Source organism: Nelumbo lutea, chromosome 5 (assembly GCF_056320005.1).
Source record: "Nelumbo lutea isolate HS-2025 chromosome 5, American lotus-T2T, whole genome shotgun sequence".
NCBI classification, from domain to species: Eukaryota; Viridiplantae; Streptophyta; class Magnoliopsida; order Proteales; family Nelumbonaceae; genus Nelumbo; species Nelumbo lutea.
Genome location: NC_142688.1, coordinates 26,388,241 through 26,532,419, shown reverse-complemented (window position 1 = coordinate 26,532,419; position 144,179 = coordinate 26,388,241). Strand labels below are relative to the sequence as shown.

Sequence of the window (144,179 nt, the reverse complement as noted above, 5' to 3'; positions counted from 1 at the left end):
GTTTGTATTTTATTTGCTGGTAAAACTAAGAAATACAATAATTATAACTGTTTACGACAACTGGGTGCTATTGGGCGCCACTAGGTGCCATATCAGCGTAACTGTGAAAAAACGCCTAGCCGTTTGTGGAAGCTTCAAAAAAGACTTCCACAAATGCCTGGCATGCACAAAAACCAAAGTTTACTTTTTCCTTTTTCCGATGCATGCAGGAGAGCAGGAGAGAGAAAATGTCTATGTGGTGCCTATGTGGCACCGCCAATAAACGTTTATTGAATAAACGTAAACAGAACCAAACACCCTATACAAGACAAATAAGAGTGATGTTGCATAGATAGAGAGATCAGGAATGTGACCATTTGAGCATGGAGACATCCCTAAGACCCTAACCTTCAAAATGAATGATTTTGAGCGAACCTGGATTCATCGATTTTTGTCCAATTTTGGTCCGTTAGTTGTATCCATCCATTACATTCAGACCAGTCCAACCCGATATAGTTCCTTGGATCGTCCAATCCGTCCAAATCAAATTCGATTTGGATGGGGTCCAATCCATAATAATAATAATAATAATAATAATAATAATAATAATAATAATAATAATAATAATAATAATAATAATAATAATAATAATAATAATAATAATAATAATTGGTTGGTCAATTTTGAAGTGTGGAGGCTATATTTTTTTGCTGAAGTGTGGAGGCAAAACTGTGGGCAATTTTGAAGGCTACAATTGAAAATCTTTGAAAATTCAATTTGGCTCTTTAATTTCTATTTTGGCAACTAATTAATGGAATGGAATTCGGTGGTTTTGTTGGAATAATTGGTCGGTCAAATAAAACTGTGTAATTATTTTTTATATGGTTACTTGTGTTTATGTTCACACGACTTCAAAAACTGCTCATAGGGTAGTTCTGATCTCCTACACAGAGAACCCTACCCATACAACACCACAGCTGCACATTCCCATAATTGATAACATATAAGTATGGAAAATATTCTTGATGTGTGGATGCAGTGTCCTATGGGTTTATGTGGGTAAGTCTTGTGAATAGGGATGGCAATTCTACACCACTCAGTGACTACCCACTCCTATCCACCTTGACGGGACAAGTTCTTTTAGTTGAAAAATAGGTTTTGGGATTTTACAACCAGTAAAAGTATAGATAGGGTACAATATTAAGCAAAAGCTTGACTCTCCCTAACCCACATATCGTTGTAAGGTAATCCTGCAAATGAAAGTTCATATACCTAAGTGTCACTAGTAGATATGTTCATGTACAGCTCATTTCTTTTTTCTCTTCCTCTTCTTTTCGCAAAAAACACTTGTAACTCACTTATTGATACTCAATTAGGGCATGTTTGGCATCAGTGTTATTTTTTGAGAAAATGGCGCCACGTAGATGCCACATTAGAGAAAGTGGTGCTTCAAACAACGCCTCTTGTTTGGTACTGTTTTTCTAGGAAAAACATTGCTCCAGACCACGCCTTGGAAATCGGGAAAGTGTGGTCTGGAGCAACGCCAAATTCAATGTTTTATGAGAAAATGGTGCATTGCTGCCAATGGTGCAATGATGTGGCATCATTTTGGACGTTGGATAAAATAAAACGTTGTTTGTAGCACAAGTACCAAACAAAACCAGTGTTGTTTTCCCAAAAAATAACCTATGTTGCAACACTGACTACAAACAAAAAATAAGCACCATTTTACAACTCCACATTCCTAGCACCCTTTTTCTCAGAAAATGGTGCGATGTAGGGGTTAATCGAACCATGGGTATGTGTGGATATTTTTGATATGTGGATGTAGTGTCCTATGGGTATGTGAGGATAGGTCTTGTGAATAGGGATGACAATTCTACACCACTTGGTGATTACCCACTCCTATCCACCTCGACGGGGTAGGTTCTTTTGCTTGAAAAATAGCTTTTGGGATTTTACAACCAGTAAAAGTATAGATAAGGTACAATATTAGGCAAAAAACATGACTCTCCCTAACCCACATATTGTTGGAAGGCATACGACCTTATGTATTAGGAGTTGAAACTAATAATATTTTGAATTTTATGTGAAGAATAATTGATAATTTTTGTGTTTTTACATGTTTTAATCAAATAATTGAAAATTTTGATGTTTGCTCATACTATTTTACTTGTTTATTGCTCATATATAACATGAAATAAGAGGAAATTAGAAGAGGGTAGGGTTAAGAAGGGTTTTATATCTTCATGTGCAAGAGGTTCTGGATTCTAAAAATCCACCACGGGTTTTGGGGAGGGTACATGTTCAAAGAACTAGGGAGGGGGGTCGGATCCAAAATTTACAAAATCCTCCCTAATCCACCCCATTGCCACCCGTACTTGGTTGATTTGGTCATACCCCCAAAACCGCATTGGTTAAAAAACCAGGCAAAATTACTAATCGAGATGCACAAACCCAAAAACCAGTGACCGGGTTCTGATTTTAGAAAATCGACTAGTTTTTTAAAACTTTTTTAGCATATAAATGCAAACATCTAAAGCCCATAACTTTGCACTTATCTGATTGGGTGAGCTTTTTATTTTTATTTTTAATTTTGAGTAACTTTTTGAGACCTACGTGTTTCCAAGGTGCCAAGTGCCCCCACTATTTTTGCCAAAAATGCCATTTTTGTATCATTAATTTTTAACATAAAAAGTTAAAACTAAAATAAAAGAATATATGTTATAGAAGTATATATATATATATATATATAATATAATATAAATTAAAACAAAACAAAATAAAAATGTTATAATATAATATAATTATATATATCTTGTAAGCAAAAGCCCACACATATAGCATCTAGCTGCACATTTGGAATATTTTCCATACATAATGTTTGTCAAATTCATAGGGAGATGTTCCCAATATGCGATTGGATGCCCCTGTTTTAAGGGTGTGTGTAGAATTTTTGCTTGTCGGAGATCTCATTATAGTACAAGGTAATCCTGCAAATGAAAGTTCAGAAGCAAAAGTGTCACTAGTAGATATGTTCAGGAATAGCTCATTTCTTTTTTTTTTTTCTCTTCTTCTTCTTTTTTTTAAAAAACACTTGTAATTCACTTAGTGATACTTAATTAGGGCATGCCCCTTGCCTCTTAACATTGAATGCCGAAAGTGGGTGTTTGACATTGTTGCCGTTCAAAAACATAGGCGCCATAGTAGAGAAAACAACACTTCAAACAACACCCTCTTGTTTGGTACCATTTTTCCAGAAAAAACATTGCACCAGACCATGCCTTGGAAATCAGGAAAGTCTAGAATGAAGCAACGTCAAATTCAATGTTTTATGAGAAAACAGTGCATTGCGGTCAGCAGTACAATGATGTGGCATTAATGTGGTATCATCTTGGATGTTGGATAATATAAAACATCGTTGCCAACCCTAATACCAAACAAAACCGGTGTTGCTTTCTTAGAAAACAGCCTATGCGGCAACACCGGTTCCAAACAAAAAAAATCACCGTTTTACAACTCCACATACTCAACATCATTTTTCTTAGAAAACAGTGTGATGTTCCCAGCACCGATGCCAAACACCTACCAAAGTGTTTGATTACCATTCTTGTTTCAGCCTTAATGCACTATTAATACATGTACTATAGCAATCATTTTAATTATTGTTTTCCAAAAGTAGGCCCAAATGTTGCTCCTATGTTATAAATTGATAAACAATATATGTAATAATAATAATGATGGTGATAGATTAAAAATTTAATAATAATAATAATAATAATAATAATAATAATAATAATAATAATAATAATAAATATCTAATTATAAGTAATTAATTATTTTAATTAATAATTATTACTTATTATATTTATTAGTTAAATATTAATTACAAATAAATTATTAGTTATTTCACTAATTAACAATTATGCAAGTTTTAGTTCATTTAAATATATTAATAATCAATTAATTATTAAATGCTAAATTCCTAAAAAAATGATTATTCAATTAATACATTGTTATTATTTTTTATTAAATAATTATTTACTATGTAATAAATATCTAATAATAAATAATGAATTATTTTAATTAATTAATTAACTATTATTATTTATTTCATTAATTATTAGTTAATTCATTTATTAAAAATTATGTAATTATTTATTTTGAATTTATATAATACGAAAAAAGAAAACAATAGCAAAAAACCTCTCCACCTTGAGAAGTGAAGTAAGGTTTGTATGTTCACAACAAATGGAGGACTCGGAATTAGGAATATGGAGTTAATCAATTCAGCCAACATCATGAAATTAGGTTGGAAAATCCTTAATGAAGAAGATAACTTATGAGTCTAGGTCATGAGGAAAAAAAATACCTCCAAAACAAGGACTTCTTTGTTGTAAAGTGTCAAAAAATGCTTCGTGAGCCTAGAGAGGAATTTTCCACTAGCAGAAAAAGTTTTGAGGTGGAGGATGGGAAACGGAGGAACCTCAAACCTATGGAAAGACATCTGCATTGGAAATAAACCTCTTGAGGATTATCTCTAACCTCAAGATGCTATCAAAGAGAAAAGCAATGAGAAAGTGAAGGTGTTAATAACAAGGATTAAAGTATTGGTATCGGGTATTGTATTAGACCACTCGGATACAGATACAGATACACTTTGGAAAAATATGGATACGTCGAAAAATGCATATAAATTTCATAAATATATTAATTACATTATATTTAAGGTCAAAATAGTTATAATTAATGTATAAATACATAGAAATGCATATTCTAAAGGTATATATGAAAAATACACTACAATGCATAGAAACCATAAAATTTTATTGATAATGTAACAATCAAGAATCCTACAACATATTATATATATTTTTTACAAATTAATACATGCACAAAGCTATTATTATGTTATTTTCTACTGAATTTCATGTCACAAAACATATGCAACTATTATATGTAAATTATTATATCAATTATTTTTTATTTTGTTATTTTTAATTTTTAATACTCACCAAAAAGTCAACTAAAAATTAATTATCAAATATTTAGTTAACAATACTTCTGTTTTTGTAAACAATAAACATGCTACTATAAAATGTAATTAAAATATCAATTAAAAATGTATAAAAATATATAATATCAAGTTAAAATATATCAAATATAACAATTTTTCTAAGATACATACCATATGCAAATTCATAACTTTTAACTACTAAAATGATTATTCCATTATTAATATTTTTATTTCCATAAATTTTATGAGATAAAAAGTCATCTTTTGGTATAAGTGTATATTAGTGGATTTGACAAATTCAATTTATATTATATTCCCAAGTATTTTGTAAGCAATATTTTTATTTTTATAAAAATAAATATATTGTTATTTAATGAAAATTAAGATATTAATTAGTGATTTATAAAAATGTTAAGATACATATCATGCTTCAATTTATAAATTTTAAGTATTAAAATAATTGTTCTATTATTAATATTTTTGTGTATAAATTTCTTGAGATTAAAAACTACTTTTTGATACAAATGTGGATTTGTGAAATTATTTATTCCATTAGTTTACAAAATATTAATTCTGAATATTAATTTTTTATCTTTAATTGAAATTGTTGAAGAAAAATACATGTTATTTGTTTGGATTGCATATAAAATTTAAATAAAAGTATTTCATTTCACTTATTATCGAAAGTTGAAAGTTGGCTTATTGGTTTAAGATCGCTCTTAGGTTGCCAGGGTTCAAATCACGCGGGCTCCATTTTTTAATATGGACGCAAACTTGGGACTATCGAGTGCAAACCGTGAAGTGTGAACGCCAGTTAAGCTCGAGTGCCCTCCCAAAATTAAGTTCTTGTAGCTAAGGTGTCAATGGACCGGTTTTGGGTTGGGCTCCGTCCAAATCAAAATTCATTTGGATGGATTGGGACCAATAAAATATATTGAATTTGGTGGGACTGGATGGACCAATATGACATATTGGATTGGACCTGGTTCGTCCATGATGAATTTATATTGGATTGAGTCAATATTGGGTCCATTGATAGAAGATAAAAACATAGGGTGTCAATGGACCGAGTTTGAGTTGAAACCAATAGGAATTTGACTCTGGACTAGTCCAAAATGGTCCAAAATATTCATTGGATTGAATTGGACCAGGTCCATTTGTAATGGATTCACATTGGACTGGATCGGATTGGACAAAATCCAGTCCAATTGACACCCGTACTTGTAGCTTCTCTTAGGCTGTGTTCGTTTTCAGTGTAAAAGTAATTGATGGAGTTCGATGCAGATAGGTTTAAAATGACTGACTACTAGAACTTTTTTGAAGTGTGATAATTGATGCAAAGGTACATTGATAAAATTGATGTAGTATTTACATCAATTGTCGATGTAAAACTCAATTGTGTATGAAGTTTGCATCGACTCTCGATATAAAACTTACACCCTAATCAAATGGTTAAAAGTACGGACAGGGAGAGGAGTTTTACACTGATCCAAATTTACAATGAAAATAAATATGGATAAATGCAAACCGACGATAAAAATTTACATCAATTTACATTTACACCACAAACAAATGCAGCCTTAAGGAGAAAGCCTCCCACAAAAATTTTACCTTTCCCAAAGAGGAATCAATTGTGATCCTAATTGCTTAACTTGTGGAGTGGGTGATGATACGAATCACATCTTCATAAGGAATGCCCTCTAACGTTCCAGGTGTGGTCAATCATTGAAGATTACCAACTCCAAGGCATGGTGAAAAACAAAGGTGGAATGAGATGTTGGATCAGAAAATTGGTATCAGATTTACATATTGTTGAAAAAATATTAGTTACATTTTGTGGTTATTATGGAAGAGTATGAATGAAAAAAAATTCAGTAATAGGACTTATATAACTCCTCAGGAATCGTTCACAAAGCTGCTATTTTCCACAGGAGTCAACTCGAGAGGGCTTGAATAAAAAGTCTACGAGGGGTGTAGTCAAATGGATAAAGTGGATTCCGCCTAAATAAAACTAAATTAAAATAAATTTTGATGCTTTGATGGAGTTTTGTGCTTTTAAGCGTATTTAAAATTTATCAAAATTAGTCTGGGTATAGTAGCAGAAATGAGAGCAGCTTTTGGAAACTCACATCCTAGTAAGCATATTCAAGGAAGAGAGTTCATAATAGGAGATTCAACGATTACTATAGAAGCTCTTTCAGGACAAGAACCCAGCTACGTGGACTCGTGGAGATGCAGCAGCATGAAAGAGGATTGCTCTCGATCGGATTATTCGAGAAAACCAGCTTCAGATCAAGTATGATCAGAAAGGCAATCAAGCTACGGATCGGTTAGCTCACAAAGGTTACTTTCAGCAGTCCTTGAGTGAAATTCTCGGTGATGATTTTAACTGGTGATGTAGCGCGATTTGTCTGATCTCGTGTGTCTGATGATTCGAAAGCTGATTCGGATGCTTGTCTCGTCGGTGGCCGAACTGTGTTAGGCCGAGCTAAGAATGACCGAGTTGTTCTGTTTTATAGGAGTAGGATTGGAGTATTCGGGTTGTTTTTACTCAGGGTGGACACTTTCAGACTTAAGTCAACAAGTTGAATTTAGAGATCTTAGGAGACAAGAGAATTTGAGAGTTTAATCAAACATACCTTAACATGTAAGAATGAGGGTTTTATATAGATGTGAGTGACCTGAGTTCTTTTACAACGGGTCTCAGATTCTTGGGGAACCGTTTGAAAGCAACGTATCGTAATGTAATTCGGATGACCAAATTACCCCTCATCAGCTGGTCTTTGTTAAACTAATTTGCTAGCTTTTGATGGCTATTTGTAACAAGAAAAAAAATCTATCCATGATTATATTTTACCCTTCTGACATTTGGATTTACACTTCTAGATGAAATTTCCCTGCCTAACTAGAAACGTAAACACAAGAAACGTTTTGTTTTTAATTGAAAACTTTTCCACAGTAAAATAAATGGGCCCTTAAGGCTGGGTTTGTTTATCCATAAGATGGATGCTTCAGCTATTATTTTCATCCCTTTTGTAGTGAAAACTTTGTCATCCACCACTTCTTTTTTTTAATATAAATGACAAATAAGACAGAATTTTCATTGTAAATGAGAGATGTGTAGCTCAAGTATTTCAGCATGGAAAAGAAAATTCTGTCCGTTTTGCATTAAGAGAAGAATTTAACCATGGTGCACATACACTCATATTTAGGGGTGGATTCGAGCCGAGCTGAGTTGAATATTTAGCTATTTGAGCTCGGCTTGCAGGAATAGTATCATGCTTGAGCTCAATTCAAGCTAGAGACTTGAGCTTGAGTTTGGCTCGGTTCATAGTTCGCAAGTTCGTGCTCAGCTCAGCTCAAGCTCGACTATAAGCCAAGTTTTCATTTTTAAAAAATTAAAATTATATGTATAAAATTATTTTTCATTTTTCAGATAAAAAATTAAGATTATAAAACTTATTTAATATTATATATACAAAAATAATTATAAAAATTATTTACTATTATATATAAAAAATAAAAATATTATATTAGTAAAAATATTATTTATTATATATATGTATGTGTGTATGTATATATAATAAAAATTATTTATTTAATACTAGGCTCACAAGCCTCATGAGCCGAACTTCACTGGAGCTTCATTGGGCTCGAGCTCGGTTCTATTATCAAATGAGTCTATATATCGGACTTGAATTTAACTCGAAGTTCGGTTTAAATTAAAATGAACCGAGCTCGAATAGTTTGTGAAAAACTCAGGTCGTGGCCACCCCTACTCATATATTGGCTGCACGTTAAAACCAGATCTCAGTCAATCACGTTGAAGACGCCTTAGTTTTTTATTAGTTCATATTTTATAAAGTGTACTTTGACATTTGATAAGATGTGCAACAAAGGTACTGATGTAGCATTTGTTTTTGTTTTGAAAAAACAAAATCATCATACATAGGCAAACAAAAGCAGCGAATGTGAACACAAAGCCCAAAATTATATGAGTGAACGTAAAAGAGCGTCCATATATGTTATTTATAGGATGAAAAGGATCAAACCAAAGAAAAAAAAAAGGATTATGTATAACTGATGCTTCAATATAAGGTGCTAAAATGTCTAAACAGCTTTGAGCTTAAGATTTATTTGTCAAGGCCCAATTTATTAGCCATTTGTATAAACAGTCAAACTCACTGATTACGATATGGTTGGCAAATGCAAAGAATGGCGCATACAAGGTGGACTTGGTGCAGACCCAGCTAAAGCTAAAGCCTTGATTAGGCTTGTTTGATATGGAAAGCTTTAAAAATTAGGCCCAGTAGACAGACTTGCAGTGCAGTCGAAGCCCATCTCTATCAACTTTGGAAGAAACTTTGTCTATTAGTGGACATGCTCGGCCCAATAAACAACGAGATGATATCATTGGCTCATAACACATTTTCCTCACGGCCTTGTCCATTTTCGGTACCCTGGTAATGTATTTATCCGGGCAAGTGTTTCTTAGATAAAAAATTTATCTGAGTAACTTCAATGTATTTTCAGTTATCCAGGTAAGAGATGGGCTGGAGGGGATTAGTGTTTTCAACGGATGGGTAGGCAACTTATTCACCCTCCAAGAAGGTACCGGTTTCCTAGGTAATTGATACTCTTTATAAAATCCACTTACTATGGGACTCATTATAACAGCATAAGAATATGGAGTAGAGATGGCAATTTGACCCATCCACATGGGGCCCCACCCTGGTTGGGGCGGGTTTGGGAAAGCCCAAAACTCTAGAGGTCAGTGATGGTATTTGTCCACCCGCCCCAATTATATTATATAACTATATATACAAAATTGTTAATATATTATATAAGTTTATGTTGTTACATTATACTATATTATATTACATAATCCAAAATAGTTCTAGGTAGGTTTCAAAAAAAATATATATAAATTTATAAGTATAAAAGAATAATCGGGGCAGGGCGGGGAATTTGAATTCAGAATCAGATACGAGGCATGTAAAACCCAGCCCCATCCTATTCCATTGCCATTTCTAATACGAAGAAATTGGTCAATTATCCCATTAAACAACTTATCCACGATATAATAACAAATGAATGGGGCATAATATGCATATGTTTCATGCACAACAAATACAATCCACGCTTTCCCGGTGATCAATCACATTTTTCACTTTAATATGAAAAGTAACAAGGGCGAGATTAATACATGACACAGTTTCCCAAAGAACATTGTATTCATTCTTTGTATTGCTTTCTTAGTTCTTACCGAAAAAAAGGTATCTAGCCCATAGACCATAGTATAAGCCAAACTTTGGAACCAATTCCTGGTCCCAAGTGGCCCATCTGGTATACCTGGACCATGTCCACCCTATGGCCTAGGGAATTTGTTCTCTGCTTACCTACCTCATTTTATACCTTATATATTCGTTGTGAAGTCATCCATGTTTTGCTTTGCTGCTAGCACCAATGTTTTAAGACTCGGACCAGACTAAAAACTAAAATTTTCTACAGGTCCCGGTTTAACTGATGAACCGGGCAGTTGCCTGTTTAATTCAAAACCGTTTAACTGTAACCTGAAAAGGCCACCAATTCTCAATTTTCACAGTCCAACCGTCCAGTCCCGGCCCAGTGTTAAAACACTGGCCAGCACCATGATCCAATTAGAGCTTTTAAAAGTTATAGAACATGATTTATCTTTGTTTTCGTCTATCTTCAATTGTTTGAAAACGATGTGAGTTTTTGTAAGGATGTCCGTTAGTTGAGTTTTTGTTAAAGAAATTAAGGGTTGTGAACATGGTTTAGAATTCGGGGAAAGGGAATAAGAAGCTGAAGAATAAAGAAAAACCTGCTCGTTTGAATATTAACACAAGAAAAAAAAAAAAAAGGAAGAAGAAGAAGAAACGGGGGAAGCTGGAAGCTAGCTTGTTGACATCAGTGCCTTCTCTACCAAGAGATGCCATTACCTTTCAATTCCCTAAAACTAAAACTGTCTAGAATTTGTGATCAAATCAACTCTCTCTCTCCGTAGTAGTAGTTAAGTAGTCTTTCTCTATTTTCTGTTAAATATGGAAATAATTAAGCTAAGAACAGACGGAGTTGACATCAACACTACTGCCAAAGGGGAGTTATCTTCTCTTAATAATGTATATTTGTATAACTAAAAAATAAATCAAAATCTATGAAATCAAAGCTATAGATCCTTAATTTTTCGTGCCTTCACTCACATATAGGGCCTCCATTCATTTAGAAATTGGAACCAGTCAAGTTGTCAAGGCATCCCAGCAGTAGCTAGTTAGTCTTCGTCCAAGCGTTAAGCGTTGATTAAGTGCTGCAAATGGCCTGATCTGCCTATCAGAGTTTTGTATTCAAATTTAATATTAGTCATGGTTTTATTGTCACTTCTAATTCAACTAACAAATGTAGTCATTTCAACAAACAAAGTATATGCTCGGTATCGATTATTGACATTTACCCACAGAATGTCAAATTTGATGTTGTAGACTTGCAAATAAAAATGACAATTTGTATTAATGAATTCATTTTTTTTTTTTTTTTTGTGTAGAAAAATGTATTTTGTTTCGCATTTTTTATTGACCAACTCCTAATGTTGTTGGTAGTTGTGGCAATGAAACCAAACAAAACTAATTTATAGCTGACATGCATCTCAGCAGCTTGTATTGGGCTACAGTGGTACATAATCCAGACAAGCACCAAAAAGCTTCAGCTTGCACTCATAGCTTGTTATTCCCTGTTCTTTAGAAAATCTACTCATATTATTGAGCACAGTATAAGATTCTTCCATTAACACCAGCTCTAAGGAGCTATAAAGATTTTAGTGAACAGGTTGTGTTTGGATTAACTTAAATGGGCTGTGGAACAGTCCAAGTATAGGTGAGAAAGAGAACAAAATTTTAGTTGGTTTATGAATTTGTTGAAAAATTCATTATTCTTTTTTAGTGGGAAAATATTATAAACAGTGGAAATTAATTAGTTTGTTTCATTTCCGATCCGTCACCCTGAAAAGAAAACACGTGCCACAAGTAGGCGATGACCTACACGACTGACTACACTTTTTGTCTCTTCTTAATCCTACCCCCCAAGAAAACTTGGCACCATGGGCCCGCCGAGGACCCATGCAGATGAGTTCTGAGCAGACAGAGATATTTTTATCGTCAAAGGTATTCTTCAACTGCTCCAGCAACTTTCTACTTGAACACAAGACTAGAGATCGGGTAACGATGCTGCTGCGGGATTGAAAAAGATGAGTAGATGTCCAGTTTGAGTTTGTGAGTTTCATTTATGGAGAGGAGCTGGTACCGGTTGTTAAGGTCGTCGTATTGCTACTATAATCTTTAATTTGTTGACGGACGTGGCTGGCTGTTGCTTTTGTTGTAGAAAACAAAGCCATATTGGCCAACACCCTATTGGTATTTGTTTTTTTATGAGATGGCCGATGGGATTTGAATTGCCAAAAGAGGGAAAAGCGTTTTTGGAGTTTCCCTCGTTTGCACAAGGGGACAAAATAGAGCCGAGGGTGTATGAACAAGACTTTGAATATCCATCCAACTTTGTAAATTTTGTATGCTGGGGGGTCAATTCGCTTATTTGTGGAAGGGGAACTCACAAAAAAGGGGTAAATTGTGCAACGAATTTTAGTATAGTTCCGACTCGTCTACCATTTTAATATCAATTTCAACTCAATTAAAAACTTTACAAGGAAGTGGAACGCAAGGTTCTGTAGTCTCATTTACTAGACAGGTTCTATTCATCGAGTCGGGCGAGAGTGTCAGTCAGCCCATGATCCCCCGAATGACTGAACCAACATAGTAATTAACTCAATTATTCAATACAAAAACTCCAGTAAATGAAGCAACAACCTTCAGTTTCGTAGATTCCATTTAATAACTGAAAGAAAAATATTATAATTGGATTATAGGTAGAATCAGCGCCAAGCATAAACTTTGAACCGGAAACCGCATGCTTTTCTTTTGAAATATTAACATGCTTATTAGAAAAATAGCTGAAATAAACTAAAAACAAAGAAAGGAAACGAGATTCCGAATTTACACATGACGTATTCGGTTCTCGTCCCCAAAGGACCCGTCCTTGCATCATTATCAACTTCAGGCTCCAGCGAAGAGAAGCTACAATTAAAAACTAAAGAAAAAAAGTTACAAAAAAAAAAAAACAGACGACCTCCAGAGGCAAACAAAGCAAAGCATTCATTAGAAGCGGTGGTTGTGGGGGGGATTTGATAAAAAAAAACCAATTCTCTCCCAAAAACTCAGGCACAGCAATAGGTCCACTGCTCATCGTCGCCCACAGCAACGCTGTTATTGTTATTGTCCTCGTTGCAGTAATAGTAGAAATTGTTATTGGCAGTTGCACAAGAAGCGGCTGTGGTAAGATAAGGCATGTTGTGGAAAGAGCGGGCCAGGCCGCTCGCCAGCTCGGCACGGGCGATCTCGTTCACGTGTCCGCACTCCTCTGCACGGTGCTTAAGCGCCTCGAACATGAGCTCAGGCTCGTGCTGCATCGCTCGGAGAACATCCCCGCACGAAGGTCCCGGCACCGCTCGCGTCACCGCGAAGCCGTGCGGTCCGTCACTTTGCGACACCCTAATCACGCTAGGACCGCCGAACAGGTTGTGCAATCCTCCGAGCGCCTCCTGGTAAGCACCGCCCAAGAACATCCCCAGATAATATCCACCACCACCATGAGCTTTACCCTCACCCCCTTCCAATTCATGAAGCGGCAAGCTTGATTGGCCACCAATGAACTTATCGACCTTCCCATCACTATCGCATGTCAAATCCGATAGAATTCCCCTCACTCCAGGCCTCTGGTCGAGGCGATGAATTGGAACAATTGGGAATAACTGTCCGATTGCCCAGAAATCAGGAATCGACGTGAACAAAGAGAGATTCACATGGTATGTGCGCACAGATTCGGATACCCCGATTACCCTTGAGACAATTTCACAAAGGCCGTCAATGGCGGCAAGGTGCTCTAGGCTAACTGAGCCTTCTTTGAACTGTTGGATGCAACGTTGCTTGAGCTGATCAGCGTAAAGCAAACAGGTTTCGTACTCTCCGCGGATGGCCGCGGCCGTCAGGTTTCCGTAGTCTACACGGGCATCGTCTGTAAGCTCCTCGAGTAAACCCTGAAGGCCAGGACCAAACGAACGCATCGTCGGCCTGCTCGTTGCAGACGATGAGACCGCCTCAAATATTAGAATGGAATGGTGGGATACAATTGCCCGCCCGCTCTCGCTACAAATTATTGGATGCTTCACAAATTTTCTGTCACAAGCGTATCGGACAGCCTGAACAACAGTCTTAGCGTACTCTTTGAGCCCGTAACCGACCGAAATGTCAGAGTCGGATGATTGAGATCCATCGTAATCTATTCCGAGGCCGCCTCCAATGTCGATGACTTTCAAGCCGGCACCGAGACGGACCAGCTCGCAGTAGATCTGTGCGGCCTCGCCAACGCCATCGGCCAGTAAGGAAGTTGAAGGAATCTGAGATCCAATATGAAAATGCAGAAGTTGGAGGCAATCCAGCATGCCTACTTGCTCGAGATTCCTTACAACGCGCAAGATCTGCATCGTTGTCAATCCGAACTTCCCTTTTTCGCCGGACGTCGATCCAAAATGTCCTGAATGCTTAGTTCTCAACTTCGCACGTACACCGATCATCGGACGCACGCCAAGTTTGCGGCTGATGTCAATGACCAAGTCAAGTTCTTCTTCTTGCTCGATGACAATAATTGTGTCCAGATGGAGCTTCCTCGCTATCAAAGCAAGCGAGATGTATTCCGCGTCTTTGTAACCATTGCAGACAAGAAAAGCTTCAGGATTGCCTTTGCACAGGCAGCTCATCGCAAGGAGGAGCTCGGGTTTCGATCCAGCTTCGAGGCCGAACCGGAAGGGCGATCCAAACTCAACGATGTCTTCCACCACGAAACGATCCTGGTTGCATTTCACTGGATAAACGCCTTGATAATGCGAACCATAGCCTTGAGAAAGTATCGCGGAATCAAAAGCTGCTTGCAGAGATTCGAGGCGGTTCTTCAAAACATCAGGAAAGCGCACAATAAGAGGAAATTGTAAACCTAATCCTCCGGAGAATTTCGGTTCGGAAACCTTCTTCACGACCTTCATTAGGTCAATCTCTTGGTGAGGGAGAGTCTCGGCACCGTGTGGGCTAACCGATATGTTCCCGGAAGAGTTGACGGAGAAGTAAGGGGCACCCCAGCTCTCAATCTTGTAAAGAGAGGCCGAGAGGGAAGGGGACCAATGGGAATGGTCGACGGAGGAGGTAGTGTTTGTCGCCGGAGGTACGCCGGAAAATGCTTCCGGCGCGGGAAGAGAGCTATCCCCGGCAATAGCGTAACCGGGAGGGAAGGCCGCAGCATCTATACAACATGCTAGGGTCGGCATCTCTTCCCCTGTCTGTGGGTTAGGAAAAGAATTAGGGGACTAGATCTTCCTTGTCAAGAAGGGGGCTTTGAAAGACGCCGAGGCCGGAGCCCCGGCTACCCCCCCCAAAAGAAGCAGTAAAGGACTGAGAAAGGAGAGAGAAACCCTAGCTGCCCCCCACAGAAAGCAATAATCCCCACGCCGACCCTTCAGAAGAACAGGTTTTACTTTAGAAGATTTATAAAAGATCAACGATCTCGAAACCGAGCAAAGACCAACGATGATAAGAAAACGGAAACGAAAGAAGCTAAAGATTGGATTAGAGAAGAAAACGTGCAGGGCACCAGAAAATCTTCGGAAACGGGGAAATATCGACAGAGAAACGTAAACAAGCAATAGGGATAGAACGGAAACCTAACCGAAAGGTAACGGCGGATAAAGGGAAGGGGACGGAGAGCTCTATATCAAGGGTTTTGAGGTTTCTCTTCGTGTAGAGAGGTGGAGGGAAGGAAAAACTGGCGAGATTTAAATGGGGGACGAGGCGGGTTTATATAGACCAAAATTCGGGGTGGCCGCTGGCCGGGCCCTGATTCTGTGGCCGAAATAAATATCTTTTCAATTTCTCGTATTTTCTTTCTTTTTTTTTTTTAATGTTTTCTACTTTATGGCTTTTCTTCGGTTTTAATTTTCTTTTCTCGTTCATCATCTCTTGTTGGCGAATCTGCGGCGGGTGGCCGCGTGTCCATTCACCGATCCATCCCATGAGTCCCTCCCTCCTTGCCGGTTTCTGTTTCTACTTTCTCTTTCCATGTTTCTTCTCCCCCTAGGCCAGGCCCTATCCATCATCCTAATCCCTAGCTCCCTCCCGTCTCAGTTTTATAATATCGTGAGATTAATAAAGCTATTTAAAATATCGTGATATCGATCCCGAGGAGAAGCCCGAGGGTGGTTTCTGAAGGCAACGGGCTAGATATGGCCACGTCAAGGATCAGCAAGATGATCCTACAGTGGTGCCATTAAATGCTGCTGTTCTTTCGTGTAAACTCAGGAAATTTCTCTAGAAAACAATTAATTGTTACTGGCTTACAGTGGACGAGGGAGGGCAAACAACATTCGCGACTTGTTCTCCATGGTTTACTGACTTCACTTTACCAAACTCAAAAACCAGGGCACCTGGCAATTGCAGTAATCACGATTCATGTCCAGATTAAACGTGTATCGAGATGGAGGCAGGAGAGTGGAGACACACTCCTTATTACTTAAAAAATGGGTAATATTTATGACCCAAACCCAGTATTCCGATTCGTATGAGAATCCTTGTAATTGGTCCCACAGACCTCTGGGTTGAACTGGATTGGTTAAAAGCCCCTCAACGCAGTGATTCAGTGAATGATGAATAGATTCAGCCACTAGCGAGCATCATTTGGACCTTATGTTATCAGTAGATCATTGCTTTTAGGGATGTATCTGGGCCTGTGGGACATATTTAAACGAAATAATGAGACATAGCCGAGATCCCAGTTGCAAGAGAAAGGTATAAAGGCAACCAGTAAAAAGTTACAAAAAAATTGTCGGTAAAAAGAGTGTTAAGGCGTAATTTTATATCACGAAAAGATGAAGTGGCGAGCAAGAGGGAGAGAAAGGGAGAAGTATGGAATGTGGATCCACAGCAAAACCTTATCCCGAGAGAGAATCTCTCTGAATGTTGACGACCATTTAATTGATGTGGACACCTGCGACGCGCTTTTCTTTTGTTTGACAGTTTAACATTTGACACCCACACTCCACCCCAACCCCCACCACGTTGAAAATAAAAAGAAGGTAAAAATGACGATTCACGGGTAGCTTTTAGTTAGTTCTACCTGGCCCGGTTCATTAAAATTTTCGGAGAACCAGCGCCTAGCGGGGCCAGTCGGAACTCAAAACTCAGAAAAAGAGCAAAGACGAGGACGTCACGGCTTCTGAATCTTTTCAGCCTAGCTTGAGAATTACCCCCCTACCCCTCGACGACGTCATGAAGCCCTAGGCCTATAACTGGACATAAATAACCCTAATTCAAGTGAAAATCCACAGGAGACTGCGTAAATTAGCGTTTGGGACGGGGGTGTTGGGGTCAATGAAATCTTGCCACAAATATTTCAAACCAAAACAAGAAGACCAGATCAAGAGATCAATGATGACCAATGCAAGGGAAACTCTAATAGGAAGAAATTTCTATTTTTACCCGGAACTAGATGATTGACTGGAATCACTTTTTTATTTTTTTCTAGTTTTTGGATGTTCAGAAATCAGAATGGCTAGCTACTTAATAGTGAATAGGGGTGGTTCCCACCGTTGATGTTCGAAAAGCCGAATCCAAAAGCTGTGAATCAAAAAGAAATAGTGAGTAGAGCGACCATTGGCCGACTGACCTCGTGCCTTTGTTGCTCTGATGTGAAGTTTCTTTGGAGAAAAATATTCTAAAACCACCGAATTTGGGCCCTCATCTGCCAAGTAGGGTATGCTACGACCACTTGCCGCAGATAATAATAATGGACTGGGCGGGAGTGGAGAGAGCATAACAAATTGCCTTTTTTCTGGAGAGACTCCGATCGAAGATGATTTGGTCTGGTCTGGACTCTGGAGAGACTCGGATCGAAGATGATTTGGTCTCGTCTATTGAGAGCATTTAATCAGCCACTCTATACAGCTTTTTGGGTCTATCATCCATTTTGTTTTGCATGAGTGACTAGGAGGGCATTAATATATAGCCGTGAGTCATATAATGAAAAGGTGGAGGGTGTTTTGGTCATGAAAAGAAATCAGCTTTGTTAATTGCTGGTGGGCCTGCTGTGCTCTGAATGATCTCGGCTCCGCTGCCTAATAGGCCCCCACCTGCCCGTTATTTTGGCGGTTATTTTCAGGGCGGGGGGTACCAGGTACCACCACTGCTCCCACTCGCTCGCTCTGCGTCTGCGGGGTCATAGCCTTTGTGCTGGTGGGGACCACGAGTTGCTTTTTGGAGTTTGTAAACGGGTGGGGGCGTTTTCTAGATTCTTTGACCACTTCTATGACTCGGTTGCACACATAAAACGTAAGAGATTCCATCGAGATAATCAGTTTCTTTATTTTATTTCTTTTTAAGTTTTCGAGATAGATAGGTCGATGGGGAGAATCGAGAAAATACACCGTTTGCTCGTGCAAATGCATACCAGCAAACGTCCACAAAAGTCAGAGGTGTCGGCTCGACTATGTCCGAAAGGTCCACTATGTCCTTCGCTGCAGAAGTTACGTACCCCCCTCAGAAGTGCTGGCTGGCTGGCCTTCGCAAGTCTTGGGCAGTTGGGCCTCTTGCCTAATAGCTCATGTGCATTTTCGTCTAGACATTATGGCCTATGAACTACTTTTTACTGCACTAGCCAGATCATTTTACTGATTAATGTAAAATGCCTATCTTTAAATTAGAAGCAAATCCACCATTAGAAAAAAATGTAAATCCAATAGGACCAATACATTTTCAATCTTTTTTTGTAAGCTCATGTATTTTTCAATTTGTATAATGGCATGATTAGGGATGCCAACGGTTAGGTATTCATGCCCTTTCCATATTTTCGAATTCACTTTTGTACTTTGATCTCAAATTTGTTTGGTTTTTTCTATCAAATTTTCACATCGTTAAATCTGTCATGACTCGATTCACGGGATTGTCAATTGTCATATCTTATTATTGGTATGGTTCTTCAAATTTGAGATATAAATTTAAATACCTTAATTAATGCCCATTAAGTTTACTTTATTTAATATTTCATTTACTATATTGGCTCCATAAATAACCTTACCAATTATAGCATTAATTATATTTATTTCATAACTAATTCAAATAATTCCATTTACATCTATTTAATATTAGTGTAAAATTAATAAGTTGTTAAAAGGATATGAAAGTATGAAACTAAGGCTCCTTTTGTTTCTTAGTTGGAATCAGAATCGAAATTAAAATCTTTCGGAGTCAGAATGATTTATTCCCATAGTCTGTTTGGTTCATAGAGGAATGTGAATCAACAAAAAATAGGATTCCATTCCCAAGGGAGGGGCAGGAATGGCCATTCCCTCAAATTGGAGAATGCCATTCCAACGGGAATGGGAATTTATTCCACTCAACCAAATAGTTGAAATCAGAATAACCCATTCCAATTCAGATCCCTATTCCTGCAAATCAAACTGGGCCTAAATTATTTACTTGAAATGTAAGTGTTCTAACCACTAAACCATTCCAAAATATCATAGGTAGCATTGATAATCGATCATATTATATCCATACATATTAAAGTACAGAAAATTGATTTGCAAATACCCATGTCTCCAGTCAATGCTTTTGTGTCTATAATCTCAATTATTCATTTAAGAGAATTTTTTGGGTGAATAATTTCAAAGGAGAATGTAATTGTTTTACTATGACATATAATCATAATTTATTAAACTTAGTTTGTTGTAATATAAATTCAAAAGGATTTAATCCTTTCATTAACATTTATACTACTATATATATATATAATTTCTAAACCTGAAGTTTTTAAAACCAAAATAGCTGAACCGAAAAAAAAATTGAAAACAAAATTATTGGTTCTGTTTTTTGTTTTTAAGTGATGCTCACCCCTATCTTGAGATAGACACCCATAGTATGTTTATTGACCAATTGGATTTGTTTTCCAAATTAAAGAAACCATCAAGAGAATAATTTATTTTTCTATTAAAATTAATTCTTTTAGGATATGTTTGGTTTGAAGGAAAAGGAAGGGAAAGGTAGGGAAACCTTTACGCTTTGTTTGGTTTGTGGAAAGATTTGGGTGAGATGGGATGAGAAAGTGTAAAAATTTAACTTTCCATTGTTTGGTTTTATATGGAAAAATAGTAGGAAAATTAACCAACACAAAACAGAGTCCACCCTGCTAGTCTCGAAGGACCTACCTCCTACAAAACTGAAATCAGCAGATTACTTGTTGGTGCCAGACATTTCTTCTGAACACCAATCCGTAGAGTTCTCGGAGCTTCAATTTTAGAGCTAGTTTTGCTCAGAGGTTCAATCCGTAGAGTTCTTGGAGGTTCTATCCGCAAAGATCAAACAAAACGCAAACATCCATCACCACTCCACCTGTCGCCTATAATGCAATTAGAAAGTAGAAACCGCAACCTACCGCCATGGAAGAGAAAGAGAAGAAGAAATAGAGTAGCACCCCCTAACACCCACCACCACCAAGCCAAGCTCTGCACTGGATTTCATCCCCCTAACGTCCACCTTCAACATCCTTATACAACGACGAGGACTTGAGAATCCTAGAATCCCTTTGTTGCCACGATAATCGATGATAACGCTCAAAATCCTCAACGAGGAATCAACCACAACCTAAGCAGCGACGCTCTTCTAACTCTGACAAGCACGATCCACTTGGATGCTCAGGTCTTTTTCATTTACAGGGGGAGGGTGGGAGGAGGGAGATGGAAGTGAGGATATGGGAGGAGTTGAGGTGGTAGAGAATGAGAGGGAAGAGGGTATTAGAGGAAAAGCGGGAGAGGGTGAGTGGGAGAGCAAAAAAGCATTGGTGGTGGTTGTAGAGGGGAAGAGGAGGATGGAAAGTAAGGCCTCAGAGATGACGGAAGACACAAAGCCTGCCAATGCCCTAGGATCCATCTTTTGATTGTTGCTCATTTTGTATCTTGATCTGATTTGAACAATGCGCTTTTATCTTCTTCTTCTTCTTATGTCGCTGATTGTTGTCGGGAATCAGATTTCATTTGGCACCCCACCAAGCACCGATGATCAGGCACACGTGATTGATACAATTTCTCCTAATTTCTCACTTTTCTTCTTCGTCAGTTGTTTTATAAATAGATAAAAAGTTTATTATTTCATGTCATTTTTATTAAGGTTATATAATGAAAAGTGAAAGTTTCAAGTTGTTATATCATAGGCAATTATAAATGTCAAGTACAATTGGGTACCGATTAATGTTTGATTGAATTATGGGTCTATTTTATAGAACCAATTAATAATTAGATCAAAACTAGTCCACCTTGTCGCTAACCTCACCTGACCCAAGTAGACTGCTGCATATATATTTGAATCATGGATCCATGGAAAATCTTAAACAAAAAGTAATAGATTTTCGAGTATTTAATTTATTTTGTTTTTCATCATAGTGTTATTAGGGGTTTCAACCGGTCGGTTTTGGGTTGGATCCAATCCGATTCAAATCTTATAAATTGGATTTAGATGGTCCATATAGTTATTGGATTGAACCAATTCAAAATAAATTGGTTCAAATTCTTATTGGTCTGAATTATACCTAAACTAAATTTCCAATAATCCAATCATGAGGCCAAACTAGTCCAATTTGAAACCGGTCAAAATTGAAACCGGCATAAAATCACTTTTATGAAAGTAATTATATAAAAAGTACTTTTACGAAAGCACATTTACAAAAATTGTTTTACGAAAGAACTTTCACAAAAGTGCTTTTATGAAAGCACTTTTACAGAAGCAGTTTTATAAAAACACTTTTACGAAATCACTAAGCACTTTTACAAAAATGCTTTTACACGAACACACTTTTAGAAAAGAACTTTTATGGAAGTACTTTTATAAAAGCATTTTTATGAAAGTACTTATATAAAAGTATTTTTATGAAAGCACTTTTATGGAAGTACTTATATAAAAGTACATTTATGAAAGCACTTTTATAAAAGCATTTTTACAAAAGCACTTTTATGATAATACTTTTATAAAAGCACTTATACAAAGTACTTTTATAAAGGTAGTTTTACAAAAGCACTTCTACGAAAGTACTTAAGTAATTTTACAAAAGCACTTATATAAAAGTACTTTTATAAAACCTCTTCTATGGAAGTATTATTATAAAAGTACTTTTACGAAAACGCTAAAGTACTTTTATGAAAACACTTACAAAAGTGTTTTTCAATGCCAAAAGGGTATTTTTTGTAATTTTTAGATTTTTTCATTTTAATATTTTTTTTGTAATTATTATAAGTTCTGTTTTTATATATTTTTTTTATATTTCATTCGGTTTGGATTGGATCCAATCCAGTCCATTTACATTTTAATGGATTGGATTGGATTTGGTTTATATTGGATTTGGATTGAACTGGATACTGGCTTGGGCTGGGTTGAACCAAATCCAGTCCAATCCAATCCAATCCATTTGTAAGTGGACTCACATCGGACTGGATTGGGTTGGACCAAATCCAGTCCAATTGACACCTCTAAGTGGTATCATCATCATCATAACAACAACAATAATAATAGATATTTATTAATATGGTAAGTTTATGATAATGGAAAGGTATTGTTCGGTCGATGTCCTAACTAGTTGAAGATGTCATGTGGATGTTTCTTTGGACAAAGTTTTGGGGCCACGCCAATATACATCTACTCCGCCGCCCCACTGAAGACCTCGCAAGGAGGCAAAGTCCTACGGAGACAAGGAGACTCATCCCCACTAGGGAGGGTAGAGCCTTCTAAAAACCTCGGTGGACAACCTCATCACGATAACCCCATGAAGCCCCTACCCGACTACTACATCATGGAACTTGTTTATTTAAAGGCATCTCCCCCTCAATATATAGGACTTTTGGCTCTTAACTCACTTTTACATCCATAGCATCCGTCATGGTTTGGACTAGGCTGTTCTCCTCAGCTCATCCTAGCTGATCACCCATCTCCTTTACTGGCTTGAGCATCAGAGTGCCTTCTTGGAGAAAATCATATCGGGCCTCTAATATCTCTATGCTTGCAGATCTCAGTGCATATCTTCATCCTTCCACCTCAACCTTGTCTATTTGGCTGGATCTTATCTGTCGCGTGGACTAGATTGACAAAATCTATGATACTAGATGAACTCACATTGGACTGGATTAAATATGGGGCATTTATAATGGACTCACATTGGACTGGATTGAATTGGACAAAATCCAATCCAATTGACATCTCTATTAACAGCAAAATTTAAATTTTATTGTTTTTATTGATGTAACAGTTGTTTTTATTTTTAATAAACAAAACCAACAATGTTGCCTAACACCCATTAGGCTTCTTGAGGACCCACAAAGGTAGGGGGCGATAATTGGCAAATCTCAATATAAAGTAAGAAAAAAAAACAAGGAAAATGACCATTTTATTCTAGTAGAGCAGTAGGTAGAATATTTGCCAATATAAAATCCCTTATTGTGTTACAACTTACAATAAACATGATATCAAAGGATTGATGATAGTCACGTTAAACCCCAAGGATAAAAGGAAAATTAATAGAAAAGGAAGCAACAAAAATGTGGTTGTACTTTGTATATGCACGAAAAGAAGAGCATTTGGAATGATGGGAAAAACTTGTTTCTGAAGAAGACCGACCATTGACCAAATTCTAATGTTGGATGTGCTATCCTTGGCTTGGGAGTTGGGATTGTTGGGGTCGAGTTCTATTTATTAACAATGTATTTTGCCTTTTGCATGTAAAAAGCACCACTCATGCAAACAAAGGGTTGAAGAGTTTTGACACTTGAACATGGTTGAATTTTAATAAAGGGAGAAGAGAGAAAGCAGCTCTTTTATGTCAATAGTACTTACTGGTCGGCTTGTAATTCAAATTAAAGCTGGAGAAAGAAAAGTATGGTAATTTGAGATTGGATTCAATCAACAACAAACCAACAAACAGAAGAGAAACAAACAAACTAACTACGTACGACTACTAAACACAGAACTACTTTTTGTCAACAGACAACACATCTAATAACCAAGAAGGGCAATGCCCTAATCACTAGCTCCCGGTCGGAAGTGAAACCCAGCATAGCAGCTGCATGCAGGCGCTGCTCCATTAGCCAACTGGCGCACAAAAGACATGCAATCTCCTTGAAGCAGTTCTGCCCACCATTAGCTGATGAGGAAGAAATTACGTACTAACAGTCAAACTCAATTGTGCAATTGCTTGCACCCAATCTCACTGCAGCTAGCTTAATACCTTCCTTGACAGCAAAAGATTCTCAGCCCATATCTGCTAGTCTGCTACAACAGTTTCGTAACCAAGTAGATCCTAAGCCATGATTTTCTGTTTTAGCTAGCCCTGTGACAGTGCCGTAGCAAAAGTGAACTCAAAGCTTCTTCCTCCAAAAACTGAAACAACTCTCCAAAAACTAACAGTCAATCTCAAAGTTGTTCACATCCTCATGAGCATCACCACATACATCCCAAATTTAATATTTTTGAAAGAAAAGTCTCCGAAAACCATCAAGCCCCATAACCTTTCTTGAAGCCACTTGCTTAAGAGCCGATCGAAAGGGTTTCCTCCAATCTTGGCCGGGCAAAGATTGTAGACTGAATAGATCTACACTGGTCCTCGATGCCTGTGGGATTGTTGTAGTAAAAAGCTCTCTGAAATTCATTGCAGAAAGCGCCCCTGATATCATGATCATCCTCCTTGGTTGACCATTGACCATTTGAGTTTTTAATTCTCCAAATTCTGCTTTTGGTTCTTCTTTTAATAGTTTGTGGTGTTTGTCTCCACACTTGAGCCATTTGATTTTGATTCTAGATTTCTAAGGTCCATAGCATTTACTGATCCAACTTCCTTATTCTTCCCGCATCCAGATTATCGATCGAGCTTCTTACTCCTCTCCCTCATAACTTGGAAGAGTAATTCATCTCGTTAGTGCATGGCAACTACTGCTTTTATTTTCCGTTCTATTTCCTATCCAGAATGAAGTGATAGCAGACAAGGTAAGCACACGAAAGTCGAAACCCTTTTTTTTATGTAGTGGAGCTCTACCTCTAGGCTCCAGTGTTCTACTGTTCAATCTGTGAAGTGTGAAGTACAGAAGTAGTCGATCCCATCAAAGCAGCGCAGCGCTTCAAGTCTAGACTCTGGAACGAGTTGAAACCTCAGCCTCAAGATTTTGGGCATCCGATCTCTGTGATCCAGAACTGAGTGGTGAGTATCAAAAAATGGATGGGGGAAGAGAAAGAGACGTTCAGTACAAGTTAAGCAAAGTAGTAGACCAGAAACTTGAGAGGCAGCCCATCCAAGAAATGTGGGGTTGAGTGTGCCGTGGCAGAGCAATAACACGTAATACGAAAAATGAGACCAGAAATCCATGAGGCCCAGCGTGCGTGGATGGACATGGACCGTTTCAGTTTTTTGAAGATTGAGGCAATCTCTATCGTGTTCGTTAAATTTAGCAGAGCACTCAGCCGGTCAGCCCCCCTAGTAGGCAGTAGCTCAGGGAGATGAATAAAGACACTATCAACTTGCCTGTCCATGACGTGGCCATTAATTTCGTACCATACCTTTCAACTTGCTCCGCTTTAAATTTTTTTCTGAATCCTCTCTCCATCGGGGAGTATCGGAGAGCCTTCCTGTATCTTCTCACCCGCTGCCTTAACCTTATCCCTCAGTTCATGTTGTCACCGGTCACCCTGGCTGGCGCATCTGCGTGGGCCCGCCGACCCATATAGTCGCTTTTACCTGGGACCCTGTTACTTACTATTAATATTAATGCGGGGGTGTTTGGTATGATTTTTGTTTATTTCCAAAACGTTTATAATTAATTTATCTTCGAGGAAAAATGGTTGATAAACGTTTTTCTTTTACCTTGTTGACAACAACTGGATGTCATATAGGCAGAACAGTAAGTAAATATGTTAATGTTAGGGAAAACGTTAAAATAAAGCTTCTGCGGCGTTTGACTTACACGTAAATTAAGATAAACGTGTATTGGAAAAAAAAAAAAAAGACTTACCAAATAACATTATTTGGTGCAAATGACTACAATGAGCTGACACCGTTTATCAAAGAAACGGAAATCATACCAAACATCACCGTGATGCCATGTATGACATCGATGCTGATTCTATTTTACAAAAATTAGTAAATTTTGTTATTTGATATCATTTCTACTATGTAACCTGATTTCTGAAAAATTGGCTTTAAGTCGATTTGCTACTGATTCTTAAAAGTCAATTCTTTTTGTATTTGGGTTTATTATTCAATGTTATTTTGAATGCCATGTGCCCATATCAACCTAAAAAAAATTGGAATCAGCTATAACTCAGGAAAACACACACACACAAAAAAAAAAAAGTGATCATTTAAAAAGGGCTAATTTGAAGAATCGATTTTTAGCAAATTTCCTGAAAATCACCACAATTGCCCAACCAAATAGAAATTTCAATGCCAATTCCTCTAATGCTGATGTGGCTCAAACTTGATAGTGATTTTCAAAACAATCATCATCTAATTTGAGCCAAGTATATAAATCTTGAAAAGTTATTATCTCACACCATACCACACAAATGCAATATGTTGAGTGTGTTTTGTTTCGTGGGCATTTCTTGATAGGCATTTATTGAAACGTCACTATATCAATGGCAAATCAGAATTTTTCCCATCATATTAATCTGAATGCACTAGTATACACAAAAGTGGGTTTTGATTTATGTGTGCACCAACTGTTGGGGGAAGCTTCACTATAATGCTTCCCTCATCGGTTGAGCATTTATTCATTGTTCCACTGATGTAACACCTAGTTGTTCATAAACGATTTATCAAATACTTTCATCGGTTTTGAAGATACATTAACATTAAGTATGGGACCCACTCTAAAAGTAGCATAATGTTGCATGTGTTGTGTAGGATGTTGGTTTGCTTGGAAAAAAAATTGGTTGACCGGTTTTTTCTATTTAAAAGTTACAAGACCTTTTCGATTTTTTCCAATTGGGTCGCATTAGTGTCATCACAACTATCATACGGTCTACTAGTACAAAACATTGATTTATTTGAAGCAATGTTTTAAAAAGAATATCGGATTAGACCAGATAGTTGGACCGAAAAAATCGAGAATTGCTCACCTGATCAGTTCTGTTTAACCCCAAACCACTATTTTGCCCAAAACCATTGATTGGGTTGCATTAATGTCATCACAATTGTCATACGGTGTAGTAGTACAAAACACTGATCTATTGGAAGCAATGTTTTAAAACGCGGACCGGATAATCAAACCAAAAAAACCGGGAACTGGTCACTTGATCAGTTCTGTTTTACCCCGAACCACTATTTGGCCAAAAACCATTGATTTGGTCAGCGAACTGCTGACCTAGGCAGTCGAACTGTCATTTGGCCAAAAACCATTGATTGGGCCGTGTTAGTGTCATCACAACTGTCATACGATCTAGTAGTACAAAACATTGATTTATTGGAAACAATGTTTTAAAAAGCGGACCGAACAATCGAACAAAAAAAACCGGGAACTGGTCACTTGATCGGTTTTGTTTTACCCCAAACCACTATTTGGCCAAAAACCATTGATTTGGTTAGCGAACTGCTGATCTAGGCGGTCGAACTGTCATTTGGCCAAAAACCATTGATTGGGCCGTATTAGTGTCATCACAACTGTCATACGGTCAAGTAGTACGAAACATTGATTTGTTGGAAGCAATGTTTTAAAAAGCGGACCGGACCAAAAAAGTAGGAACCAGTCACCTGTTCGGTTCTGTTTGGCCAAAAACCATTGATTTGGTCAGCGAATTGATGACCCAAGCAATCGAACAATCTTTTGGCCGTTTTTCAGTTTTGTTAAAATTTTAATTTTTTTTTAATTATTTTATCAAAATAGGTTGTCCGTTGAAACTGGATGATCAAACCGCTCGACCTAGTAACCAGGCCCAGAACAATTCCCTGTCCGGTCCAATTTTAAAAACCTTAATTGAAAGCAAAAAAACGAAATTCCACCATGAAAATACACAAGATAAGAACAAACAATCTCGTGGCGGGTGGTTGATGCAGATGCACTATTCTATTCAATCAAACCTAACTCTATACCCCCTTCTACTTTTGCTATAAAAAAAAAAAAAAAAAACCTAACCCTAAGTGATTGAATCCACTTACTATCTAGCGAGACCTCCTTTATTTCAGGTAATGTAATGAATCAAATCATCTCGCTTTCGCTTTGGTGCTTTTTCTGGTTCTTTAGGAAGTCGCACGGATGACCAGTACCTAACAAATAAGAATATTGTAGGAAAAGAAGAAACTTCATACCAAATATTGTTCGAGTAATGGCAGCTTTAATTAATTAGTTAATTCAGAGGCACGCGCATGGACTCTGGATGTGATAAGGTCATCTGCGTTTGAGCATAAATGAACTGAATTTAGGCGATTAGGTCATTGCCATTTAATTAAACTAAATAACAACAGTTTTCCTGATAACAGGAGATTGGCGTGTGTTGGATCCCTCTCATTATTAATGAATTTTTTGTCTCAATCTCCTTCGTTCACCGAAACCGAACTAGCAAATAGCAATGTAATCTCATTGTGTATAATATTTCTTGCTGGTTCTGATTCTGGTTTTATCTGTTTCTTCTGTAATTTAAATTCAGTGGAGGGAATCCCCTCCCGGATGCTAGAGGCTAGAGCCACGATCTATCCAGCTGACGACACAGAAGGTCATGTCAATGGTTATCTTTACCTAATAATATTTCATGATAGGAACCAGAATCATTTGATTGCGATTGATCTAACCATGCATGACTTCATGAGATCATCGCACAATAAAATGACTCGTGATCCATCGCAATAAGGTGATACTAAATTGGATAGTATAAAATGAACTTGAGAAGGAATTAAGACATGAGATCACGTACGGTAGCTTCACATTATCATATAACCTGGTTTCCAGTTTAGCTGAATATCTTGGGCTTGGCATAAAACATGGAGTTTGTATTTGGCCCGGGATCATTTGAATGTTAAGTTTAGTTTGTTTCGAGTTCAACATTGATCTAAACTTCATATTAAAAATAAAATTTATACATATAAAAAATTATTTATTATTATACATAACAAAATTATTATAAATGATTTTTTGTTTTTGACAATCCTTAAATTTTGCGAAAAAGCCACTTTTACCCTTTTATAGTTTGATTGACCGTTTTAGATCCCAGAATAAATTGAAAAGGCTGTTGTTAGCCCAAAAAACGCATAGTATATTAGTGACACTGTTTACAATCCATTAAATAATGAATAAAATAATCAGAATTGTTGATGTTGTATTGTTAAAGTTAAAATTTTGAAAATTTGAAAGTGGGTTCCATTGGATAAAACAAAAACTATTTGATATATAATTAATAAATATTGAAAATAATATATAAGTGGATTCCATTTGAAAATTTCTCAGAAAAAAATAATAGGTGGGGCTCACTTGAAATTGTAAGTGGGTCCCACTTAAAATTTCTTCTTTTAAGAAAAAATTAATAGGTGGGTCCCACTTAAAATTTTCTCTTTTAAGAGAAAAATAATAGGTGTGGCTCACTTGAAATTATAAGTGGATCCCTGTTAAAATGTCCTCCTTTAAGAAAAAATTAACAAGTGGGTCCCATTTGAAATTATTTGTGAATCTCACTTTAAATTTTCTCTTTTAAGAGAAAAATAATAGGTGGGTCCCACCTAAAATTTTATCTTATAAAAGAAAATTAATATATGGGGCCCACCTATTATTTTTCTCTTAAAAGAGAAAATTTTCTAGTGGGATCCATTTACATATTGTTTTCAACATTTATTAATTATACATTAATAAATGTTTTTTATTTTATTCAATGGAATTCACTTGTAATTTTTTAGGTTTTTGAGTTTATTAGTGTCACACTAACATTTTCTATTATTTTATGCATTATTTAATGGGTTATGAATGGCATCATTAATAATTTTCATTTTTAAGCTAATGGTGGCTTTTTAATTGGGTAAATTTTTTAAACTAACCATATGATTTAGCTAATTGACTAAGTGTATCCTTATTGCTTAAAAATTGACTAACGTACCCCTACTATTTCTAACAATTGACTAACTCTACCCTTACTGTTAATATTAACATTCCATCAAAACTCGTATACACATAAGACCATGTTACGTTTAAGATTCTTTTAAAACTCAATATTACCCCCCTCCCTCATCCCCTTCCTTTGACGGGCAACCCCTTCTCTGATGGGAGTTGTGCTAGTTGTTGTCCCATTGCGAGCAACCATGCAACTATGACATCCTGGTTGGCGATTACAGAACCATTGCCGGCGACGCCATTGACACTGACGAGAACTGACACACTCCCCCCAAAAATGAGCATATGGTTTGCTCCTTGTTCAAATCCCACACATAGATATGGCTCTCCGACATGTTCTGAAACCCTAGGCCTAACCTGTCCCCCAAAAATGAGCATACGGTTCATAACTGCTGCATCGTGGTTGGTGCCTCAGTTTAAAACCTTCCCCTCGGTCTTTGTTGTAGTTACCAAAACCCACCACTCGGAAATCTTCATCAACGGGTCTCAAATTCTCAAATGGTGAAAAAGGAATAGTCTTCATCATAGTCATCATCATCGGATGAAGATGAAGTCAAGACCGGCCATTGTGTTGCTAAACTGGGTTGCAAATCTTGCTTGTAATAGGGTCTTTGGATTGCCCGTGAGGGGTGCTCAGTGCTCTTGAATTGGTTCCCCCTCTTTCCATCGTTGAACTCCCATATCTTCGCCCTCTCCCTCTCGTTCTCTTCTTTGGTGTCACAGGGAAAAGCACCAATAGCAGTGGCAAGCGGCGACAAGGGTGCTCAATCCCAACCTTTGCAAAACTCCGATTGATTGTTGTTGGATAAAAGAAACCGGAGTTCTAACCATTTCCTCCAATGGTAACTTGTAAATCATACACAGAGAGCTTCGATTCTAATGGAAACTATGCTCCAAGTCCTGTGGTAGAGCTTCAATTACTCCACCGACATGCTCTGCTTGGAATGAATCTAGGTTTCAACTTTGACACCAACCATAATTGGTCTCTCAGCAATTGGTTGGGATCTCACACTCTCTCTCTCTCTCTCTCTCTCTCTCTCTCTCTCTCTCTCTCTCTCTCTCTCTCTATCTTCTTTAACTTCACCTCCCCTGTTTTTCCTCCCCTACCATCGCCCTTGTAACTCTTAGCAGTGGCGATTTGGACCGAACCTCCACCAGACAACATGCATCTAAAATATAAACAATACAAGACGATCGTTTCTAATTTGGGTTTCAAATCAGAAACAACTAGTTTTTTCTCTCTGATCTTTGCTGTCGTTGATCTCTCTGGTGGCTCTCATCTGGGTTTAGATAAAAAACAATACAAGACAATCATCTTTTTTCTCTCATATCTCCGTTGTCGCCGATATCTCAAGTGGCTTCATCCAACAGCTCTCATCGGGGTTTGGAAGAAGAAGAAGGAGAGAGAGAGGTCGAATGTTCAATGTTTAAATTAAAACAATGGATAAGAATGTAACTTCCTTGAGTTTAAGGGTAAAACAATCATTTTTTCACAAAGTTCAAGAGTGGTAGGAGTCTCACCGGTCACCAATCACCATGAACGGCTTTTCCTACCTTACCTATCGAACCAAACGTAACCCAAGAAATCCACAAAAAAAAGTGCTTCACCTGAACCTTTGAGCTAAGCAATGGCGTCATCAAGCGATTTCAGGACCATTTTGATTTTAATAATAGTAGTCCCACAAAAGGACGCCAAATCAACCGGACTGCCGATCATCATCATCATCATTATCATCGTCATCAGCCTAATTATTTACATACTTACAATTGTGATGATTCAAGCCAGTATCCTGGAAGCTTTTGATCTGATGCAACACAGCAAGCCATAAAATTTGTGTTTATGTGCAAAGGCTGTCAACCCTTGGATTGGGATCAGAGGTGATTCACACCAAAGTACTACAGGGTTCTAAGTTTATCTCAAACTAAGGAATGCTAAGCCAGTATTTTTCTTTTCTTTTCATTTCTTTTCTTTTCTTTTTATGTAATAAAATATATATAATACAGATGCATGTAATGCAACAAAATAAAACATATTTTGGCGACGACATCAGACACCAAATTGTGCTAAAGTTGGAGATAATAAGATATATTTTCTTGTTCAAATCTTCTGAGGTATATATTATTTTATTATGCACATTTTCTCTAACTTTTTAATCCTTTTATTTATTTAATTTTTTTAGTTTATATTATCTGTTTTGTTGGTTAGCATTGGTCATTTCAAATGTCTGTTACAAAGTCCAGAACAAGAGAATAAATGAATTCCAATATGTTCATACAATACATCGAATATAAAATACAAGAGATATTCTTAATATGCGGATGGATGAACGTGACCAGCAATATATTGTGGTCACTAGATGTTTGGATTTTGTTAGTGATTATGGGATCCAACAAAAGTAAAGGAATAAAAAAATATACAAATGCAGAGACAGTTTTGCCTAGCAAGGACAGAAATTGAGAGTGCGGTTTTTTGTCTTGTTTTTAAGTTTTCTTTCCTTAATTTATAGACTGTAAATGCTTGTACAGTTTGGATTGGCGCTGTTTTTTTTTTTTCCAACGTGACATTGATGTGTCACTATTTTCTAGAACAACAACATCAATGCCAAACAGACACTTAAGAAACGCATAGATGCAATGAGATGATTAAAGTATAAACTATTTTAAAAACAAAATAAACACATTTTAATAATTTAAATGGAATATAAAATATAAACTATTAAAATATTAGCAAGGTAATTCATGCAAATGAATGGGGTTGAATAGAAATTTGCTTACGTTTGGGTTGGCGCATTTAGGTTTTGATATAATTTGATTCCAGACCAAAACCCATGTTCAAGGTTGGTCTAAGGTTGGCCCTTAAACCCGCCCAATCCTTATAATTTATACCCATGTTTTATTAGAGGATCAAAATAGTTTCAAAGATATTTAATAAAAATAAGGATTTAATAAGAAGGGGGAGAAGAATTAAGGATGATTTTATTAGAGAACAATAATGATGGACTTTAATATTGAAAATTAAGACATGAGGATTTTTTATGAGGAGACATGTGGGGCCAAAAGAGTTTCAAAGATATTTAACAGGTGGGTAGGGATTAAGGGGAGAGGGGAGATGTTACAAACGTTGATTATTGAAGGGGGAGGGGAGAAACTTTTATTAGGAAACATGTTTGTATATCGAAATTTATAAGATATAAGTAGTTTTATTAGGAGACATGTTTGTATATTGAAATTTATAAGACTTTAGATTAAGATAGTTAATTTAAAACTTTTACTTTTAGGGTAAATTGTTAAAACCTCCCTTAAAGTTTTTGACCATTGTTGAAACCTCTCCTGAACTTTCTAACATAATTGCAAGTACACCCCCCTTGTTAGAAACCTCTAGCAAGAGGCATGAATATCCAAGATATCCATGCAGTTACTTTCAATCAAAATGTTTATTTTCCTAAATTTCTTTTTATATCAATTGCTGCACCAAATCCTTCCCATATCTTTTCCAAATTTGATTTATTTTTCAAATGTGACCTTCATATCAATCACTCAAAAGTAAAATTGCAACCTTAAACTCTGTTTTTTAGTTGATCATAAAGTTTGCATTGTTTTTTTTCTATATAAACTGGCCTCGATGTTAAATGCATGAGTATTTTGGACGTTTTCAAGGCTCTTGTTAGAGGATTCTAACAAAAAGTTCTACTTGCAACTGTGTCAAAAAGTTTAGAGGAGATGATTGCAATTACCAAAGTTCAGAGGAGGTTTCAACAATTTTCCCTTATTTTTGTTCTGTTAAATTCTTTACTTTTAATATTTCACGTGTGTGCAGAAAAGGGGAGATCCGCCTGTGGTGAGAGACCCTTGGTCTCCACAAGCTCCACTTTCGATTATATAAATAAGTGGTAAAAGAATTATGTAAAAAAATTAATGGTCATAAACCACTAGAATGACACCAAAATATGGCATTGTTATCTCAATGAGTATTGCCCAATACAGACTGATAGATACATTGCTAATACTGTCAACACAGCCTGATATAGGCAACCGTCCCCCGTGCAGGTATACTAAAAAGACTGATAAACGTCACATAACACAATCATCATAATATATTGATATGCCTGATGCCCAAAGAAGGGTATCGACATCATTGATACTCTTGTTTTCTTTCTTTTTTTTTTTTCTTTTTTTTTTTTAAATGTGTGAAAAGAGTGATGCTTTTTTATTCTCTAAGGCTCAGTTTGGAAGGAACACAAATGCAAATAAGTAGAATGCAAAATCTTATATTTTGTATTATTTTGTATAAATTTATACTATATATATTTACATTTGTACTCCTCCCAAACTGAGCCTAACTTTCAAAACCCCCCTAACCCTATTTGTATCGGTGTATCCTGCATTTCAGAGTCTCACTGATATAGATACAGTACATGTAATACCGATTATCTTATATTGATATTTTAATTCTTGCATAACACAAGGTACATTCCACCATCCAAGTGAAACTTATGCATACAAGATACAATAATTTTCTTCTTATTTAGAAGTACAGTGGATCGGATCTAGAACATAAGGGTAGACCAATCCATTCCCAATAAAAACATAACCCTGATCTAGGGTCTGTTCCTTAAATAATAGACTCAGGGGCCAGAGCCAAGCCAGCTCTTATCGAGTCTGACCCGACAGGACCCAATTTCAACTAACAGGTCTTTAGCCTTATAATAAATCCGCTAATTTCTTGCCCTCTTCTCAAATATCTTGCATCTCCCATAAAGTGGCAGCTTTTAACATTTTATATTTACAGGAGAAGCATAAATAGAATGTCACTAGATGTCTTCATCAAGTGCTAAATTGTTAATATATGCTCGACAATATCTATATGCTGCAGCCTGCTGAGCATGTAAACACCATTATACTATTTTTTGGTAAATTACAAAGATCAGTGACAATTACTCTGTTAAAGTTCCATCGATTAACTTCCTAAAAGATTTCCATTCAGCTGTTAAAAAAATTTTTAATTTTCAAACTACCATTTTGTTATTTATTTAAATAATTCATGATTCAATACATTTTTTAAATATAATATTAAAGTCTTCCCAGATGTTCCAATAGATCCGTACAGATTTTTAGTTAGATTCAATATTAAGTTAAAATGGTAAAGGTTTTTTCCAATAAATATAAATTTAAAGTTTCGTTTGATTTTTCTTGATTTATTGGAGAAAGGAGTGGATAATTTTTATATTTTAAAATGAAAAGAGACATTCATGTTAATGAAATGAAACAAGAATTTAAATAAACTTGTTTTTTTACGTAAGTGAAATAATTAATGTTATTTTAGCTGATTTCATCTAGAGAAAATGAGAATATTTTTGGATCAATTAGAATTTAAGAGAAAATGGTAAAAATAGAAAATAAAAAGTTCAAATATTTAACTCATTCCATCATCTGACTTACAATCGGGTGGTATTGATGCACAATGAATGTTTAGATGAATCTTTGTTGCAAATGAAAGTTTTAAGGAGACAACTGTCACTGACCCTATAGCATAGGTAGGGGTGTCAATTGGATTGGATTTGGTCCAATCCAATCCAGTCCAATGTGAATCTATTATAAATGGACCAGATCCAGTCCAGTCCAATTAATATTTTAGACCATTTTGGACCAATCCAATTCAATGCCTGAACCATCCAATCTGTTCAAATTCGTTTTGGATTAGATTTGTTTCAACCCAAACCTGGTCCATTGACACCTATATTTTTATATTATATCAATGGACCAGATTTAGCTTAATCCAACCCAATCCAATATAAATTTATTATGAACGGACCAGGTCCAGTCCAATCTAAAAAATATTTTGGACCCTATTGGTCTAATCCAATGTATCTTGTTGGTCCATCTAATCCGTCCAAATTGATTTTGAACTAGATAGGGTCCAATCCAAAACTGGTCCATTGACACCCTTAAGCATAGGGGATCATTGTAATTTACACTTTTTTTTTTACTTTTTTGAATCATCATAAAAAAAAAAGCTCATAATTTGCAAACATATACAAGAATATAATTATTATAATTTAAATGTATTAAATAAATCTGGTTCATAGTATTCATTCTGTGGCCCTGAAAATCGATATTGTGATGAACCTTGACATATATCGTGGGGACGAAAATGTAGATGGTCAAGTCTGCGTAGAATCAGGTTGGCCAGGACAATCTGACACGGGGTCTGAAGCCTATGTAGGCCAAACACCATAACATTGTATGAAAGCTGCTATCACGGCAGATGCAGGTAAAGCTGCACCCAACGGTCAAACGCCGTTGTGTCTATATCCACCGTTGGAGACATTTCGGTAGGAAATTGAAAACGAAGCACTTTATTTATCCAAAAGGGTAAAAAAAACGAAGCACTTCGAAAACATTACAGCTTCTATTCAATATTACATAACACCACAGTATTCTGCAAACTACAGCAGTTAGGTCTAATATCAGCGAACTACAGCAATAGATAAACGAAGAGAAACAGATCCAAAGGCTTTATTTGGGAAGAACAGCACGAGGGACGAAGCAACTAACCAAGGTCGGTCGTGAAGCAATCCACATCCCCCTATAGAACGATGCATGTGCTGAACTACCATTGATAACGACTAAAGAATTTTGAGGTTTTGAAATGATTTCAAATTTCCAATAAACGATATAGGAACAATTAGCAGGAAGCGTTTCACTTCTTAGTCTGCTCTGGATTGGCCAGCTCGTGAGGAGAGGATGATGCCAACTATAAGGCCATAGAGGGCAAGAGCTTCAGCAAAGATGAGGATAAGAATCATCCCAACAAAGAGCTTGGGTTGTTGTGCATTCGCTCTGCAAAAATACAACCACCAAATCAGAAACCTGAATTTCTGAGCTAAGTATAAAGACAAATAAGCTCCAATGATCAGAAAAGTTGCCAATTAGGCTATTAAACCTTGAGCTAGAGGATAAGAATCATCCCAACAAACACTGATTTGTATTTTCATTACAAACAGCCAAACATGAAGTAGTAGTAGTAATTTTAAGGATCAATAATCAGAATCAGTTACCCTAAAAATGATAACAAAAAAAGGCCAAAATGTCCAAGTATTCATCAAACACCAAAAACCATAATATTGTCATCCAATGAGACCTCTACAAACTTCAATTAGCATTGCAACCGTAGCATGATGCAGGGAGGAACAAATTTGGTAGTAAGTAATAAACATAGATATTCGAAAGAGAAACAGACTTTATATATCAGGTTAGCAAGTTTAAACAAACCCTTAGGAACGTGAATAATTAATCATTTTTTCAAGCTCACGCTGTTCATAAATGACACCACTGAATCAGCAAAACAGGATTTGGTTCGGTTTGTTTGCATTTGCACTGGTGTAAATGCATAGTGCAAATCAGTGTTTTCAACCCTGCCCAGTTGAACCATTCAAGCCATCACCCAGTCAAGATTCTGGATCCAGTTCGCATGAAACTGTCATTTGATCAAAAACCGTCTGAACCAGACAGTTGAACCATTGACCGGTTGACCCATTCAGCGGGTCATGGATTACACACTCAACGTATGTGAAAACTTCTTGAGGCCATAACTTTGTGCTTGGATGTCCAATTGGGGTTATCTTTTTTTAGGTAACTTTTCAAGACCTATGCATCCCAAGGTGCCTTGCCCCACTATTTTGCCAAAAAAATCTTTTTTAATACAAAGTAAACATAAAATAATATTTATATATATGTATATTACATCAAAAAAAATAATTATACATTTTTATTGATAAAATACATGTTTATACACAGATGGTCTGACCCATTTGACCCAGACTGCTGAACCAATGACCTGCAACTGGGTGGTGAAAATGGTTCAGCCTCTGGGTCAGTTTTTAAAACATTGGTGCGAATAGGCTGAGTGTAAATTCTGGTTTATGTCCCCACCTTATATGAAAGAGAACGGAGGTAGGAGGGTGGTTGTTTGTTTAGGAGTGATGCAAGAACCAAGACGATGGGGTCCGCAGTTTATATGAGAGAGAATTGATGTAGAAGGAACGTGGTGCAAATTTTGCATCAGTTTTTGGGATGCAAAATTTGCATTGCTAGTGAGTGCAAATGGATGCAAAACTGAACCAGGTGCAAAATTCCATTGACAATCTGAACCATTGATCATATATATATGGGGAAGGATTAAAATATCAATGTGATACACAGACACCCAATATGGGGCATATCACGTCCATACCAGTGCACCAAGTACACTTGGATATACAGATTCAAAAAGAATTGAGGAAGTTTATAATTTCGGGAAGGCTACATCCATCCGTTTTTTGATAGGAGAAATAAATAAGTGGCCAATCCATAATATCCGCTATCCAGGGATCAAAATATCAATACGATCAATTGGTGTGTATTGATACACCTGATAATTTATTTTATTTACTTGTGGACAATCCAAAATATCCGCTATCCAGGGATCAAAATATCAATACGATCAATTGGTGTGTATTGATACACCTGATAATTTATTTTATTTACTTGTTTGTTTTATAAGCATAAACGGATGGATGCAGCCTTCCCGAAGTTATAAACTTCCTCAAATCTTTTTGTATCTGTATATCCAAGTGTACTTGGTGCACTGGTATGGACGTGATATGCCCCATATTGGGTGTCTGTGTATCACATTGATATTTTAATCCTTCCCCATATATATATATATGGTCCTATTGAAGCTTTATCCTGTGCTAGTACAAACCACCAAAAGTCATAAATTCATAAGTCGACTCTGTGACTCCTGAATTAACTCCACTATCATCAAATCATGATCCATGCATATGAAAAAAATTTTACCTTGCCCATCTCTTCCTAAATGCAAATTAGATCACCAATTTCATCACCTAAACATTTTGAAACCTCTTCCAGCACAAGAGGCACTACCATGGTGGCAGTTGGCTCTTCTGTGTCATCCCTTCCAAAATCAATTTGTAAGTTCTTGATCTCCATGCCAACAACCCATCTACTAGTTCTGGCCACAATTGACTGTCTTAAGGGCACATGTAAACTGGCCTGAGAACCATATAGCTGGACTCATTGTTCATCTATTGGAAGCCTCCCTTAGTTGATCTACTCTACCTAAACTAGAACCTAATGACCAAACAAAATCAAGCCTTCATCATTGACCTCATTTCTATCCAATTATGCTGTTTAGGAGCAAACAGTCTATAGACTCTCAATCTCTCAAGAGATCATCACTATGGACCGGTTCCTCTTCAATATCCTACTATACGAGCTACAAAAGTAATTATCAGTCAATCCTCTGTGAGGATATCAGATATCAAATCTCGTCCAGTTCATGTCAGCATGGACTGGAATCATTAGCCAGCTTCCCATCTGGTTATCCACACAATTATTCATATCCATAATCAACTTCATTGGTGGTAGCCTAGGTTTCAAAACAAAATAATAAAAGAAAGAAGGGAAAAAGGGAAAAACGAGATAAGAGTTGCTAGGTCTGTATCTAGTTTACCCCTCCCAACACACCTAGATAGCACGAACCCTGATTTGGGTAATGGGCCTAAATAAATTAAAATGAAACACAACCAAAATATTATATTTTGCTAATATACAAACTAGAAGTGACTTTGATACTATATATCATTCATAAAATGAGTTTAGCTTGAGAATGTGACTTCCTGTTTGTACATGGGCAGGCCTGCAGGGAATGACTGCTTGAGAAGTACATTGCATGTTATTAAAGAAATCAAACCTAACAGATTATCCTTTAAACAACATTAAACATAACATACTGCTCTCCTCACAGCAAAGATAAATATCTAGCATATACCCCCTTCTGTTTTATGCATTTTGCATTAGCAACAGATAAAGATTGACACACTTATAATATATCAAAAAAAGATAGAAAATCCATACTTTCTTAACCTTGTAGAGCACAAGGGAATTCAAAGGGAAGAAGGAACATGTCAAGAAAACAACAAGAAGGCTTACAATGAAGAATCACCTGAAACAACTAGGTGTCATTAAGTCACATGCTATCACAATCCATAAATTCCCAACCATCAAGTGGAATGATCGCTGATCAGCCCCATGTGACAGGAGCAAGTTTAAGATCCAGTCCATGGAGACTCCAGTGCAGAGAGTAGCACAGGAAACACCAGCAGAAAAACTTCCACACTTTTAATGGATAGGATATCTGGGTGATTTATTTAGTAGTTACTGAGTATAGTAATGGTGGAGGAGGGATTCTTACAAGTTGAAAGCACTTTTTTCCTCAACTCTCTAAACACAGCCGAATGAAACGAAAATATTGTATGTGCTTGTATGCATGCTTGAATGTGTATTTGTGTATTCCTTTTATTTAATTTATTTTCTTTCTTTTTTAATTTTTTGTTGTTATTGGGAGAGGGGGTTGTGGGTTGTCACACTGGAGAACATAAATTGGATGGCAAGTGCTACTTGTAGCGCTAGCGCAGAAAGTGTTAATTAAAGAACATAGTCATTGAAAAAAGGAAGCCTGGTTATGACAAGTTATCTCAGAAAAATAGCCCCTCCCCCAACCTCACGCACAAAAGGAAGAAACAGGAAAACGTTGTGGACTATTATAACCAAAACAATGCCCATATGCCTTATTGCTGGGTTAGGGGTTTACATCATAAACATAGTTCTCCATAATTTCCTTAAGATCAACATTGAAATTGAAATAGCTCCAAATTTCACACCAAGATTCTGAAGATAAGAATATACAAATCCGTCCAAACAATCATATGCTCAATTTCAACTGAGAAAAGCAACCAATTCAAACATATCATCCAAACCAAAATTGCAAACAAAGCAAGGAAAGAGTATACATATATACAAACACAAATATATGAAATCATAAGTCAGAAAACAATTTAAGCAAAACAAATAAAATTATACCAATTTTAAAGCTAAGAATTACTAACCTCTAAAGCAAACAGATATAGCAACTATCAACCAAAAGAAAATCGGGAAATTAAAATCATACCTAACACCAGCATCACCAACAATTCCGATCGCCATTCCAGCAGAAAGCCCAGCAAGACCACAAGCCAGGCCAGATGAAAGATGCGCGTAACCATCAAAAAGGTAATAAGACTTGGCCTTGGGGTTTATTCCAGTACTGATTATAACAGCAATAATCAATCCATAAATACCCAGCACTCCGGCCATAACAACGGGAACTATTGATTTCATGACCAGCTCTGGCCTCATAACACCCATGGAGGCCACACCAACACCACTCTTCGCCGTTCCATAAGCAGCTCCCATACCTGAAACGCCAATAAAAACATTAGATCTACATTGAAACCCTATAGAAACATAAATGAAACCCAAGGAACAGGGGAAATTCAAATAAGCAGATTAAACGATAAAAAATTAGGGTTTCGCTTCAGCCTACAGGAGAAAACAAGGGCAGCTGCAGCGCCGAGGAAGCCAAAAAATGGAGCAGTTTCATCTCCGCTGAACGTAGAAGACATTTTCGAGGGAGGATTTACAGCTACCACGATCGGATCTACGAATTGGAGAGATTTGAAGTTGCTTCTCTCCCCCACTCTCCGGCGAGCGTTAAATCTAATCTCACAAGGTTGATGGAGATAAAAATCAACGAGGGAGCTTTATAAATCACATGAACTGACGCTTGAGCCTGAAGCGTGTTAATGGGTTATACGTGTACGTGGTGGTGGTGGTGGTGGTTCAGTCAATTACTGGACTGGGCTTTTAGGGAAATCTCGTCTTAATAACCCAACAAAAGCCTAATAAAGATATAGCCATTATATAGGGATGGCATACATCTGATTCTAACGAGCCAATTCGTATTCGGATTAGCTGAATGTTCAGCAAACTGTGGGTAATGCCCTACGCCAGTGAAAATATATAGAAATTAAATGGTTGGGTTCTATGTATTTCATTAGTTTCAGTCTGTTTTAACAGCTATTGCATTCCACGATACTTTTACGGTAATCAAATCGGGTTCTAATCAAAATAGTTTGGACTTGAATTTGAACTTTGGGGTAAATTTGATTAGTCAGTTATTCAAGTTCAAGTTTGATTAATAAAAAATTTGACTTGTTAACTCGCAAGATTGGTTTGATTAACACATACATACATATTATAGAATATAAAAATATATTTTATAATATATTATAAATATATATATATATTGACTTTTGAGCTTTTGAGACAAATTCAAGTTCATCGAATATTTAATTGAACCAGCTCGAACAAGAAAATATAATTTAAATCAAACTTGGGCTTGAACTTAAACCTAATAGCATTTTAATTGAACCGGGCCAAGGCATACAAAAGTTTGACTAGGCTCAGCTCGATTGCATTGGTACTTCGACGATATTCTAGTAATCTTGCTTTCTACCCAATGACCAGCACAGACACAGAGTGGCCAATCTAAAATCAAAATGTCTTGAAAAAAACACCAGAGAGTGGCCCTTGGCACAACGGTTGGGTTACTCTATTGCAACCTCTCTATAGAAGTGACTAATAAGCGCCCCTGTCGCATTTGATTTAAAACAAGAACGTGAAACAGGATACAGTTGCATTACAACTTCAATCGGAAATCAGCCTGCCTAATGCGGTAAGCATTTCTCATTTCTGGCACTGTAACGCGCTGCATTGCCATTGAATTAGTTCATGTCATCCACGGTGCATGAAATAGAAGGTTTAACGTTGAAGGATCATAGTGCACTGTTAGTCTGTAGCGCTGCCACTGTAGCATCATAAAAGCTTAGATCAACGTTGCAATGAGGAAGATAGGAATACAGCTTTTAGTAATTGGTCTGAAAATAAAGATCGTGATTTACAGATTATATATAGCATCATGGGTGGAATCTCAGTCCCAAAACACAAGGTTTTTTTATGTGTTTCATATATTAGAGGTGAACTGGAGACGAGAATATTACCAGCTTTAGATCTTTAGTCAATTCAACCAATAGAATAACCGAGGCATATTGACTTCCCATCTCTACCCCCTGAACACAAAGTAGTAAGTTTATGTGGAGGTTATCTTACCATGGGGCCATAAAAAACAGCCATGGCCAGATAAACTAGATCAGTAAAAGGGTTTCAACAGCCCGTGGAAATCTTGGTCTACACCATATATGAACAGCCTCAGAAGCCACACAATAAGCAGTTCCGAGATCAACCTGAACATGATGCGGTAAAGTTGATAACTGCAAAACAAAACTCATGCTGCTTTCAGCTGATATGCTTTTTGTCTTGTTCATGGATCAACAATTGGTATTAATAACAAAATCTGACAATAAAATTCAACATCAAGACCCACAAAACTCAAAAGACTCAAAACTCCAGACAGGAAGCTAGCGGATGCATGTAGATACACAAAGACCTGCACATAGGAAAATAAGAAAATTTGTTAGGGAGCAGAAATAGAACATATCAACAATCAAATAAGACTATTAATAGTAAAAGAAAATAACCAAGAAGCAAAAGCAAAAAAATGGCCCACATTTACAAGACAACATAAGCCTGACTTTTCACTTCTACATCATAAATAGCCAAAATATCATCAACCTTAACAAACAACTGCAGGAAGAGAGTTAAAACCTTCTAACCAAGGCCTAAACCTATAAAAAAAAATCTGTTCTAAGCACCATACTGAGACAGCATGTATGAACCCTTTGTGATTTACCTGGTGAAGCCCCCTCAAAGTCATCTCAATTTAATGCATTAATTTTGAGCTTTGGAATATAAATTTAAATAGAGTTTGTTAGATTGTATTAAACAGAATATCATTAACAAATTATATAGATCTTAGTATTTGCAGTACAGATTGTATGACATAGCAATACTGTGGACCCAACTCTGAGAGGCAAGTATCAATTCTTAAGCAGTCACAGACTTATGGTTACCATTCGTTTAATTTGAATTCCATAGCACGCAAAAATACCTTCCTCATATTTTCAGTATAGACAAATTTCCATTAGAAAATAACTTGCTATTACCAGCATGAAGGCTGCTACGCTGACCACCAAAAAAAAATTAGGCTAATTAAGAAATAAAGGATACACTGGAAAAGCAGAGGTTTCAGATAGTAGCGGCATCTGGCAGCCATTAATTCAGACTCCTTTTATGAGAAGTTCGTTCACATGTTATGTAAGCCTGTCGATGACAGAAACAATCTTGATCTGTACAAGAAATTGAAATAAAAATAAAAATCTATAAAAAGAAAAAGAAAGGGTAGGGTGGGTTCCACGATCAATTATGGGAAATCCCTGAACAAAAAAAGGGTTAAATCTTGATCCTCTAAAAATACAATCTCTGACAGATTAAGGACCAGTTTCTGTTCAATTGGCAATCTGATGTTATCTTCAAATGGTGTTAATACCAGAAATACGTCATCCAGATGGACATGATGCAGCATTTAATTCAACGATATTCCAAGGAAGTTCACAATACAAGAAGCCTTTACAAATGTACCACCACAGAAGATGGTCACCATACGAGGAGCCTTTGCAACTGCCAGTCTTGAGCATATCACCAACATTTCCATTTGCTGCTTGAAGACATGAATGACCCAAAAGGGACCAACCTGCAACTGCCATTCACTTCCACCACCCTTCCAGATCATTGACAGGTAACGGACAATTTGTAGAAGGCATCTTAAGTAGATGGTTCCCATCCACCCTTGTACTCCAGGGCCCAAATACCTTTAATGAATACGATAAACCACGGGGAAAATACCACAGAGCCTACTTCTGTTTGCTCATACAGAAAAGTGCCAAGAAATACCGTTCATCCCCAATAACCCTCAGGGACATCAAGATTTAACAGCTGGATTCATTGTCATGTGCCTCTCAATCAACTTGTCCACAAAAGCACGAATCTGCAAGTTGACAAGTAGAACGAATCAAATACATTTGGTTCCGGAGAAAACAGCTGAAAATAATCACTACATATAATTTAGGCTCAGTTTGGAAGGAGTACAAATACAAATATGTAGAGTGCAAAACATTGTATTTTGTATTATTTTGTATGTATTTGTCAATTGTACTGTACATATTTGTATTTGTACTCTTTCCAAACTGAGCCTTAAGTACAAAATACTAATCAAAAGAGGTACCAAACATGAACTTTCAAATGTTGGAAAACTAGGGGTGCGCAATTTTGGCAGGATCAGGTTGGGATTTTGTCAAATTTTGAATGACCCCAGGTTTGAACCAGGTCTGGTGCAGTGTAAAATCTTCAAATTGGGCTCCTGACTTGCACCCCTATAGACAACCACCACCCAAAAAGTTCACATAACTAGATTGAGCACAAACCTTATTCTTCCGTTTAAAATCAAGAAACTCAGAAACAGCCATGGCTTTCTCCGCATCTGTAGTTTGTTCCATGACCTGAAAACATCAAAGCAATAAAATGGTGATACAAGAAACAAGTCAGCAGATGAAATCTCCTCCATCAATAGGAATTTATGATAATTCTAACCACCAGAAACCAAAAGGAACTTTCCATTTTAACCATAAGAAGCAACAGACCTTGGTTGCACTTTTCTTCATTATTAACTTGTACCCTTCCTTGTCAATTTTCTTGGCTTTGTATAGGGGCATGAGTAATGACGCCACATAATCCACAACAGCCTGTTTGATGCGCTCTGCTCCTCTAAATTGGTGTTCCCTCAATACCCTATTTTCCGTAACTTGTGAAACAGATGTTTCTTCTGTCCGCCTTTCATATTTTCCAGAGGGTGGTTTTGATGATGTGTTTGAATCCTCCTCATCCCTGACGTGTAAAATTGGATGGTAGAAATCAGAATCAGCAGCTGCCGCCTGAGACTGCCATCTCTCGATGGCATGATAATCCTTCACCCCTTCACTACCAGCAGTGTCCACCCATGCTTTTGTAAAGCTACTGTCTACAGCTGCACTTTCACCTGAGTGCTCTCTGAGGTTCAATTGGTATGCAACTTCATTTGAGTAGCTTCTTTGTGCAGAGTTGTCAACTGATATTCTTGAACCTTCAAGGTTTGCACAAGTGGCAGAGAAATCGACCGACCAATTCCTGACCCTGCAGTTCCTGGAGTCTATTTCTGATATACAATCTTGCCTTCCCAAAACACCCCCTGACCACTTCCTTCTTCTAAGATCAGAGTCATCCACCTGTGCATATTGCTCTCGTCTAGCAAATTTATGAAATGAGGGGATTTTGGGAAGCTCCCGTAATGTACTGCATTCTGCTTCTGAAGATGCATATGCCTACAGGAAGATCAGCATTCATATAAATGTAAATCCAACAACAATCAATACAATCAAGGAGAAACAGGCACGATGAAGAAAAACCAAACAACATAGTTCTGTCTAGAATTCATAATTCATTATTTTTTTTTTTGAAGATAAAGAAAAAAAAATATTAAACAAAAAGAAGATACAAGGAGGTGATAAGCAATCACCCGAGAGAAAAGAAACAACCCAAAGAGACCCAACTAAAATAAAACAAAACCCAGCCAGGCCAACCACCCCACCCAAGCCCACCCCTCATCAACCAAACTCCTTGGAAAAGAAATTAAAAGCAATACAAAACAAAACCCGATAAAACCCCAACCATCGAACAAACAAGACCTATGCCCTTTCAAGCCCCTCAACACCCACAACCACCACCCACCAAAGAAACCCAAAAACAAACACCCAAGCCCCTACCGGACTCCAGCTCAATTAGTCTTCTTGTTCGTGCAGCCTTCTTGTTGTCTTCTGACTCCATTTTTGTTTTTTCTTACTACCTTGTTGGGCCCAATGCCAAACGGGCCTCCCTTAATCCTTGGAAAAACTTTTGAAGTTGTTATCTGCTGTTGAATTTTTCTATTTTTCGTTGTTCTGCATCTTCTAGCTATGTTTACATTTACCACAACTTCTTCCAATTTTCTGACCGATTTCTGACCCCTCCTCCCCCTTGGTTCTTCTTCCTTTTCATTGATTCTGTTCTTGCAGCCTTCATTCGGTTCTGTCATCCCTTTAATTATCAAATTACTAGAATTACATTCAGCCACTGGAACATCTTTATTGTCGCTTTCTCCCTTTCTTTCTTCCAGAACTGAATGCTTCCTTCGCAAACTCTTCCCAACCTAAGAAAAACAGACTCAGAATTCTATTGACTTCCACTTCCTTATTTACCACTTTTTCAAAGTCACAACTCTTCTCCACTTTATGGACCTCATCTATCATCATAGCATCCTCACTTTCCTCCCGAGAGACCTCACCTGAGTCCGTTTTCTCCCCTCCCCCCCCCCCTCTCTGTTTTCTTCTGAAGGAAAAGTTCTATATCTTTTCCTTTTGCAAGTACTAACCCCACTCCGACTCTTCCATCCTACTCCCTCACTTCCCCCTCCCTCGTTCCTAACTCCTTTCACCCCTTCGATATCCTCTGCTGAATCCTTATCCCCTTCTCCGCCTTTGGCACCTCCTAACTCTTCCTCTTCTCTTGTTTCCTTCATCCTTTCAAACCCACCCATCTCATCTCCTTGTACGATGTACGATCTCCTTCTCTTCCTCGACTCTAGCTTCATCTCTTTCCTGCATAGTCCTAACTAGCTCTTCGATATTCTCTTCATCGTTGCTCTTTGCTCTTCTGTATCTTCTTCCTCTGATTTTTCCCGAGCTTCATCCTTGCCATTAGATCCTACCTGAATGTCTTTGCCATCCCCCTCTTTTTCCTGTTGAAGATCACCGTCTAAAAAAACTGCCTGAACCTCTTCCTTCTCTTCAAAACACCTCTTTTCTTCCTTGTTAGTCCTCTCTGTATACGATAAAATCTTCAAAAATTTCAGATTCCTCAAGCTCTTTCGGCTTTTGACCTGCTGCAATGCCACTGAAGATGATAAACCACCAAAACTGTCTCCCGCCGCATTCTTTGAAACCCAACTCAAGTGACAACTTGAAATGTCACATGGGTCGGATCTCACTAAAGGACCCTCCTGTTTCAAGCCTGTCTCACCCCGGTTTAGAGGAGACTCACCGGGATTATCCAGTGGGTTACTAAAGACCCTCTGAATCCTACCTAGTCCGGAGCATCCACCCCTGTTGACCAACCCACTTCCTCTACTTGTTTTGTCACTTAGCCTAATTGGGCCTGACATAGTGCCCAAATTTGAAACCACAGCAACCGTTTGTTTCTCAAAATTATTCCTTCCCTCTTTTAAAGCTATTACTTTTTCATAATTCATTATGGATGATAACTGCAGTAGCTATAACTATAATAGCATGACCAAAAATTAGGTGCTTAGTTTTTTGCCTTGAAATTCAATCCATAGCCATATCATGTACATTATCCATCATATATTTGTGGCATCAAGAAAGACAAACCTTTGCAGCTGCAAGAGCAGCAGCCCTAGCTGCTTCTGCTGCAGAAAATGCAGCAGCTTCTTCCTCAGACATGGCAACAGAGTTCTCCTCCACCTTAGAATCCAGGCTCTGAACAACCTGGGGTCGTGATGAATTAACTTCAGACCTGGATTCAGCCAGGATTTCTAATTTTGAAGGCTTGCCGTGCACTTTCTTAATGTTTGGATTGGAAGGAGAATGGCTTCCTGCAGAAGGAACATGTACACTGTCTCTATTATCTAGTGTACCCTGAGTTGCACGCAAAGGTGGTTTTCCAGAGCTTAATTCTTTAGATGATCTGGCCTTTGATGAATCAGATGTCATAGCTTGCCTCAGTAATTTCAATCCACCATTGGAAGCTTTTTCTTTGCGAAAGACTTCAATCCACATGCTGACTAGCTGGCTTGCCACAGCACGAATATCACGGCTAGTGTGTACACAGACCTTCTCTTTCACCGTCCTTCCTATACCTAAACCAGACAACAAGAAAAACAAAAGAAAGACTTTAATACATCATGTACAAGATTCTTTCATTTATGCAAATGGAACCATATTACATTGGAAAGAAAGCAGTAAATGAGCGACCATGAGTATGAAAAATAAAGTAACATACAGGTATAGATAAAGATGCAACAAACCAAGTGTGAGTGTGTTCTTCAAGAGTTAAGCATTATTGCAATCTCTATCAATGGTAACATTAATCCAACAGTGAGACTGCGAGAGATGTATACCTGACAGACGGACAGCAAGCAGATCAGTTGACACAAGCACAAGCAGGCGAACACAGTGGCGCAATAGTTGAGTTGCATCCTTTCCCATTGAATCCTGTTAAAATAGAAGAAAATTCTTTTTCAGCAGACTTCACTTAACACTGCAAAACATAAATCAATGTGTGTGCATACATAAATATTTTTTTGATCATCTATATATGCATATTTATTTGTATAGGGCCATTACCCAATAATGGTCCCAAACATCTACAATCTTGCTTAGCCAGGCGGGGGGATACATTGGAACAAAAAAGAAAGAAAAAGTAAACACCATGCTAGAAGCTGGCTAAAAAATCAAAGTACTCAGTAAACAATATCATTGGTGTACATAAGAGATTACCAGTATCCACGAGTTGAGTGTACCGAGTCCTTCTTTGGTCCCAGCAAAGGACTTCAGAGACTCAACAGGAAGTTTCAGCAATTCTTTTGCAAGGTGTAATCGTCCGGCTGTAGTCCTTGTATTAGTGAACATATCCCTTAGCAATCCCTCTTTGGTTAGCATCTGAGCCCCATCCAAGGAGCTTTTGTATAGGACACTAGAGGCTTCAACCGCATCAAGTCTCTTCAGAACATCCCTGACTTCATTCCTTTCACTGTCTGACTGTCTCTGAGCAGCCTCCATTGCTTCCACTTCTGCAGTACAATCATTTCCAGTTCTCAAAATGTCAATTATGCGTACTGCTTCTCGAAGGCCACTCATCATTGCACCACCAACAGTGTCTGGATGCTCCTTGCAAGTAGCTTCACCAGCAAAAAATAAACAGTTATCAACAGGTCTGCCCAAGATATCATAGTCCTCCCCTGATGCTCCAACAGCAACATAGGAATAAGCACCTCGACTGAAGGGATCCTTACCCCAGTTTGTCACAACAGATGCAACTGGATCAGGTACTGAAGCCTCCCCAAAAAGTTTACGAAGAACCATTATAGCATGGTTCACATGATCAGATGAACTCATATTTTGGCCATCTAATGCTGCCTTACCAACCACAAGGGCAATGAGCACAGGAGCTCCAACTGTCTTCTTGATGTTCCAAAACATAAAGCACTGACCTCTCCGCTCTGTTTCCTCTGCAGTTGCCCCAAAGTAATCCACACTATCATCCCAAAACACATATGGAAATTCCAAAACTACCTTATTCAGAACTCCAAAACCCAATCGTTGGATAGAAGAACGTTTCCATTCTGGTAGAACTGGGGAAAACTTTATGGTTTCTGCTTTTAAGCAACCGAGTGGTACTGTGATCAGAACAGCATCTCCAATAAACTCTCTACCATTTGATGTAGAAACCTTGACTTTACCCTTACGTTCATCAGATTCTCTAGAATCCCTAGTGCTATAAAAAATTTCTGTTACCACGTGATTAAAGTGAATATTGAGGCCTTTCCCTAAAGATTCGACTACAGAACTGTAACCCCCTTTTATCATACAGTGGGCCCCTCCAAATCCTCCATAAACGTCATCCTGATTCCAGTAAGGAAGAGACACTGCCTTGAGCAAAGCAGCACACCCATATTCTAAGTTGGCAAAGTGCCAATTCATTACTCTCCTCTCGAGTGGACTCAGAATATCCTCTTCAGAACTAGTTCTATTAGAGGTTTTGTTCCCAAAACCATCTGTTTCAGCATCATTGTCAGAACTAACAGAGGTATATAATGCAAAGTCTTCAGCATCTGTTATTGACTGAGACATGCGACGCCTCTTTAGGGCATATTCTAATCCATCTTCCAGAGACATTCTCATCGCACGTTCACCCTGATGTGCAACAAGAACTAACATGTCATCCAGGAGGCTGTTGTACTCTGCTTCAAGTGTTTCATCCAAGTCTGCTGGAACTTTCTGCCCTGTTACAATATCATAAAGGGGACAATCACTGTTCAATACAGTCAATTCAAGGCCTAACTGAGCACAAATTAAAGATGATGGATCTGGTCTTCTTTCAGTTGCCACATCAGCCTCGACGCCTGTAATGATGCTGGCCCCAAGATCCACAGGAACTGAAAGAGACGAATGGTCAGTAAAAACACGACCACCTATCCTATTCCTAGCCTCAAGCACTGTCACAGAGAACCCCTGACGTTGTAAATGGCGGGCTGCAGTTAAACCAGCTGGGCCAGCTCCAACAACAATGATTGTCTTACAGATTTCCAAGTCACCATGCTCATTGTTGTTCTCCATAGTATTGACTGAAGCAGCTTGGAATTTGTAAGTGTCCCGTATATGCCCCGGATCTAAGAGATGATTTTGCCCGCCTTCGACTATCTGGTCAAATGGAGTGTTACATGGTTTTGCATTCATGCAAGTATTATCCTGGTTATTATCAACCTTGCATTCTTCTGATTCTAGCAAAGACAACTCAGACCCTGTCCTTGGCAGAAATAGCTTCTTGCCTACAGTGGCTTCTGAGGTCAGCTTTTCATCATCCGAGGAAATAGTATTTTTTGCTTCAGTAAGATTCTCAGAACTCTTAGCCTGACCTATGATGAATGCAACCCCATCCTCTGAATCAGCAACTCCAGTCCCACAGTCTTCCTCAGCTTTCTTTTCTTTCAAAATCTTACAATGAACTTTAGCACATGATTCTGTTTTATCCTTTTCCGAAGCAATGCCTACATTGATATAACCCTGTTGAAGACTCATCAATAGTTGGAAGTAAAGTAGAAGATTAGAAAAGATAAGACAGACTAACTTCACATACGAAAACAGTGAGTTACAACAATACGGAGGAACTGAAAGAGTAATTTGATATGAACATGAGATCTTACTGCAGCATTGAATTTTAAAAACAAAAAAAGTAGTAACAATTATTATAACAACCATAACCTTGGAAACTAACACCAATGGAGCTTGCAAAAAGAAAACTTACACTTTGATCAAGAAACTCATAGACGTCCCTGATAAGAGAGGCACGTGGTGTTTCATCCTCTGTAGGAACATCAGCAACTCCACAATCTATGAGAGGCAAAATGCGAGTTATGTCCTTACTCCAGAGGCTTAAAATTAGATTCCTGCATTGCAAAAACAAATGGACCCCATATACATCAACTTGCCCGTCTCAAAGAACAAATCAATGGAAATTCATGAGGAAAAATTAGGTTCGTTGATATTTCCTGAGTTTATGTTCACATAATTCTTAATACAATTACAGTTCAATGAAGAAGGCAAACCAATAAGCATTAGAAAGAAGGGTGATTGTTGAATGTCTATCACTAACTCATTGTGTTGTTAAACATCTGCCAATGTCCAAGTTCAACAATGTAATTAGCCACACAGCATTCGGCAATAAGTACAATTGTTTCTTGGAAGCAACCATTGGATCAAAAGATAAAAACTAGGGCATGTAAAACATAAAAGTATTTCCTTTAAGATGTCACCCATCACTACTGGAGAATGTCATAGAGAGAACATGATATAACTTACTTTTTCTATTCTGCTTGATGAAGGCTAAACTATACAACTGCTAGGAATTAATCCCATTTTTTTTTATCAATAAGGAATTAATCCCAATTGAAGGTAATAAGACATTCACGCCAAAGCAACCTGAATTAAACTACAACTTCATCAACAAAAGAATTGGCAGAAAATGATGAACAGTCATACCATATCTACCACAAGCACAGTATCTGAAAGTACTATAAAGTTATTAAACATGAAATGCAGTAATGCATAAACAATGATACCATGCCATTACTAAAAATGTACCACTCCATTATGCATGGAATAAGCTACACACATGTTAAGTTGCCATCAATAAAGAGGTAAAATCTCTGAGGATTAAAAAGAACTTTGTCAATAAGTGGAAACTGACTTAAAAGTTGCAAAACAACAAAAACAACACAAGTATGCACAGTTGCAAAAGAATTCAAGGTTTCAAAAAGGGACAACAAACCTGCATTCCAGGTATTCCTGAAATCCACCTCTGCGCTTTAAAATCTCCTTGAATTTAATTTTCTCAACTGGACCTGCTGCACGTGCCTTAAGCCCAGCTGCTACTGCTGCTGCACCACAATTATCAACATCTGCAGCAATACTTGTAAGGGACTCAGACTTATCTTTCATTCTAGAAGGTTTGTCTCTATCAAGAACACGATTACTTTCAAAGAAACTTTTCTCGTGCATCAGAACCTCCCAATCAGCATCCCCTTCATAAGCCATGTCCCCATGCCTACGCTTTTTAACCTTGCGCATAGCCCGCTGCATTACTGATAGCCTATCCTTGTTTTCAGGATCAGGTGCCATTTCTCCGTCTTCTGGACAATCTTCTGGATTGGTTTCTTCCTTGACAGAAAGAAAATCTTGATTTCTAACATTAATCCCTTCTGAGGCATCGTAAGAAGGTATCTTCTTTTCATTAGGGACTGATGAGTCCATGACAAGTCTATCAGAAGATGGGTTGGGGACATCACCAGTAACTGGTGATTCCGCCTTCTGATTCAGAGGGGAAGCCAGGTTGGAATTTTTAACCTCTGAAGTCGTATGAACTTCAGATCGAGAGGTTTCTTCCATTTTCTTAAGGACCAAGGCATCATGGCACTCTTCAATAGAAATTCCAGGAGCTTGATTTGGACACTCAAGTTGAGAATCTTCTGAGAGTCCATCAGAAAAATTATCAATACCTTCATGCTTTAAGGCGTTATCCATCTTCACTGGAATAGAGGTTCTGTATGCTAGAGAAGTCATGGAATTCTCCAAAACAGTACCAAAAGGCTGAACCAGTTTGTCATAAATTGTCGTTCCCTCATTCTTAACATGGCAATGAAGATCTTTAGAAGCACTTTCAGAAGGTTGATTCAAACAATCACTATGGTGAATTTGGATAACATTCTCTTTAAATGTTTCTTCACATTGTCTGTTTAATTCTATTCTTGCTATCGGAGAAGATTCAGACAGAGGTTTCTGGATTGCAGTTAAATTGCAAACCTCTTGAACACTGGCAGTTGATTGATTCAACACATCATCTAACTCATAGAAAGTAATATTTGGTTTAGGGCTTTCTTCACCAGATCCTTGAACAATGGATGATGGAATCTCTTGTGGAAACTTAAGTGGGAATCCATCAGAGACATCATCAGTAAAATGAACTCCCTCTTTCCTTTTCGGAACTTGCTCAAAACCACTTGCATTGCCTTTTGAACACTGCTTTAACCCATCCCTGAGGCCCTGCCTTTCAATTGTGGCTGTTAGAATGGAAGCAGAATCAGATCCTTGGGCTTCAATTAATAATTGCTCAGATCCCCCTTCACAAGGTGGGTCTAAACTACCACAGTTCTCTGGTAGTCTCTCAGGAATCGCTTTCTTCCATCCTTCATATTCAATATCAGAGAATGTTGAAGGCTTCCCTTCCACATCCGAACCTTGATCAGATTTTGAAAGTGCAGAAATATGAACTGAAACCTCTGTGGTTCCTTCAGGTGATTTATTGCACCTATCATCACTAGTACCCATCTTGCCCTTGACCTCTGACACAGAAGCAGGCAGGCTCATTAAAGAATCATCTCGAATCCATTCTGAAGACTGAGTCACACAACCATCAGATCTCAGAGACTTCACTGTATCATTTTGATCAGGCACTGGAACTATTGGGCTTCCACCAGCCTCTGCTTTGATATCAGCATCAGGTTTTGAGTTTTCACAATCCATATTTGAAGCAGAAGCAGAATGTGATTTCCGATTAGTTGCAGATGGAACTCTCATTGAATCCCCAAAGCATTGACTCAACCCATCCCATGAAGCTGAAGTGCTCCCTCTCTGTTTCCGAGAAGATGAAGACCGGGCCTTTCTAATAGAACCAGACTGTGATTTCCTGACAAATGCAGATAGTGAAACTTCCAAGTTTTCATCAGAAGACTGATTAAAACTTTCCTCTGACCTTAACGCCCCAATCTTTTTCTTTGAAGAACCCCCTTGAGGTTTCTCAACAACAGAAGGTCCATCCAATCCATCATCAAAATCCCCCTTCTTCTTTGGAACAGAAGTAAGCCTAGATCTCTTACCTCGAACTTTTGGCCTATCCCCTAACCCTCCATCGGAAGGGAAGTCTGAGTCATCAACACCAAATGTAGGGGCTTCCTCCACCACTTTTGTGGGAATTTTTTCTACTACTGCCCCGTCCTTCAAGAGCTTGTTTGAAGATCCACCTAACGGTCCTTCCACATTGAGAGAAGAACCCTTTCGCTTAACTACACCAGATCCACTATCTTTACCCATCTTTGGACCCTTCAGCTTCTTTCTAAAATTTGCTAAGGTGTCATCCATTCCACCCGAATCCTCGTCTTCAGCCATGGAGTTGTCTGACCTAACTTCAACCTTTTCAACATTAACTTTTTCGACCTTGGCAACACCCAATCCAGACCTAACCTTTTTAGGTTTCCGAGCCCTCTTCAGCTTGAACAGAGACCCTATGGGCTCATCATCATCTGAGTCAACTTCAACTTCAACCGGCTTCGATCTCCTCTTAGAACCAGACTTGTTCTCCTCTCCATCCATCTTCGCATCACCTGCCCTAGGTTTCAGATGCAATGACTTCCCTTCTGAAACTAACTCGCCATCAATGCCCGAATCAGCATGCAACCCTCCAGCCGCTCCAGAACCCAAACCTTCACCTTCCATCTCCTCCTTAACCGGACAACAACCCTCATCGTTCATATAGTTTTTGTTCCTCAAAAATAAAAAACCATAACTAAAAACCATCAAAAAGAAACCAGATTCCCAACACCCATCACACTAGGATACATAAACTTTAAAAAAAATCATGAAAAAAACCTCTCAATCAGTAAACTCTCCGTGCAAACACTCTCAAGGATTCCTCCTTTGCTGCAGCATACAATAGTGAACAGACTAATAAAAAAAGTAAAATGAGGAAACCCTAGTATTTTGTTCGGATTATATTAACGGCAGGAAAGGTTCCAACCAAAAAAAAAAAAAATCCACACCTGTGTTGAAGCTCTGCTCTGGTATCGTTAATGGATTCCTCCAAAACGAGGGTGGTGCGCACGTTAGCGTATTGCTTTTGGGCTTCAAGGCTAGTCGGCCTCGGACTCTCGGTCCTGAGTAACACGCTTAAAAACGAGTAAAGCCCATTCGCGCGACGCGATACGACTCGCTAAGAGGATAGCGAGCGTTTGGAGCGGAATGACCAAAATTTGTGTTGTACATCACTCGAAGCCCCGAAGACCTTCCCTTTTTGTTTCTTTCTTGGAGTAGAGGCAGAGCATTCATATGCTCAAAGTAGTGATCTCACATTCTATGGACCAATTTGGCCTCAGACCCTCAACTATCAATTATCAAAAGCTTCCTTGATCCCAATTCCCAAACACATCATCTCCAATTCTTCATGGGCCAAAACCAGATGAATGAATTTCAATTTCGACGTGGTGGGTTGAAAAATGAGTAAACACTTCCATGCATTAATCGTTCAGTCAATTGGCGTCTCATAATCTTGTCTGTGGTGGGGTGAATCAGGTCTCTTTCTCCATCTAGTCTCTATCTACTTGCTCTTTGTCTTAAAACTGTGGTGGTGATATGATCAAATGACCTTTTAATTAAGGTTAAGTTTGGAAGAGTATAAATTCAGTTTGGAAGGAATATAAATTCAAATATATATAGTATAAATACATACAAAATACAAGATTTTACACTCTAAATTCGTATTTATACTCCTTCCACATTGAGCTATAAATACAAACACGTAGAGTGCAGACCCTTGTGTTTTATATTTTTTCTATATTTTTATGTATTTAAAGTTTTAAGCTACCCTGAATCCAATCCAACCCAACCCCAGAAGAAGGTTAGTTTTAAAATTGGGATAGGTTAATATCAGAAATGTTAATTCACTTTTGCTACGACACTATCCTTGTATAAGGCTAAACCAAAAAATCATGGCATTCGATCTATTGCAGTGGCCCTACCAACAAGTCACTTCATCTAATTCATGGTGGGGCCATGACAACAAATCAAAGACTTTTATTTACTTGTTTCAGCACATGTCAACCAGGCCAATGTTAACGTGCGTTTCAGCGCTAATGTGGTCTAGTCAATTCAATCGGACACGAACCAGTTCGTGGGGATACAAATCAGTCGCAACAAAAGGGGTTTTAACCCTCTTTTCGGTTCGTGCGGATACGAACCGGTTCGTGCGTATCTGATTGAACCGATCAGACCACGTTAACGTTCAAACGCACGTTAACGTTGGCTTGGTCGACGTATCATTCTCCCATTCGTAGATTCACGCGTCCAATGCACCGAATGCAGACTCACGACACTATAATAGCAAATGTGGGCTGTGGAAATGCCAACCCACTACCTAGTAACCCTAGCTAACCATTAGACCAGGCTGATTAGATTTCAATTAAAGATGAATTAAGCCGGGTGTTGCCATTTCAAGTGTCTCTTAGATTAGGTGACCCTATAATCTCGTGTATCAAACGAGACACATTCATTTTTGCATGCAAGTATGTTTATGTGAGAGGAGGAACAAGATGCCAAAGGTCTCCGGTTGGTTGTAGCCGATGGGCAAGGGACTGACCCCGTTCACTTGACTTTGTTAGGGATGAGAACATTGGATTGAATATCAAATTGAATCAGGCTGTCAACTGATTGGATCTTTATTCAATCGAATCTAATTAATTAAAGGGGATTTATACATCCACTAAGTTATTAAGGGTTTGTTTGGTTTCTAGTTGAACTTGGAATGGTCTATTCTCATAGTCTGTTTGGTTCAAACAGGAATCGGAATAGGAATTATAATCAGTTGGAAAAGGATTTCATTCCCAAGGGAGGGGAATGATGCAGCGCGATCTGATCACTCCTATCTGGCGGAAACATGGCTCTTAACTGGCGACGAACGGTACATGAGAAGAAGAGGGAGGTGAAGAATTCCCGGAAAGCTCACCTGGTGGGAACACTCTGATGCTTAAGTTAGAACTCTAAGAAAACTGTAGAGAATGCAAAGAGAGAGAGCTAAGAGTGCAGATGGCGCAAGTTCAGTACCTTTGCTCCTTGGGGATCAGGGTCCTTTTATATTGGAGTTATGTCAAATCAAGTGTAACCGCCTCTGTCAAGTCAGGCGTAACCGCCTCTGTCGCAGCCGTTACTGCCAGAGTTGAGGTGGCGGGTGCAGACAGCCGTTGTAGGGTACAAACCTGTTAGGCGTGCCGCATATTTTAGAAATGGCAGGCACGACACCGTTTGACGAGGGGCGTGAGCGTAGCCTCCAGATTCGGCAAGTACTGTTGTCAAGCAGATCTTTCCTGTAGGTTGTCGAGCTACTTTGCACCAAACTACCTTGGGCCGAGGTGCTTATGCTTGAGGCGAGCCTTAGGCAAGTATGGACAAGAGTGTTAATGATGCTGACCCGAAGTGTTTCCACTTCGGGATACTTAGCCGTAGGTTGGGGTGTTACCTTCTCAGAAAGGAAGAGTTCGGGGCTCACTGGGAGGAGCTTGGGTCTTAAGAGGAGCTCGGGACTCCTCGTTTGGAGGGAGCTCGGGGCGCTCCTCCCTTAGAGGGAATTCGGGGTAAGCTGGGTGTTACTTCCCAGCGAGTTGCCACATCCACCAAGTTGTCCGGCCGTGCTCTGACGAATTTGTTACACCGAATTAGTTCTTTTGCTTCTAAGCATTTTCTTTCCTCATCTTCACCAAATTACTTAAGAGATGTAGTTCTTTTGCTTTCTTCCTTATGTGTATGTTCATGTAAATTTCTTTACTTTATAAATAATGAATCAATATATCACAGTATAACTTCCTCCCGCCCCCCACTCCCAAAGAGAAAATTCATGGTTCCACCATTCGGGGATAGGCTTGGATTTTTTAGCCCTCGCGCTAGGGTTAGTTTCAAAACATTAGTTTTTTTTTTTTTTTTTTTTGTTTAATGGAACTTGGCCTAAAGTAACTAGAGATTGACTGACCCCATCATACATATAATATACATACATGCATGTTGGTATGCAAAATATACAACGTTCCAAGCACTTGATAGCCTTTAAGGAATGGAAGCTAAAGCTGCACTTGCTAGCCTTAAGTTTGCTCATGCTCTTGGAGTTACAATCTTTGTTTTTGAAGGACATTGTAGATTAATCATCGACTATCTGCTGGGGGTTATTGACCCTCCTTGTCACATTCACTTGCTGATTGCAGATTGCAAGCTATTCATGTTAGATCTCCTTGGTGGTTGCTCGTTGATTTGGACCCCTGGATTAGGCAATCAAGCTGCACATAAATTAACTAAATTTGCTCTCTTGATTTCTAATTGCATTACTTAGGGTTCCACATGACAATTTTTACATGATGTTATACTTGATATTTCTTCAGGCAATGAATGAAAATTTCCTCGTCTTTTTGCGAGCGGCAAGGTTCTCTAAAGAAAAAGGGTAAATCACAAAGACCCCTTGTACTATGGGGTTAATGACAATTGCCCCCATGGACTTTCGTTTGCAACAATGACCCCTAAACTTTCACGTTGAGACAAATACCCTTGGCCATTAAGTCAAACAATGAGATGCATTAATTTACCAAAATACCCACATTAATTATCCTTATTTTCTCTTCCTCACCCTTTTTATCTTAAACCCTAATTGATCCCAAAATAACTCCATTTTCTCCAAAGGAAACCAGCTACAACAATAAGAATCATTTCATTGACATGAAAAAGACAAGTTTCTTTAAATTATTGTTTCATTTCACTAACATGAATGCCTCTCTTCATCTTAAATATATAAAAATTATCCACCCCTTTAAATTAAGAAAAAATCATACAAAAGTTCAAATAAATAAGGGTAATTTGGAGATTTACAAATTTGTTTAATCTTTTTTGAAGTTAATTGGTAGAATTCTAGGGGGGGGGGGAGAGGTATTTGTCACAAAGTGAAAGTTTAGAGGAATAATTGTCACTAACCATATAGTAGGGGGCCGGGGGGTCTTTGTTTTAAGTGAAAGCTCAATGGGTAATTATCTCTAACCCCATAGTACGGGGGGGTCTTTATAATTTACCCAAAAATAATTTATGTTACTAATTTTAAATAGGTTTAGGACTTAGGAGCATTTTTAGCACACTTGGCTCAATTGGGATTTGGGAATTGAGCCTGATCCAAGTTTAATTAGACTTGACATTGGTCTTTATCCAGGCTTAGGCATGGAGTTCAGATCTCCTATTCACAAGAACCCTACACACACACACTTATGGGGAGATGTTCCCAATGTACAACTATAGTGTCATGAGGGTAAGATTCTTGTGGATAAGAAATCTCAATTTCTCAAAGATCAATGGAGCGCCCCACAAGTGTCCTACAACACAACATCTCCCCATGACAAATATGGGAATATGTTCCCAATGCAGGTGGGGCGCCAATGTAATATCCAATTCTCAGGCATGAGCCTTATTTAGTAATAAGATTGGGCTTGAATTGACCTTAAACTTGGTCCAGCCTGTTCAAATTGCACCCGTAACTTATTAAGGACAAGGAGCCTTAAAATCACACACACACACACACATGCTTAACATGATTATTTGGGAACATTGCACTCCATGCTATAGCAAAAAGTGTGTAGACAATAGGGGTGGCCACGAGTTGAGCCTTTCACGAGCTATTCGAGCACAACTCAACTTAGTTTAAACCAAGTTTCGAGTTGAATTCAAGTCCGATATATAGGCTTGTTTGCTAATCGAGCTGAGCTTGAGCCCAATGAGTCTCGACTTGTGAGCCTAGTATTAAATAAATAATTTTTAATATATAAATACATTATACATATATTTGTATAATAAATAATTTTATTATCTATAATAATAATTTTATTTTTTATGTATAGTAGTAAATAGTTTTTATAAATCTTATTTTTTTTATATAAAATAAAAATATTTTTGTATATGTAATATTAAATAATTTTTATAATTCTTAATTTATTGTTAAAAAAAAAATTATACATATAATTTTTATTTATATATTCGAATTCAAATCAAGCTGAATCAAATTCAAACTTACAAACTATGAACCAAGCCGATCTCGAGCTTAAACTCGAGTTCAAATCTCTAACTCTAATAGAGGTTGATACTATTCCTGCGAGCTAAGCTCAAATATCGAATCCACCCCTGGACGATTACAATTTTGATTACAATAAAAGCTGGTCGGATGCTAACCGTTGAGCGGAGATTCTTGCAAAATATCAAATATTCCAGTGGAGGGATAATTTGGATGTATTTGTTCTGCTTGTTAATGAAAGATTATCTCAGGTCTACACGTTGTCCCAACGAACCGATAGAACGCTCCCAACGTCCCAATCCCTAAGACACTACGTCAAGACTCACTACTCACTACCCCTCGGTGGACGACTGGATGGGTCGACCAGAAATTTGTGCTCATCCGAAGTCTCAATTATTGAAAGGGTAAAGTGACGTCCATCCCCCATCTTTAACCACAAGCCACTCCTGTCGGTGAGACTGTGAGTCTGTGAAATTGCATAGGCACTGAGCTTCTAAGAGAAATAGAGCCCAGTTCAATGGCAATCACCCTCAACAATGGCTTCAAGATGCCAATAATCGGCCTTGGTGTCTGGCGCATGGAAGGACAATCCATGAGAGACCTTATCATCAACGCCATCAAAATTGGATACCGTCACTTCGACTGCGCTGGTTCCTTACTTCATTCCCCATTCTTGTTACTCTTGAACTTTTTGATGCTTATTATTTCATTACTTATAGCTGTGAGTTTTCTACTAGTATTTCCAATTTGGCAATAGCATATAGGTTCCTATATGGACGGAATTATGGACTATACTCGGTTCCTTTTTGTTTGTTTGTTTGTTTTTTTTTTTTTAAATCTTGCTTCATGGTTTCAGCGCTATTTGGCTATTATTTACTATTTGATCAAGAAAAAGGAATAAGGTTCAGAGTTCGTTTTAACTATACTTTGGTAAACGAATATCGGCGCATTTGGTTTTTTGTGGAATAGCACAGGAAATGAATGATTCGGGGTGGCTTTACGTTATTGGGCGTTATTGGGAAGTTGAAACCGAGTGCAGGGATTTCATGCTTGCTGGATTCCTTTGAATTCGGGAAGTTTGAGATCCGAGAAAGGGGAAAAAATTGAAAAAAAAAATAGCATTGGCATTGGATCACTCCTTGTCTGTTGTCTGGGTTATGTTATCACTTATCAGATGATGAAACGAGTCACCCTTTTGTGGAAATTTATAAAGTAACACCCTGATAGCATCATATCTCATTGTTCATCAGTGTCTTATCAGGTTAGGAATGACCAATGGGTTCATCTTACAAAAATGAAGACCCTCCTACACAGATAACAAAGAAGAAGCCCCCAACAACTAGAAACTTACCATTTACTTCGATTCTTGACATTGTAGGCTTCAATAGCTTTCACACCCAGTTACTGACAAGGTCTACATGGGGTGGATGGTGCATTGTCGCATACAACACTAAATGGGATTTATAATGCTAGTAGGATGGCACTCGAGACATCAAACTGAATTTTTAAAATTTTATCTGGTGGATTATAGGAAAGTGATGCTACAATGTAAAGATTTGCTTGGTTATGCTCAAATTTCTGAACTGATAAAGATTCTAGCATCTAAAGGAGCATTTACTCCTTTCCGTATCACTTAAGCATTCTGCATGATTCATCACCTACTTCCTGCAGGTATGGATTACTGGGAGAGAGGAGGGAAGGAAGGTGAGTGTGGCGTTGTGGGAGAGATCCCGTATACCTTCTACAAGTTGAAACCTTGTAGAAGGCTTCAGGCGTGTTTATGGGACTATGGACCATAATATTAGAATGGCAATCATTTATTTCTACTATTGCCATTCTAAGGCTTTCTGATGCTGAAGCCTAAGAGTCATGTTTTAGAGCTATAGCATCCCCTTGTTCCCAGCTATGTTACCCGGATAGGGCAGGGGTGTGGCTGGATATGGTATTACATATGAAATTTATGCTCAAAAGATTGAAGTATATACATGAACTTGTATGGTTATACGAGTGTCATAGGTTCCCGGAGTTCCAGTTTTCAAACTTGGGCCTTACGTCCATTTCCTGTTCATCTACAAGAGAGTATACCCACTTTAACCTCTTTGGATGGGCAGAGTTCCCTTAATTAATTAATAGGAAAATACCATGATATGCCTCATTTTATGGTTTTCTCGTGCTCATAGCCTCCATGTTTAACAAGGCTTAATAGCTGCCTTGTTTTCAGATTTCTGTGGTTAATTTAAATACCATTTAGATGTTGACTTGGAAAGACAACAGTGGCTAACAGCCTTGCTATGAGAACCTTTCTATCATGGATTTTTAAATGCCTACTAATTATATTTGCCTATAAAAAACACCAAATAACACTGACATTCTGAAGTGCATTTGGCACAACTGATAATGATGGCCGAATGTTGTGGTATAATAGCGTTGAAACAGTGAAAACCTTTGTTCTGATTGGTTTTCAAGTAAGGGTATCTTCATCTTTTAAACAAGGGTAATTACAAAGACCCTCCTTGTACTATGGGGTCAGTGACAAAGTCCCCCTGTACTTTTTTTTTTGCGACGAAGACCCCCCTAAACTTTAGCCATTAGACAAAGACCCCCCTTGTTGGCATTCTGTCAGTTAAATTCAAAAAAACCCAACTGTTTAAAGTTTTCTGAATGCCCAAATTACCCTTTTGTACTGTTCATTGTCTTCTCCATTGAAGTTAACTGAAATGGCCATATCACGATGGAGCTGTGTGCTGGGGGTGAATTATTTGATCACATCATTCAACGAGGACACTACAACAAGAGAAAGGCAGCTGAGTTGACAAATATTATCGTTGGGGTTGTTGAAGCCTACCATTCGCTTAGGGTTATGCATAGGGATTTGAAGCCAGAGAATTTCTTGTTGGTTAACAAAGAAAATTTTCTCTCAAAGCCATTGATTTTGGTCTCTGAATCTTATTTAAATCAAGTCAAGTATTTTCCGGTGTTGGATGTCCATATTATGTGGCTCCGGAGGTACTTTGCAAGTATTATGGACTAGAGGCAGGCAGATGTATGGACTGCAGGAGTGGTACTGTATATATTGCTCAGTGGTGTGTCACCTTTTTGGGCAGAAACCCAGCAAGGATTTCTATGCGGTTCTGAATGGAGTTATTGACTTTGAATTAGACCCCTAGCCTTAAATCTTAGACAGTGTCAAGGATCTTATTAGGAAGATGCTCTGTTCTCAGCGGTTGACTGCTCATGAAGTACTATGTCATCCATGTATTTGTCAAAATGGAGTTGCTCCTGACTGAGCATTGGATCCGACTGTCCTTTCTTGCCTAAAACAGTTCTCTTAAATGAGTAAATTAAGGAATATGGCTTTGAGGGTAATAGCTGAAAGCCTCTCTGAAGAGGAGCTTGCTGGTATACGAGAGATGTTTAAGGCAATAGATACTGGCAATAGTGGTGCAATCACATTTGATGAACTAAAAGCTGGTTGGAAAAGATATGACTCTAATTTGAAGGAATCTGAAATTCGTGATCTTATGGATGCGGCTGATGTGGACAACAATGGCACCATTGACTATGGAGAATTTATTGCTGCCACAGTTAATTTTAACAAGCTGAAACGGGAAGAGCATCTCATTGCAATATTTTCATACTTCGAAAATGATGGGAGTGGTTATATAACAGTTGATGAATGGTAGTGTTGAGTTTTGGGCTGATATTACTTGTTTTTATTTACATAACTTAGTTAGGGAGTTATTGGGCCTTAGGCCCATTAGTTTATTTTTTAAGTTAAGTGTGCTTATTCAGTTCTTACAAGTAGCTGACTTACTAAGGGCATACTTGTCTTTGTACCCTCTTTTATTTGTGAGTATATAATCTAATGAAAGGGGCGTCTTGACCTAATTTTTGGCTTCTCCCATTCTCTTTTATCTCTCTTCTCTTTCTTTCTCAGCTGAAACATTTTCTTCTCTTTCTTTTCTTCTTTCCTTTATAGTTTTTATATCAAAACAGGTCATCTAAATTTTTCTACTTGGTATTAGAGCAAGTTTAAAGATTTTTTGAGCTGCTCCATCATGCAGCCCTAGATTGGCCGACTGCACGATGAGGTAAAGGGCTGATCGAAGACTTTAGGTAAGCCTAGTTCTTGGATTTTTTGGTGGATTTGCAATCTCTTGTAGTTGGTCTAGGGTTTAATAGCAAAATTAGGAAGAACTGGAGAAAGGGGGAGAGTCCTGATCTAGGACTCTTCAATTTTGACCTAGGAAGTAGCGCTCTAGTTTTCTAGGCTTCCTTGAGGTTTTCTAAAGGGGGCGGTTCAAGTCCTAGCCTTTTCGGAGGTCCTTGGAGGGAGCGACAACATCTTCTCTCTCTTCTCCCGCTCCCACGAAAAAGGGAATCTTTGGAGGGAGGGGCTTCTAGGGTACCAAGAAGGTGTTTGAGGTTTCTAAAGGAGATAAATACCTTTCTTTTCATTTAAATTGATTTCCTAATCTATTTTGCGAGTTATGAAGGGCTATGGAGTTGAAAACAAATTTGCAGGTGAAATGGGATCTGGGGGAGGAGGTGTTGTAGACCTTTAGGGCCGGGACCATCACTACAGTTAAGTTGGACGGTACAAACTACTTAGAATGGTCACAATCTGCAAAGATGGCCATTGATGCTTGTGGGAAATTGGGTTATGTCACCGCTGAAGTAAAGAAACCTGAAACTAATCACTCCCAATGGGTACAAGAAAACTACATGGTGATGACTTGGCTGTGCAATTCCATGTTACCCTATATAAGTAAGAAATTTTTATGGGCTAATACAACTAAGGAGATTTGGGATGGAGTGGTAGAAACTTTTTTTTTTTTTGATAAATAACATCAATTCCATTAAAATAATGAATAGATACAAGAAGATCCCCTTAGAGGCGCGAGGAGCAGCCTCTCCAAACAGCAAATACACAAACTACAACAGAGAAAACATGAATGTTGAAATTAAAACAATAGTTACAATTGTGCCCAGAACAGTGTTTCCCTATTTATCCCTTGTTTTGACAAGACATCAGCAAAAGCATTAGCTGATCTCCCAACCCATTGTACTGTTATAGACATATTTCTTGTCAGCCATTTGAATTCTTTAACTCATTTTTGTAGCCCCAAGTGACATCCTCCGGATTATTTAACCAGTCCACCACTGTCTTAGAGTCTCCTTCAATTAGATGCTGCTCCACGCCCACTTCTTTTGCAAGAAGTATTCCTTGTATTGCAGCTAGCAGTTCTGCCTGGATAGAGTTCCCAACTCCTAAAGGGCCAAGGTAGATTAAGGCAACCTCTCCAGCCTTATTCCTCAGTACACCTCCCATTCCAGAGGGACCCGGGTTACCCTGGCTACTTCCATCAAAATTCAGCTTCAAAGAACCAAGAGGAGGGGGGACCCATCTAGTCACCGCCCTTCCCTTGTAGGAGGAACAACTTGCTACCAACTTCCAATCCTTCCAACAATCATCAAAAGTAAAATGGTTAAATAATTATAGAGTCTTTAACCAATGTAAAGACTTGGACAAAATGCAGTCCTTTAAGGTTTGACTGCTTCTTCCTTTTTCTTGGAAGATTTTGGAATTCCTTTCTTCCCATACTGTCCATAACAATGCTGCTTGTGAGCATCTCCACATTTTCCTTCTTCTTTTATGGGGCCAAGAGAAGAAAGAAGGGTTAAAGATTGTGCTTACTTCTGCTTGCATATCCCAACTAGACCCAAACAAAGATAGAAGCCAAGCCCAGAGCTCTACAGTGACACTACAAGGTAAAAATAGATGATTACAATCCTCACCATGAGATTTGCAAAGAATGCACCAGTTTGGTGAAATACAAAGGACAGGTCTTCTCTTTTGTAGGTTGTCCATTGTGTTTACTTTACCATGCCACACTTTCCAACACAAAGCCATAACCTTGGGGGGACCGGCCTACACCAGACTTCTTTGAAAGGGAAACTCTGATGAGAGGGAGATTGGCAGAGGAACTTGAAAAAGGGACCACAAGAAAAAGACCCTTTGGGGTGAATGGCCCAAATCCTTTTATCAGGTTTCGAGGGATCCAACCAAACCTTATCAAGGAGGCATAGAAGAGTAGACAAACACTCAATTTCCTCATCCCTTAATCCTCTACGGAAACCAAAATCCCAAGACAAAGTTGGTAAGGATAAATTCGACGGAAGGAATTTTGAGATCACCTCATTTTTATAAAAGGAAACAGAGTACAATGAAGGAAAAAGGTCTTTCAAAGGGAGATCTCCAACCCAAATGTCCTCCCAAAACCGAATAGAATTACCTGAACAAGTATCATACCTGACATAGCTAAGGAATTGCGGAAGAACTTTGTGAATTGCTTTCCAAGGTGTGGCTAGGTTAGCCCTCCTTGATGCACCAGCATCCCAACCACTCTCTGAACATCCATGAATACTCTTCACTACTTCGTGCCAGAGTCTATACCACTCCAAAGGCCATCTTCACAACCACTTCCCTAACAAAGCTGAGTTCTTTTTAAGCACATTGCCGAGCCCTAATCCTCCCTCCTCTTTGCTTCTACCCACAACCCCCACTTAATTAAATGGCCTTTTTTACCTTCTCCCAGTTCCCACAGAAAATCTCTCATCAAAATTTCCAACTTCTTTGCTTCCCTAGACGGTATCCTAAAGACAGAGAGATAATAGGTAGGTAGATTCATGAGGGTAGCTTTTATCAAAGTGATCCTCCCACCCAAAGAGAGATAATTTTTCTTCCAAACAGCTAGTCTCTTTTCTAACTTCTCCAAGATTGGGGTCTAGAACCTATTCTCCCTAGGGTTTGCTCCCGACGGAAGCCCTAAGTAAAACAAAGGCCAGGAGGAAATGGAGCACTCAAGACAGCCTGCAATCGCCTCAACCTCCTCAAAAACTAAATTTACTCCGGCTATGCAGCTTTTTCCTAGATTGTTTTTCAAATTAGAGACTCCTTCAAAAATTGTAATCAATTCTTTCAAAATTTCCACCTTCTCACCGAAACCTCCCTCACAGAAGATCATCAAGTCATCTTCAAACTAAAGGTGAGTGATTGGAATTCGGTTTGTGCCTACTCTCCAACCCCTTATCACATTTTCCCTATCAGCACTAGTGATAATTTGACTAAACACATCAGCTACCAAGGTAAAGAGGAAGGGTGAAAGTGGGTCCCCTTGTCTGATTCCCCTACTAGCTGGAAAAAAATCCCTCACCACCCCGTTTACTAGGATGGAATAGTGACAAGAGCTAACGCAACCAGTCATCCAACTACACCATCATTTCCCAAACCCACACTTCCTCAAAACCTCTAGTAGGAACTGCTAGTCCACCAAATCATAAGCTTTCTCCAGATCAAGCTTACAAACAAAGCCTCTCTACTTGGACCTCTTCATCTCTTCCACACATTCATTGGCAATCAGAATCTGATCAATTATCTGATGCCCTTGGATGAAAGCCCCTTGAGCTCGACTAATTAACCTATTCACAGAATGAAAATGTTGCTAGAGCCTATCGGTTGAGAAACCAGGTGATTGTTACTAGGCAGGGTGATTGTTAGTAAAGCTCTCTCCAAACCTGAGTGGAAGACAACAATGTAGGAGGAAATGAAAGCATTGATCTAAAATCAAATGTGGGAGATTGTGGATTTACTTGATGGCAAGGAGATAGTTGGCTGCAGATGGGTTTATATAGTGAAGTATAAGGCTGATGGGAGTATAGAAAGGTACAGGGCAAGGCTGATTGCAAAAGGGTACACCCAGACTTATGGCATAAATTACTTGGAAACTTTTGCACCAATGGTAAAGATGAGCTTAGTTCGGATTTTTTTTATCACTAGCAGCTACATACTCTTGGACACTCTTCCAACTTGATGTCAAGAATGCTTTTCTCAATGTGGACTTGCAAGAAAATGTGTATATGGATCTTCTAGTTGGCTTCTACAATGATGTGGAAAAAGGAAAGGTATGCAGGTTGGAGAAGTCTCTATATGGTTTGAAGTAATCACCTAGAGCTTGGTTTGACAGGTTTTGAAGTGCATTGGTTGTATTTGGCTATATGCAAACTCAATTTGATCACACTCTTTTTGTGAAAAGGTGGAGGTCATTGTCGGTTTTGATAGTGTGTGGATGGCATTGTAGTCACAGAAAATGATTTGAGCGGGATTGATACCTTGAAGAAGAATCTGCACAAAGAGCTTGAGATTAAGGATCTTGGGGAGCTAAAGTACTTTTTGGGCATTGAGGTGGCAAGGTCCAAGCATGGAATCTTTATCTCACAGAGGAAGTATGTTCTAGATCTACTACATGAGATAGAAAATCTTGGGGCAAGGGTAGCTGATACACCTATTGATCAGAATCACAGGATAAATGCTTTAGAAGGTGAGCTAGTGAAGGATGTTGGAAGGTATCAGAGGTTAGTGGGGCAGTTGCTATTACTTGTGTATGACACGACCATGCATCTCTTATGCAGTGAGTGTGGTGAGTCAATACATGCATGCCTCACGAGTTCAGCATTGGGAGGCTATTTATAGGATACTTTCCTATTTGAAGGGACACCCAGGTAGAGACATAATGTTTGCTGACCATGGACAATTGAAGTTAGAAGCTTACACAGATGCTGATTGGGCAGGGTGTCTAGATGACAGAAGATCTACATTAAGGGTTTGCACTCTTGTTGGTGGTATTCTAGTTTCATGGAAGAGTAAGAAACAGACAATTGTGGCAAGGTTAAGTGCAAAAGCTGAATACAAAGCCATGGCACATGGTGTTTCAGAGCTCCTTTGGATTTGTACCTTATCAGGGAGGATTGAGTTAAGGCTGAAGAACCTATGGTGCTATATTGTGACAATTAAGAAGCAATTAAGATTGCCCACCACTCAGTTCAACATGATAGGACGAAGCATATGGAAGTGGATAAACACTTTATAAGGGAAAGGGTGACATCCAAATAAGTTTGCTTACCATATGTTGCATCTGACTTGTAGTTTGCTGATGTTCTTACAAAAGGTGTTGCAAGAAACAAGCTGGAGCATGATCTACACAAGTTGGGAATGTGCGACAATTATTCCCAACTTGAGGGAGAGTGTTGAGTTTTGGGCTGATATTACTTGTTTTTATTTACATAACATAGTTAGGGAGTTATTGGGCCTTAGGCCTATTAGTTTATTTTTAAGTTAAGAGTTCTCATTCAGTTCTTACAAGTAGCCGACTTACTAAGGTCATACTTGTCTTTGTACCCTCTTTTATTTGAGTATATAATTTAATGAAAGGGGTGGTTAAACTTAATTTTTGGTTTCTCCAGTTCTCTTCTATGTCTCTTCTCTTTCTTTCTCAGCTGAAACCTTTTCTTCTTTCTTTTATAGTTTTTATATCAAAATAGGTCATCCAAACTTTTCTACTGGCAGCAAGCATGTTCTCAGCATAACATAACGGACATTCTTGTTGAAGATATTATCAAAGAAGTTGATCAAGAAAATGATGGTAGAATAGACTACGGTGAATTTTTTGCTATGATTCAAAAAGGAAATGGGGGAATTGGAAGACGAACCATGAGGAACAGTCTGAATATGAGCAAGATAGATGCACCAGAATCTCATTAGCCTTTGATTATGCACATCATGTACAGGGATATTGGCAAGTACAACAAGGCCTGAAGAGAAGAATCGATGGTAATGACTTCAAAGATGCAAGTTTGGTTGGTATCCATCTTTGAAACCTTGAGACATATTACAGAAGCTTCAAGAATGAAGGTTCTATGACTGAGCATTTTGTTAGTCATGCCTGTTTGTGGCCAAAAAATTGGAAAAAAGAAAATCCATATGACTTCATTGAATGTATGCTTCTCCCATTTGAAGTTTGAAGTTTTGTTTGTGAAAAAAAATACCGTTTCTTCTCCTTGTTATCGATTATATTGCTAATTCTGTAAAAAATTAGTAATTTTGTTTGTGTAATAGGATGTGATGTTTGGTGGCACTGAGACCATGGCATCAACAATTGAGTGGGTCTAAAATGAAGGGTTCAGGAGAGTAACTGAATAAGCTCCGGGTTAACCAGCGAGGGCATCGGAACTAGCCTTTGTAAATCTTCTTGTAGATGACCATGATGTTTTGATCATGGAAGGGAAGATAGCCAGCCATCAAAACAAACAAAATCACTCCGCTAAGAGGAGATATCCACCATATAGGTATTTTTGGGTCACTGAGGTTTTAAGAGAAAACGGGCAAGAAAAAGAAAATAGAGAAAGTTTAGTGGGGTATTTTGGTAATTTAATGCATTCCATTATCTGACTTAATGACTGAGGGGGTCTTTGTCTAACGATTAAAGTTCAAGGGGGTCTTTGTCGCAAAAAAAAAGCACAAGGGGGAACTTTGTCACTGACCCCATAGTACAGGGGCGTCTTTGTAATTTACCCTTTAAACAATAACTAACATTGTTTGATATATGCCAGAAATTAACAAGAAACTCTTGGCCATATTTAGAAATGATGTGACATAGAAACAACTCTAAAATGAGGCAATTCAAGATAATTTTTCTTTAATAAACTAATTATTCATCATCATTGTTATCAATAAGAGTATTCTCTGATGCTGAACTCTCATATACTAATTACCCTACCTCTTGTGATTGCTCATTGCTAGGATGTGAATAATCAAATCCTCTACGATTCCATAGTGACAATGTTAATAAGTTAAATTGGGCTATTATGTCTGTAACAGTCAAGTAAAATGATTCATGATTGGCTCTTTTCTTTTGTAAACATTCAATTTGGCATTTCCCTGTTGCTTTTATTAGATTTATTACCTTTTGAGGAAGTAATAATATGGCTCAACTGATGTTTTCTTGCAGCTGATTACCAAAATGAAGCAGAAGTTGGTGAGGCACTAGCAGAAGCATTTCAGACTGGCCTTGTGAAGAGGGAGGACCTTTTCATTACCACCAAGGTCAGTTTAGTTGAAGCTCTAGTAACTCTTCGTCTCTCCATGGATGTCTTATACCTAATTCCAGATTATCCAAACTACTGACAAGTAATTTCCATCCACTCTTCTGGCTGCAGCTTTGGAACTCGGACCATGGACATGTTCTTGAGGCTTGTAAGGACAGCCTAAAGAAACTTCAGCTAGAATATCTGGATCTATATCTTGTTCACTTCCCTGTAGCCACAAGGCATACTGGTGCTCCCTTGCTGCTTTTCATCTTCTATATCTCTTTGTATGATTTGTATGCTGTAATTTTAATTTTGATGAACTTGGTACCAAGTATTATATATGTTTATTAATTCAGCTACACAGTATTGGAGGGTCTGCATCTTCAATGGTACATGGCCTGAAAATTGTGATAACTGGAGTATCTTACAATCTAACACTTGGATGGCTAGGAAAACATGAGATTTATTTTACTGAGGACTATGCCAGATAGTTGTGAGTGATCAATTGGCCTGGTGATTGATCTCTACCTTATCAAGGATATGGAGTGGGATAGGGGAGGGAGGCACCATTACTTGGTATAATGGTAAAATCTCGGTCTGTCATGCATGAGAAGACAGGTTTGAGTCTGAGAGTGGCCACTTTGTGCCAAAGGTTAGGACCTTATCCAGTCCACCCCTCCCAATACCCCAGATGGCTGGGACCAACATTGGGTAATGGCCTTTTGGTGGGATAGGGGAGGGGATGGATGTAAGATGGGTTAATTAAAGATTATGAAACTCAGTTATTGCCCCTTCACTTGTATACATGTGGTTAACTGATCCATTTTATGGACTTGTGAAGTTTGATGGTTTGATGATATTAGTTGGTAATTTGTTCATTCTATGATTGGTTGTTATTTCAGTAGCTTCTTTCATCATCTTTTTTTTTTTTTTTTTTTTTGACACGCTTTTTTCATCTTCCGAGTGTTTAAGTTCTGGATCTGTCTTTTTTTCCCAAATATATAGGTGTAGGTACAACTTCCTCTGCTCTTGGTGAAGATGGTGTTCTGGACATAGACACAAACATATCCCTGGAAACTACCTGGCATTCTATGGAAGATCTAGTCTCCATGGGTTTAGTACGTAGCATTGGTATCAGGTATACTATGAGCTTCTTGATCAAATTTTGATGATCAGTTAGCAGTTTTAGATTGCCATCAACTATATCCTGATGAAATAATTAAGAAAATCAATACTGGGGTCTGATTTTGAAGTAGTACACCTATGAACATAATTATCACGAAGCACCAACAAAAAAAAACACAATTAATAAAAAAGCTACCCGAGCATCTAAATTGTCCAATTTATCCATTACTTTTGAAATGTTAAATGATGTTGAAGATGATTTAAAAGAAAAAAAATAAAGAGAGAAATGCAGTGTTTTCAACCCCCTGCTGCCCCCATTGACCCGGCCGGTTAAACTGTTCAAACTGTCACCTGGCTATTAGTCTGGGTCTAATTCTAATAAAACCCAGGCGTTGGTCAAAAACTGTCCAACCTGGGTGGTTGGACCATTGGCCCATTAGACCTGATGACCAGGTCATGGGTTGCACATTAAATGTGAATGCAAAATTCCAGAGGCCATAACTTTGCACTACGATGTTCGATTGTGATATCTTTTTTTTTTTTCCATTCTGGGCAGCTTTTTGAGCGAAATCTATCTGTCTCAAGGCACCAAAACCCCCCTTTGGCCTCAAATTGCAATTTTTTTAGCATTTTCTACAAATTAAAATAAAAAACAGTAAAAAATATAAATTAAATATAAAACAATGCATATAGTAAAATACGTGTATATATATATATATATATCCTGATGTAGCATAATTTGACTTGGATGGTTGAGCTGGTGACCCGCGATCCAGAGGCGAAAATGGTTCGGCCTCCGGATTGGTTTTTAAAATATTGGAGAATGAAGAAGAAATGCATGCGGCCAACCTCCAATATGCGACATGCATGTCATGTGCGTATGTAAGAAAGGCAGGGACCTCCTTGTTCTGTCTGGACTTGGGTATCCTCCAACTTGGAACTTCTGTCCAAAGAGACTGATCAAAACCAGTTTTTAATGTGATTGAAACAATAGTTGCACTTGATCCGAAAAATGACTCCAAGCGTGCCATGCGTGGCAAGATTACAAACCAGGGGAGGAAAATTTCCACCTAACCGTTGTTCAAACTTGAGTAGTACGTTTTTTTCTGAAAGCTCATTCAGTATTTCTTCAGTTTAGATTTTAGAATACCAAATCTATTAGAATAACAAGAACGATTTATTTGCAGCAACTATGACATATTTCTTACAAGAGATTGTCTAGCCTACTCAAAAGTGAAGCCTGCGGTTAACCAGATTGAGACACATCCTTACTTCCAACGTGATTGTCTTGTTAAGTTCTGTCAGAAGCATGGGATCTGTGTCACAGCTCATACTCCACTTGGGGGCTCAGTAGCCAACGTTGAGTGGTTTGGTTCAGTCTCATGTTTGGAAGATCCAAATCTCATGGTATGTGCAGTCACACACAAATATCAATTCTCTCATAAATTCATCTATTTGTGAAAGCGAAGAGTAGTTCTAAGTGGTCCTCTTATGGTGAATGATTTCTCCATGATCAGGGTCTTGCTGAAAAATATAAGAAAACAGTTGCGCAGACACTTCTCCGCTGGGGGATCCAGAGGAACACAGTTGTCATCCCTAAAACATCAAAACTTGAGAGGTTGCAGGAGAATTTTCAAGTTTTCGATTTTGAGCTGACCAAGGAGGACATGGATTTGATCAAGACTGTGGATAGGAAACATAGGACCAACCAACCAGCCAAGTTTTGGGGCATAGATCTTTATGCATAAATAGGTCTGACAAATCTATATGAAGTGGACCCCCTTTTTTTTTTACAGAACTGCACTGAAAGACCGAGAAATGGATAATCCGTCATTTTGCTCGTTTTTATCAGTAATATACAATATCTGACCATTTTAGTTAATTTATTAATGTTATTCAATCGCAATTGGGTTCTAGGAAAAACTTGTATGATTTATTATAAAGGTGGTAATCAATCAGGTGGTGTTCACTACAATTCACCCAGGGGTGGGGTGGGGGGTTTGATTGATCAAAGCTCTTTTGATACCATACCTTTCCATATTATAGATTTATCCACTATAGGAACATATCCCTTTTAGTCTCCTTGCAGATAAATAAGGCTCTGTTTGGACAAATCTTTACTTTTGAGCTTTGGGTTGTGAAAAATAAAATTGAGTAAAAAGTGTTTTAAGTGCTTGGTAGCGGTTGCTTTTAGAAAGATAATAGTTTTTAAACCCCAAAACACAGTGCCTTTGGGAGGGCTGAGCTTAAGATTCAGCAAAGTTGGTTCAGTTGTTTTGGAGGACTTCAGACAAACTATTTAAATAAGCTGAAGTGGACAGTCCTTAAAATGACTGGGTGACGGTTGATTCGGGTTCTCTGTATTTATCACAAAGCAAAGCTTATAGGCTATCCGTGTTGGGACTATCTAGAAGTCAATGTGGCAATGTGATTTAACCCTCCAAAGGGGCAGAAGAATTGGTTCTGACACTTATAATCTAAAATGTTAAAAAGATATTAAGTGTTTGAAATCTGAAAAGAATCATGAATGCTTTTCTATTTTTAGAGTCTATGAATTGTTTGTGTTGGATTAATATCTAAAATTTCCTAAATTACTATTTTACCTTTAAAACATACTATGATAATTTTGAGTTTAAATTTCATTATTTCATATAAATAATTTATTAAATTCAAAATATATATAAAAAATATAAATAATAAAAAATAAAAATATTAAAATAAGAATAAAATTGGAAAATACATATAAATTTATATTGAAAATAAATTATTAAGAGTTAAAATAATAATGAAAATAGTAATAAATTCCATGAAGCAATGAAAAAAATATTTAATAATTATCAATTTATTAAAATATTTAAAATTTTATAAAAAATAAAAAAATAATTAATACAAAAAAAAATTATAAAAAATAAAAACATTAAATATTTAATAAATTTATAAATTAAAAATAAATTTATAATTTGATAATTATTATAAATTATCAAATTGAGATGGCCCGAGTCAGAATTGCCATCTCCATGGAAGGTTTCACTTCTCAGTGGTCCCTAGCGTGATCTCTATGTCCATGTCCTGTTTTTCTAGCTCTCTCAAAATTGAAAAGATAATCCATTAATCCAAAAAATAATCCATCCATCCATGACTTTCAGTTTCAGCTTCTCTCTACCACTCTCGAAACCTTCCTTGTTGCTTCCTTTTCCCTCTCATGAACTCCACAGACACAACCACTAAGCTAGACTAAGAACTTGAGCCGTTCAAATATCCGTTAACTCCCTGGTGTTATCTGACTCCTTGCTGGAAAAGAGAATAGGAGTTGTCGTTGTTGGAGTTGGGCTCACCGGGTTAGCTGCTGCTACTCGGCTCCACTCGGATAATATCCCATTTGTCCTCTTAGAAGCTTCGGACGGAGTTGGTGACCGTGTTAGAACCGACGTTGTCGAGGGATTTATCTTGGATGGAGGGTTTCAGATCTTCATTACTGCATACCTTAAACAAGACCGCTGCCAGCCGACTGAGAACAACGATAGTGGCGGCCGACGGAAAGACAGGAGAGAGAGGGAAATCAAACAGGACCGCTGATTGAGAACGCCGCTGCTGAGAAATCAAAGAGGACCGCCGCTGAATGACTAAAAACAACGGTAGTGGCGGTTGGCGAATATGGTGTTTCTTCGAGTTCTCCGTCGCCATCTCCCTTCGAGTCTTGTCCCTGCACCACCGATGGTTAGGAGTGAAATGAAAAAAAATTGGGTTTAAAAAAGAGACGTCTATTTGAATATTATGAGGGGCATTTAAGACTTTCAAACATATTTGAGTGTGTTCAGTGATGGCCCAAGATTTAAACATTTCAGATTTGAAACTCAAATTCAAATCAATTTTAAGATGAACACCCAAACGCTTCTCGAGTTTAAGAAGTAATGTTATTAGATTTCAAACCTCTTAAAAGCGTTATCAAACTCCACCTTAGTGTAAACTTGATTGCATGGAGTGCAGAATAGCTATTTATCTGGCTGGGTAATTTCTATTTAATTTTTTTGCTTCACAATAGGAAATGACATTCACAATAGGAATGTGAATTGTTACGAGTTCCACATATAAATTAAAGCCATCCTCCTTGGAAACAAATTGCTTCTTAAAACAAACAAAGAAAACACATTCCTACTTGAATGCACATTTTATTTACAAAACAGAAACTAAATTTCTTGTTCAAACATGATTCCATCCACCGTAGTGGGGGGTTGGCAACATAACAACTGTCAAATTAGCAAAATGAATATATTCTTGATGATGTGGCAACTGTTTTTCTTTTGGAAAACAAAACCATACACATTTATAAATACCCCACTATTGATTTGATATCTTGTTTTAGAAATCACATGACATCTGCTTTTCAAATTTTGTTTGCAAGTTCCAAAAAACAAATCAAAACCATTTGGTTTGATAAGAAGTTGGTTCTTAAAACAAACACACATAAAATATGCTTTTGGTTATGTATACATTTTTTTTTTTCAAATTTCATACAAAAATGTCATCTTCAATTTAAGGCCAAGTCTAAGAGTGCTTAAAAATAAGCACTTATTTTGGGCCAGGACCATACAATTAAGTATTTATTGATGATGGAGAAATAAGTCTAGAATAGGTGCTTATTACAATAAGCCCAAACTTCCAGCTTTTTTTTAGTGCTTAAGGTTATATTTGGTTGCAATGCAATTTTATTTGTACTAGTACAAATGCATAACATTGCATGAAAAAAATGCAAATTCTCATTTCATTTTGTTTTAGGTTTTACTTTATTCCTTTTTATATCTTAACTTCATTTGTACTACAGTCAAACAAAATAAGCAAAAAATTGAAATAAAAATAGGCCAGAATTTACACTCAAACATTTATACTGCCATAATTTTGCATCAGTGCAAATTTATTTGCATTGCAACCAAACACAACCCAAACAATAACCACTCGTTCAAATTTCCTTTATCAAAACTGTCCTCATTTATTTTTTAAATTTCCAATCATGCCCTTCGAAGTTAAAAATGTAGGGTTTGAGACATCAGGCTGTCTTCTCCTTTGTCGCCGTAGACAGAAGCCTCTAGGCCCTCTACCACGTACACCCACTAGACTATTGGTCAATTGTTGTAGAGGTACAAGCTTCTACCACGTATACCCAATAGACCAAACATCTCGACCCCGCGAAACCTATTTCTCGAATTCTCTCTCTACGCCTTCCCTCCGACATGTAGTAACTAGCGACGATTCGTTTCGTCACCCTTCACCGAAAAGAAAACCTAAGTTGTGACTTGTGAGGGATTACAAATATTCAAATCGTGTCATTTCAGTCGTGACTTCGAATTACTGGTTGATCTTCTGCGTCCAGATTGCCATATATTTTGAAAATTTAAAGAAAAATAAGACAAAAGAGTCAAAAGTATATTTAAGTGCTTATGAAAGAAAAAGATCACCAATTCCCAAACATGGCCTAAGATTTATAAAGCCTATTTTGATCTATATATTTAATGTCATATTTGTCTTTTTAAACCATATTTTTTATAGTTTCAAAATGTCTTTGAAATCATCAGAATGATGGTTTTTAAAGCAAAAACAAATCTTTTAGTAAAGAAATTATATGATTCATAGAACATCATATTAAATAAATAGATGAAAGCATATTCTTTATACCAGAAATTCAAGAACACTTGTTTTTGTTTCAGCTTTGGAAACAAATTACAAATATATAACCAAGAACATTTCTTCTGCGATTTTTGTTAAGAACTAATTTGTTTTCAAACTAGCTGGTTTTGTTTTGTTTTCGGAAACTTGCAATCAGGGAAAAAAAAAACATTTCACATTGAAGAACACCCCCTTGATGGTTCAAAACCTTGAATTATTTTCGAAATAAAACCAACATGCTTTTGCTTCTCAAAACAAAAAAAAAACACAGTTCAAGAATGTCTTTCATTTTTTTTTGATTTGACAATTTTATAAACAGATGAAAAACATTCATGTTGTAGAACTTCCCCCTTGGTGAAAAACATAACAAATTAATCACAACAGTTCATTTGAATTTGGCATGTTGTTTGGTCAGAGGTGTATAATCATATTAATTTTAATTTCAATATTTTGTGTATAAGAAAAATTGATCTGGTGGTTATTCTCATAGAAGAGCTAAAGGGAGGCTAGAAAGAAAAGAGGCAAATAAGAAATAATCTAGGAACTCAAAGTACGACTGAGGAAATAGCCTTGATAGTGTAGCATGACCAAATAGGATTTGATAATAGCTGATTTAATGTAGTGACCAGTAATTTCAGACCATTGTTGACTGAGACGGTTGAACAGGTGACCTGAATAGCTGAATATATCCCGTTATTTGATGGTTTTGACTTTGGTCAATGAGCTAAGCCTAATTGAACTACCAAACCTGCCACCTGGCCAATTGTCTGGGTGTCAAAAGGTCCAGATTTTGAAACACCGGTAGTGACTGGGGTTTGCTGATTTAAGTTTTTTATCTCCTTCGGTGACACAAATTCCTTTCCCTTCTAATTCTTTTCAGAGTTAGATCCTATACAAAGCATTTCCATAACTTACATAAAGAAAAAAATCGAAAAGACAACCAAATAGAATACTTCCATTAAGCTCAACTGAGATCATTAAAACTTAAAAGAGCCTCTTGCTGGTATTAAGTACATATTGGCTTTATAGCCTCACTAAAGCACATTGAACAATCTAAAGACCATATACAAGCCCTCTAAAGGGGCGCATGTTTAATAAATATAAGGAATAATAGCACGCCTGTTAGGGGGGTAGTTATCAAACTTACGTATATACCACCTTTGTGTTTCTGCCGCTGCAAAGGCAAGATTTGCCACCTATGACACCATTCAATGCAAAAACTTTGGTTTCAGAGAAAAATGAAAGGACAAAAAGTGATACAGAAGTATTCAGAACGAATTTCTGATAAGAGTCAGGGAGGGAAGATACCACAAATCCAAAGAGTAACCAAATTGTAAGGTCTGAACCTCCACTAGCAATCACAAGACCAGCATATATAACCTGCATTACACCAGAGAAGAATTTTGAATATTAACAAACCAGGACAAAAAAGAATGCAAAGCGCTTAAGCATTAGCATGATGAAGCACTTTCCCCAGAAAAATCTTACAATTTCAGCAAGGTAATGTGGACATGAAACAATTTCAAACCAATCACCCTGAGGGATTACATACTCGTCAGTTTGATCTCTTTGTTCTCGCAGTGAACCCTGTTAAACACTTGGAAATTTTGGTAAATGTGCAAAACAAGAAAACAGACTTCCAATTTAGAACTTTACCTCCTCCCCCCAAGAAAAGGGAAAGTCACATTTTAGTGTGATCAGGAATTTAAAAATCTATATTGTGATCAGGAATTTAAAAAGAGAAATTCACCCATGTTTTTGAGGCTCCATCTGGCACTATTAACGATTGATCCCCTGGGTGGTGTTTGTGTGTTTTTATCCAAGGATCTACTATTTTTCTATTTTCTTTAGGTTTTCTTTCTATTTCCTTATTTCCCCCCTATTTCTCTTGATTTACTCATGGAAACATGGATTGACCTGCTGAGTCAGATGGCTGAAAATACGCCATTCATGCATGAATGATAGCTTTAGTATATCTCTTTCAAATAAGAAGTTAATTATGAAAGGACCGTTGGATGAAATGAGATTGAACTTGGTGGATATGTAGGAATCTTTAGCGCTGCCACCTCAGCTGCCATATATTACTGAATTGTATACCAGTTCTGCAGTTTGATCCCGATTCCCTCTTGAAACTCCATCTTTGATAGATCAATAATAAAAAGCTTGTTGTTCAAGCTTTCTATTTCCAAAACAGTTCCAACACCAAAAAATAAATTTAGATAAATCATTACAAACTCAAGATGCATGAGTACAGTTAACAAGAACATATGTGTTACCAGGACATGATTCTAAATGATCAAATAATTCTTATTTTGCCAAGCAAATTAACTGATGGTTCAACACTGACTGGCAGGACATAATTCTTACAAGAGACATTTGGGTCGTTTGGGTGGAGAGGAATGTTAAAATATTTGAAAAAATGCTCAGTCAGAAGAGGTAGTGGTTAGAAAGATACAATGCATGCTTTCTCATGTCTGGGAGTGCATAAATTGTTAAAGGGAATACCTTATAGTCTCACTTTCTGAAAGAGATTCTTTTTGTGTAAAAGGGATTAGGTGATGAGGTGGTCTTTTTGTATATCATTTGTGCACAGTTCCTGGGTAAATGTGGGGCTATTGTAATTTTGTTTTGACACAGCAATACGATACAAAATTACAAATCTTTACTTTGCTCTTTTTCATAAAGAAAAAAAAAAAACACTTACAAGAATTGAATGGCAACGGTGCTGATGAATCCAACCCCAAATAAAAATAGCAGCTCCAATCCACTGAAACCATCCAAGCATTATAAGAGGCTTCATACATCCCCACAAATCAAACTCAATAACTGACATGTTTTGTTGGCCTTTAACAATGAATTCAGCTACTTGATGAGCAGAAAATCTCAACACCTCCAGTGCATACCTACTGCAAAGTGAGAATGGTGCTGCTGTATAAAAACTACCTTCAGAAAAATCAGAAAAGTCAAATGATATGGTTTAGCACATATGTACAAGTTACAGAAATGGTAACAAAAATAAAATATAAAAGCTGATATGGTATTAATCCAAAAATGATCTAGTTTTTTTTATTGATCAAGAAAACAGGAAAAATCTCAATGTCAATATCCATTCCAAAACAAAAATCTAATAATAGGATATTGAGTTTCAATGTTGTATAGCTGGTGATAAAATGAGGGCACCTTCATGCATGCAAAGCCCAAGGCCTGCAAATTCAAAGGTTCTGAATAAAGTTATTACATGTTAAATAGTGATGGCCAGTTTTCAGCCAGTATGGTGGTAAAACTAGAAATGGCTTAGGAAAAATTGCAGTCATATTTTCATAGATATGCATCCCTCAAGCATCATTTTATACAAGGTTTGAGTTATTCACCAGGGTTTAATTACTGTTGTAGCCTTAGGCATTGAGAAAGTTGTTTTTTAACTGCAAACTTTCCTTGTTGCATTTTCTCATCTGAAGGGGCGTCCTTGGGATCTAGGTTGCATCCTATACTTGATTTCTTCCCTTGCAAAAGAGAAGTACTTATGGAAAGAGAGCAAAGAGACTAGTAACCAAAACTATTTCATCCCCATTAAAATAGCACTGATAGCCGAACTCACAAAGTCACAATGGCTGGCACCCAATACAGTTCTCCTCATACAACTCTTCTGGCTAACTCCTGTTGATATTCTATTCATCTTGTTAGTGGTTGTAAGTTTTTATAAGTTTGAGAAGCATTACAATGGTTGCAGATCATCTAGCAACTTTATAAGTTAGTCTTGGATATGTCATCTATACTCTGTTTTTCTCATTATTTGTACAGGATGCATCTGTTTGAGATAATGAACTTTTGTGTCCCAGATTCTGTGAGTTGACAATAATGTTTTTCTCACCAGCAATTTTGATGAATATGACAAGTTCACAATAATAGTAAAACTGCAAGACAAATGAAACAACTCCAAAAGGACACAGCAATTTCTACAAGCCAGACATTGTCCAAAGTACTAAACTAAATTTAAAAAATAAACTATGAAATAAGAAAATGTGAAGGAAATTTTCACAGGCATCAACGGACCAATAAAAAAAAGTATCCCTTGAAACAAAACGAATATAAATCATAGATTTAGCAATTGGTGAATTCAAACGAGCAATTATAATAGAGTTCAACCAGAAGGTATGTAATAAGCTTTTTTGAACATATATAGAAATGCGACACCATTCAAGCTTTAGCAAATGGATACCATGAAATGCATTATTCAGGTCAGCAGGATGTTTGAATTGACTTGCAACGTATGCTAATACATAAACCATACAGATACCATTTTAGTGGAGAAGAAACAATACTTCATATTGGAGATTGTTAAATTATCATATAGTCAAAACCAAAAGTAATTTGTGTATGGAAGAGGAGGTTACAAGAAAAAAAAAAATATAGATTGAGAAATGATCAGGAACTCACAAGATCCCAGTTAGATAGCCAAAAATGTGCATTCGAGCAGAAGGGCTATAGTTAAAAACATGAAGTGTCTCATAAAGGCGTCTCAAGACTTGAATTTCCATCAATAAAAGCAAAAACACAGTCTTCCAAACACTGTATCTATGCTTTACTGTGGTTGAATGAGACTTGTGCATGGAAAAGATATGTGCACCTCCAGTCAAGTAGCTCGCAACTGTTGAGTAATGCAGAGACTCAGAACCCAATGGAACCATCCGACATGCATAGAACCATGTCATAAGTAGCAGGACTGTTGTCCATATTGCAGCCACCACATAAAAATGCAAGAAGAATTTCTGAGGGACAGTAAATTTCTACAGGTCCACAAGATAACAAGTCAGTTGAAACTTGACTAAGCCAATTAGGTTAGTTGGAAGAATAAGCAAATGAACTCAAAAGAATGTGTTGCAGTAGAGTTTTAATGGCACAGTAAACCAAACTTTAGCCCTTTGTTAAATATCTGCTTTTTCTTTGGTGATGAGGATGGGGGCCTCTAATTCATTAAAAAGTAGTCCTAAATTTTGAAAAATTTAGCAAATGCCACTGTAATGAAAATTAAGTTAGCCATGAATCAACAACAATGGAGAAAACTACCTAATAGTAATTCAGTAACATAGATTTTTATTCTTTTCTTCTACCAAAAACAGAGTAATGTCGATATTTTTAGTTCTGCAATTGCCCAATATGGAAGTTTAGAAACTTCAGACACAAAATAGACAAAACTTGAATAGAAAGAGAAGTCTTTACCAAAAAAAAAAAAGAAAGAAAGAGAAGCAAAACAGATTAACAGAATGAGCTTTTCTTCTGATTACCAAAAAAAAGAGCTTTTCTTCTACAGTTCTACTAGACTTACATTTGAAGAAGACTGCATGACCTTCCCTCTTTTCGCGAATCCCAAGATAGCTCCATGAAAAGAACTGAGACGAGAGGAGGGTATGGAAGCAACCAGTATGGGCAATATTCCTGCGATCCATGCTGCTCTGAGCACTAAAGCAAGCCTTAACTCCATGGTTGCAAGAGCTACTGCGATGGAAACAGGAAAGGAGAGAGAGCTTTCAGCTTCAAAACAGAGGTTTCTGGTGGAATCCCTAAATTCTTTAGGTACACGTCTACACGCACACGGCAGTTTCCTTTTTGTTTTGGCTCGAAATAGAAAGAAGTTGCAATTTTTTTTTGTTTTTGTTTTTTGAATTTTCAAGAGCAGCCATTGGGTGGTAGACACCGTTTGGTTCTCGTGAGTTACTGAACGATCAAATAATCGCTCTAAGGAAGGCGACGTGAGCTCGAAGTAATACCAGGCGTGAAGTTTTGGAATTCAGAAGGGAGCTTGTCACTGCGTAATGTGCATTTCTGGAAGCAAAGAAAGAAGGAACAAGGAGACAAGACAATACCTTTCTCTTACCACGGTCTTCTTTTTCTTCTTCCTCTGTTCAGAAGGATCTCGAGACGCAGAGTCCGACAGAGGGAGGATTGGAAGACGCTACCATTGTAACGATAGCAATGCTCTTCGACAAATGAAGGTCTCTGACTAGGATGGGGTCTATTGGATGGCGTTGACTAGATTCCAATCTGACGTTAAATAAATGCTTTCCACTGTCATCTTTACTATACGGTCCAGATACTTGCCTTGGCTTCACCGTCTCTGGAGTCTGATCTCTTTCTCTCTCTCGTACGTGGAGCCATTCAACTAGGAACAAATGAAGCAGAAAGTAGTCAAAGCCGCGCGGCAGCAAAAGCAATATGCCACATTTGACGGTCATTCTAGTTGGACGCAATAAGACGAGTGTCGAGGGTTTTCAGCTCCTATCGCACAATTTCGTAATCTTCGAACTTTACAGAATTCGAACTCTCTTTGGTTTATTTAGAAAATAAGAATGATAGTAGATAACTTGTGTGCGTATAACGCCACTAATCGTGTTTTGCTCTCTACATCCAATTCCGCATAGTAATATTTCCTCACTCGAAGGTTTCCTTCAATGGTTTTGCAAAAATAGCAAACAAGTATTAATTCTACTGCTACCTAGGGTTCTATAACGTACACCCACTCTGGACCTTTTTGTCTGGGCTGGTAATGGTAACGATTCTTCAATGTTTAATAGCAGAGTTGTGATTCAGAATGAATACAAGGCGTCCTCCTCCCGATCCAGTTGCAGTTCTGAGAGGCCATCGTGCTTCTGTAATGGATGTTTGCTTCCATCCAACTAAACCTTTACTGTTTACAGGGTATAGCTATTTACTTGCTTTTTCTTTCTTTTCTTTACTATTTCCTTTTTTCTTCCTGTTGTTATTTATCTATTTCATCATATATAGATAGATAGATAGATAGATAGATACCGGTGAATTTGAAAGTTCCGGATGTGTTTTATCCATTTTTTTTCTTAGTAACCGTAGTACTAAGAAAAAGAAGAAAATATAATGAAGGATATTCGACATTTGAGGGCCTTATTTGAATTGGTGGATGTTTATACAGTGCTACTAATGGTGAGTTGCGGATTTGGGACACAACCCAACACAGGACACTTTCTTCTTCATGGTACAGTCTTTTGATTTCTTTAATTCGCCCAGGTTTCACTTTTGATGTTGAGCCCATGGAGTTCCAAATTTATGCATATCATTGGACAAGTTCTGGTGGAAAATGTATTCCAGGGTGCATACTGCAGCACATGGGATCATTTGCATTGCTACCAGTCCTTTGATTGGAAACAACAAAATTGTCAGGTGCATTTCTTTCCTGTTCATTCATTCTTACCAGGAATTTTAAGATTTTGAATAATCTTGAATATCTCACAAAATTTCAGGCTTCTTTTGACTTTGAATTGAGTTTGATGATTTACTTTTATTTCGTTTAATTGCATGTAGCCAAGGTAGGGATGGAACTGTTAAGTATTGGGATATTGAAGAGGGAGGACTTCTCAGGTAGTTGACCTTATGATTTGTTTGTCCATGTTTTTCTTTTTTTATGAATTTCAAACCTTTTGAATTATTCATGGATGGATTTGTCTGCTAATATTTCTTTGAGTAATTTTCTGTTTGGATGTTGTTGGTATACATGATTAATTGATAATTTGGCCTTTTTTTTTGTTTTTGTATGGTCAGGTTAATGAAGTGACTACTAAATTCCAAAGTTTCCAAGTTTCTTGGCCAATTATATAAATTAGGAAACCTGGGTATGTCAAAAAAGCATGGGAAGCAATCATGTTTTATGAGGCAGACAGGTTCCAGGCACATTGTGGGTTAAGTTCATCCATTTTTGTTTTAGGCTTTCAGCTTATACCTGGAAGGTTCAGTTACCTTTTCTCACAAAAAAGGGTTGAGTTTTGGCCCAGAGATATCCTATTTGTGATGGAACAGATTGTTTCCCTGTTCACATGTGGCATCACATCCCCACAGTATGAGATTTCTGTTATAAATGTACCTTATTTTAACTCATAAGACACACAAACATTTTTGCAGGTCCTAAGGTTGAGAAAAGGGAAAGCAGAAGAAAAGAAAAATGGATAAAAGTTCTTGAGGTTTATATGGGCCTTTTTATGACTTCCACAATTGTCAATAGCCTGCTTTTCACAAATCCATATGAACCCAATCCCATGCCATGGGCTTACAATTACGCTTTACACATATAGGCCCAAGCCTAATGAATCTTGTAGTCGAGCCTGAAGTACGTGAGTTTAGATCCATGCAAGAGAGTCTATCTTGTGATAATTTAACTCAATTGTCCAGCATGAATAGGTGCTACTTAATATGCAAAGGGTTCTCCCCAATCTTTTCATGAGATGGTTTAGATCCTCAAGATTTTCTGGAACTATGTAGGATTTATTTGTTTAGTGCAACTTGTTGTACATTTCAGCCTTAAAACCATTAGCTTTAAACACTCAAAGAGTTATACAGAAAACTAAATAAAGTTGAACTTATTTTCAAAAAAGCCCTTAGCTTTAGAATGTAGCCTAACTTACAACCCTTAAACCCCTTTAATATATATTCAATACCTTACCTTTAGGCTATGTTTGGTTTGGAGGAAAAGGTAAGGAAAGGAAGGGAAAGGTATGAAAACCTATACAAAGTTTGTAAAGGTTTTCTTACCTTTCCCTACTTTTTCCTTCAAACCAAACATAGCTTTAATTCTTAAAAATAATTATCAACTATTTGCATTCTGGTTGAGCATCATACATATAAACTTCTGCATGTAATTTAATGTTAGTTCTGAAATTATAAGTTGCTGTCATCTGGCCTCAAACTTTGGCAGTTTGGCTTTCATTTTTCTTTCTTTCTTCTATTTGTTCCTTCTTTTTTTGCTGTTCTTTTTTTGCTCTAAACTCTTGCACTTTGATTCTTGACAGGACACCTTCAGTTACTATCAAAACAAATTCTTACCATTTCTGCAAACTTTCATTAGTGAAGACACCAAGTCATTGTTTGGTGCAAACCCAAGCTGATATCTCCCCTATTGATGTACCTGTTGAGCAACTAAGTAATAAAGTACTCAAAGAACGTAAGGATGATGATATGGAAGCACGACAAACTTCTAGTGTGGAAGTTCTAGATGGTATTAAAAGTGAAAGTATTGAAGGAGGAGGTCAAACTGAGAGCATTTTTCAAATGAAAGGTTTGTATATTTTGCAAATTATTATCCAAAATTAATGTATATTTGGATGCATTTGTACTTGATGACTTGATCTTTTTTTTTTTTTTTTTTATCAGTAGTGGTTAAAATTTTATTGATGTATTTAAAAGAATGATGTACAGTCATGATTCTACAAAGCACCTTTAAGATTGGGCCAGTATCAGTAACCCACGCCTGTTTATGATTTTTAACTTACAAATTACATACTTCCCTCTTGGAAAGCGTCCCAGCAATATAGTTGATCTATTGATACACTTAGTTTGGCTGATCTTTGAATCCAATTAAATGTTACACTTAGTTTGGCTAGTATAGCTTGCTTGTTTCAGTTGCTTGCCAATGCTTTGATAACCCACTTGTTGCTAATGTTATTCATTTGTTGATTTTTGGGCTGATATCACTTTTTTTTTTCTTTATTTACATAGCACAGTTAGGGAGTTATTGGGCCCAAGGCCCATTGGTTTATGTTTAAGTTAAGAGTGTTTATATAGATTTACAAGTAGCCGACTTACTAAGAGCATACTTGTCTTTGTATTCAGTTTTTATTTGTGAGTATATAAGCTAATGAAAGGGGCAGCCAAACCTAATTTTGGGCTTCTCCCATTATCTTCAATTTCTTTCTTCTTTTCTTCTCTTCTTAAACCTTCTATTCTCTTTCTTTTCTCTTTCTTACACAGATTTTATATCAAAATAGATCTTCTACACTTTTCTACTTGGTATTAGAGCAAGTCCAGAGATTATTTGAGCTGTTTCATCATGCAACCCTAGACCAACCAATTGCATGATGAGGTAAAGAGCTGATAGAAGGCTTTAAGTAAGCTTAGTTTTTGGATTTTTTGGTGGATTTGCAATCCCTTGTAGTTGGCGCTCTAGTTTTTTAGGGTTTCTTGAGGTTTTTTGAAGAGGGGGGTTCAAGTCTAGCCATTTTGGAGGTCTCTGGAGGGAGTGACAACCTTTTCTCTTTCTTCTCCTACTCCCACAGAGAAGGGAATCTTTGGAGGGAGGAGCTTCTAGGGTACCAGGAAGGCCTTTGAGGTTTCTAAAGGAGATGAATCTCTTTCTTTTCATCTCAAATTGATTTCTTGATTTACTCTGGGAGCTATGGAGGGTTATGGAGTTGAAAACAAATTTGTAGGTGAAATGGGACTAGGTGAAGGAGGAGGTACTGGTGATCTCTTCGGGGGCTGAGACCATCACTACAGTCAAGATGGATGGTATAAGCTACTTAGAATGTTCACAATCTACAAATATGACCATTAGAGCTCGTGGGAAATTGGGGAAAGAAACTTGAGAATAACTACTCTCGGTGAGTATAGGAGAACTACATGGTGATGACTTGGCTGTGTAATTCCATGTTACCTTATATAAGAACTTTTTATGGGCTAACACAACTAAGGAGATTTGGGATGGAGTAGCAGAAACTTATTCATAGAATGAGAATGTTGCTAGAGCCTACTGGTTGAGAAACCAGGTGATTGTTACTAGGTAGGGAGATAAGTTTGTTGCCATTTATTTTTCAGCCCTCAAAACCTTATGACAGGAGATAGATCATTTGGAGACTGTGGTTTGGGAAAGTAGCAAAGATGCATCAACTTATCAAAAGTTGGTAGAGAAGAATAGGGTTTTTGAGTTTCTAGTAGGACTTAACCTTGAATATGACATTGCACGACAACATATTCTTTCTTGAGACAGTGTAACTCTCTCTCAGACATATGCCTTTGTGTTTGGAGAAAGGTTTTAAAAGGCTAAAGGTGGAGGCGAGGCAGTTGGATGTAAAAGAGGCAAAGCCTAAGCCTCAAGGCGTTTTGAGGTGTAAGCCTCAAACAAGAAAAAAAGAAAAGAAAAGCTATGCATTTATATTTATTAGAAAAGAAATAAATGAAGGAAAGATAAGTTATTTTTTCTAGATTTACATTACTCGACCCAACCTGAATTTGACATGATTTAGGGACCAAGCTAACAATTTTTTTTTAATTAAAAAAATAATCATATATAGTGCCAAACTTTTTATTTTCTTTTCATTTTATATTTTCTCTAATACTTTTTTCCTTAGGTTGTTTTTTTTTTCATTGTGGTTTAAAAGCATGGAGGTTGGTTTATTCTTTGTATCTCCATTGTTGATAAAAAAATACTTTGTAGTTCTATTGGTTTGTTTTAGACTTTTAATTTTAGCTATATGGTCCATAAAGAAGTTATTTGGATGAGGTAACTTAGAGATGATTTGATAATAGCTGAATATGCTGAATTGAAAAAGGTTATTGCTTTGTCTTTTAGTGAATAAGTTCTTAAGGAGGTTGTGGACTCCTTAATGGCATAAACTAAAATTGGGTAGATTACTTTACCCTTGAAAATTTTATCATTTAATTATTTTAACAACTAAGTTAATACTAACTCCTCTTAATCATATTTTTTCTTTTGAGAAAAGTTAACAATTTTATTGAAGAAATGAGAGGTACACAAGAGTGTGTACAAATACAAGAGAGGGGCGAGTCCCCTGAGAATTACACAGGAGGGCAGGAATCACAGTACAAAGACTCTAGAATAACTCCTAATTTTGCTAGACCATCTGCCATTACATTTAGTTCCCTTGGGATCCAGGTTAGAGAAACATTCAAAGGGGCCAGGAGGTCCCTTGGCTCTGATAGGAAGTGATTAAGTCTCCAAGGTCCAGTTTCCTATTGTTCCAACCATCTTATAGTATTGGTTGAGTCACCTTCAATTGAGAAGCTTTGGATACCCAGTTTGTTGACTAGGTGAATCCCTGTTAGAGCTGCTAACATTTCTGCCTTTGTTGAGTCAGCTATCCCAATCGGACCACTATAAACCCAGCATGTGTGGCCATTCTCATCTCTTAGAATTCCTCCAATGCCGGCAGCTCCGGGGTTACCATAAGCACTCCTCTTAATAATACTCCCCAAAAAAGTCCTTATTTAAGCCTTAGGCCTTGTACATCACAAGGCTAAAGGCTTAAAGGTGTAGGCCTCAAACAACTCAAGGTCTAAGCCTTGGCAATGGAGAGAAAGGCTATAGAGGTCACGCCTTTTTGGTTAGCCTTGCCTTGAGGCTTAGGCCTTTGGCCTCACCTCAATAGCCTTTTAAAACCATGGTCTGGAGAGGAGTGTAGGAGTGTGATGATGAGAAACCCAAGCCTTGAGCAGTCAGCTATGGCTAGCACACTGAAGCCTAAGTCGAGTGGGGATAAGGGTGGAAATGAACCGAGGAAGGATGACAAGAAGGATTAGAGTCATCATGTCAGTGAGAACATTGAGTCAGAGTCGGTGGGTTAGATTATGCTTTAGCATAATCAATTAGGGCATTGTCTTTTGCTTCTTTGTGTTTTTTGTTTCCAAAATTGTTTTAGTTTGTCAGTTTGTCCAACTTAGAGTGTGAGGGTTGCCAAGTTGGAAAGCATTGTAGACATTCCTTTAAAGTAAGAAATAAAAGATGTTCTTTTGTTTTTGATATTGTTCATATTGATGTGTGGGGGCCATACCATATTTCCTCTATGGGTGGACATTGGTACTTTCTTTTGTTTGTTGATGATTATTCTTGACACTCTTGGATATATTTGATTAGATGCCGTGATGAAGTAGTCTTTGGTTTAGCAGTTCCATCAGATTGTGCTGACGCAGTTTGGGGTACGAGTGAAAGTATTTATATCAGATAATTCTAGGGAATACTTTGAAAAAAATCTGGCATCATACCTATTAGAGCATGGAGTAGTCTATCAGAGTAGTTGTACATACACTCCATAACAGAATGGTGTAGCAGAAAGGAAGAACAAACATATTGTGGAAGTAGCAAGAAGCATGATGTTGAGCTCTACAGCTCTAGCTTGTTTTTGGGGCATGCAGTTCTTATAGCAGTTTTTTTTTTTTTTGATTAATCGGGTGCCTTATAGTGTTCTTGGATATAGCACTCCATTCAACCTTTTTCCTGAGGAAGAGATGATCCATATTCCTCTAAGGGTTTTTGGATGTGCTTGCTTTATCTAGGTTCTTGGTCCTCACTACTTAAAACTAGACCCTAAGGCGAAGAAGTGTGTCTTCCTTGGGTATGCTATAAATCAGAAGGGGTATTATTGTTATGGTCCAATCTTCGGGAGTCAGTATGTTACTATGGATGTCACTTTTTTTGAACCCATACATTTTTTCTCTGGGGTTTCTTCTCAGGGGGAGTGTTTTGGGGAAGGAAGTGAGCAATCTATACCACTTCCTGTTCTAGCTCCTTTGTCCACTCCAGTGTCTGACCCACCTACTCCACCCACTTTGCCACTGTCATTGCGTCTTGCCTCTTAGTGTTTTACACAACAATGCCTACAAAATGAAAACACATGGAGGTTGATTCCACAACAGAGGAACCTGTGTCACTCCATATTGGCTGATCGGAGATTCCAGGTTCAATTGACATGGACCCAGGTATGCCTCATGTTCCCTCTGATGGTTTAGTTCCTTTTGGTACTACTACCCCTGCTCCTAACACCATTGCAGATGACCTAGATCTCCATATTGCATTTCGAGAAAGGAAGATGAAGTGTATTGCTCATTGCATCTCATACTATCTTTCTTATAGTGGATTATCTCCTTCCTACCGGGCCTTCCTTTCCTCCCTTGACTCTGTGTCTATACTCAGGAGTGTTAGTGAGGTTCTTTCCAAACCTGAGTGGAAGACAACTATGCAGGAGGAAATGGAAGTATTGATTAAAAATTAGACATGGGAGATTGTGGATTTACCTAATGGCAAGGAGATAATTGGATGTAGATGGGTTATACAATGAAGTCCAATGTTGATGGAAGTATAGAAAGGTACATGGCGAGATTGGTTGCAAAAGGGTGCATTCAGACTTACGGCATAGATTACTTGGAAATTTTTGCACCAGTGGCAAAGATGAGCTTAGTTCGGATTCTTCTATCACAAGTAGCTACATACTCTTGGCCACTCTTCCAATTTGATGTGAAGAATGCTTTAATGGGGACTTGCAAGAGGAGGTGTATATGGATCTTCTAGCTAGCTTCTACAATGATGCAAAAAAAGGAAAGGTATGTAGGTTGAAGAAGTCTTTATATGGTTTGAAGCAATCACCTAGAGCTTGGTTTGATAAGTTTAGAAGTGCATTGGTTGTATTTGGCTATACTCAAACTTAATCTGATCATATCCTTTTTGTTAAAAGGAGGGAGTCATTGGTGTTGGTTTTAATAGTGTATGTTAATATCATTGTAATCATAGAAAACAAATTGAGTGAGATTGATACCTTGAAGAGAAACCTGCATAAAGAGTATGAGATTAAGGATCTTGGGGAGCTTAAATACTTTATGGGCATTTAGGTGGCAAGGTCCAAGCATGGGATCTTTATCTCTTAGAGGAAGTATGTTTTGGACTTACTATAGGAGACAAGCTTAGGGCTAGGGTAGCTGATACACTTATTGATCAGAACCACAAGATAATTGCTTTAGAAAGTGAGTTAGTAAAGGATGTTGGAAGGTATTAGAGTTTGGTGGGCCGGTTGCTATACTTATGTATGACACGACCAGACATCTTTTATGCAGTGAATGGTGAGTCAATGCATGCTTGCCCCACGAGTTCAGCATTGGGAGGCCATTTTCAAGATACTTTTCCTATTGGAAGGGACACCTAGGTAGAGGCATATTGTTTGCTGACCATGGACAGTTGAAGTTAGTGGCTTACACAAATGCTGACCGGGTAGGGTGCCTAGATGACAGGAGATCTATATAAGGAGTTTGCACTCTTGTTGGAGGTAATATAGTTTCACGGAAGAGTAAGAAACAACCAGTTGTAGCACGATCAAGTGTAGAAGCTGAATACAGAGCCGTGACACATGGTGTTTCAGAGCTCCTCTGAGTCCGGTCCTTGTTAGGGGAGATTGGAGTTGAGGCCAAAAAACCTATGATGCTATACTGTGACAATCAAGCAACAATTAACATTGTCCACAACCTAGTTCAGCATGATAGGGCGAAGCATATAGAAGTGGATAGACACTTTATAAAGGAAAAGGTGACATTCGGAGAAGTGTGCATACCATATGTTGCATTTGACTTGCAGCTTGCTGATGTTCTTATAAAAGGTGTTGTAAGAAACAAGTTGGAACATGATCTACACAAGTTGGGAATGTGTGACATCTATTCCCAACTTGAGGGAGAGTGTTGAGTTTTGTGTTGATATCACCTGTTTTTTATTTAGATAGCATAATTAGGGAGTTATTGGGCTCCATTAGTTTATGTTTAAGTTAAGAGTGTTTATTTAGATTTTACAAGTATTCGACTTATTAAGGGCATACTTGTCTTTGTATTCAGTTTTTATTTGTGAGTATATAAGATAATGAAAGGGGTGGCCAGACCTAATTTTTGGCTTCTCCCATTCTCTTCAATTTCTCTCTTCTTTTCTTCTCCGCATAAACCTTCTCTTCTCTTTCTTTTCTCTTTTTTACACAGATTTTATATCAAAACAGATCTTCTACACTTTTCTACTTCATTCTTCCTTATACAAGACATTTTTTAAAAGACAAGGAACTATAACTAAATTATAAAACCAATTTTTAGGTACGGATTAAGAACTTAAGACCCTAGCATGGACTTGTTTGGGCTTATTTCAAGGGGCTCAGTATAAAAGCAGCTTGCAGAATTAGAGTAATGCAATTGTGAAAGAAACAAAGAGATTGGCAGTTTCATGTGATTGGATTATTGAGTGCTTGAATATGTTTTGTATGTTTGTGCATTTTAATCTGAGCTGATAGGATTTTTAAACATTTAGTATATAATTTAAGTATGCATTTTTAATCAATGTTATTTTTAATGTTTTCAATTCTTTTGTTTTTTGTTTTCGATTTTTTGACTTTTTCCCTTTTTTTTATTTTGCACCTCAAATTAACCAACCAACTAGGGGTGATCATGGACCGGGCCGGGCTATGCCTGGGGTTCCGAGCCTGGAACATAAGCCCTAGTGCATGTCTATACGGGCCTGAGTCGGGCCAATGTCACTCATATATAAAACATTACATATCTATATATTAAATGACATAACATGTATATAAACTTATTTTATACATGATATAATCTAAAATATTACATATAATATAAATTTTGCATGTCATGTTATAATATTTATATAAAATATATAATATAATGTAAAATAACATGTATACGTATGTACGCATTATACACAAAATGTGTAAGTTTAAATATATGTGGGCCGGGCTTGAAGTATTAAGCCCAAGCCCCCCCCCCCCCCCCCCCCCCCCCCCGGGGGTCAAGAACCAAGGCAGGGAATCAACTATACATCTTTTATTCCATTGCGCTGTGACTGGTTATTTTGTTTTCCATTTGTATTACTTTTGGCAGTTGGCAGTTAAATGTGCTTGTGCCTAATTTGAAATAGTTCCTCCTGCTTATTAGCAGCTGGTACTAGTCCTACTTCTTGCCTTGGTTTTTGCGTGTGGAAGTTGGTCCTCTGGAGTCCTATTTCTCAGTTTGACATTTGTTGCTGTTTTTTAATGGATTGGTTACATTAAAAGTATTTTCATTGATCATAAAGTGAGATGTGGAAATCATTTACAAGATTTAGGCTAACCTTAGTTACCTAACCCTTTATACATTTACAAGATTATCATCACATCATCACTCCCCAATACAAAGCTTCCCTGTTGACTCCTTGTTTTGCAAGTGAGTCAGCTACAATGTTTGCTGTTCTATCAGTCCAGCTCCAGGCAACATCCTATTCTCTAGCCAGCTGTTTAGCCTTTCTCAATGTATGCCTATATTGCCAACTGCCAGGTGCCTTGAGTCTCCTTTTTAAGCCAACCTATTACTGTCCAGAAATCTCCTTCAACCACAATACTATCCAAACTCATCCTCTTGCACAGCTCTAGTCCTTGAAGTAGTGCCTTCAATTCTGCTGTTATAGGGTCTGCAACTCCTATGGTCCAGAGAAGATTGTAATGAAATCCCCATTTAAATAAGTGTCCATAAACTCATCCTCTTGCACAGCTCCAGCCCTTGAAGTAGTGCCTTCAATTCTGCTGTTATAGGGTCTGCAACTCCTATGGTCCAGAGAAGATTGTAATGAAATCCCCATTTAAATAAGTGTCCATGCATTATTTTTTTTTATCAATGATGAGGTAACCTTTATTAACACGATGGTTCAATTATAAAAAAAAAAAGGAACATGGTGGTTCTAGAAAAGAGTCACAATGTGTTAAATTTTTATATCAATGAGGTAACCTTTATTAACACGATGGTTCAATTATAAAAAAAAAAAAGGAACATGGTGGTTCTAGAAAAGAGTCACAATGTGTTAAATTTTTATTTGCTACATTTGGTTGTTAATCCTGTATCTGGTGTCTTAATTGTTTGGTGGCCTTGTAATATGTTTTCAGCCTTAATTTACTTTTTTTAATAAATTAAACTGAAGTGCTTTTTACATGATTCCAAACCTTCCAATATAGATAATTTTATCTTTTAATGCACCACTCTTATCTTTTCTATTTGTGTCTGACCCAAATGAATTGCCTGCCTGAAGGAGCAAAATACTTAACAATGTTACCCTCTAGCTGATTATTTTCTGTTTCGATTCTTAACATATGTTTCAAGATTGTTTATACCTCCAACTGGTTACCTGATTTTTTAAGTGATCAGATTCTACTGAAGGATCAAAATTTGTGGCTGTAGCAGGGGAACAACCTTCTCAGGTAGAAATATTGCTTTTTCATATTTTATTTCCTGGTTTCACTTGGCCATATCATTGCCTTACGTTACTATGTCATTAATATGCAAAGGTTGAGATTTGGGATCTCAATACTGCAGAAAGATTAGCATGCTTGCCTCAGATTTGTAATGAGGACTCCCTGAATCGTTCAACAAAGTCAAGAGGTTTGTTTCTGATTCCTATATCAGCTTTTGGCTTGTAAGACAATCTTGCCACATCTTTGAAGCCATCTCCATATTAGTATTGGTTGGACTTTGTGTCATGCCTCTTCACTCTATTTAAGAAGCATGACGATGAGATGCCATTTGAACATTTATATATACCATGCGTTCTTTAGGCTCAGTTTGAGAAAAGTATAAATACAAATATATATAGTACAAAACCTTGTATATGTTATTTCTAAACCTTGTTTTTGCACTCTTCCCAAACTAAGCCTTATATGGGGTGAAGGCACTAATAGACTTTTTTTTTTTTTTATTGTGCTTTTTATTGAATAACAATTTTAGAAGTGTTGGATCGAGTGGTTTAGTGTTGGTGGGCTTATTTATCTTTTATGTTCCAGTTCTATAGTTTGTTATGGGCCTTTAGTTATTGGGCTTAAACCTGTTTTATTTTATTATGTTTAGGTGCCCCATCACTAATTAGGGGCATTCTAGTCCATTCCTGTTATGTCTTATTGTTAATATATATAATAGCTTCTAGGGCTGGCTGAGAACACATTGCCACCCATTCACAAGCTTCTTCTCTTCTCTCCTCTTCTCTTCTTTTTCTTCTTCTTCTACTACTACTGTACTTCAGCAAACATGGTATCAGAGCACCAATTGGCCTTGTTGTAAGGCTTGAGTGTTCATTGTAATTGATGTTAGTGGGACAGTTTCAGTTACTTTACTAGTCCTTTCTTTTTTTCTTTTCCTATTGTTCTTATTCTAGGATATGCCGCCAGGGGCATACTTGTAATTTTGCCTTTTTATAAAGATTAATATAAATAAAAAGCTGGCGGCTGCCAGTACTGAGTTTTTTGGCTTTTCCTTTCTATCATCTGTACCTATCTTTCTCTCTCTCTCTCAATCATCACAAGAAACTACATGGTATCAGAGCGGAATTTCTGGGCTGGAGAAGACCTACGATCCTAGCATCAGTCTTTCCGAAGGGGATTGGACGTGACTACTTTTGTTTCAGAAGGAAAAGGAGAAAAGGAAAAAAAACCTAGCGGCGGCTCGTGTTTTTTAATTCTCTCTGGCGACTGTTGTAGAAACCTACTGTTCTCTCTGGCGACTGTGTTTGCAGAAACCCACTGTGCTTGTAGAAACCCTAGTCAGTCCTGCGGCTGTACTTCTACTGAAACCCTAGTGGACTCATACGACAGTTGCTGAAAACCCTAGCTGTGTCTGGCCGTGGGATGGTGCTGGTCTGTTGAAACCCTAATCGAAGGAGGGAGTTGATGGTGCAATGAAACCCTAGCAGGTTCTGATCTAGTGTTGAACAGGTGTGTTTTAGTTTCAGTTTCTCTCAGTCTCCTTTATCCAATGGTGCGTAGGGCTTAGGCCTTGATTTTATGATTACTAGTTTGAATAATTGGATGGTTAGAGTGGAAGAACCACATTCGGACTGACAGTAATGTCTGTATTTGTGGTGCTGAACTGATGACTGGACTCTTTATTGTTCTGTTTGGACGTTGTAGTGACTGATTTCTCATTCTCAGCAATAATTCTTGTGCTCTCAGCAGTATTGAATAGCTTGTTGCTCCCATCCATAGGAGTAAACCCTGAGTTGCCACATTCCAGTTGTGGCGGCTGTGCTGTTAGGTGTCATTTGGACTGGTTGGTTGTAATTTCCAATGGCAAGTCAGGAACTGACCTCACTGGGGAACACCTCAACCTGCAATACAGCAGGTATGGGAGGTGAAACCATGGTCTTTCCCATGCCAATCACCCCCTTGAATGGTCTGAACTACCTGGAGTGGGATAAGAGTGTAAAACTCTATGTAACAGCAAGGGGTAAGGCTGATTACATCAATGGAAGGGTGAAAGAACCTAAGGGTGATACAGCTGAACACGATAGGTGGGACCAAGAAAACAGTATGGTGATATCTTGGCTCCTTGCAGCTATGGAACCTGATGTGAAGAAGAATTTTATGTGGGCAGACACCGCCAATGAGATCTGGGAACAGGTCAGAAGTACCTACTCTAAGCAAAGGCATTATGCCAAGATTTACCAACTACAAGCTGAGTCATCCACTTGTAAACAGGGAAATCGCAGCTTGTCCTCATATTATTCGGCTCTTACCTCCATATGGAAGGAGTTGGACCATTATCAGGCCATAGAGTGGAAGCACGATGATGATGCTAAGGCCTACAGGAAGCTGATCTCTTAGCAGCGAGTGTTTGCCTTCTTGTTAGGGCTGAACCCTGTATATGAACCATTAAGGGTGCAGATTCTAGGAAGCAAGGAATTGCCTACAGTACACGAAGTATACTCCCTCGTCCAATCTGAAGAAAGCATGCGGAGTGTGATGGTTACAGCCGAGGGGGAGCAACAAGTTGCCTTGGCTGCGGTGAATAACAGCCCAATAAGGAAGAAAGGTGATCCTAAGAAGGCAGATGATAAAGATAAACTCTTTTGTACCCACTGTAGAAGGTCATGACATACATGTGACACCTGTTGGGACATCCACGGGAAACCCAAGTGGGCAGCAAAGAATCAAGAACAGGGTAAAGGTCACGTGAAAAGAGCGAGTGCAGCACATGTGGCAACCCAAGACACTCAGGTTGTCGGTAGTACCCGGGACTATCCTAATAAACCTGACCCCAAGGAGGATATAATGAATTCATTCAGGGAGCATCTGAAATCTTATGGTAGGGCATTGCGGCAATTGGATAGCTTAGTCACTGGTACTCCCTCTACCTCCTCTGCATCCACTTCAGGTAATGTGGCTTCTGCATTCCATGTCACTCCCACAGATTCTCCTTGGATTATTGACTCAGGGGCCTCAAATCACATGACCGGTGAGCCTAACCTATTCCATTCTTATAGCCTTTTGTCAGGAAGGGATAGAGTGAGACTTGCAGATGGTTCCTTTTCTTCCATTGCCGGTCAAGGATCGATGTCCCTTCCTCATGGCCTTAACCTGAATTGTGTTTTGCATGTCCTTCAACTTCCCATAAATTTGCTTTCAATTAGTAGCATTACAAGTTCTTTAAACTGTAGTGTAACATTTTTTGCTGATTCATATGTTTTTCAGGACCAAATTTCTGGGAGGACGATTGGTAGAGGAAGCCTGGTGGACGGTCTCTACATTCTCGACAACAAAGCTGGTCTTTCTGTGTCATCCTCAGAGTCACGTAGTCAGTCAAATAAGAGTCAAATTTTGTTGTGGCACAGTCGTTTAGGTCATGTTTCTTTTGAAATAATAAAATGTTTGTTTCCACTTTTATTTAAGTCGTGTTCAGTGTTAGAGTTCATGTGTCAATTGAGTAAACAATGTAGAACAAATTTTCATTCCAGCAATAAAAGATCAAGTGTTCCTTTTCATATTGTGTATTCTGATGTATGGGGGCCTACAAATGTAACCTCTGAGGGTGGATATCGATATTTTATTACAGTGATTGATGATTACTCTCACTATACATGGGTAATCCCTATGCGTAGCAGAGACGAGGTTCCAAAGATAGTGCAAAACTTCCAGAGGATGGTGTTTACACAGTTCCATGTTGAAATACAGATCTTCCAATCCGATAATGCGAATGAATACTTCCATGGGGAGCTAAATGAGTTCTTCGCCTCCCATGGGTCTATTCATAGAAGCTAACGTGCCATAACACCATAGCAAAATGGGGTTGCAGAAAGGAAAAACAGGCACTTCCTTGAGATAGCCCGCGGGATGATGTTCCGCATGAATGTACCAAAAAGGTTTTGGGTGGATGCTATACTTACAACTGCGTATGTCATCAACTGCATGCCCTCCAGAGTGTTAAAGTACATGGCTCTTCATCAGTTATTGTACCCTCAGTCACCTTTATTTTCCGTCCCCATGAGAGTCTTTGGTTGTCGGGCCTTTGTCCACAATTTGTCTCCATCCAGAGGTAAGTTAGACCCTCGGTCCATTCCTTGTGTCTTCTTGGGGTACCCATCATCTCAAAAGGGGTATCGGTGTTTTGATCCAGTCAGTCGTAAATATTTTGTGTCTATGGACGTGTCTTTCTTTGAATCCGAGTCATTCTCCCTCCTCAGGGGGAGAGCCGTAGTGTGGAAGAGGAGAAGCAGGTTTAGGTGTCCGTTCCTTCTATTCCGGGCCTCACTCCCTTCCATGTCTTCCAGCGTACTCGTCGGAGAGATCAGCAGTGTGATAGAAATGTGGAGCAGCCAACCACTGAGCAATTGACATCATCAGAATCCCAGGAGGTAAGTCCAACCCCTAACCCTTCTCCCAATGTGGATGACCTAGACATCCCTATTGCTCAACGAAAGGGAGTCAGGTCGTGCACTACCAAACGTCCCATTACTCACTTTGTTTCCTATGACCACATCTCTCCCGTGTACCGAGCCTTCCTATCGGCAGTTGACTGTGTCCCTGTTCCCAAGAATGTTGCAGAAGCCTTAAAATTCCCTGAGTGGATAGGTGCCATGAAGGAGGAGATTGATGCCCTCCACAAAAATCAGACTTGGGAATTGGTGGATCCTCCAGAGGGGAAGGAATCCATGGGGTGCAGATGGGAGTTCACAGTTAAGTACAAGGCAGATGGAATAGTTGAAAGGTATAAAGCAAGACTAGTAACCAAAGGGTACACACAGGTATATGGAGTTGACTATGATGAGACTTTTGCCCCGGTGGCTAAGATGAACTCGATTAGGGTTCTCCTATCCTTAGCTGCTAATTTTGATTGGGAATTGCATCAACTGGACATAAAGAATGCCTTCCTGAACGGTGACTTGGAAGAAGAGGTATACATGGTTCAACCTCCTGGGTTTTCTGCCAAGGGAAGTGAAAACAAGGTGTGCAAGCTGCGGAAGTCTCTCTACGGCTTAAAACAGTCTCCCAGAGCCTGGTTTAGTAAGTTTCACATGGCAGTTCAAGAGATGGGGTTCCAATAGTGCCAGTTTGATCATACACTTTTTGTGAAGAGATGTCAGGAGCAGGTTGCCGTATTGATAGTGTATGTAGACGATATCATCATTACAGGGAGCTGGAGTTCAGAGATACAGAAATTGAAACAATTCCTTGCATCCAAATTTGAAGTGAAAGATCTAGGACTCCTAAAGTATTTCCTTGGTATCGAAGTTGCCCGTTCAAAAAAGGGTATCTTTGTCTCTCAAAGGAAATACACCCTTGATCTATTACGGGATACAGGTAAGTTAGGTGCAAGGCCGGCAGACACTCCTATGGATGCGGACCACAAGCTAGGTGACTGTATTGGTGAATCTTTGTCTCTCAAAGGAAATACACCCTTGATCTGAGCCAGTTTATGCATTCTCCTAAGAAGCCACACATGGAGGCAGCGGAGAGATTCCTTAGATACCTGAAGAAACATCCAGGAACAAGCCTACTATTCAGTAAGCACAATCACCTGAAGGTGGAAGCCTTTACAGATGCTGATTGGGCAGGAGCAGTGGATGATAGAAAGTCCACTAGTGGGTATTGCACATTTGTGGGAGGAAATCTGGTGACTTGGAAGAGCAAGAAGCAAAGAACCTCCTAGGTGAGCTTGGAGTTGCTGTTCATAACCCTATGTTTCTTTATTGTGACAACAAGGCTGCAATAAACATCCCCAGCAACCCGGTCCTACATGAAAGGACTAAGCATATTGAGGTGGATAAGCACTTCATAAGAGAGAAATTGGAAAAAAAAGGGAAATTTGTATCCCTTATGTCAATACCAAGGAACAACTTGCTGATGTCCTCACAAAAGGACTTCTGTGTTCGAGGCACAATGAGCTATGTGACAAGTTGGGCATGATAGACATCTTCAGCCCAACTTGAGGGGGAGTGTTGTAAGGCTTGAGTGTTCATTGTAATTGATGTTAGTGGGACAGTTTCAGTTACTTTACTAGTCCTTTCTTTTTTTCTTTTCCTATTGTTCTTATTCTAGGATATACCGCCAGGGGCATACTTGTAATTTTGCCTTTTTTATAAAGATTAATTTAAATAGAAAACTGGTGGCTGCCAGTACTGAGTTTTTTGGCCTTTCCATCCGTACCTCTCTCTCTCTCTCAATCATCACAAGAAACTACAGGCCTGACTGATTACATCTAGTTTCTTTCCTTTTTCCTTCTTCTCTCTTCTATTTTTTTTTCTCTTCTCTTATCTCTACAATTGTGAAGAAGCCCTAGGACTGATTGTAGACTACAGAAATGTCTGTGTCTAGGGTTTCTCTTTGTGTGTAGGGACCAAGTAGAGGTTTTCCTAGCTGTTTATGCCCTACTAGTGTTTCTGCAGCAGTTAGTAGCCATTTGGCTACTAGAGAGATCTGTGTAGAATAGATCTAGGAGGACTGAGTGGACAATCCTAGTTGCTGTCTAGGAGTTAGAATAGATTGCAGGGGGTGGCTACAGCCCAGGTTTGACTTCCAGAAGTGGTGGTTTTGGCCATAGAAGTTGCTCGCAGCCCAGAATTGGTTACAAAGAGTGTTTTCAGTCCATTTACAGAAGTTTTTTTTTGTCGAGGTTTTGAGTTCAGAGGTCTCAGGAACTACAAGAAGCTAATCTCACAGCCTAGTAACAACTCCGGTAAGTCTGAAATCTTGTCCCTCTCATTTAGATTACAGCTGCTATCAGAGGTAGGATATGTCTTGAATATCAGGAGAAGTGTCCTTTAAGGACAATAGGACTGGTGGGAGGTCTTCAAACCTAGAAAACCCAAATCTGCATAGCTTGCAGATCACCAGTGTGTTGTTAGATGAATACAACTTCAGAGAATGGTCTGTTTCATCCAAACTTTTCATTATTTCTCGGGACCTTGAGTTATATAGATGGACAAAAGGAGCCTAAAAAGGATGATGTTGATTACTCAACTTGGCACAAGGAGAATGCTACTATTATGTCTTGGCTGCTTGTTTAAGTGACTTCAATAGTAGCAAGGACTGTTCAACACTTCCCTATAGCCTCTAAGATTTGGGGAAGGTGTCTAAAACCTACGGACAACGGAAGAACAATGCAAGAATTTATAGGCTAATCCAAGATATTGTTGCATTGAGACAAGGGGATGTCTGTTGCAACTTTGCAACTTTAGGACTATGGGAAGAATTGAACCACCACCTTGTATTTGACTTGGAAAATACAAGAGGTAAGGAGAGTCATGATAAACAATTTGAAGAAGGTAGAGCTTTTAAGTTCTTGGCTGGCCTAGACCCAATGTATGAATGCATAAGATCTCAAATTTTGGGAAGGGATGAGCTTCCAGATTTACATCATGTTTACTATCTTGTAAGGAATGAAGATGTTAGAAGGAAAGAGATGCAAGTAGACATCCAAGTGCAGCCTGCTGAGCATTCAGCCTTGATTTCTTCAACCCAAAAGGGGGGCAAGCATTTAGACAAGAGGCATCTCAAGCGCTCTCATTGTGGAGGAGACATACATTTGAAAGAGACTTGTTGGATTCTTTATCCTCACCTGAAACCAACTACATTAACGAAAGACAAGAAGCCTTAGAAGGGTCAAACAACAAGTGGAAATGTTGTCATAAGTAACAGTGGTGAAAGCCCAAAGGACACACCTATAGTTACACCTCCTCTAATGGGACAGACCACTAATTCCCACATATCAGGGTCCTACTTTGATTTCACAGCTGATGAGGTAGAAATCCTTAGCCGAGCCATAAGAAACAATTTCCTTGCATCCACCTCTCTTGCCAAATCAGGTATTGTCTCTGCTCATAGTGCGACTGGTCCTATAATGCCTAATTCTTGGATTATTGATTCCGGTGCTATTGACCACATGACACACGTCTTCTTTATTTTCTTATCATTTGATGTCTAGCCAAGATAAGATGAGAGTTGTTGATGGTTCCGTCTCCACCATCTTTGGAAAAGGGGAGGCTAACCTAAGCAAGGATCTCTCTCTTAAATCAGTTTTGCATGTTCCCAACCTCGCTTCCAACCTCTTATCTATTTCTAAGCTTACCAAAAATTTAAATTGTAGCATCACATTATTTCCTACTCATTGTGTCTTTTAGGACAGATTGACGAAGAGAACGATTGGGAGCGGTCATGAGTTTAAGGTCTATTATTTTGATGTAGCCATCAGTTCAGCCTTACAATCATCTGCTTTTAGTGGTCGGGATAATGAGGAGTCAGTAGCTAGGTTACATTTGTGGCATGCTTGACTAGGTCATTTACCTTTTTCTTTAATGCAAGGATTGTTTCTTGAGTTGTTCAAGTGTGTTTCGAGTCAGAGTTTGGTTTGTAAAGTGTGTTAGTTGTCAAAACAATGTAGAACTCTTTATCCAATTTCTAGTAATAAAATTCAAGCTCATTTTGATATAGTTCATTCTGATGTATGAGGCCCTTCACTTCTTGTTTCTATTAGATAACTTTCATTACTTTATCAGCTTTATTGATCACTATTCATAATGCACATGGATCTACTTGTTAAAAGGGCGTGATGAAGTATCACGGATAGCCATAGCATTTTATAAAATGATTGAAACTCAGTTTGGCAAGAAAATTAAGCAATTTCGTTCAGATAATGCTACTGAGTATTTTGAAAGCTCCTTGAATCTGTTCATGAATGTATTTTACATCAGTCATCTTGTGCTAGTACCCCTCAACAGAATGGGGTTGCTGAGCACAAAAGTAGACATTTATTGGAGATAGCTCAAGCCTTACTGTTTCAGCACAAGGTTCCCAAGCACTATTGGTCTCAAATAGTCCTTGCAACATCGTGCCTGATAAATAGAATGCCATCTAGGGTGTTGGGTATGAGAACTCCTTTCTCTGTCATTTGTCCTAACCTCCCAAATTTCCCTCTTTCTCCTAGAGTCATTGGCTGTGTGTGTTTTGTTCATGTTAAGGATCCTAAGAAGACTAAGTTGGATCCTAGGGCTACAAATGGGGTCTTCCTAGGATGCTCTCCCACACAAAAAAGGTTATAAGTGCTATGATCCAATTACCAAGAAAAAATATGTCACCAAGGATGTGGTGTTTTTCGAGTCTTAGTCCTATTTTCAGTCCTCCAGGAATTCTCTTCAGGGGGAGACTATTAGGATGGAAGAGGATTCTTCCTCTCCTTCCTTCTTTGTGCCTCTTTCAGCCTTGGGTCTTCCATCTTCTCCTCCTGATCATCCCAGTTTTAGTTGCTCAGGTGAATTTAGTGAGACTTCCATTGAACCTGTTACTGCTCCTGATGTTGAGGATGTGACTGGTGACATTAATAGACAACAAAATGATTCGAGAATTGCCTACAGAAGAAGAAAAAAGATCCTCCAACTTGTGGCAACAACCAATTGGACTTGGATCAATCTGTCTCATTGGTTCCAGGTAATCCTATCACTCCTACTTTTGATTTGGATCTTCCCATTGCTCTTCGCAAGCCTACCCGTTCTTCTACTACTTGATATCCCATTGCTGAATACGTTTCTTATTCATGTTTATCTGCTCGTTATTATTCCTTTGTGTTTGCTCTTTCTTCCGTTCATGTCTCTGCTAGGTACTCAGAGGCAGAGTCTGACCCAAGATGGATAGAGGCAAGAATGAGGAAATGAAAGCCTTAATGAAGGCCAGGACTTGGGAATTAGTGGATCTACTAGAAGGGAAGAGCATTGTGGGATGTAAGTGGGTGTTCATTGTGAAGCACAAGGAGGATGGTTCCATTGAAAGATATAAGGCCAGACTGGTGGCAAAAGGGTTTAGTCAGAAGGAAGGGATTGACTACAAGGAGACTTTTGCTCTAGTTGCAAAGCTTAATACAATCCGAGTTCTATTGTCATTAGCTACAATTTTTTCATGGGAGCTACATTAGTTTGATGTGAATAATGTTTTCCTGAATGATGATCTACATGAGGAGGTATTCATGAATTCTCCACTTGGTTATGGTTTTCATGGGAAGTTTTGTAGGCTAAGGAGAGCATTCTATGGACTTGACCAATCTCCTCGAGCTTGGTTTGAAAGGCTCTGTGGGGCCATGAAGAAAGTGGGATACACTCAGAGTGGTGTAGATCATACCTTGTTCATAAGAAAATAGGGTAGCAGGTTTACAACACTCATAGTCTGTGTGGATGATATGGTGATTATAGGGAATGATCCGGAAGAGATAAAAAGATTAAAGGAGTTCTTGGCATCTGAATTTGTGATCAAAGATTTAGGCCATCTGAGATACTTCCTTAGAATTGAAGTTGCAAGGTCACAAGAGGGTGTCAAAGGAAGTATGTTCTTGATCATCTAGAGGAGACAAGTATGATGGGGAGTAGACCAGTAGATACACCAATCGAGAAGAATCATTGTCTCTAGGAATCAGTTGGAGAGGACTACCTTGATAAAGAAAGATACCAAAAGCTGGTGGGAAAATTGATATATCTATCTCTTACCCGACCTGATATAGCTTATGCAGTGCATGTTGTTAGCCAGTTCATGCACTCTCCCAAGATTCCTCATATGAATGCAGTTGAAAGGATCCTTAGGTATTTGAAGAAATGCCAAGGGAAATGAATTTTGTTCAAAAAACACAATAGAATTGAAATTGTGGCATATATTGATGCAGATTGGGCTGGATCAATTGGAGATAGGAAGTCTACTTCCAGATATTGCACATTTGTTGGAGGGAATTTGGTTACTTGGAGAAGTAAAAAGCAAAATGTGGTTGCAAGATCAAGTGCAAAAGCTGAATATCAGGCTATGGCACATGGTGTTGCAAAACTATTGTGGCTTAGGACCCTCCTTGGTGAGCTCGAGATGAAGGTTGATGGTCCTCTCAAGCTGTATTGTGACAACAAGGCTGCCATCAACATTGCAAATAACCCAGTACAACATGATAGGACTAAGCATATTGAGATTGATCGACACTTTGTAAGAGAAAGAATTGTTTCGGGCGAACTTTGCATTCTTTATACACCCTCTGAGATGCAGATTGCTGATGTTTTGACAAAAGGACTGTCTTCAGTGAAGTTCCTACGCTTACTTGGCAAGCTAAACATGACTGATATCCATGCTTTAGCTTGGGGGGGGGTGTTGGATCGAGTGGTTAAGTGTTGGTGGGCTTATTTATCTTTAATGTTTCAGTTCTATAGTCTGTTATGGGCCTTTAGTTATTGGGCCTAAACCTGTTTTATTTTATTATGTCCAAGGTTCAAAGTATCGACATCGGCCGATACGTATCGTTTCGGGAGCTCCCTGATATGCCCCTACAGAGGGCGTATCGGGGTTCTGACTGGTTCAGGGGGTGGATGAGCCTTAAACCGGCCCCCCTGAACTGGTTTTGAAAAAAAGTTAAAAAAAGGTACTGATTGGCCCGATAAGCCCCTACCGGCGTATCGGGCGTATTGATATTTTGGACCTTGATTATGTCTAGGTGTCCCATCACTAATCAGGGGCATTCTAGTCTATTCCTGTAATATCTTATTGTTAATACACATAATAGCTTCTAGGGCCAGCTGAGAACACATTGCCGCCCATTCACAAGCTTCTTCTACTGCTGTACTTCAGCAAACAAGAAGATCTAAATCCTGTTTATCTAGACTAAATGGCAACCTGTGTCTCTGTAAATGCTTATCTGTCAATTGTTTACATATTTTGACTCGTTGCATATTGTAGTGTACATCATTCTTTGCCTTACCGAAGTAAACATTCTGATGGATGATTTTGACATGTAACTTATGGTTCTGTGGCAGGAATGTGTATGGCTGTTCAAGCTTTTCTACCATCAGAATATCAGAGTTTCCTAAATGTTTTGGCTGGGTTTGTTAATACCTTTATCCTATTTAGTGTATGATGAAAATATTGTCTGCACAAGTGTATAACTAAATGTGGATGTTAATCTATTACCCCCACCTCTAGCAGCAGGTTGAAAATTTTCTCAATGGGCATGTGCAGTGATGTTTCTTTCAGCTTCCTCAATGTTTTAAGATCACACCCTTCAAAATCAAATTTTGCTTTGGAACTTAGGTTCAGTTTGGAAAGAGTACAAATACAAATATGCATAGTACAAATACATACAAAATAATACAAAATATAAGGTTTTGTACTCTACATATACTCCTTGCAAACTAAGCCTTTGGAAAACAATTATCTAATTCCCTAAACATTTTGGGAAGATTATTAAGATATTTATCAGTTATCATGCTTGGCATATGATGTGTGTATCTTGTACTGCATGAAAAGATGGGCAAAGGATTCATGCTGGCTTCCAACTCCTGAGAAAATTTAATGGTATAAAATTATATTAGCTATAGGCAAGTGGTATACATGAAAGGATGTATGCACTACCATAGAAAAGATCAGATTTCCATACAAGAATGCCATTGCTTGCAAGTCCATTGTCAACCATATTTAATTCTCTTGGGGATCACTGGATCTGGGATGCAAGATATGCTATGGTCTCCCTAATCTTGCTAAAATATGTGTTAATATTGAAGGTCCACTCCCTACATCTTTGGCTTCACCCACTGCTTGGTAATCCTATCAGTGGTTATCAGAGCAGCAATATCAGCCATGGTGGTATCTGCATCACCAAGGTTGACTTCCAACTTGGTACATTACTTTTCTTGCATTTGTGCTTGGGACCAGCCAATGTTTTGGAATCTGGACAAAGACCAGATGGTTGGATCGGTTGGACTGGTACCTGGATCTCTTTGATTTCAGCTTTGTTCTTAAACTATTGTGGTATAAAATCAGACTTAATGTTTGAACTTTCCTGCTTTTAGGAAACATGCAAACTGTCCGGTTTGATAAACATGAGTAAAAGAAAAACTTGAAAATATTGACATAATTTCCTTTATCATTCTATTTACAAATTGTTTATTTAGGCAGGAAAAGGTGTGGTTTATTATCATTGTTATTATTGTTATTGTTGTTATTATCTCGTTATTGTAGTCATCATACTAAATTGTGATAATGTTAATGTTGTTGCTGTTATTATTATTTAATAGTCTTTTTAGAGGGTCACTATTCCCTCACTTCAATATACAACTATTACTGGGGAGGTAGTATTAGCCTGACTTGCTTCACTGGTTGCAGTTATGAAGATGGAAGCATCGCCTGGTGGGACATGAGAAATCCTGCTATCCCATTAACTTCTGTGAAATTTCATTCAGAGCCAGGTTTGTAGCCCAACATGTGGAATCTGTCTCATACTTGTGCGTGTTGCAATCTGGGTTTAATTGTCAGCCAGTCTTTTCCTTTCCTTTTTCTTTTATCAGTAAACTTGAAAATTTTTATTGCAAATAGATAACAAGTACAAAGGTTATGCACAACATGCCACTGTGCATTATATTACAAGGAGCATATTATGGGCCAGCGCGGCCCATTCTCCCCGGGTCAACCCAAGAATCACTAGGGACTATTTGCCTTAAACTAAGGGTAGGTCCACAAGAGAGTGACACAATTTTCCATGTAGTTCAGTGCAAGACCACATTCAACCCAAGGTAGCCCAATAGCCTCTTCTGTCAATCTAATGGATAACTTCTTCAAGCTAATCCCTGTCTATTAATTCCTTCACAAGCTGGAGAGTCTACAATAAGATTAGATGATCGGGGGACCCATGTAGATACAGCCTGTAAGCTCTGATCCGGAAATTTAACCTTCTTCTTTTCCCTTCTCTTTGTTCGTTCTTTAAGATGGAGATCCTGTCAATTTGCTCCTTGTGCAGTGTTGAACTTAACATGTGGAGTATGTCTCATACTTATTCATGTTGTAGTTTCTCTGTTTCTCACCAGTTTTATAAAGAAGCCCATTCACTACTAGGTCTAGTGTTGCCAGCCAGTTTTTTTCTATCCCTTCTCTTTGTTCTTTCTTTGAGATGGAGATCATGTCTATTTGTTTCTTGTGCAGTGTTAAGCCTAACAGTTGATTCACCATGCACTGGTGGTATCTCTGGAGCTGCAGATGACAAAATTGTGCTATTTACTCTGGATCATCAGATGGTAACAAGTAGTTGAGCTTATTTAAATGCTTTACTAGTGCACTAAAATGAGACTTCTATGAATTTTATCTGTATCCATGCAAAGTGTCCCCCAAAGAATTGAATGATTTGGATTGATGCATTTATGGGATATAATCCACACGCATTGCTCCAAATAAACAAACCTCTTTGGAAGTTTCATAATACCTGGATATCTTTATATGCTTAGCTTACCAATGTTGACATGATGGCATCAGTGCCGACACTGGATACTGCATGGATATTTATTGTAGTATTTCTCAGTATCACAAAACTTCTACATGCATGTATTTATTAATTAAAAGGAGACTGAAAAGATACATGACCATGGGTCTGAATAACTAGGGTCCCAATTCACATTTTTCCTTATGAAGTGCAACCCAATCTACACTATAAAGAGGTGTGAAAAAATTGGAAAAAAAAACAGATTATACTGAATGGGAAAACAACAAACAATAAAAAAGAGAAAGCCCAATCTTTACCCAAGGAGAGAAAGTCCCTAACACAACTCAGGTCTGCCTACCCTGCCACTGGCCAATATATTCCTAGATGAGTTAGTTAATATAAGGATTCATCCGTCTGTGCATTTTTTTAATCAATAAAGATGTTTTACATTAGCATTGACAGCAATCATTGGGATTTACATGGACTATGCTAAATTGATGAAGTGTCCATATTGGACACATCTCATTTACTCACACTCCATAGATACTTGAGAGAAACTTCTATGTAACATTTTGTTTTCTTTCCTTTCTTATTTGACATAAATGAACAACTAATGTACACAAGGAATGCCATTTTTCCTACAAAAATTTTGTCGAGTAGCAAATTTGAACTTTAAAGAGTATATAATGTTAGAATAAGTGTGTGTACTCTCTATCTGAGTCGGATTTCTGGACACAAGTCAGATTCTGATTACGTGTCCATGTCCATGAAACACTAGATCCATCTGAATGAGATATTAACTCTAGATGTCAAATTTCTCTCCTCAATGGAATTATCCAACTCCAAGGCATTTAGAGGTTTCTCATTCAGCTAATAATATTCTAGGAGTCCCACCTCTACCTAAATCATCTCAAAACCCAAATAATATATCAATACTGTCAGAAGTTATATACATATAGGTGGAAGATCTTGGACTGCCTGGATAGATCTTGGACTTTCCTACAGCCTTATGCACAGGAGAAATCTCTCTGCACATTGGAAAAGATCAAGACAGCTTGCTGTGAATGATCATGCCAAAGAAAACAGGCACTAATGCCTTAGTTTGGATTTATTTGTGTAGCTCAAGTGGAGTTATAAATTTCCTCTTTGGCACTTTGAAGAGGGACATGTCGGTGGTTGTTTCAGGTTTGGTTTTACTCCTTACTTGGAAAAGTAAAAAAGTAAAGTATAGTTGCAGCTAAAAGAAACTAAACCATAGGAAATTAAAATCATTTCCTTGATTTTCTCCAACAGTTGTTCCCCATAGCAATTTACCGATTAATTAATATGGAGAAAGTACTTGCATCCAGACATTATGCAAGACTCAACCATGACTCATTGCACAATAATCTACTACGCTGAACAAATTATTAAACATTATGTGCAGGAAAATCATGCAAAAAGTTGCAACTAATCAAAGTAGAAGCGTACCCCCTAGCAAACCTCATTCAGCTGAATCACGAACATGAATTCAAACCAACCTACAAATCAGGTAACCATGGTCTTAAAAGAAACTACAGGTCTAACTCTGAAGACGGGTTCCATTGAGACCCAGAAAGGGTATGAACTAAAAATATGAAGGGAATCTTTTGTTTCTATTAACAGTTGCCTTTTTGATTCAATATGCTGATCTTCTACGATCTAGCTACTTTATATCTAGCAGAACATTTTGTGTTCAGATTTTCTTCCAAATATTCAAGTTTCTCCATTTGTTCTTTGGCATAGGGTTCTTGTCAAGTCAAAAAGGAAATTGCTCTGGATCGACCTGGCATAGCTGGCACCTCAATTCGTACAGATGGCAAAATTGTTGCTACTGCTGGTTGGGATCACAGGTTCATGTTTCCATTTTTTTCATTCCATTGTCTGGAGATGTGTGTTTATGTTGTCTGTATTTTATACAATGTCTCATTTTCTATGGGGATTATACAAATGTAACGGACAAATAAGATATAGCTAAATGTATATGTAAAACATTCACAATCCAAAATAGCCAGTTCTGTACATTCTGAAGAGCTTACTAGCTCAGAAATGAATATGCGCAAGATAAATTGTTGCTTTCAGAGAACTATACTTAAATGAGAAAAAGGTGCCTCCCAGTTACAAAAGATTATCAATGGTTCCATGAAAGGTTGCAATCTGACATTTCTTATCCACGTAATTACCTGATTTCCATGGTCCTGTTAACATGTGGAATGACTATTCCCTTACCCTGAGATTCTGTATCTTTCTAGAGTAACCATCTATCTTGTTGGTCTTTTAGTTCTTAGCATAATTTATTGATTTACTGAATTTGATTTTTCATATTGATCTTTTAGAATAAAGATCCAATATCAATTCTGTTTCTATTCTGTTGTTCAATCAGCATAAAATGGAATAATCCGGAAGATCTGGACATGTGTATTGCTTAATTGCTTTATTTATTTCTAATTGTGACTATCTTTTACTCAGTTTATGATCTATTTCCAGAATTCATTTTTTCTATTTCCTCTATGGCAGAATACGGATATATAATTATCGCAAAGGAAATGCTTTAGCAATATTGAAGTATCACAGTGCTATGGTATGCCGAAAATCTCTCTTTGACTTTAGAAATTCTTATTCTGGCTGTGCTTGCTCTTTTGCTTGTTAAACATGTTCAGAATGAAGCTCACTGGTTGGGGCATTTGGGGATGATTATTCTCTAGACATGCACATATACACACACACACACACTTATATAGAAGAGTCTTCGTTATAGCGCCTACCTACACATGCTTTATAGATTTTAGAAGCTGAGATTCTATTTGGCTATTGTTCTTCCACCGTTTATTTTTCAAATCATAAAGATATACTAAAAACAGGTGTTCTCCCCATCATTTGTAGTGTAATGCTGTGTCATTCTCAACCAATTGTAAGCTACTGGCCTCCTCTTCAGAAGACACTGCAGTGGCCTTGTGGGAACTCTACCCACCACGAGCTTAATGCAAAAGAAATTGTCTTGGATGACATTAAAATTTATACATTTTCTGTTTGCTTGCCTGAGAAATCATGGAGGCATCTGGAGCTTCCAGATTCTTTAGTGCTAGCAGGAATAGAAATGGCTTCTGGGACTTCATTTAGAGTTGTCAACTGGGCCTTGCGCTGAATTCTTGTGGTCGTTCCTGTAATTTGTGAATGGTATTGATTTTTTGCCTTTGTATTTCTTTCTAGATGCCAAATCGGGATTTGGGTTTTTCTATATCTCCTCTTTTGGATTCTGAAAAGAAAGACAATCTTGTGGTTACAGATCGAGGTTTAGTTGTGCAGTTTTCTCTTTCTGCACATAAGCATGATGTGTTAAATTTATATAATGTATATATATTTGGTTAAAGTTCTTTGAATTTGGAAGATGTTGTAGACTTGTAGTCATTTCTTAAAAAGGTCATGATAGATAAGTGTAAATGTGTGCTTTGCATCTTTCATTGATTTACTATTAACGAGAGCCATGCTTTTGAGGCTTTAGAGAAGCTCTCCAGTGGAGACCAATCGTAATCTTCAGATCAGGTGGAACAGACAACTCTGTTTTGACATATATCTCCCACGGGGTAATCCTTTCTTATGTTGGATCCAAGTTCAAAGTATTGGTATCCATAGTTTTCAAGGCACCAAGGCGAGGCTAGGTGACAGGGGGGCGTCTAGGCGATGGATTTTTTTAAGTGAAATACATATCCTAGGTAGTTTCTTAGGTTCCATAACCATCTTTCCTTAATAACTATCCATAATTTTCATAAGAAAATTATAAACTTCATGTTTATGTCTAGAAAATTAACATATTTATGAGAAGAAAAAGAAGAAAGAAGAAAAATAAAAAAATATGGGGACTGAACCCCTATTTTTGTTATAAGAAAAGAAGAAAAAGAAAAGGTGGAAGAAGAAGAAGGAAAAGAAGATGTGGAGGAAGAAATGTGTTGATTAGATAAAACTTTAAGTTTTTTCCTTACTGTTCAAATTCTGAAGTCTTTGAGGGTTCAATACAGTGGTTAGCAATGTTTGTGTTGATTAAACCTTAACAAATAAGAAAATAATAAAAATAAATTAGTTTATAAACACAAAAAGTGAATATTTTTGTTTAATAATGTCTATTTTATAATTATAATCTAAAAAAAGTAACAATTTAAAAGTATTTTATAAGACACAATACAAAACTGCTAGGCGACTGGGTGAGGCAAGCCTCCAAGGGTGCCTTGTCGCCTAGGCATCGCCTTGGCAATTTCTAGAGGCATGTTAAGATAAAAGTTAGGAAATAATTTTTTTTAGGGGTAGAAAAAGCACTTCATTCAACAAAAACAGAACAAAGAAACAAAGAGATACAAATACAGACCAACATAAACCAGAGAAAAAAAAAAAAAAAACAGAAAGGGAGCAAAAAAACAGACAAACCAACACATCAGGCTATTCAAATCCAAACGCACAGCATCTGCTAACCACATGGTCCACATCGGCATAGATTCAGCAAAATGGAATTGATCGGAGAGGCCTTTAATAGCAAGCTTGTGAGCCACCCCATCAGCTCCTCGAGGGACCCAATTAAAGACATAAGACCTGCTATGACATAGCTTCCTTAAATCCAGACAGAAAAAGATTATATCACGATGGCAGTTATCTTCAGCAGAACAAACACTGTCAACTAAAACTTTACAGTCCGATTCAAAAATAACATAATCCAAGTTAAAAAAAAAATTGCTGCTTTCACTGCTTCAATCAGGGCTTTTGCTTCTGCAATTAAAGAAGCTGCTTTAACTGGCCCAGATGCAGTGGAATGACGAGGATATTTGCAGTCATGCACAAGGGAAACATACATAAATACAATAAGTACTCAAATCATATAAATTCTTAGAAGCTAATAACTATCAACTGATAGTTGGGCCTGTTGGTATGGTCGCTGGCTCGCTTCAGCAGACTTGGGTCTAAATGTCTAATCCCACTGCTACCAAGGGTTGGAAGGGAGTCTGGATTGGTTTCCCACGGAGCGCTCCCCACTCAACCCCCAGAGCACAATGCAACCACACATCGAGGAGCGCTCTGGAGTGGTCTGAATTGGTTGGAGGGATTATGGGTATGGGGCAAGGTTTTTAAAACCGGGACTGGGCAGAGAACTGTTCTGGGGACAGGTTCCCAGGCTGAATCGTGACCGTTTGGTTTGAATGGATGGCCTATTTTAACTTAATAGAATAAAAAAAAAAACAAAAAATGATTAAAACTCTTGTCCCGTTTGATGGTTTGACTGCCTGGGTCAGCAGGTTGCTGACTAAATCTATGATTTTAGGTAAAAAAACGGTTTTAGGGTGAAATCGAAGCAGTTACTTGACCAGTTCGTGGGTTTTCTGGTCTGCCCGTCTGATTGGGTCCGGTTTTGAAAACCATGGTATGGGAGATCCCCTGTGGTGTAGCCGAATAAAAAAAAAGGTCTAAGATGACTATAAGTAAGATATAAAGACCTAGAAGCATGTAATAATAGACGTTTTTGTTTTGGTATTACATATTAGACACTGTAACACGGGGGGTGGGGCAGAGCAAGCTGCACATGAGGCCCGCTGGCCATACATCAGAGAGCCTGCGATTCTGCAGGTTTGATCCCATGCCTAGACTGTGAAGCAACAGATAGACAGGAATGTTAATAATAGTAGTGCATTACATGATGCACATCTCAACTCTCAAATTATTGTCAACTTTACATGAAGAAACAATTATGCATTAATATGTGAGGAATGAACTAATACATTATTTTTATGCTGAAAATAGTGCATTAAATTGGTCAGTTTATTTTTGAAAATAGTGCATGAAGGAGGCATTCTACAACAGGAATGTTTTTGTTTTCAATAGTTTTTGAAGTTGCTACATCAGTGAAAAAATAAAAACATGTTCTTGAATTCCATTTTTGTTTTAAAAGGGAAAATAAGTTGGTTTTGTTTCAAAAAAACAATACATGTTCTTGAAATCAATAAAATATTAGTTTTTAAACAAAAATAAATTTTCTAAAATAGAAATTCTATGATTTATGAAATATGATGTTGAATAATCAGATGAAAATACGCCCTTGAAACCAGATTCAAAAACATGTCTTTTGTTTTAATTTTAAAAACAAAAAATACACACACAACCAAGAATTTGTTTTAAGTGTCATGATTTTGACCTTTGATTTATTTTTGGAATTGGCAATAAGAAAACAATTTACATTGTAGAACGTCCCCTAAATTCAGTTGAAATCACGAATTCAAGGCAACTTAGTTTTAATATGCCATGCCTCCCATTTTTAAGGGATGCCAATTAAGCATTTCGATTATTGTGTTGATATTTGCTTTGCGTTCTGTGTGCAGTAAGGGTGTTCATGGTTCAGTTAACCAAACATTAACATATTTTCTTAATCAAATTGAAACTTTCAAAACAAAATTGAACCAAATTAATTCGTAACCAGCTTGATTGATTGGTTTTTTGGTTTTTCCTTAAACCAAATCAATCAATCAGTTTGGTTACCTTCATTTATGGTTTTTCATGTTTTCATGAGCACCCCTACCGTAACGACCAAATAGATTACATCAAAATATTTTTGTTCAGTTTGAAAAGAGTACAAATACAAATATACAGTGCAAGTATATACAAACTACAAGGTTTTACACTTTATATTTGTATTTATACATTACGCTACTTCCAAATTGAAACATATCCTTACTCTAGTTTTAGAATAATAAAGGCATTTTTCCATAGAGGTGTAAAATGGGCCATGCCGTCCTCCTCAGGGATAATTTGGGGGTTGGCTTTTCACAGCCCACAGCCCAAGTCCATACGGGCCCGTGTCTGAGTCGGGCAGACTATAGACCATGCCATGGGCTTGGGCCATGCTGGGCTGCACTATGGGTGAGCATTATTCAGTTAAAATCGAAAAAATGAACAAAAAATTTTGGTTTTGGTTTCGGTTTTAGAATTAGAAATTTGGTTAACTGGAAAAACCAAGTTAACCGAACTTTGCTATATAGCATGTAATATATAATATATAACATATTATATTTAATATATAATATATTTATATATTAATATATAATATAATAAAATTTGATTTCATAATATATATATTTATATATTATATTTATGATATATATAAAATATAATATAGTATATATTTTTGAAATTCGGCTTTAATTGAAATAAACGAAAACCAAACCGGAATTTTTGGCTTTGATTATTTTGATTTTCCTCTAATTTAGTTTTGGGTCGGCTTTTAAAATTTCAGTTTGTTCGATTCGGTTTTTAGCTGGATAAGCCGAATGCTTACCCCTAGGTTGGGCCATAGGCTGGGCCTTGGGCATGGGCGGAATCGGGCCAGACTGATTTTTTTTTTGTTTTTTTTTGACATTTTTGATTTTTTATTCCTTTGCTAAGCAAAACTAAAATATTCAACTTTCCTTTGGGAACTATTTGAAAAATTAAGAAATTTAACAAAGAAATAAAAAAAAATACTTAACCAAATAAGAACTCAAAGAGACAAAAACTCAAAGTGAATAACAAATTGAAAGAAAAATAGAAATTTTATTTCATTTAAATTCGAATGATACAAAGAATACAATGGTTGGATGAATGAAATTTGAAAATTGGAAAATGAAATAAATTAATAAAATATAAAAAATACATTATGGTTGCATATTGAAAATAAAAAATTACGTTATTAAAAAAGATCAAATAAATTAAAACAAAATTTACAATAATTTGAAAAAAATACTATACAACTATTGAGTATACAAAAAATATTCGCTTCATCATTTTCTCCTATTGTTTTTGACTTTGATCATCTTCTTCAAGTGAAACATCAGGTATATTGTCATGACCTCCTTTGTCTTGTAATCTATTTTCAGCATCCAACCAATTTTTAAAGTAAATGAATATCTCTAGACTTTTATCATTCATATAGCTTCTCTTGTTGTCCAAAACCCTAGTAGTTGCACTAAAACAAGACTTCAATAGAACTGTAGACATTGGAGGGAATAATAGACCACATGCTATGGTGGTGGGAACTAGATAATTTTTTGCAGGTTCACTCCATTAGGCTAAAATATCAAAATCTTTTATTACATCTGAGGTCAAAGAAGAATCACTTATGATAGAAAAATTTGCTTATAAATAAAAATTAAGTTAAGTAAATGAACTTGTTGTCGAGATAGTGGATTTCCGCCTCTTACTTATTAGATAAAAATGATTTTCATTTCCACTATTAGACTTAAGTTCAAAAGTGGAAGATGCAACTATACAAGTTGTAGAATTTTTATTATTCCATATTATTTCAAATTCATATAAACTGTACATTTCAAATAATAAGCTATTAATTTATTATTTTTTATTTCCAATTTCAATATTCATATTTTCATAATATGTTTCAAGTAAAATATCTAAACCATCTTTCGTAATCGTAGGATCTAATATTGTAGTTAAGCAATAAAGAAGAGAAATGTTCTTCCAATAATTTTTAAATTTATTTTCCATTATTTTAACAATTTTAAATTTATTTTCCAATAATTTTGCAAAACAATCACTAATTATCATTAATTGATAAGCTAAATAACAACTAGTTGGATAATAAACACCTGATAATTCATTAGTTGCATCATTAAAATGTTTTAAAAAAATCTCTTATACAAATTGTCATTTCCCAATCTTCCTCAAATATAATATCAATAGGCATTTTGGCATTATAAGAATCACTAACAATTTGTTTGTGAGAAATACAACTTTCTAACATAGCATAGGTAGAATTTCATCTATGTTTAACATCTAATATAAATTGTTTATATTTTAAACTATGATTTTGACATAAATATTTAAATTATTGTTTTCTTACTCCAGAACTCTTAATATATATATAATATAATTTCTAATTTTAGAAATATGAGTAGAAATAATATTTAAAGCATCCTAAATACATAAATTTATGATGTGACATGCACATCTAATATGAAATAATTTACCATTTAAACATAGTTTAATTGAGATTTTAAAATATTTATTGTTGAATCATTATTATTAGCATTATCAAAACTAATAGAAAATAATTTATTGCCAATTCAATAAGCATGTACAATATTTAAAATACTTGCATCAATAGTTGGGCTAGTATGTGGCCATTCAAGCCTAGTAAAACTGAATATTTTTTATTTAAAATCCAAATTTCATCAATAAAATGACCATTAACATAAATGTAATTTATGTTAAAATTAGAAGTCTAAATATCAGAAGAAATTGTAACTTTAGAATTAAGATTTGATAACATATAAATTAAATTTTGTTTATATGAATAAAATTTTTTTAAAGCATTTGATCTAATAGTATTCCTAGAAGCTTTTTTAAATTGTGGATTTATAGAATTAGGTAACCATTTTTCAAGTTTAGTATCTTCTGTTAACAAAAATGGTTGTTCAGCATGTATAATGTATTTTTCTAATTCTTGCATCGTTTTTTCTTGAGAATATTTAAAAGTGCCAAACCCCACCCAATTTGTGTTTTTGTTGTTTGATTGTTTTTCTCCATTCTTCTTCTTCTTCTTCTTCTTCTTCTTCATGGGTGAGCAAATGTCTACCCAAATGGCCAGAACCACCCATGCTACAATAGTTAAAGTCTTTCTTACATTTTGGGCAAGCAATTTTTTTTTTTCATTCCTCTAAACCTCATCTACATTAAATATTTTCTGAACCGGGCTAATCAACTTAGTGACCTTTTTCTTTCCCTTAGTATCAGTAATAGGGGTGGAAGTTTCAACAATATCAATAGCATCCATATTGGTGCTAACACTACTATGTTACAACTGAATATCGTTGACATTGAACATGTTGGGGAATTGGTTTTGGGAGGAATCAACCATTTTTTTAAATTCTAAAAAAATAAAAATTAATTTAATTGCACTTACCCGGAATGCCGGTTTGAAATCCAAACTTGATTTCAATGGTTGAAACCTTTTAACTCCAAGAGAATATGAGAGATTGAAACTTGAGATACTTGAGCTATTGAACAAGCCTTATTCTTGTTGAAAGTTTAACAAAGTTGAGAATTGGAGAATTAGAGAATATATGAGAAATTGAGACTTAAGAGAGTATGAGAACTAGATAAGAGATTAAGAGAATTGTTGAATTGGTGTAATGAGAATGGTGGAGGATAGGATTATTTATAGGAATTGAAAATAATTCAATTGCCCAAAATACCCTAAAAATAGCCATTTTTTAGTTGTTGATGGGTATTTTGGTCATTGTAAAGTTATTTATCACTTTACCTAAAATGCCCCCCCAAACTAGCTGTTATATAGTTATTAGGGGCATTTGTATCATTATTTCTCCCAAAAAACTAAATTATATAAATACTCTCATATATGGTTATTTATAACTGTTAGGAGTACTTCTATAAAATTACACCCCAAAAAGTTGAAACTAGCCATTAGGAACCCCTCAACAGTTAGTTGCTCGGTCCGCTATAGACCCACGAGCTGTGCTGTGCCGGACTGTGGACATAGAACCCCGGGCCCAACATGGCCTTAACCATCGTGTTAGGCCTGACACAATCTGATTTACACCTATAATTTTCCGTATTAACAAAGCCATATCGTAAGTATCAATGAGAATCAATTGAAATCGATACAAACTGGTACCCAATGACATGGAAATTTCCAATCATGAATCGTGTGTCATGGTAAATTGATACAGAATAGTCACTTTCAAGGCTAGGTGGATCTCAATTCCCAAACGCCCTCAACACTCGATGAGTCATTTTACGGGCGAAAAACATATAGAACTTAAAATGCTTCAAACTTGTAAAAATGATACGTTGTTTTGATAATAACTTCGGCCAATTTACGTGAAAAGTAATGAAATATAGTTGATACAAGCTTTTATCTTACAAAAAAGGGTTGATACAAGCCTTTGGATTCTTCGCCCCGCATGTCATCGTAGTTGGACCCATGAGAAGACAGACTGCAAGGCGAAGGTGGGAATGAATGTCTCATCAGCCCCATCCCAACTTGTCGTGTAGAGTGAAGCAAAAAGTTGCGTAAGCCAGTTGTTTAATACCATTCCTCATCAATTATTCTTTCATGTAAGGATCAACAGCATAATTAATATTATATTTTATGGCAAAAGTCTTTGATACGGGAAGATATGATATAATATAATTAATATTATAATCTTTCATAATTAATAATACAGAATTCGTGGCATGGTTATGGTTTTAATTTATTGGTCAATCGTTTTTCGAACCCTATTTTATGATGATTGATAATTTAACAGTTAACACAATGTTTTAAGACTTGGCCTGGATCGGACCGGGCGATTGGACCATCAAAATCAAGAACCAGTGGTATTTTTGGGTCCCAATTAAATGACGGTTTTGGTGAATTGGATAGACAAACCACATGGTTAATTGGTAAAGTGGAGACTTAGTATTCTATTCTGGTTTTTACTCTACTCTCACTCTTAAAATACTGATTTAGCATAGAATTGGTCTGTTTTGAAGAGATCGGATTAAATGAATGCAATGACTATAATAGTGGGTTGAGGAACCGATTATAACACTCTACGACAGTCATAAGTTAATTGCTTATGACCCACTCAATCTTTTATTCAGCAATTATTGTTGGGTGGAACATTATCGTTCATGATTTTTAAAACTGATTCGGAGAATAAATTGGTCAGGGGTCCAGTTCTTAGGTCGAAACCGTTTAAATCGAACAGTTGGCCCGTTTTGACAAAAAAAAAATGGTCAAAGCTGTCTGAACAGTCCGAATAAGTAATTGTCTGAATCAGCGATTTATTGACCAAAATCAATGGTTTTTAACAAAAATCCAATTTTTTTGAGAAAACGGAACCACCAATTCCCAATTTTTCTGCTCTGAACATAGACATTGTATTCAATTAATCCGAATTAATTGTATTGAGTATGGGCACCTATGCCTATGTCTAAGTCTAAGGGTATAACTTGCGTCATGTTGAATTGGGAATTTGTCAAATTTTAAATTCTAACGAAAAGCCGAATGTAATTGAAATTCTTCGGGCAATCGACATTTGGCCATAAAGTCCCACAATGATACTGGTAAGTTATCATGCCTAAGAAAATGATAAACCAATCAACCTTTTTTCATAAAACAGAAGACGTTACACAAAACGGGATAGCATGCCCCCAAGAGTCGGGAAAACAAATAGATTTTTCCAAATATATAAGCACAAGAGGCGGGGGTTAGGGGATAAATTCAGAAATGCGACGTGAGTTAATTTGTTTGCTTCCCCAAAGACATGGTGATAGGAGAGGCGGCGATCAATCTCTTTCACCTCCCAACACTCGTCTATGATTGTCAAAAGGTTTCACGGGGGTAGCACGATTCTTTACAAGGTTATTATAAACGAACGGGACAATGAACCGGTTAAGAATCTGGTTATGGTCTGAGTGTTCGAATCCAATTAATGGCCTGTTCCGACAAAAAATAATAAAATTAAAAAAATAAAAAACGGCCAAAATTATTAGATGGTTCAAATGATTCAAATGGTTCGATTATCTAATTTATTAATTTATTAATTAAATCAACGATTTTTAACAAAATAATAATTTTGAAGTAAAATAAAATCAATCACCTAACCAATTCTCAATTTTTCTGATCCGGTCCAGTATTAAAAACCATAATTCTATTCTTTAGGCACTTGCTAACCAATCAACTAGTATTAATTCATTGAGCTATTCCCAAAAAGTAACTGTTGACTGAAATATTTTTCCGACCATGTCCATGTCCTGTGTTAACAAATTTGGATTCATTAAGCACAAAAGCCGTTCAACAGTCTGTGGAACCAAACGTAATGCCCCATGCTAGTGGTAAAATATATGTGGCACACACTGAGGAATTAAATTAATGGTTGTAGTCTCACGCATTTTATTACTGATGTGGAGGGTTATCATTGATTCCACAACTATGCATTCAACTAATCCATATCGTATTTTTTTTTTCCTGACAAATAACCAACTTTGGTTGAATGCTTTAATAAATACCCTGAGCTAGCAGGTCACCACCATGATAACATAAATTATGTGCCCATTTACTCGAGAAACATGTGAGTTATTTCTTGTTCTTTTTTGTCTTTTTGTTCTGAAAATAGTTCTTCTATTTAGGGTTGTTCATGGGTCGGGTTGGGTTAATTTATTGGCACTTTTTCAACCGATTTGATCTGGTCGATTCACTTAGAAATGAAACCAAAACCGACCCATTACAAAGTAAAACCGATTTGATCGGTTTGGGTCGATTTTGTGAATGATTCTCTCGGTGTAAACAATAAAAGATTCAAGTCTAACAAAGCAAAGGCTGAATCCCTGAAAATTAAAAATGATTTGATGAATTAAAACTGATATTTTATATATCAGAAATTTTATATAATATTTATATTTCTGAAATAAAGCTGAAATATATATATATATAAGTTGGTTTGAATCGATTCGATTTTCGGTTTTCATGTGTGAAAACTGAAACCAAACCGAACCATCGGTTTATGTTTTTTTGTAACCCAAAACCGACCGATTTTAAAGAAAAACCGGCTGACTCAAATTGAATTAGACCGGATTAGTTGGCTTGGTCGGTTTGGGTCTTGTTATGAACAGCCCTACCTCCATTGTTTTTTCCATGTTATTTATTTATTTTTAAGCTTTTTCCCATGCTAATCATGTAGGTTTTCCGTTGCTGTTAGTTAAAGCAATTCTCCATATCTTTATCTTTGTGGATGGGAGATTGTTTCCTCGGCATACATGTCAATAATTTGGAGTTGCAATGCGACGGTGATCTTCGATGCATGTTTTGCAGCCTCATTCTGTATTTATGGCCTACCGTTCCAACACGGCAACACCTACTCTTGACTTCTTTAAGTACTATGCGTCCATGACAACAATACAAATACACTTGTCTTGTCGGTGTGCATGCTTCGCCAGTTTCTTCCTGTCCTGTAGCTAGGCAGATTGCCACCCGGCAAATTTGTTTTGGTTATTGTCCCTGTTCTTGACTCTAACTAGAAATCAGTTTTCTTTACTTGATGGCGAGCCTAATGGTCTCAACTCTGAAGTCTGAACCTAGTTATAAAAATGCCGTGTTCTAAATTTGAATTAGATGCCTTTATTGATTTGAGCTGTGTAAGTTGGAGAGCTTGAATTTGAATTTTAAGTATATATATTATACTATTATTGTTATTGTTGTAAGAGCAAATGACTGACGTGAGTCTGTAACTCTCTAATTGTGACTTTGGGGCCTTGATGGAGACTTATTCTGGCCAGTAATGATGATGAAGAAGAAATGTAATCTAAAATCATAAAATAAATCAGAAGGAATAATTTGGATTCACAGCCCACAAAAACCTGATTATAAAGAAAGATTAGATTATTTAGATTACTTTTAAGACAGTATGTCACCTAACTTTATCCTTCTAGGATATGTTGCCACTTGCCATTACACTTTTGTTCCTTAACGATAACGACAATTTCTCTCTCTCTCTCTCTCATTTTGATTAGGCGCTTACTGCTTAGCCCGAACATTGTTTTTGGACCTTTCGATGTTGGTAATAAATTTCAAATAATTACAGAAAGCCACCCTTTTCTCTATAATCTAGATTTTTACTTAGTTATTAATGGGGTCATCAATAATAAACTGAAAAATACGGACAGGCTTAATATAGATTTCGAATTTTACTGTAGATTTATAAATATTCAAAATGTCAAAAACCTTCATTTTATACATTAATACTCGTTCATAAATCGGCGTCAAATACGAATTAACACTTATCCTAATTATACTTTGGGCTTAAAAATTCTGATGAACCGTCATCATCAGAATTTTACCGTACATTTATAAATAGTCACGATTATCAATTTGTTTATTTCAGACCAACCATTCATTCAAGGTGTTAAAAGATGAATGTTTGTTCAGAAACAGAAGGCAGCATTTTCAGGAAGGACAGAAGGACATGAATCACTATTATCTAGATAGGTTCTCCTCTTGGACGATCACAAAAATATATGTCTCTCTCTCTCTTATATATTTATATACCGTCTAAAATGGTTCTTGTAAATTGTTCACGTGGGAAATGCGTTAAGGTGCTTCTTGACCATAAATTAGAGGACTATTTTTTTTATTTATTTTGAGTGGTGGTAAACTGGTAATAAATTTAAGGTTAAATTACAGGCACTAGAGGTGTCAAATGGACTGAATTTGGTCCCATCCGATCCAGTACAATGTGAGTACATTACAAATGGATCAGGCATGGTTTTCAAAATCAGACTGGACTGGACGGTCAGATCAGAGAAATCGGGAACCAGTCTAAAACAGGATTTTTGTCAAAAAATATTGATTTGGTCAATAAACTATTGACTCAGACGTTCAAACCATTTGAGCCGTTCAACAGTTTTGATCATTTTTTTAATTTTTTTATTAAAATGGGCTAACCGTTTGACCGGAAACTGGACTCCTAACCAGTTCGTTATTCATGTTGGTTTTAAAAACCTTGGGATCAGGTCCAATCCAATGAATATTTTGGACCTGTTCAATTCAATGTCTGGATCATCAAATCTATTCATATTTGTTTTGATTTAGATTGGTTCTAATTAATCCAAATATGGTCCATTGATACCCATATTCTTATTTTGTATAAATAGACCTGATATTGATTCAATCCAACCCAAACCAATATAGATTCATTAGGAATGAACCAGGTCCAAACCAATCCAATAAATACTTTAGACTACTAAGTATGAATTGGTACAAAATATGTCTTGTTGGTCCGTCCAATCTGTTGAAATTGAATTTAGTTTGAACTGATTCCAACCCAAAACTGGTCCATTGACACCCCTACCTGTACTTAACATATCTTTGGCACCTGAAATTTTATTTGACACAGTAAATCGGATTTATTCCACACAGAGCAATAGTACATCTCAGCCTAATAAAGACCCCCTTGTAATTCTAGATTCCATTATTTTGCCTTGTTTAAATGGGGTCATCGGTGAGAATAAAATTACCAAATTGTCCATGCAAGATTCCAAGGTTCTATTGGCTGCCAGCAACAATGGTCGAAATTACCATTTTTAAGCACAACATTTCAAGATCAACTGCTCGTTTAAAGCATGGTTTTTAAAAACGACATAGATATTGAACCGGTTAGGGGTTCGGTTATTGGGTCGAATAATCCGATTGTTCGAATTGAACGATTGATCTGTTTTGACAAAAAATTAAAAAATAATTAAAACCGTTCGAATGATTAATCACTTAAGTCAACGGTTTGCTGACCAAAATCAATGGCTTGGGGCAAGTTTTCGGTTTTGGAGAAAATCGAAACCAAATCTGACTGATTCCTAGTTTTTTTGGTCCAACCATCCGGTCCGGTCCGATTTTAAAAACCATGGTTTAAAGCGTTAATATAATAAAGATGAATTGATTGCTCAGCAACACTTCGATAGAGGGCATGAGTTGCTACCGGCCTTTCCTAAAAGAAATGTGATGTTATTCTAAGCAAATAAAAATTCTGTACACTTTGAAAGCATGGGATCCCGCCATATATTGGGAACAATCTTTCCATAAATTTAACATAAATATAGGGATATATTCTCAATGTGCAGTTAAATGCTATATGAGCAGAATTTTTGTTGGCAAGAGTTTCGAGCTGAAAAATACAAAATGGCCCCTAAAAATTAAGGATAGTTTGGTGTTTTAAAAATGTCAAAAAAAAAAAAAAGAAAAAGAAAAAAAGAAAAGAAAACCGCAAACAACAATGACATGGGGATGTTTTATGTAATTAATTCATAGAGAGTAGAGAATGGTAACAATAGGGGCAAAGTTCAAAAAAATTCAGAAATATAAGGGGGCTTTGCATATAGCACAGTTGTAGCGGGGTAAGTATTATAATTCCTCAAATATAGGTGGGTATTTGTAATTTACCCTACATTTAAATTCATTAGGATGTTGAGATGTATGTACCAGAGTTTTGTCTTGGCTTCCTGTTGTGCCACCAACTAACTGTAGTGCTACATAAGTGGTCTCTCTGATTAATCAATCCAATGGACTAATAAATTTAATTTACTCAACCTGAGCAAGCATTGTATATACTATTCCACTGTTGTTATCGGTCCCCGCATTTGTCCACTAATCCGTTCAATCACTCCAATGTCAGCTGGTATAATTGACTGGACCCTTCTAGATGATCGCTACCTGAGGACTAAGCGACGCGCATTAGGTAGAGACTGCCTGCTTGCATGCTTGGACACCGTTGATGTGATGTGACTAATCCATTTCTCTAATATATTTCAAGTCACCACAGCTGTGCTTTGAAAGCTAATCTGCTACTTAATGACTGCTACGCTATGTGCCCATGCAGCTATGACTATGACTACGCCTTCTTCAAGAATGTACGCTATCAAAATGGGCTGGGCTCGTAGCTTGAGAGCCCATTCGGTCCAAAGTCGTCTGTCTGTCATGACTCATGACGTATATGGGAGACCAGAGAGCGATAGATTAATTACCAAATTCAACAGATAATAATGATCCTCATGGATGATGACCATGTAGATTCAATGATCTCGATCATCGCTTTGGGTTTTCATCAGGTGGGTGGATCCCCCTTAATCTTGAATTCACATCTCCTCCGCACAAGAGGCTGCCCGACAATGTCCCACAGCACATCTTCCCCGTGTATTAAGAGCATCTCCTGATTTCCTTAATTAATTTTTGTGCCGTCAGGGGAGGAAAGCCTTAACCCTAAGGTGATCAGTTAGGCTTCGTTTGTTTGTGATGTTATTTATATTGATCCGAAAATATGGATATGCAAAATTGACTCTAGTTATCGTGTGCATCTCCCCATACAGCTCTAATAACTACAAAGACTTACCAAACAGCACCAGAGAAGAGGACGAATCATTCTTCACAACTAGGGGTGCAAGTTGGGTTGGTCAAAGTTAACAGTTTACACTATTTTTGGGTTAGGGCTTCGGGTTGGGCCCATTGAAAATTTGACAAAATCCCAACCCTAACCCACAAAAGTTGCACCTCTATTCACAACCAATCTCTTAATTTCCACTCCCATGCCATTTCTTCACTTTGCAATCTCCAATTCCCAAACCCAAAATGGTAATAATTTGACTCCCTTTCAAGTGTGGTCAGGATTTTGCAATTAGTCTTTGTTCTATTGTCTGTTTAAAGTGTGGAACATATTTTTAATGTAGATGGTTAACACTAGGAAAAATCTTTCAGCATGCTCTTACTGCAGTCTACCTTAGAGCTACAATCAAACCAAGCTTTAATTGAACACTAGCGGGGACCTATGTGGTGCATGAGATTTGTTAAGAAAAGTGAAATAATAGAAATAAATAATAGTAAACGTATGTAGCTATTTTACAAAAGTAATATGCTCTAATAATACATTGTCCATACAATTTATGGTATTTCCATTAATTTCTAAAAATTGTCATATTTTCAGAAATTTTGATAATATACTTTTGGTAATTAAATGTAATTTTCTACTAATTTATGATATTTTTGGTAATTTTTTACTAATTTGTGAAAATTTTGGTAATTAAATGTAATTTTCTAATTTAAATATAAATTCGGTAATTGTGAAAAATTAGTTAACTATTGATAATTTTGTGGTATTTCCATTAATTTTTGAAAATTGTCATATTTTCAGAAATATTGGTAATTAAATGTAATTTGAATACTAATTGTGACAATTTTTGTTAATATGTTACTGCTAAATACTGCTAAATGTGACAGTTGTGACATTTTGTTAAATTTTCTACTAATTGTGACAATTTTTGTTAATTTTTCTACTGATATAATCGTTGATAACCATTAATTTATTTATAACTTCAATTGTATTTAAATATATTTATCTGTATAGTTAATGCTAAATATAGTTTAAATATAATTACAATTAAATAAAATTTAATTGTTAAAATAAGTATAGAATAATTTAACAATAATTCGAAAATTAATGGTTATTTATGTTGAATTTTGGTAATCTATCATATATATTGGAAATAGTGTTAATTTATTTTTGGTAATTTTTTGGATACTTTTTGGTCTTACATGTAAGTTTCTGTTATTGATAGCTTAAATTATATTTAAATATATAATTCAAATTAAAAACTTAATTTAAATATAGATTACTGTCAGTTTAAAAATTGATTATATTAGTTACCGTACCAAATATAATATAAATGTAAAACCATAAATTATTTAAAATAATAATTATTTTGTCAATATAAATTAAGTACAATAGTATATGGTTATTTATTTTAATTACTATATTTTTAAATAATCGAACTTGATTAGGCCTGATTCAAGTTGAGATCACATCTCAGCCCCACAACACATCACCGCCGTGTATTGGAAATATCTCCCGATAATAATACCAATTCCGATGATATCATCATTGGGAGATGTTCTCAATACAAGGCGGGAATGTGCTGTGGGGCGGAAATGTGAATTCATTCAAGTCTCATTCTAGCCTTAAATCTAAAGATAAGTTCGATTAATTATTTCTTTGAGCTAAGCTTGAACTCATTCAATATTTAGCTAAACCGGGCCAAGAGATGCTGAAGTTCCATTTGGCTTGGTTTAATTATACCCTTACATTTTGTTTATTTGCAGTGCATGCAAAGTAAAATAAAACTTAAAGGCAGAAAAAAAAATAGAATAAACAAACAAAACCCGCCATGCATTTGTACCAATGCAAATGAAATTATAAAGAGAACAAACAGGGCTTTAGTAGAAAGTTGGAAAATGTTGAAACTGTCGAAATATATAATAGTGCTACGTGTCTCTCTCCCATCCCATGTCACCATGTGACACTGGAATATGCCTTTTCCCCATTTGTTTTATTATTTGTCTCTCTCAATGCAACTAAAGTTGGTGTCAACTAGAATGAACATAGGGACCGCACTCCATTCCACGTTTCATGATGTATCCTTGACGCAACAATATCTTAAAACTCATATTATATGGCAGCTTGTGGTCCTCCCTCTACAACTTGATCAAACCAGCCCTACGCATGAAAATAAACCCATTTTTTTATAGTATGGCCCTATCACTTCTATTATCTAAATTCGGATATGGATCCTAATGATAATATGGTTTTCTTGCACTTATCCATCATGTAAAAAGTCAATCAATGGAAAAAAGTTCATTTGTTTAAAATTATTTAGGCCGTTGAAAATTTTAAGTGAAAATGCATCATTAATCGAATCATTTATATTGATTAACGATATAAAAATCAATAGAGACATAGACTCACAGTTAAATTTTACATCCATTCACATTTAGACCTCACTCAATCAATATGTTCTTTGGACCACATATCACAGATAACAGCTTTAAAGTACGTACTTGTGAATTTGAAAAGGTTACTATACATGATCCTACGGAAGTGCACATGGTTCGTGGGGCCTACTGATTCTGATGACCCCAGTACTTACGTCTAATTAACGTACGATCAGTATATTGTAAACATTGCCCTGGAGACGATTGAGGTGTAAGTAATGAAGACGACGACAGCAAACTACTTTAATTCTACCATACAAAATAAATGAAAGTACTATTACAGTATTACCATCACGTTATTTTCGAGGGCAGGTATGCTACCCACAAAACGCAAAATAATTTAATTTTGAGCGCGGATATGCTACCCACAAAACGCTGACTACTTGTTTGTGCACATCACACTACAGTGTAGCACATTCAGTGAGAAGCTACTTTACCTATGTTTTCTTATTTATCAGGGTAAATAGATAATAACTCGTTTTCATAAAATGTCAATATTAAAAGGTAATACTTTTCTATGCAAGTGTTAAGCAATTTCTCCCAAGTGAAAGGTTATCCGTTTAGAAAACAGAAAAAAAAAGAAATTTTCATAAATTTTATATAAATATAAAACAAATAATATGAATATTTCGATCAATAAAAACTAAAATGACCAATTTTCCCTCATTTCAAAATCCAAAAAAGAAGGAAATAGATTGATCCTAAATAATAACGTGTGGCCGTAGATATATGCACATGTACTTTTTTTTTTTTTTGTAGTCGATGGATCCAGGAACCTTATAAAATATGGATATTCTGGTGATCAAACAAAAAAAAAAAAATCAGATTCTCTAGTATTTAGAATTTAAAACTAATGAACATTCTGCTGTAACATTGGTTGCATGCAACCCCAATGAAATAAGAATATATCATTGTTTAAATAAAAATTAATTGATGTAATGCCTTAAATTTATTTTAAAAACAGGTATTGTCCTATCTCATCAGCACCATTTGGGAGTGGTTGCGTAATCAGGTTAAAGGACAGTAATTTGGATTTGGATCTAGTGTTATTTTGATCCCTAAACTTTAAAATGCAATAATTCAGTATCTAAATTTTCAAAATATGACAATCTAGTACCTGCCTTAACTAGAAGTTAATCGGTTGTTAAGTGACACTTTAAAAAGATACAAATGCCCTTCGAGTGTCATCTAATTTTTTTTATCAATTATCCAAACATTGACAAAAAAAGTAATAGTCCCAAATCCTTGCTTCTTATATTCAAGAAAGTTGGGGGTCACCAAAATATCCACTCAAATGTAACCCCAACTTTCTTGAATAGAATAAGCAAGGATTTTGGACTGTTAATTTTTTATCAACGTTTTGATAGTTGATAAAGAAAACAAAATGACACTTGAAGGACATTTATGTCATTTTCAAATGGCACTTAATAGCAGATTAACCACTAATTAACGATAGGCACTGGATTGTCAAATTTTAAAAATTCGAATACTAAATTATCGTATTTTAAAGTTCAAGGACCAAAGTGGAACTAGGCACAAAATAGAGGGTACTAATTACTGGTCATGTTCATATAACTGCACATTGGACATCTTAATAATAATGTAAAGGATTACCGGTATTCCTGATGTGTGGCTAGATAAATCTGTACATCCATATTTTGTGGTCAGTAGATCCTAAATCATTCGATAAAGAGGCCAAAATTTTTCAAAGCAATGGTCATGTCAGTATTTTATGAAATTTACTTGGCTCCTGATTATGGTTGGAGAAAGCATCCAAGTTATATCATGCAGGTAAAAGCTCTATTTATATAGCACCGAATGGTACATTAGGAATATCTCCCGTATATTTATGTTTAATTTATAGGAAAATATTCCGATTGTATTGGATTCTCATCCTCAGAGTTTCTGCTGCATAACCCTTGGTCGGAAATTTTAAATCGTAAATCGTAAAATTAATAGATAAAAATGCATGTGGTCCTCTCACTGGGTAGGAGCCAAGTATTTCCCGTATTTTATTGGCCCTTGCAAAGCATTGGCTGTCAACATTGGACAGCCTGTGCTGTCTAAACACTCTCTTAATGGCACTCGCTAGTCCAATCAACCATGCCGTCAGCACTGTTTTACACGGAATTCACAATGGCTTGCGTGTGTAGAAAAAGAGAAATCACCAGCTGTGCAGCCAAAATTTCTGCCATTAACTTGTCCACGTACAAAATGTGTTATTTCAGGTGGAAGAAGCCAGGTAAGACAGTCCATCATAATAATAAGGCCCACGATTTTTATATAATAGCATGTTTGAATGGGAAGAAGGGCCCAAACTTACGTGGTTGTGATTCAAAAGAGCAGCTAGTGTGGTGGATCACTTTTCATGCTTGTACAAATACAAAAAAGTATAGACAAAGCACTTCCAATCAAACAATATATATTGGACTTGTTTGGATGCTTAGCCAAAATAAAAAAAAAAACCCTTGACTTTTTAACTTTTTCTTCCCCTTCATATTGGCATTATTGAGGGGGACGAAAAAGCATATGTTTATATTATCTTCATAAAAGCAAAGAGCCAAGAGGTTTGATTCTATGCATCCATTATTTTAGCTGTTGGGTTTTGGATATTTAAATTTGGTCCACCACCACGGTTATTACCACCTCCAATTTCTCTTTAAGGTTCTGTTCATTTTTTGAAAAGTATTTATTTAGGTTAATACATGTGTCAATATTTTTTTTATCTTTCAAGTAAATAAGACAATGATCGTTTTAGTCATAGAAAGCCATTATTAAAAGATGTAATTTTGTTTTATCTAAATATTGACAACTTTTCCTCAAATAAAAAAGCTATTTATTCATCTAGGAATGAGTATCAGGGAAGATAAATTTCTTTCAAATCTTACATAGATCTGAAAAAAGAATATAGATATCTTGATCAATGAAAACCAAAATCCCATTAACCAATTTTTCCTCTTTTAAAATCAATGGAGCCCTAAAAATTACTAATATTTAGGAGTATTAAGATGCACCTTAACCCCAAACCGATTTTGAGACAGAGTCCCGTTCATTCAACCCGGTTGAACCAAGATCCTTAAGGATTAATTAAGAATATTAGGTCCCAAAGAAAAAAGCTTGGTTGGAATTTTCCGCCACGAAATCAAGAAACATTTTGCCTTCAGCTCGCTGCATCCGCGTAGGCCATAAGGCCTCCAACTAGAGTATCTTTACCATTGTCACAAAGCCACCAAAAGAATATCTCCAGCCATCAAAGTCAGTGGTATGAGATGAGACTACCAGTTCTTGTTCTAATCATCTATCAAAAAGTTCTTGTTCTTCTGATCAATAACTTCGCCTTTTTTTCTTTCTCCATGTATACGCGTGGACCCCACTTAACTTTAGTATTGATTTCTTCATATTTTTAATTTATTCATTCGAAGAAGAATTAAGGGTCCGGGTTTATAGTTGAAATTAGAATCAGAATTGGAATCAAAATTTTTTAGAAACAGAATTAGAATGGTTTAGTCCTATATCATTTGTTTAGTTCAGATAGAAATTGGAATAAGGTGGAATGGGATTTGAAGGAATGATTATTTCTTCAAATGAGATACTGAAATGGCAATATGATTCTAATTCTATCCAACCAAACAGTTGGACCATTCCGATGGGCCCTAAGACTTAGAGTCGCAGGATAGAACATTAATTTGATAATAATTGTGGAATATTAATGGTTCTCCTAGCTAGTGCTTTCATTCTTCATTGCAAATTAATTCATCCAAACACATGCTTGCAGTTCCAGTCGGAGAGGGAGAGGGATTTATCCCGTCGATATACAGACAAGAATTGAGAAGTGAGAACAACATAAACCACCCATAATCTTTTTCTCTGAAGTTCTTGCTGCATTCTTAATTTGTGTAAGGTGAAGACAAACCGGCAAGACACCCGGCCCGTCCCATCTCTCTCTGTCTCACAGTCAATTTGGGCTGCTGCCTGGCAATGGACCTGAGTTTAAAAACGACCAGCCTGTCCCAATCAAGTGATATTGATGGGGCTGTGTGGAAAGGGAAGTACAAACTAATAAAGCCAGAGCAAACGACGCCAGAATCGTCTTAACAAATACAAAATACAAGCAGCTACTTAGTGCTGTTGATTCATCATTTCTCCAACTCCACAACTACTACTACTTCAAAAGCCTCAGCCGTCTATTAGTCTATAATACAGAATTAATTTGAAGGAATGAAGCAAGACCCACACGTTAATCAACTGTAGATTAAAAGAAATCAAGTGAAGATGCGATTCATTTAAGTTTTGTTTCTGAATTCTAAGTTTGTTTCCTGCACGTGTTTCCAACCCGAGTATTATTATATAAGGGAGGCCACACAACATTCCTCCGCACCCACCTACATTCACAGCTTTTGTAATAACAAATCAAGTTCATTAATTCGTTATGCCGACTCGTACTTTGCTTTTCTCCTTGCTTGTCTGGCTGCTGCTCTTCCTTGCAGCAACACCTCGACGGAGTCTGACCCTTGCTGCCGGACGAGGCAGCTGGGAACTCCTACAGAAAAGCATTGGTATATCCGCCATGCACATGCAACTGCTTTACAATGATCGTGTTGTCATATTCGATCGTACTGACTTCGGCAAGTCAGAGCTAGCTTTGCCCCAGGGCAAGTGTCGGACCGACCCCAGTGACACCGTTCTCACGGTCGACTGCACCGCTCATTCCGCCGAATACGATGTTTCGACCAACTCGTTTCGCCCTCTCATGGTCCAAACTGACGTCTGGTGCTCTTCCGGTGTGGTCGCACCCGACGGGCGTCTCATCCAGACTGGTGGATTCAACGACGGTGAACGTTCTGTTAGAATCTTCACACCGTGCAATGGTTGTGACTGGGAAGAGAATAGGTCAGGACTCCTTGCTCGGCGGTGGTACGCAACCAACCATATATTACCAGACGGCCGCTCTATCGTAATCGGTGGACGTCGGGAATTCAATTATGAATTCTACCCAAAATCCCCGTCGACTAACAAGCTCTTCTCTCTGCCGTTTCTGTGGGAAACTAATGATCCGAGGATAGAGAATAATCTCTACCCATTTGTTCATCTTAACGTTGACGGTAACTTATTCATCTTCTGCAACAACCGAGCGATTCTACTCGACTATAACAGGAACAAAGTTGTGAAAACGTTCCCGGAAATGCCTGGGGGTGATCCGAGGTGCTACCCCAGCACCGGTTCTTCAGTTCTTCTCCCTCTGAAGCACACACAGAGACCACACATTGAAGCTGAGGTTCTGGTATGCGGTGGCGCGCTAAAAGGCTCTTACGCTCAGGCGAAGAGAGGTAACTTCGTTAAAGCTCTCAACACATGTGGGAGAATCAAAATTACTGACCCGAAACCAGCTTGGTTCATGGAGACAATGCCCCTAGCAAGGGTCATGGGAGACATGATAATACTTCCCAATGGCCACATCTTGATAATCAATGGAGCTGCATCGGGGACTGCTGGGTGGGAAATGGGCCGGGACCCAGTGTACAGTCCGGTGCTTTACAAACCCGATTACCCATCTGGGTCGAGATTCGAGGTGCAAAACCCCACCAAGATACCGCGTATGTACCATTCCACTGCAATCTTAATCCGGGATGGTCGGGTTCTGGTTGGAGGAAACAATCCTCATGTATTCTACAATTTCACAGGCGTCCTTTATCCAACTGACTTAAGCTTAGAGGCGTTCTCACCGGGTTATTTGGATCCGGGCCTTTTGAATGTACGCCCAAGGATTATCTATCCGTTATCTCAAGTTAAGCTCAAGTATGGGCAACGACTGAGAGTTCGGATCTCTGTTCCGGGCGCATTTGATAGCAGCCGGGTCTCGATAACAATGGTGGCTCCATCATTCACAACCCATTCATTCTCCATGAATCAAAGGCTACTGGTTCTGGATGCCTCAAGGGTGACGCCGGTGTCGGGGCCAGTGTATGACGTCGAGACATTGATGCCCAAATCAGGTTTACTTGCACCTTCGGGCTATTATCTTCTGTTTGTGGTTCATCAGGAAGTTCCGAGCAAGGGAATTTGGATTCAAATTTTGTAAATGTAGATATATAATTAATCTCTGCATGGTTAAAAAGAAAAAAAAAATATATAGATGTATACTCTGTGGTCGATGATGTGAAAATGCTTAGTAATTAGGAAGCCGTTAGGAAGCATTCTAACTTGATTGCTCTTATTTTGGCTACTTGTTATTGGAATGTATCAATGTAAAGCATAATATGTATTTCTTTCTTTCTTTCTTTTCGTTTTCTTTTTTTTTTTAAGTAAAGCATAATATGTTGTGGGATTCCTTTCTTCCGCCGTCTATATATTTTGAAGTTCTTTTATATAGACTGTGTTTGGTTGCAGTGCAATTTTATTTGCACTAGTACAAATGTATGAGAGTGCAAATGTAAAAAATGCAAATTCTTGTTTAATTTTATTTTGGATTTTACTTTATTTTGTTTAATGTCTTAATTTACTTAATTTGTACTGCAATCAAACAAATTAAGCTAAAATTTGAAACAAAAGTATGCCAAAATTTACATTTAAATCATTTGCATTGCCATGGTTTTGCATCAGTATAAATTAATTTGCATTGCAACCAAACACAGCTATATGAAATTTCTTTGCAGAGAAAAAAATGGATGGTTTAGTCAGGTAAAGCCATATGTTGCAATTTAAAAGGATTAAAAGGGTTAATAATAGACAAAAAAAGGATATAGGTCAAATTGATAAAAAAATGATTAAGCACTTATAATTTAACAATTGATATGACACTTAAGAGAATTGAATGATGAAAAAGAGGATTCATGTAGTTGACGCCATATAATTAGAATAGGCATACCTAATCTGTTGCACCAAACTACATGGCCAATCATGAGTGAACATGTGGGCCTCCATGTGTATGGAACACTATCGTCCACTCATGATGGGTCAAGTAGCCTGATTCACACATTTGTGTTTGTAGTTGATAATAACGTGTGGGTGTTGGGATACAACTATGGTGTTTATTCACTTTTGACAACATTTCTCTTAGGCCTCATTCATTTATACTTGCCCAAGGAAATACATTTACCATAAAAGTTTCCCAAGTAAAATTTGTCCGGATAAGCAAGTTTCCAGTGTTTTTGTACCCTACTAATCATCTTGCTAAAGAAAGGTGAGAGGGAGATAGCGTTTATTGGCTTCAACAAGTGCACCGGTAAGTTGTTTAGCCTCATAAGAGGGTATCGGGTATGAATCAGTTACCTGGGCAACTGATATTCACAGGACATTCTATTTCTTGATTTTGAGAGGGGAAAATTGGTTAATGAGATTTTGATTAGAATCTTATGTTTTTTTTTTTCAGATTAATGTGAAGATCAGAAAAAGTTTATTTTCTTGGATAAATGCACTTATTCAGATAAATAATTTATCGGAAAGAGAATGAAGCCTAAAAAATATTCTTATTTACAATAGAACCCGATATAGAAGCAACCGAACACAGGTATTATGGTCAATTTACCAATTGACCAACTTACCCCCACCCCCCACATAAATACCGGCAAATGGTCAAAATTAGTTCTCTTCGTAAAAAAAAGAAAACGGCTTGGGTGGGGGAATTAACAAAGGATTTAAGCATTCATAATTTAATAATGGATATATCACTGAAAAGAAACAAACACAGGATTATGTAACCGACCATTTATAATTGGGATAAGAGTTTAGGTGATGATGAGTCTATCTTCATTTGCATGCATGGGGTCGTTTAACTCGTAAAATGATTAGTTTAGATTGGACGTGTTGAAATTTCTATTTGTCTATGCTTATAATATAATTGTTTCCTTGATATTCAGTTATACAATATGTACACGGTAATTGAAACACCAAGTAATATAATAGCTCACGCTATGGAAAGAGACAAAGTAGTCACTTTCCCAGTCATGCTCGCGACAGAACATCAGATGCATGAAAACAGAACTTTTAATTAAAGGAGAGGCGGCCCTGACTCCTGAGCACTAGGAACTACTGATTGGTCTCCTCTACTCCATTGAACTCAGTTCGTTACGCTTGATTTCACAGCTTACCTAATTAATGTCTTCTTTTATATTCCATCAATTCCATCTGAAATAACCCATATTTCGTGGGATTGCTTGCTGGGAGAAGCTAGCTAGTCTGGTGTTATGTCGTTGGAGGAAGTTTCAAACTTGAGTTAGTCCTTTCTACATGAAGTTAGAAACTAGGGATTGGGGCCCTATCACGTTTCTTCCTTATCATCAATAGACCCTTAAAAGTGACTCTTGTGGCAAATGAAGGACCAAATTAGAGGAGTGGTTGAAGCTCTACACCTATACAGGAGAGGAGGAGACGGGGGTGATAAAGAAGGGTATGTGGTTGCCATTGTACAGAGAAGATAAAGGGAATCGTGCTCTGAGTTGCTGCTTATAAAATGCATTTCATTTTATGATCAAATTTTAAGGGTCTATTTGGTTTTTAGTTGGAATCGGAATTGGAATGGTATATTCCCATAATTTGTTTGGTTTCGACAGGAATATGAACAGACAGAAATTGGAATAAGCAGGAATTATATTTCATTTCTAAAAAAGGTGCAAAAAATGATAAGGGAATGCCATTCCAGCAAGAATGGGAATGAGATTCTGATTTCATCCAATCAAATAATTGGAATTGGAATAGCCCATGGTGTATAAGTAATGTATAACTAAGAATGAAGTGGTTCACATTGGATTGGTCTCCCTTAAAATGATCAGTAAGATGTGTGGGAAATCAATCATCAAGATTAAAGCAGAGATTGGGAGTATTTATTTGAAAAACAAGTGTTTGTCATAATAAACTTTTATGAGCATTTTGTGAAAAAGCACTTGTTTCAAACAGGAATAGTATAGGTATTTTCAACAAGACAGGCCAAAAAGAAAATAAACGCTTAAGAATTTATTTTCATGCTTATTTTCCGAACACAAATAAGTACTTATTGATGCGGTTCCAACCAAAATAAGTGCTTATTTGAATGATCACTTATTTTTAACTTTTAATTAAGCACACTCAAACTTATCCTAAATAATAATTTATTTTAATATTACTCTGTCACCATTCATCCAAGAGTCTATATAATTGGCATCTTCTAATCATGCTTATCTCTAGTGTAGCAAATTTTTAATATGGGACCCCGGAAAAGTGGGTCCAGACCAATAATCTGTGGCGGTTCAGGACATAGAGTCCTAAATCTAAATTCTCTTTATTTTATATATTTTTTGGGTGGGAAAGAGTACCTAAATTCAACAATCGACAATTTTCTCGTAAAAAATAAAGCAATTGTTTAAATCTTTTATGTCCTCGTGTCTCCGACTTTTCGTTGATTCATTTCTTGCTTTCATCATGCACATATTTGTACGAACTCGGAACTTCCCTAATGTTTTTTTTTTTATTTTTTGGGCCCAAATTTAGTAGTTGGGACGCCCCCTCCTACCCTACGTGAGGACATACAACCCGAGTCATGAGACAAAAATCATTAGTATTTTGCATTATAATTTTAAATCAGACCCACCCTACAATAGTGCTGGTGTTCGCCGTTACATTTGCATCCATACGTAAAAGCGAAGCTTTATTGGGACGGTACCGTTCACTCAAGTGGATTAAAACATTTCCTAACATTTCCATGCGAGTTCGGATTGGATCAGTGAATGAAAATTTGTCTTATGCGATGCAAATACACCAGCGTTCAAAACAAATAAAATAAATTGATGTGATGCCTTGGAATTTATTATAAATGCTAATCGGTATGTTCATATTAAATGGATTTCGAGTTATCCTGCACAACAGCTAAGTAATGATTCAGTCATTCAGGTCAAATGAATTTATATAAGGGAAAATAGATAAATTTAAGAGTGGTTAAAAGTCGAGCTTTTTACAAGTTATTTGAGTTTGGCTTAGCTTGATTTCAATCGAGATTCGAGTTGAATTGAGTTTGAGCCCATACATGCATATATATATATAAAATTATAAAAAATAACATATAATAAAAATATTGTGTATATATAATATTTTTATTTGTATATATAATAATAACTAATTATTATAATTCTTAATTTTTAAATATCAAATAAAAAATATTATATATATACATATTATTTTTATAAAATATTTTTCTCAAATTGAACTTGAGTCGAGCCGAGTTTGAACTTACGGGTTTTTTACTCGAATTGAGCTCGAACCTTGTATTGCCTTGACGAGCCGAGTTTGAACTTACGAGTTTTTTACTCGAACTGAGCTTGAACCTTGTATTGCCTTGACGAGCCGAGTTTGAACTTACGAGTTTTTTACTCGAACTGAGCTCGAACCTTGTATTGCCTTGGCGAGTCGAGTTTGAACTTACAAGTTTTTGTATTGCCTTGGCAAGTCGAGTTTGAACTTACAAGTTTTTTACTTGAACTGAGCTCGAACCTTGTATTGTCTTGGCGAGCTGAGCTCGAATAACTAGCTATTCGGCTCGAATCCACTCCTAGGTAAACCATAGAATAAATATAAAAAAAATTAAAGAAATTATAGAAAAAATGAATATATCTTTATATATAAGTATGTAAGTACGCATATATGAATATATATTTTGTTACAGTGGTTGGCTGTTCCAACGAGCCAGTTTGGCTATGAGTTAAAAATGTTGATATAAACCGTTGGCAACTGCCAAGGGATCTACCTCTCAATTAATCCTGTCCTATTTTAGCCAGATATAAGGTCGATGCAGCCAATCCAGACACGGTTGGACAGTGATAATGCTCTGTTAGCTGGTTGTTAGTCCTTTCTGTTTTTCTTTATTTTGTTGTTGTTTCACTGTGCTTATTAAAAGTTTTTTTTCTTTCTGTCTTTTTAAGCTTTGTGGTGTTTGATTTGTCTTTGTTGGTGGCCATTTCCTTGTCTCTGTGTTTTTCAATGAATCTCAGTTTCTTCTTCGTCATATATAATAACCTCTAGATGCAGCCGTATATGCTCTGCAGTATTAACATTGTGCTTTCACTTTGACACAGTTGGGCGTTGATCTAGGTTAACTTATAAATGATGAATCTCAGGTGCTTAGGCCGTTCGACGTTTATCCACAAGTAGGGATGGCAGTAGTTTGGGTTATGGGGGTAAATCTGCATTGACCAAACCTTATCAGGTTAGGGTTCAATCAGTCTTAATCGGAGTTTCGTTGAGGCTAACCCACGGTAAACCTAATATGTGTTGACTGTTGATATTTGGACCGATTGGCCTCTTAACTTACTTACTAAGGTGGTGTTGGATAAATCTGAAATATGAAATTAAAATAATATTAAAAGTGTCTGAAATATGAAAAGAGACATAATGATTTCTATTTTATAGAGGCTTTGAATAGATAATGTTGTTTGTATTGGATCGAACCTTCGGGATCTGAAACTCTCTGATTTTACTATTTTACTCCTAAAACAAAATATTTAATAATTTTGAATTCAATTTGCACTATTTCATAAAAAGTAAAATTATTAAATTAAAAAAAGAATATAAAAAATATAAATAAATTATAAAAATAAAAAAAGAATTTATTAAAATAAGAATAAATTTGAAAAATATATATAAACTTATAAATTAAAAATAAATAATTAAAAGTTAAAATACTAATGAAAATAGTAATAAAGTCCATGAAACAATGAGAAAATATTTAATAATTAGCAAATTAATATCTTAAAACAACTAAAATATTTAATAATTAATAAAAAATATAAATAAAATTATTAAAATAAGAATAAAATTGGAAAGTATGTATAAATTTATAAATTAAAAATAAATGATTAAGAATTAAAATAATAATAATAATAAAATAGTAATAAAGTTCATGAAACAATTTAAAAAATATTTAATAATTAGAAAATTAATATCTTAAAAACTATTAAAATATTTATAAATAATTAAAATTAAAATAATTAATGATTAATTTTACATATTCTGTTTTACATTAGTTGCAGAGGAAGCAAATGGGGCAAAGACAACAATGGTCGAGAGTGGAAGAGAGAGAGAGAGAGTGTGTGTTAACTGCCACAGCTGAGGGTGGCAGGAATATAGGGGAGAGAGACCATGGCTTCGTTGCTTCAGGAGAGAGGCAACTCCATCAAGCAAACTTGAAGCCGAATTGGGTAATCTTGAGTCCACAATGAGGCCATCGGCATTGAATTTCTGCCAGAGATCGATGGCAGAGAACATGCCAATAGAGGCGGAGATCAATGATTTTTTCTCTGCATCAGAGAAACTTGAACAAAAACGATCGTGAAGGATGTTCCTTTGGAGGGTCATTATGATTGGATTTGCTTAAAACCATGAGATGAAAACAAGGGAAATGAAACAAGAAAAAAAAAAGCCATGGAAGAATGGGATTTGAATCGTGGCTTTGTAGATGTCGACGTCGAAGCTATTGGAAGGGTTTCTCCGAGTTCTCAGAAAGAGAGAGAGAGGGGGGGGGGTGTCTCTCCATCATAGGATTTCTTCAAGCTCTCCATCCTCATCTCCCAACAGATCGAATAGGCTTCTATTAAGAAATGAGGATATATTTTGTCATTATTAAAAATATCAAAGATATTTTAGACTTTCGATCAGGTCTGAAACGCATCTGGTCGTGTTCAGTGCCTAGCCTGGGTCTTAAA

General features: G+C 37.2%; 6 protein-coding genes and 2 pseudogenes across 12 annotated transcripts; 4 read left to right on the top strand and 4 right to left on the bottom strand.

Moving 5' to 3' along the window:
• Positions 1–12,956: 12,956 nt before the first annotated feature.
• LOC148851194 (arginine decarboxylase-like) lies at positions 12,957–16,060 on the bottom strand. The gene has a single exon (XM_088945310.1). The coding sequence runs from the start codon at positions 15,438–15,440 to the stop codon at positions 13,281–13,283; it is 2,160 nt and encodes a 719-aa protein (XP_088801436.1). The 5' UTR covers positions 15,441–16,060; the 3' UTR covers positions 12,957–13,280.
• Positions 16,061–36,614: 20,554 nt separating this feature from the next.
• LOC148851193 (V-type proton ATPase 16 kDa proteolipid subunit) lies at positions 36,615–42,151 on the bottom strand. Its single transcript, XM_088945309.1, has 3 exons — positions 41,704–42,151; positions 41,290–41,575; positions 36,615–37,118 (listed from the first exon to the last, which is right to left on the bottom strand). Exons 1-3 carry the CDS (start codon positions 41,780–41,782, stop codon positions 36,986–36,988), a joined length of 498 nt encoding a protein of 165 aa, XP_088801435.1. The 5' UTR covers positions 41,783–42,151; the 3' UTR covers positions 36,615–36,985.
• Positions 42,152–44,361: 2,210 nt separating this feature from the next.
• On the bottom strand, positions 44,362–56,570 carry LOC148851192 (lysine-specific histone demethylase 1 homolog 3-like). The gene is made up of 8 exons (XM_088942387.1): positions 53,310–56,570; positions 52,287–52,428; positions 49,760–52,045; positions 49,381–49,474; positions 48,632–49,119; positions 45,815–46,531; positions 45,599–45,673; positions 44,362–45,162 (listed from the first exon to the last, which is right to left on the bottom strand). Exons 1-8 carry the CDS (start codon positions 56,108–56,110, stop codon positions 45,097–45,099), a joined length of 6,669 nt encoding a protein of 2,222 aa, XP_088798513.1. The 5' UTR covers positions 56,111–56,570; the 3' UTR covers positions 44,362–45,096.
• A 4,990-nt stretch (positions 56,571–61,560) lies between these two features.
• LOC148851190 (NADP-dependent D-sorbitol-6-phosphate dehydrogenase-like) lies at positions 61,561–75,368 on the top strand. The gene is made up of 6 exons (XM_088945307.1): positions 61,561–62,044; positions 72,242–72,336; positions 72,450–72,567; positions 73,326–73,458; positions 74,633–74,852; positions 74,963–75,368. The coding sequence occupies exons 1-6, from the start codon at positions 61,912–61,914 to the stop codon at positions 75,191–75,193; spliced, it is 930 nt and encodes a 309-aa protein (XP_088801433.1). The 5' UTR covers positions 61,561–61,911; the 3' UTR covers positions 75,194–75,368.
• On the top strand, positions 63,976–71,140 carry LOC148851191 (calcium-dependent protein kinase 5-like; annotated as a pseudogene).
• Positions 75,369–80,036: 4,668 nt separating the features above from the next.
• LOC148851189 (3-oxo-5-alpha-steroid 4-dehydrogenase family protein) lies at positions 80,037–84,588 on the bottom strand. Of its 2 annotated transcripts, none has more exons than XM_088945305.1 (6): positions 84,433–84,588; positions 83,544–83,893; positions 81,811–82,045; positions 80,595–80,693; positions 80,415–80,486; positions 80,037–80,302 (listed from the first exon to the last, which is right to left on the bottom strand). In XM_088945305.1, exons 1-6 carry the CDS (start codon positions 84,586–84,588, stop codon positions 80,198–80,200), a joined length of 1,017 nt encoding a protein of 338 aa, XP_088801431.1. In that variant the 3' UTR covers positions 80,037–80,197. The 2 variants fall into 2 exon arrangements, with proteins under 2 accessions (XP_088801431.1, XP_088801432.1); XM_088945306.1 differs by having other exon boundaries at positions 81,811–82,012.
• A 434-nt stretch (positions 84,589–85,022) lies between these two features.
• EMB2757 (Transducin/WD40 repeat-like superfamily protein) lies at positions 85,023–114,620 on the top strand. Of its 5 annotated transcripts, XR_016099356.1 has the most exons (15): positions 85,191–85,397; positions 85,682–85,802; positions 86,050–86,112; positions 86,226–86,297; positions 86,439–86,495; positions 87,917–88,182; positions 96,846–96,898; positions 96,986–97,079; positions 108,730–108,796; positions 110,075–110,157; positions 110,888–110,979; positions 112,588–112,692; positions 112,926–113,032; positions 113,697–113,760; positions 114,063–114,620. XR_016099356.1 is itself a non-coding variant. In XM_088945301.1 (14 exons), exons 2-14 carry the CDS (start codon positions 85,696–85,698, stop codon positions 114,159–114,161), a joined length of 1,224 nt encoding a protein of 407 aa, XP_088801427.1. In that variant the 5' UTR covers positions 85,120–85,397; positions 85,682–85,695; the 3' UTR covers positions 114,162–114,620. The 5 variants fall into 5 exon arrangements, 4 of the variants coding, with proteins under 4 accessions (XP_088801429.1, XP_088801427.1, XP_088801428.1 ...); XM_088945301.1 differs by lacking the exon at positions 112,588–112,692 and having other exon boundaries at positions 85,120–85,397; XM_088945302.1 differs by lacking the exon at positions 112,588–112,692 and having other exon boundaries at positions 85,120–85,397; positions 85,679–85,802.
• A 21,152-nt stretch (positions 114,621–135,772) lies between these two features.
• On the top strand, positions 135,773–137,879 carry LOC148851187 (aldehyde oxidase GLOX1 pseudogene; annotated as a pseudogene). The gene has a single exon (XR_016098803.1). The product of XR_016098803.1 is annotated as an aldehyde oxidase GLOX1 pseudogene (transcript).
• Positions 137,880–144,179: the final 6,300 nt, after the last annotated feature.

What these genes read in the sequence shown, in the direction of transcription:
- LOC148851193 (XM_088945309.1), bottom strand. Translation starts at nt 41,782, where the DNA reads ATGTCTTCTACGTTCAGCGGAGATGAAACTGCTCCATTTTTTGGCTTC. An exon ending in AGCTGCCCTTGTTTTCTCCT is followed by an intron (nt 41,576 to 41,703) that starts GTAGGCTGAAGC and finishes TTGGCGTTTCAG; the next exon opens with GTATGGGAGCTGCTTATGGA. An exon ending in GTTGGTGATGCTGGTGTTAG is followed by an intron (nt 37,119 to 41,289) that starts GTATGATTTTAA and finishes GTATTTTTGCAG; the next exon opens with AGCGAATGCACAACAACCCA.
- LOC148851189 (XM_088945305.1), bottom strand. Translation starts at nt 84,588, where the DNA reads ATGGAGTTAAGGCTTGCTTTAGTGCTCAGAGCAGCATGGATCGCAGGA. An exon ending in GGCTATCTAACTGGGATCTT is followed by an intron (nt 82,046 to 83,543) that starts GTGAGTTCCTGA and finishes TTCTGAAGGTAG; the next exon opens with TTTTTATACAGCAGCACCAT. An exon ending in CACATTACCTTGCTGAAATT is followed by an intron (nt 80,487 to 80,594) that starts GTAAGATTTTTC and finishes GGTGTAATGCAG; the next exon opens with GTTATATATGCTGGTCTTGT.
- LOC148851190 (XM_088945307.1), top strand. Translation starts at nt 61,912, where the DNA reads ATGGCAATCACCCTCAACAATGGCTTCAAGATGCCAATAATCGGCCTT. An exon ending in ACCTTTTCATTACCACCAAG is followed by an intron (nt 72,337 to 72,449) that starts GTCAGTTTAGTT and finishes TTCTGGCTGCAG; the next exon opens with CTTTGGAACTCGGACCATGG. An exon ending in GTACGTAGCATTGGTATCAG is followed by an intron (nt 73,459 to 74,632) that starts GTATACTATGAG and finishes ATTTATTTGCAG; the next exon opens with CAACTATGACATATTTCTTA.
- EMB2757 (XM_088945301.1), top strand. Translation starts at nt 85,696, where the DNA reads ATGAATACAAGGCGTCCTCCTCCCGATCCAGTTGCAGTTCTGAGAGGC. An exon ending in TCGTTCAACAAAGTCAAGAG is followed by an intron (nt 97,080 to 108,729) that starts GTTTGTTTCTGA and finishes GTTCTGTGGCAG; the next exon opens with GAATGTGTATGGCTGTTCAA. An exon ending in TTACTCTGGATCATCAGATG is followed by an intron (nt 110,980 to 112,925) that starts GTAACAAGTAGT and finishes TCTTTGGCATAG; the next exon opens with GGTTCTTGTCAAGTCAAAAA.
- LOC148851194 (XM_088945310.1), bottom strand. Translation starts at nt 15,440, where the DNA reads ATGCCGACCCTAGCATGTTGTATAGATGCTGCGGCCTTCCCTCCCGGT.
- LOC148851192 (XM_088942387.1), bottom strand. Translation starts at nt 56,110, where the DNA reads ATGGTTTTTAGTTATGGTTTTTTATTTTTGAGGAACAAAAACTATATG. An exon ending in ATGAGTTTCTTGATCAAAGT is followed by an intron (nt 52,046 to 52,286) that starts GTAAGTTTTCTT and finishes AGTCTTCAACAG; the next exon opens with GGTTATATCAATGTAGGCAT. An exon ending in CACTCAACTCGTGGATACTG is followed by an intron (nt 49,475 to 49,759) that starts GTAATCTCTTAT and finishes CTATTTTAACAG; the next exon opens with GATTCAATGGGAAAGGATGC.